This window comes from Terrapene carolina, unplaced genomic scaffold (assembly GCF_002925995.2).
Source record: "Terrapene carolina triunguis isolate 2854851 unplaced genomic scaffold, T_m_triunguis-2.0 Scaffold66, whole genome shotgun sequence".
NCBI lineage: Eukaryota > Metazoa > Chordata > Testudines > Emydidae > Terrapene > Terrapene triunguis.
The window spans coordinates 82,471,363-82,596,319 of NW_020664417.1; the positions used below are offsets into that span (position 1 = coordinate 82,471,363).

Below are 124,957 nucleotides of genomic sequence, written 5' to 3' on the forward strand. Positions count from 1 at the left end.
CCACACACTAAGGCCTGTGTTAATGCTCTTGAATGGGAGCTCTTGAATGGCCTGGGTCACATGACCAGACGACTCTGCCCGTGCCACCATTTTGTTCCCCCTCCCTGCGCCCAAGGCAGCAGCAGTAGAAGACGGAGCTGTGCAGTCCTGCCTCCAACACCCGTGATGCCTCCGTCCCAGGCAAGTAATAGCACAGGGAGCCCTCTCCATGTGCAGGGGAATTTGTGCCAACAAGCCTGGGGAGTGACATTGGAGGGGGGAGGGACTTCAAAATACCCTGGCCCCTATCCAGCTCAGCCAATGCATGAAGCGTCCCCCTCCCCCCTTCTCCAAGGTTTACTCCTGCCCCACATGTGCTCCCAGCAGGGGGTGCCTGAGTCAGTCACTGCCTCCCTGTTGTGATGGTGGGGTCTATGGCGGCCTCTGTGCCTACAGCCTGGGAATGGTGGGCATGTGCTGGGGGGAAGGGGATTGGGGGGGAAGGGGAGAGCTTGGCTAAGCAGTTTTTGTACATTTAAATTCTGATCTGAAAACTTTTCCCTCTTTCCTCCCTCCCCAAAAGAAATATCTGAATTGGTGCAACTGTTCATCAGAAATATGCTTGGAGTAAAAATCTGGAGTTAAATAATGAGACAACTTCTGGGTTTTGTGTTTTGGTTTGTTTTTTCCCTACGTGCCCCCACAGTAAGTTCTGTCTGTATTTTGGGCTCAATGTCTTCCTTGGCTCCTGTAGACTTCTAGGCCTACCTGCACATAGTTCTCTTCAGTCCTGAGTAGGAAGAGGTCATATCACTGTGTCTTAGAGACCTGGCTTACGTTTTTTTTTCTCCCTTTATTTCATGACAATCCTCCAGGACTGGCAATTAGGCTGTTGTGGTGTGGGTGGCCCAATACAGTCTCTTAACCCTGTCCTGTCCATGAGTGAATGTTACACTATGAACTCAAGCTTCCCGTCTAACTTTTGTGACTGAATCCTAACTGATGCTGACTAATGCACACCTTTGTTCTAATGCACATCGAACAAAGTTACTTATGGGATGTGGTCTCAGTTTGCTCTTTTGACTCAGACACGCACATTCATCACAGCCTCACCCCTATGTTCTGAGGTCCAGAATTTTTTTTTTTTTTTTGCATTCTCTCATAATTGATTTATTTCAGACCTTATCACTTCTAATAACAATGTATTCCCAAGAAAGAAATTACTCTTCGTGAGTCACAATAACTGTCTTCCACCTCATGAAGCAGACATTTAATAATTCTCCACCTCTGTTGTGTTACAGAGTGTCTGCATAAACAAAGAGTTGCTTAATCACACTCACAAATGAAAAATTCTCTCCACTTAACACTCTGTTGCCTATAGAAAGATTAAGGTTGCAATTAAGTATTTAAGTAAGTAACTATACCGTATATAAAGATTTAATCTCACCTTGGCCGAGCCTGCTTTTGCATAAGCTAAGGAGTAGAAGTTTTGCTGGAATCATATTTGTTTGCGATAGCTTTGTTACACTGGTTGTTCAATAAAAGCTGGGGTTAAGGAAAAGTCATCCACTCAGACTATGAAGGGTCCATATAGGGAAGATAGATTTTTCAAATGAGAATGTAGATTGGAAAACAAATAGAGCCTTAGATTTTTCTTCCAGAATTGTGGCCTAGATGTTTGGACAGGAGTAAATTAATGATATAAATGTGTTTAGTTATATATACTTTGTGCTATATAACCACAATGGACAAAACAAGCAATGGTTTCAGTCAAATCAAGTTGTCTCCATTTGAAACTAAAGAGCTATTAAGTATTTTCTATAACTAACTTGGCATTATCATGCTTGGTGCTTTACTTCATTACTGGACCCTTACCAGCCACAGTATCTCTTCATTCAATTAGTTGAGAGCTGAAGTAGTTATTTGGATTCCAGGAAACAAGGGGATTGCCTGCTACTAGTATCTACAAATAAAGGTTAAAATTCAGTCTACAGAGTCCCAGTATCCAATATTAACTTGATTCTCTTTTTCTCATATCCCTTCTCTCTTTATTAGCGCTTAGCATCTTTGATCCCTACAAAAAAGGTTAAGGAGGGAATAAAGGGCGGAGATTGTAATAGCAATGTTTTCTTTGGTCTAATTCCAGTAGTAAAAAGCAGGCCAACTTCTGAGGGCTTCTCCCTCTTTTTTTGCCTAACCATTCCAACTGAACACTGCTGCCAATCCATCTATTATAATATTCATTTTATTTTACCTATGTTCATGCTACTTTGCTGTTCAAGTCACCAGTAATGTATTAATTTGAAATGCCACAAAACATCAAACTGAAACCTGTCCTATTTTCTTCTAAATGTGGTGAAGGCCCATTCTAATGACTCTAAATATATTATAATTTGTATTACAGTAGCTCCTAGATGCTCACCAGGCCTCACTGTGCTGGGCAAGGTACAAACAGACAGTAAGACAGCCCCCATCCCAGGCCCCAATTCAGCAAAGTGTTTAAGCACATGATTAAAATTAAACATGTATTTAAAGTGCTTTGCTGAGAACAGATGGAACAGCTGAATCAGGAACCCAGAGAGCTTACATTCTACAAGATACAACACAATGGAGGGGGCTTAGCACACAATGGAAGGGGAAGACAAAGTAACAGTAATAGGAGCTGGTCTTCTATGATGTCATATGTTCTTCAGGTTTTAATAGCCTCTCTCTGAAGTCAATGACTTAAATTTTTCCTTGTGTGGTGGGTACAGGGTTCAAGGTCTTTGATTTTTCTACCTATTTATTCTTCTCAGGGTAATCATTGGGCATAAATCACTGTGACTTCCCCTCAGAACGAAGAGGGTAATTTGATCCCTTCTCTGGAGTTTATCAGCACTGTTCTGCAAATCAGTGAGAGAGACAAAAACAACGAGGAGTCCTTGTGGCACCTTAGAGACTTTTGTGAGCTAAAACCCACTTTATCTGATGATCCACAAAAGCTTATGCTCAAATAAATTTGTTAGTCTCTAAAGTGCCACAAGGACTCCTCGTTGTTTTTGCTGATACAGACTAACATGGCTACCACTCTGAAACCAGTGAGAAAGGCAGTTCCTCAGGAACAAGGCCCTCGTTCACCCTCTTTTCTAGGGCATAGGATTTTGCTTTGAAACATTGTTTCTGTTCCTCCAAAACAACATTCCATCTTTTATTCTTCTTCCTGTTTTTAATAAACCTGCACAGTCTTACATCCATGATATAGCATCTGAATGCCTTTATTCTCCTATGTTTGCAATGCTAAGAGTATGTGGATTACACTGTATTAGGTTAACACTCCAAAAGAACAACGCCAGAACCAATATTAAAATTTTAAAAACGTATTGAATATTGTGACGGGGTATGTAAAGACCACCCTGGTCAGAAAGGTTTAATGAGCTACTGTGGGCTCCTTCTGCCTCATCCCCAATCTCATAGGCGTGGGAAGTAGGGTTGTGGGGGGTGCTGCAGCACCCCCAGGTTTTATGGGGGGTGTGTGTGCTGGCCCTGCGCCTGGGGCTTCACTCCCCAGCTCGAGTCCTGGGGGCTGGCCCCACACCCTGCTCCCCAGGACTGGCTCCACGCCTAGGGCCTGGCCCTCCACCCAGGACTCCACTCCCTGTGCCCCACACCTCGTTCCCCAATCCCGTACCTGGGGCTCAGGTCCAGGCCGCCGGCCCCGGCCACTGGCCCTGTGCCTGGGGCCCACATCCAGGGCCCCACTCCAGGCCCTGCGCCCGGGGCTCCGCTCCTGGCCCCACGCCCACCCCCAGCTGTGGCCACAGCCTCGGCCCCCTTACCACTGTCCAGGTCACCCCCTCCGGGAGGCACAGCCCTGCTCCCAGCCTCAGCTGGGGGGGGGACAGGCGGGGCATGGACAGGGGTAAGGGCTGGCTTTCAGCACCCCCATGACTCAAAATGTTCCAGCGCCACTGCCCAATCCACCTGCAACAGGTGTCAGGTATAGAGGGAAAGGTTAAAAGGGGGAGAGCCTAGTTCACTTGGGAGCTGGGTGTGTGCGTGGGAAAACAGACCTTCAGATCTAAGTCTGTGGGTATGTGTACATTTGAGCCAGGGGGTGTGATTTCTAGCTCATGTAGACATACCTGTTCTATCTGGGCTTGAGCCAGCACTTAAAAATAGTAGTGTGTCTAGGGTGACACAGGTGAGCGCTCAGGCTAGCTGCCCCAAGTACAATCCCACCTGACCCATTGGGTACTTATTTAGGTTGGTAGCCCAAACTGCCACCCATACTGCTGTGGACACATTGATATTTTTAGGCACTAGCTCAAGCACAGCTACCACAGATATGTCTACCTCCGAGCTGAAATGTTGATGTAACTTGTGAGAGAAAGGACTTACTTCAGAGACTGCTGCTGGCCAGAGCTGAGAGAAGTAGGCTTGATGCAGGACTGTTGTTTCAATTTGCTGCCAGTACCTTGCTTGTTGTAGTTGCTAGGAAACACTGCTGCTAGTAGTAGCCTGCCTGAAGGGGGTGACAGCCCGATAAAATAAATGTTGCCTTGGGCAATGGATTGGGGGACCCAGCAGTGGTTGGCTGTGAGGTCAGGAATGATCTTGTCACAAATACTTGAAAAATATATTATCAATCAACTATACTGTTTGGACCATGAATCATCATCATCTTCTTCTTAGCATATGCACAACATGCCTCAGGTGGCACATGACTAGGATTAATTACTGAATTTCGTCCACTGGTTGGGTCATTAGCTTCCCCATCTTGGGCCAGGTACTGTTAGGGAGTGCCATGAATCCCTGCTATGATCACTTCAAATGACCATTATATATTCTGTGTAAAGAGCTTGGAAGAATTTAGGTACTGCTTAATAAATAATGCCATATGGTCCATGGAAAAGTATAGGACACCAGAGAATGAGCTTTGCAAAACTCAAGAAAATATAGCCTGAATTAATGCTAATTTGTCACAGATCTTCCACAATAGATTTCTTCTTTTTTCTTCACAGAATGATAATTGAAAACTTACACAGCATCTTAAATAAACCAGGGACAGCTGGGAAAATCAGTAGATTGGCCTTTTGTGTCTGTTTATAGTAGATTTTGGCAGCAAGCTAGTTGATGCAGTCTCTATAGGACACAGCTATTATGTATTCCAGATGTGCTTGACCTTGAATAAAAAACATATTGCCATAGAGACTGTCAGTTTATATACTCTTAGCACAAGTCATCAGCTACTTTAAAACCTATTTTAAAAAATCAAGTTTCTCCTAATGATTGTTTGTATTGTAGTTCAGTATGGATGTCTAACTTCACTCAGAGGCTTAGATTTCAATTATCAGGATATAGTTCAGGTTGATGTGCCTGGATAGTTCCTAATAAGAAGGGAGACTTAAATGATTTTGCTCAGTACTTGCAAATGGACTTTAAATAGACCCCTCCCTGTCACAGTAAATAACTCCCTATCCCAAATATAATTTTCATCTTTGCACACAAACTTTTGCAGTTAAAGATGGAAGACTTTATTCACACTTGGAATAAATTTTTCAGGGGTTTCTTTAGCCAAAAATCCATGTCTAATAACCAGAAATCAAAAAATTAAATAATTAAGCAAAGCTTTGCCAGCCCTTGAATATTTTCACTTACTTCTAAGTAACTGTTGTATTCACAGACATGTCTTGATTGATAGTATCAAGTTAAAGAACAATTCAACTGAAGAAAATTGAAAAACACCCTGTTCTGCTTAAATCCATAAGGGGAACTGTAATCGTAAAAAAAAGCCTGAAACATTTGTTAACTCATGATTCTCTCCAATCAATTAGTTCAAAATAGTGATGACATAGTTTATAATTTGTTGAGATGTCAACAAAAACACCAGATTGATCCTGTGTGAAATTCAAAATGTACCTTTCCCCATCTACCTTTACTTTAAATGATCATTTTGTTTTCTTGAAGGAAAAATTTTTGGTTTGTATTTATTAAAAAAAAACAACCGTCGTGAGTTTTGGCATGTGATGGTAATGGTTAGATAACGCAGTAGAGTGAATTCCTCCATTTAGCCAATGGCACCAATAATGCTGGTTTCCTTGTATTGCTACATCACTATGCCTCAATGCTGATTCAAAAGAACAATCCCACTGGGTGAGAGGGTAGTTCAGTTGCCATCCATTCAATCCTTGACCTCTCTGCTGAGATTAGCACACTTTGTTGTCAACTAAGGGGATGGCTTTGTGAAGTTGACCTATAAACTCCTGGAGCAGGGGACATGTTAGGGGCAGGGATGGGGTGTGACAGAGCTCTGCTCCACCATACCAATCATTTACTGGGGTAGGGTCCATTCAAGGCCCCTATGTCAGTGGTGCAATTAAGAGCTGCGCACAGGAAACTCTAAATTGGATTGGGCCAGCCTCTGAGTCAGGGAGCCTTTGTCCTGTAGTAAGCAGAGCTTTGACACAGGAGAGACCATTTCCCATCATTCCCCCATTTGTGCTATAACTGAGCAGGATGCTTTAACAATGGGATGGCTACTCCTTTATCCAACTTTGAGACCGTAATCTTATCTCTTAGAAAGTATGGGACAAGTGGGGAGGTGAGGGGAATATATCTGCAATGGAATAATATATTTGGTCCAAATTATGAAAATACATAAATTGCCAAATGCTTTTGGACAATGTAGGAAGGAAAAACATCTGTCAGCTAAATTGCTGAGAAACATTGCTGTGTTAGCAATCTGATGTAATTTCATAATAGTTTTCATTATGCTCAGACTAGCACAAATCTAAATCATGCAAATTGTTGTACATATGCTCTCAGTCTGCCTTCATCAGCAGTCTCCTTGTCTTGAAAGCGAGGCTGATACAGTACTTAGGTGATGTTTTAGTAAACTTTTGATAAAGTGATGTACAGATGTTTCAAACAAAGCCTCCTGCAAGTACTGTTATTTGCTGGGCCACTGGGAATGAACAGGTGCAAACAAACCACATTGCCAAATTCTGGCTCCAGGCCATATTATGCTTAAAAAGCCATAGCTAGGAGGGAAATAAGAGTATAACTTCTGTGCTCCAATTCTGACTTTTCCAAAATCCATTAAGTTGACACTCAGAAATTAATGTGTACCAGTGTAGGAGTCAAAGGTGAAGAGTGTCAGCATTTGATCATCTTTGTTCTCTCCCTCACTAATACTATTAAAGATTACAGATGAAGAAGGCATTTCCAAAAGTGGTGAGTCAGCACCATGGGACACCAGATGACTCAGCAAGAATGTTAGCCATCAATTATGTTATGAGTCTTTATAAGTGGAACATGTATAGGTCCTCAAAGAGGCACCAGCATGGCTCTATTGTCCTATCCTTTCTGTGGATCTAAGTTGACCAGAATTTGTGTATGTAAAAATGCCTGAGTATTCATGGATGCCATGCATTGAGTTAATCCCTCTGAAATAAATGTTAATTTTTTTTGCGAAATAGATCATACAGTGCTATTTACATCTTCAGAACACTTACATTACATTATGATGCTCATTTGTACAAAAGGGCAAGCAGGTCAAGTGATTTGGTCAGTGTCACAGAGGGTTCCGTATCAGTTCCAACAGTAGAATTCAGTCACTTGTTCCCATTTCTGTGCTCAGGCTACTAGGTCATGACTCTTAGATCTTTCAGGGAACCTGAAATTCTACCTTTGTTTGTCAGGAGAGACTACTTTCCAGGAGCTGTTACTCTCCAGGTCTCCGTAAAAGCTGTCACACCAGTCAAATAAACTAGCCACCAAATTCAGCTTCACTTCATTGAGGTATATTGTATTCATATAGTAGACTGTGGTTTATGAAAAAGAAATGCATAGTGTGGAGTACAGGGAAAGAGGGAACCCTCGGCAGCTGAGGGTGGGACAAGAAGACAGATGATTTCTCAGGCTATGTGGACATACTGCTGATTACGCTCTCTGATTTCCAGTAAAAGTGATATTGCTTGCTTTTGAGATTTAAACATCATTAAAAGTACAATAGATTACAATACGTAGGACATTTGCTTAGGCTACAGGACAGCAATTGCCATAAGTGATCTTGCTCTAATGTATGTTGCAACTTCATTTAATAAATTAGACTGCCTAAAATTCTCTCATAAATTTAAAAAGTAAAATTCTGTCATTATTACTCTGACAGCAATATTCTTTAGTAAACAAAATTACTAGCAAAAACCAATCAAACATTTTACATTCATGAAAGTTAGAACTAGTTTAACACATGGTAATTAGTTTCTCATTATCACACTGCAGTTCATAACACTGTATTTTCAGTAAAAATCTGATTTGGGGGTCAATATCTTGGTATAAAAATGTGCATTTGGCTAAAACTTGACAGATAATATCCCAGCCCAACAGCAGACTTTATTTTAACATCACCAAAAATCTGTTAAGCGCACATCTACTCAGAATGATGCTACAAAGGTCATTCTCCTGGCCTGGTGCATGGACCAGGTCACCCCTCTCTTTGCATTCCTCTACTGGCTCCCCCTTCTCTGGTTCAACAAACGTAAGCTATTTGTCTTCACTTTCAAGGCCATTAATGCTCTATACCCACCCTATGTATAATTTCTCATTCACTACTAAAATGTTGACTCCCGCCTCCAATCGGCCAATTGTTAAACTTCCTAAAAATCAGCATCTTGTTTTCTCTCACATTGCCCTTATGCTTGGGAGGAGCTCCCAGCAAACATCTGCACAGCATTTCTTTTCCTGCAAAGGGGACTGCTCCCTAACCTCAGGAAGAACCCGAAGAATGCCAAGGTAGCCCCCAAAGAATAGAATGAAATGAAATATTTGGGGTCTATTTCTTAATGCACATGCAAATCATTCTCTGATTTCCTATGAAATCCTCCTACATTGAGCAGTGAGCCTGGCAACAGAACTGAAACATGGATGGAAAAGGCCATAGAAAAGGCTTAAAGTATACAGGGAAAAACACAGTAGAATGGGCATGTCTGATGTGGGGAAAGCTCTATGTGGCCACTTTGTGCTATGCCTACCTCTAGTCACTACAGGCAGCCCATTATGGACACACAAATTACAAAAACAACGAGGAGTCCTTGTGGCACCTTAGAGACGAATAAATTTATTTGGGCATAAGCTTTCATGGGCTAGAACCCACTTCATCAGATGCATGGAGTGGAAAATACAGTAGCAGGTATAAATACACAGCACATGAAAAGATGGGAGTTGCTATGTCAAGTGGGAGGTCAGTCTAATGAGACAATTCAATTAACAGTAAGATACCAAGGAAGGAAAAATCACTTTTGTAGTGGTAATGAGAGTGGCCTATTTCAAACAGTTGACAAGAAGGTGTGAGTAACAGTAGGGGGAAATTAGTATGGGGGAAATTAGGTTTTGTAATGACCCAACCACTCTCAGTCTTTATTCAGGCCTAATTTGATGGTGTCTGCAGTTTCACATTGGAGTCTGTTTCTTAAGTTTTTTTTATTGAAGAATCGCCACTTTTAGGTGTGTTATTGAGTGACCAAGGAGATTGAAGTGTTCTACTGGTTTTTGAATGTTATAATTCCTGATGTCAGATGTGTGTCCATTTATTCTTTTGCATAGAGACTGTCCGGTTTGGCCAATGTACATGGCAGAGGGGAATTGCTGGCACATGATGGCATATATCACATTGGTAGATGTGCAGGTGAACGAGCCCCGGATGGTGTGGATGATGTGGTTAGGTCCTGTGATGGTGTCCCTTGAATAGATATGTGGACAGAGTTGGCACCGGGGTTTGTTACAGGATTTGGTTCCTGGGTTGGTGTTTTTGTTGTGTGGTGTGTAGTTGCTGGTGAGTATTTGCTTCAGGTTGGGGGGCTGTCTGTAAGTGAAGACTGGCCTGTCTCCCAAGGTCTGTGAGAGTGAGGGATCGTCCTTCAGGATAGGTTGTAGATCCTTGATGATGCAGTGGAGAGGTTTTAGTTGGGGGCTGTAGGTGACGGCTAGTGGCATTCTGTTACTTTCTTTGTTGGGTCTGTCTTGTAGTAGGTGACTTCTGGGTACCCTTCTGGCTCTGTCAATTTGTTTTTTCACTTCGCCAGGTGGGTACTATAGTTTTAAGAATGCTTGATAGCGATCCTGTAGGTGTTTGTCTCTGTCTGAGGGATTGGAGCAAATGCGGTTGTATCTTAGCGCTTGGATGTAGACAATGGATTGTGTGATGTGGTCTGGATGAAAGCTGGAGGCATGAAGGTAAGTATAGCGGTCAGTGGGTTTCCGGTATAGGGTGGTGGTTATGTGACCGTCGCTTATTAGCACTGTAGTGTCTAGGAAGTGGATCTGTTGTGTGGACTGGTCCAGGCTGAGGTTGATGGTGGGGTGGAAATTGTTGAAATCCTGCTGGAATTCCTCAAGGGCCTCCTTCCCATGGGTCCAGATGATGAAGATGTCATCAATGTAGCACAAGAAGAGTAGGGCCGTTAGGGGACGAGAGCTGAGGAAGCGTTGTTCTAAGTCAGCCATAAAAATGTAAATTCTAGATATGCACATTTACATAATCTCTTGTACCAATTTGAAAGTATTGAATTGTAAATGTAACCCTTCTATTTGCAGTTTCAAGCAATAATGGCCAGGTTCAGGTAAAAATTGTCATACTTGTGATACTTTAACTCATGATACCATGAGGAGGAAAGTGTGAAAACTGCCTAATATGACTTAATAAATTAGTTTAATCTGAGACTACAAACACTAATATGCATTAATTATAATTGTAGTTGTTGTGTGATATCACTACAGGACAGTGTGGATACCTTAATGTGTTTAATGTCTTCTGTGTTTAATGTTAATGGTTTATAAATACCTTCCTGGGGTGAAAATACCAGGTACTAAAGAACTTTTAGTCTAGTGGAGAAGGGCATAACAAATTAAAGCCAGATGAATTCAAATTAGAAATAAAGGTAAATGTTTTAACAGTGAAGGTGATTAACCAGTGGAGCAGACTATCAAGCATGGTGGTCTCCATCTCTTGATGTCTTCAGATCAAGATTGGATGCCTTTCTGGAAGATATGCATTAGTTAAACAAGTTATTGGCCTCAATATAAGGGCAACTGGATGAAATGCTCTGGCCTTTGTTATGCAGAAGGTCAGACTAGATGATCTAATGGTCCTGTTTGGCTTTAAATATGTATGAAACCTTCCACGCTGAATTTCCTGAGTTTATAATGCTTGTTTTGGTGATAATTACATAATTCCTGTAATGTTTTTTCCTCTTGAATCAGTGATAAGCACTCTCAACCGTAACGCCATTTAAATTATTTTTTTTTGTCTAGGAATATATCCGGGTCCCTGTAGTCTTGATCCAGTTAGATGTCAGGAGGCATTTGAATCCAGAACAAAGAGCAAGTTCATTTCACAAACAGTACATCAACTAAGAAACAGGAGTATAGAGCGTGGCAAGAGTAGAGTCCCTACAGTGAATTATTCTGGTGGGGCAGATGCTTTGAGCCCTGCACGGATACAAAATTTGTATCCACATCCAATCCGCAATCTGCAAAAATGGTCTGCGGATATCTGCAGATAAAGTGGATATCTGCGGATTTGCAGGGCTCTACAGATGCTGTCCTTTCTCTGCTCGCATTTTCCCTTTCCTCCTGGAGAGAGACAGTCAGGACAGTCCTGCTGCTGAGAGGCAGATATGTCCCTTATGTGACTCTCCAAATAGAAAGCATGGCTAGGCTCACTCTCCTGATCACACTAGGAGGGGTTGGTTCTCTCCACTGCAGTGGTTGCTGGAGCAGTTGTGGGACAAAGGGTAAGGGTGAACTGGGTCAGCGCATTCTCCCCCCTTTTATCTCCTTTGACTCATTGTGAGCCAGGTAAATGAGGCTTCCTAAAGCAGTGCAGGAGAGCTGCTGCTTCCTGCAAGGCTCCATTAAAGTTCAGCCTAGGATTTTTTTTTTTATTATTTGTTCTTCTCCAAGTGTCGGATACCATGTGCAAAGTTGCACATAGTGAACTTGTACTTCTCCAGTGGTGCATAGAGAAAGACAGAGCAGGTCAGAATCCTGCTTGGGCCATGCTTGGAGCAGCACCCATTTACTGTTAGCAGATACACATCATAGAGAAAGACGGTTCTAGGTGGAGCCAAAGACATGTTGTATCCTTCATCAGCAATGTACTATGCAAAACACATGTATTCTACCTACGCTATAGGAGTGGCTCACTTGCTGTGCCTAGCATCCAAAGTGGGGGCCACCATTTGCTTACAGGTACCCTCAACACTTGCCTATATCCTCCCTTTCTCTGGTGCAGATTGTGATACCCTCACTCATGTTGAACAGCAAGTTACTCCAACAGACATATTCTACAGCAACAGACATATTCTCTGAAACCCCTACTCCGACTATCTGGGGCTCAGCGACTATGGTTCTAGTATCTGGGAACTGCTGCTTATGAGGCCTGACTTCTTTAAGAATCCAGGAAGTGGAGGCCGGAAGGGGAAGGGGAGGAGCCCTGGGGGTCAGGGAGAAAAACCTAGAGAGACTGTCAGACCCTTGGAATAAAAGTTTATTCTTGTTTGCATGTAAACCTGAGCAGTGTTCAAATTAATGGAATATCAAAGGGAGATTTGTTCCCTAACTCTGTATTGGAACAATACAGAGCAATGTCTATGTAACCTGGAGGATGTTCTTTCTGACGGTTTTTGAAAGGTCAAAACAAACAAAAATGGAGTTCTCTCCCTTTGTGGGTCAAAAAGAAGCTTGCAAGTGGGAATATTCTCCAGAACATGGATATGTTTTTCTTGGCTTCTGCCTTGGAGTCACACTAGTGAAATCCAGCCAATACTCTGTTCTTAAGTTCTAAATGTTTGAACATTTACAGTTGATAAAAGACATTGAAAAAGCCAAGTGTTTGTGTGGGCTTTTTTTTTTTTTTTAAACTTCATCTGATTAAAAATACTCAGTGAAGTGTATTTCAGGGAGAACAATTTTAAATGGCACCAGCTGTTCTGAAAAGGAGACTTCAGAAATCTTGAACCAGGATTGAACAAAACCATAGGTTGTTTTTCAGTCTTTCCTTTGGGGGAGTCAGAATCACACAGGCATTGCACACATATCTTCTCAAAGCAAGTCCTTTGCTTAAATTACTACTAAGTGATTGACAACAAAATGGTTTTGTTTCGACAGACAATTTATTTTGGAGCAACAGATTAAATAAAAGCTTGTATATGGGACTCATCCAGGAATGGCTGGAGAACCAATTCCTCAAAAGAGTTGAAGTAGAGAGTTGCAAAATATTTGTGCAGTGACAGCCTGACATTGTAATTTAATAGTTTGCATTCTGGTGCTACATTGTCAGGATTCAATTCTAATTGACATGATCTATTGCTGCAACACACCATGCAACAAAATGTTAGGGAATCACATCCCAATTATTGTGTACCTTCAATTTTATGCATTTTTTTTCTCCCTGCTGTTGAGTGGGGAGTGTGGGTAGGAGCAGGTTTTTCTTTCCTTTACCTCCTACCCCCTTAGGAAGAAGGGGAAGTATTCTGGAGGCTTTCGTCCATTTCTTCATCATTAGCAGCAGGCAGCATGGGGAATGCTCTTCTGATTGGTTCTCCACTCATTTATATTGTACCTGAGACCTGGCAGGGAACAAGGTCTGATCAAACCAGAAAACTCCATGGAAGTTATATACAGGGCCCTAAAAAGCTGAATGTGACACCGGTTGTGTAACACCGGTTTATACCGTCATAAGATTTACTAAGAAAACTGCCTTTGCTTGAGTATAGTGTTTTTCTGGGAGAGGTAATTCTTGATGCTATTGCAGATTTCTTGAAATATGCGAGACGGTCATGATTTGCAGTAATGCAGCAAAAGTGAGGCTTTAGGAGATGTGGAGGAGAGGTTGGTGAAGCAGGATGAGCAGGGCTTTCTGTGCATAGGGGGGAGCAAGGAGCAATGCATGAAGATGAGTGAGTGAAGGAGATGATCCTCTATTGCCAGCAAGCACTGTGATTATTTAACAAATTCAAAGATTCAGATACTTTGGGGACAGACATTTCCTTAGTACTGTGAGAATTTTTATGGCCATAATTTTTGAAGGAATGTAACCATGTGCACCTTCACTGGAAGCTGTTCTAGCCAGACACTGACAAATGCAGTGAATAAAATCCTAATGGAAGCACAGTTTGCTTGTGCCATACTTCAGTAGACAGACTCACGCTGTGTGAAGGCTGAAAAAACACAGCCAAGCTGCAAATCTAACAGGAAAAAGTCACAGTAGCCAACAGAAATCTTGTTCACAGAGAAAATTTCACCCCTCTCTTCGTACCATGAAAGGAAAACTCCCTTATTGCATATTACAAATCTGTGTCTTTATAGCTTGAGGAAAAGAGATTCTGTCTGCTTCTTTTCACACTGAACTAGTTCTAAGCAGCCTGCTGTGATCACAGCTGACCTCACTCACTCTGTCTGTCTCAGATTATGCTCAGTCACACACACACATCTCATGCTTTGATGCTGAACTCCCTCTTGAGCTCAATATGCTCCTTAAACCAATCTCCTACTAATGAGAATAAGGACATCTGAAACTTCAGTGGAGTCCATGAAGTGACACATATATGAGGAGAAACAGGCTGCTGGGTTTATATTTTGTAGTATCAAAGAGAAGGATGCTCATCTTGATAAATGTACAATAAGTGCTTTAATATTAAATCACCCCCAAGGCAGGAAAGCGCCCTGACCCACGTTGCATCCTCCTGCAGAAAACCCCCTGGATGGGGCCAAAGAACAGCAAACTTTGCGAGTGTCACCTGGCAGAATTTATTATGAGCATACCTCAAGAGGGAGGAGCAGATATGACATCAGGGGAATCATTCCATCTATTCTTGGGGATGGAACCCACCCATAATCCACAGAGATTGTAGCCCATTCTGCAGGGATGGTTGAATTTCCATTGGCTAGCTCATCCTTTCCCCTGGCAAATGGCAGCACAGCTCTTGTAGCCAAGTCCCCACTCTCTTGCAGCAAGGCTGTTAACCTGCTTCAAACAGCACTAACTCCTGCTAGGAGAACCAAGTGTTGAATGGATGCTAGTGTCTTAGACCAGTGGTCTCCAAACTTTTTTGATTGCGCACTCCTATCAGTAAAAATTTTTTGAGCACGCACCCCCTGCCGTGCCGAAGCGGTCCCCCCCCCCAAAAAAAGCGCTCCTTTTGCCGTGCACCCCCAAGGATACTCTTGCGCACCTTCTGGGGTGCGCGCACCCCACTTTGGAGACCACTGTTTTAGACCCCAGAAAGCTCCCATATTCTCAAACATGCTCCCTTCTGTAAGAGGGCATCACTAGAGAAGCCTCTGCATGGCGCAAAGATGGGGTAGGGACAGGTATATTTGTGTTCCCCGCAATAGTGTCTCACCCCTCCACTTGGGCAAAGGTATTGTCTGCATAGTAGGTCCCATCAGGCACATTAGTGAAGGAGATGCTCCCGCCCCCTGGGCAAATGGAATTTTTCAGTGCTGGGAAAGGGATATAAAAGGGTTTTAATGGATTGTGCAGTCAGACTTGCAGAAACAGGTTGTCACAAAGGGAATAGTTTTAAAGTGCATTTGGTATTAGGTAGTTTTACAGACAAACACAAACCAGGAAAATAGGAATAGCTTGGAGATGTCATGGTTATGGGGTAGGTTGTGCTTTAGACCCCTTTATTCCCTCTTGAGTGAACCTGTCAGGTGACAGCCTTAGCTTCCTCCATCTCTCTCAATGGATTCCACCTCTCCAGGATCTCTGGGTGGCAGCCCAACTGTTTCTCTATCCTTGTAACATAACTGGCCCATTTAGTACCTGTAAACTCTTTCCCCCCAGAGGCTTGTGATCAGCTGCTAATTAAGTGACTCAAGCAGCGTCTTCAAAATAAAGCATGCTTTATTCATCAAAGGTACACAGCAAGCACTAAGAAAGGATAAGATGAGAAAAGGCCTGGTTCTTACCTACTCTTAGGCTAGGTCTATACTGGCAATTGAACGACAAAACTTTTGTCTTTCAGAGGTGTTTAACCCCCTCCCCCCCCGAAAGACAAACGATTTGCCGCGACAAACGCCAGTGTGAAGAGTGAACGGTGTGTTGTCGGCAGGAGAGTGCTCCCACCGACAACGCAAACGCTGCTCATTGGGGGTGGAAGTTTTTTGTCGGCAGGAGAGCTGACAAACACCGGCTACACTGCACAACTTTTAGCGGCACGGCTGAAGCGGCACAGCCATGTTGCTAAAAGCTGTGTAGTGTAGACATAGCCTTACTGACACTTTATTCTTTCCTTCCTAGTGTTGGATAAGTTCCACTAAGCCAGAGCCTCCCTTCCAGCCCCGCCATACTGCTGGTTCTCAGCCAGCGGAATGCATACCACTGGGGGTACACAGAGGTCTTCCAGGGGATACCTCAACTCATCTAGATATTTGCCTAGTTTTACAACAGGCTACATTAAAAAGCACTAGCAAAGTCAGTACAAACTAAAATTTCATAGACAGAGATTTGTTTATACTGCTCTATATACTGTACACTGAAATGTAAGTACAATATTTATATTCTAATTGATTTATTTTATAATTCTATGGTAAAATGAGAAAGGAAGCAATGTTTCAGTAATAGTGTGCTGTGACACTTTTTTGTATTTTTATGTCTGATTTTGTAAACAAGTAGTTTTTAAGTGAGGTGAAATTTGGGGTATGCAAGACAAATCAGACTCCTGAAAGGGGTACAGTAGTCTGGAAGGTTGAAAGCCACTGCTCTGCAGCATCCTCTATGCCAGGCGCTGTCAGATTCTTCTCCAGCTGCTGCTGCCTACTTTGCACCCTTCCCCCTAGGCAGGGATCTTTAAGGTTTTAATATCACTTTTGATCCTAAGTTCAAGCCTGGGAAGAATAAATCTTGCTAGCTTAGTTGGAGCCAGGCAGGTGCGTAGTCTCTCAGTTAATAGCTTCCCAACTGTTTCCTCAAAGACCATTAGTATCAGGGGTACTGGAACAGGGGGTGTCCATGGTCCCTCCATGGCTGCGTGAGGGGGTGGCACGGAGCCGCGGTGGGTGCCGGTGGGCCCCCCCTTTTAGGGAGTTTCTGCCATTCCTGCTTTGTAGTCTCTGTGATATTCTTATCTTTGCCATTGTTCCATTTCCTTTCGGCTTCCCTCTGCCAACAGCCTCCTTTGATTTAGCTCTATGCACACAGGCAGAATAATATCATAAGTGCCTCAGTGCTTGTCTACACTGGCACTTTACAGTGCTGCAACTTTCTCGCTCAGGGGTGTGAAAAAACACCCCGAGTGCAGCAAGTTTCAGCGCTGTAAAGCACCAGTGTAGACAAATGCACCAGTGCTGGGAGCTGCACCCCTCGTGAAGGTGGTTTTTTTTAGAGCACTGGGAGAGCGCTCTGCGGCGACTACACAAGCCATGTTAAAGCGCTGCCGCGGCAGCGCTTTAAAGTTGCCAGTGTAGACTAGCCCTCAGTTAACTTGGCTGATATCTATCAAAAATACTACAGATATTTTCCTTATCGCCACTCAAACATTGCTTTGTTAGATGTGTTCAGAGTGAAAGTGGATAGATAGACTCCATTTCTACTGAGACTTGGGGGTGGACTTTATTTTCATAAAATAAAACATGAAGACAAAGACAGCCTTACAATGAGACACGTAGCCTGAGAACATAACAGACACAGTAGATTTTTGCAGACTTATCCACAGGTACCAAACCAAGGCAAACATGTATTATTTAATGCCTTGTAAAAGAAGCAGAATGCTTTTAGCAACATTAAATGCTGCAGTAGTAATTGAGTCTCTGCCATATGATTTAGTACAGGATGCCAAATTTCATTACATCTCTCCATGCTGCCATTAAACTCTGTAAATTAATCTCTCACTTGACAGTTAATTCCAGCTACTCCCAAATGCTCCCTTCAAAAGATCTCCAGAACCACTGAATAATTTTTGAATCTATAAGAAAAGGACATTCCATTAATATGAACATACAGCAACCAGTCACTGCTCCATGTACTCCTAAGTTAATAGTTATTAAAACACCTACACAGAAACACTAGGACCCAGATCCACAAAGGGACTTAGGCACCTTGACAATCACTGGAATCTTTAACCTTGGGTAAAGCACCTAGACTATAGGGATACAATGCATGGGGGGAGAGAGGTGATGGACAGTGGGATTCACAAAGGCTTATGGGAGATGCTGATGAAATGGGTTTTGCCTAAACCATGTCCCTCTTACAGAGTTGGGTCTCTATCTATGCTTGAAATCCACAGCCAGGAACCCTGAATTAGAGTCAGGGGCCTAAGCCAGTCTTGTTTGCCTAAAAGCAGCTGGGCGGGGATGGGGGGGGGAGAAGAGGATGAGGAGGAACCAGCTTCCCTTATAACCTCTGGCCTAGTAGTAGGGAACTCCCACGAGATATGGGAGACCCAGTTCAACTCCCCCTCATCTGCCTGATGAGCAGGGATTTGAACAGAGGTCTCCAGCCTCTCAGGGGAGAGCCCTAACTACGGGGCTAAAGAGTGTAAGGGAGCTTTTGCTGTCATTCTTGCTCCTGCTGTTGTGTGTGACATTAGGTATGTTCTGAGCATGCCTGCTGGATTGGGCCCAGAGGTGAGATATGCAGAACACCTGGTTTGAGGATCATGCTGGGGCACAGGTATGAGCTAGGCATCCAGGTGCCTGCCCAAGGCAGCAGTGTGCGTGCCCGGGGCAGCAACTTAGGCACCTAGGGGATTTTTACAGCAAAAATATAGGTGCCAAGTAAGTTTAGGTGCCTATAAGCAGAGGCTCCAGGGACAGGAGAAGGGTCATTGCCCCTTCCTGCTTTAGAGAACCTGAACTTGGTGGGGGCGTAAACTGCGGGAGAGACAAGGAGCCCCTGACCAGAGTGAGGTGGTGTAAGGAACCCCTTCCCTACTGGCATGATGGAGGGGTGGTGGGGCCAAATTTGTGTGATTGGCGTTGCAACTGGGTGCGTGGCCTCCCTCCATTTTGGAGTCCTTCCGTTGCCCCTGCCTGCAGGGTTAGGCAGCAGCTGAGTGGGGGGTGGTGGTGGTGTTGTGGATTGCAGTAGCACCTAAATCTGGGGTTTAGGTGCCTTAGTATCTCTTGTGGATCTGGGCCTAGGTGCCCTGATAATAAGGGCTTATCTTCATTATGGGAGAGATCGATGCTGCTGCAATCGAGGCAGTGGGTGCCGATTTAACAGGTCTAGTGAAGACCCACTAAATGGATAGCAGAGCGCGCTCTGGTCAACCCCAGTACTCCACCTCTCCGAGAAGAGTAAGGGAAGTCGACCGGAGAGCGTCTCCTGTCGATACAGTGCAGTGAAGACACCGGGGAAAGTAGACCTAAACTATGTCGACTCCAGCTACGTTATTCACATAGCTGGAGTAGCGTAACTTAGGTCGACTTACCCCAGTAGTGAAGATACGCCCTCACTTACGCCCAAGTCCTTAAAGGTATTTAAGCACCTAACTTGCACTGAAATTAATGGGAATTAGGTTCCTAAATACCATTGAGGATCTGGGTCTAAGCACCCACAAGCCTTTTTAACAAAATCTTATCTATATAACAAACTCAGCGCACCAGCGTGAGAAAACAGATCCTTTCCATCCCTTACTGTATCAGGAACTTTCCTTCAACGGTCTCCAAAAATCTCTCTCAAATAATGGCTTTTGCAACATGCTGAAAGTCATCAAATCTGGGCTATTTTAGTGCATGTTCCATAATCCCAGGACCCTTACAAAGAGCCTCCTCTTAAGGAGGGTTCAGCTCAAATGCTTCTAATTACCCCCGCTGTGGCAGTACGTCATGGGGAGGGCGGGGGGAAGAGGCGATCACTCAAATAGGTAGATTCCAAACTTCATTGGTCACATGCCCTCATGAAGGTGTTGGTTATTCCCCCAGCCTATGCATGTATACCTCTCGGATCACCTATCCCCACGCACCTGTCATCTAAACCTGCTCTGCATGAATATGTGAACAAACCAAGTTCCAGGAGATGCTGTATATACTCCGAACAGTGATTAGGTGGGCTCTTTAAAATTCACCCGTTCTTATCCCCCTTTTATGAAATCTCCAAATGAGATTCATTTCTCAAGCTCTTTTTATGCTATACCTTTTTCTTCCCATGCACATTATTCTTTCAGTTTGCACACAGCTCTTCCACCCATGTTTGAAATTTATTATTATTTTTGTCTTACCAACATAGTTCTGGGAAGAGGGTTTGCTAGTTGACTGTGGCACCAGAGCCAGGTGGTGGAGGCCAAAATTACTGTCTGTCTCTTGCTCTTACAAAGACAGAACTATTATTTAGTTTGTCTTTTTTAATGTTTTTGGGCAGAGTGGTGAATTTTAAAAGAATAACTGTAATATGGCTAATGAAAATTTCCCCTAAGTCATATGTGCACTGATGTAATATAGCAAATATTAGTTCTATGTATAACTGTGTAAGTGTTTATAGGGTATACATCAGTGGTGCCCATCTTTAGTGTTTTTTTTTAAAAAGTATTTCATGTTAAGAAGTCTGAATTTCAGTATATTTCATTTGGGGACAGCTGATATTTAAAAGAAAAATCAAATCTCTCAAATGACCGACCCACAGCCATCAAGTTATGCATATACCGTAGTTAATTTCTGTAGTAACATATGAGTTATCCTATTTTTCCCCACTTCTTCCCTCCTGTTAGTTGTGGTTTCACATTTAATTGTAAACTCTTCAGAGCAAGGACTATGTCTTCCTGTGAGTTTGTCCAGAACTTAGCATGATGGGGTTTCAGTTCTGATTGGGGTGCTACCACAATCCTAATAATAAATATATTAATAGGACCATGCGTTGGGGTATTTGCGCTATGTGCTAACTGGCCGTACCTTTGACATGCCCATTATCTCTCTCTCTTCTCCTGTGGAGACCAATCACACAAGTCACATTGATGGGGAGAACTGGGATGCACAGTTCCCTTGGTGATCACTCAGATATTTGCTCATCAGCGTAGTAGGAACACACAGCATTAATGTAGGCTTTTGATACTAATCATGACTGGGCCTCTGCTGTATATTTAAAGTTAATGTAACATTTATACAAACAAAAATAGTACAATTGCAAGAGTCCCTGCCTTCTGTGTGTATGGATCTAAGCATAGTACTGCTACTTCTGCTTCCGTGGAACAGTGTTAAAATTCTGTCTATGGGATGATGCCACCTATTGGATAGTCTTAGAATTAATAAGATGAGGCAGTTCAAAGAAAAACAATTCTGATATGATGCATGAGGAGTTTTAATAAATCTGGCCATGTTTACATCTATTTTATATAAACCAGTTGCTAGAAGAAAGTTTCTGTTGGGACATTCTGAATTTCGGTGTACTGCTACAAAAATGAAAGGATGTTGCTAGAAAAAGCAGTTGGGAAAAGAGAGCTTGGATCCTCTGCCACACAACTGGAAAGGGAAAATGAAGAATAGAAAAAAAAAAAAAGAAAATGAGAACTACAGGCAGGGCTTAAAATAAGAAGTTTTCACTTTGCGGCACTTTAAACTAATCTCTTGAATTGCCCTTAGCAACCTAAACTGAAACTTTAAAAGGTTTCTGCTTTGGAAAATGTACTTTGAGATTCTCTGAGAGCACACTGTTAAAAATGAAATGCCCTTTCAATGGCTTTTCCAGCAGTGAAACACCTCCCACGTTCGATCTGATTTTGGTGAAACTTTAGAAGGAGCAATATAACTACTAGATCATATGGCAAAAACTGAAAATACCACTTTATTCTTTACTTTGATTAAATGTATTCTAGTAATATTTGCATACAAAAAACCAGCACAATAACAGTTATTAAATATTTGAGTCATGACACTATAAAGACTTACAAACTTTGGAATTCTGGCATAGAAACACTTCATCAGAATCATAAGTGTAGAGCTGGAACAGAATGGTGACAAAAAAAAATCCACTAAGGTTTGGTCCTGCTCCCATTGAGAGTCAATGATAAAACTCCCATTGACTTTAATGGCACAGGATTAAGCCCTGAATCCTAGACACCTTCCTAACAAATAGTCCCCCTGGCCTGAACAGGACAGCTCATGTGAGTACGGTGAGCAGGATTTGGTCCTAGATCAGTTCAGAGTAACTGGGAGATCATACAGTATAGAAAAGCAGGCAGTATCTTTCCAGATTTTATTTTAAAAATATAAAATATTCAGCACTTCAAAAACTTACTAGTGGCTCTTCATTTGCAAAGGAAACTACTCATTACTTGGGGAATATTTACTAAACATATACAAAGAATGGTTCTCCCGCAGCTGCAGTAATTATCATTCTACTTTCTTGTCCCTGACTAAATGTCTACAACATCTGGCAACAGAAATCATTTTGTTTATTTTTAACAACCCACTTCCAGATTACTGGACTAAATTTGGACGTGAAGGAAGCAGGTGCAGCTCCAACATGTATTGACTTGCACCAATTGGTCTGCTGAGATTAAAAGCTAACACTATAGGAGGGGAAAAAAACCAAAACATTATAACTACTAGTGAAGTTATACAATCATTTTACATTTGCGTTACCATAAATTAATATAACAATGACAAGTGAATGAGAAACTTTGAACTAGTTATATCTACAGTGATACAAAACTTGAGGATTAATCAAAACCTCAAACTGGAAGTCAATTTATCACATCTCTTGCGTTGAAAGAACAATCAACTATTTTAAACGTTGTGGAACAGATAGTGTAAAGCAGAGTAGCTTCATGGACTTCAAAGAAACTCACTTACTCAATTCCAGTGATGCTATCCTAAGTTTATTCCCACTGAAAATCCTGCCGTGTTCTAAATACCCCTTTGCTTTGCTAATACTCTCCCAGAAACTTGAAAAAGTAAAACTGGCCTGTCTGTTCATAGTTCAAGGTAGACTTTTTTGAATGTTTAACTTCTGTAGCATGCCAGCAATTACAAGACTTTTAGACCCTATTTGCTGACAGGACACTGATGAAAGTAATATTTAGTTTTATATGTACTGAAACTGTGAGAAGCAATTAACTTTAATGAGACTTTTTTCTTTTAATCTGCGACTGATTAACATTAGCATGATTACTATGAACCACATGCAGATGTGTTGCACTGTTCTTGCCATTATGTCAACAGTCCTTAAGATTGGGTCATATCTGATTTCAAACTCATTCTATCTCTTGGCATCTTCTGTATGAAATCTCCTTCATTTGAAATATGTGCTCCTTCCTCTGTGTCTGAAATATGTTATCAATCGTTGCCCTACTGGGCCACTCTTACATGTTTGATTTACATCCTCGACCTCAGCTTGCCGACAAGGGGTTTATTAACACAAAATTCTGCCCACCATGATGGTCTCTCCAGCACCTTGCTGCCTTGAAGGACTATTGTCCACAGATTTTTATACAGCTGCAAAAGAAGAAAAATGTAGATTAACATAAGCAGAAAATCATTTAAATTTCACAAAAGTTTAAACAATTCAAATAAAACCAACTGAAATGGAATTGCAACTGTATTTCTAGGAATACAGAACAAGCAAAAGGAATAAGCACAAAATAAAGTGCATAATTACATGAAACCAAGAACAAAACACATTTGGGATCAGACCTTCAGCTGGGGTAAACTGGACTAGCCCTGTTGACTTAGTTGAGTGAGGCTGATTTGTGCCACCTAAGGATCTGCCCTTTTAATTTTTTAACTGCTATAAAACAATCATGAAGCAAAAGAAAAACAGTGAAAACTCTAGGGTTCTTGATTTCTACTTAATTTTCCTGGTGATTTTTTTTTAAATTCCATCTTTATTTCAGTTATCTCAACAAGCACAGTTCATAGAGGAAAGATGAAATGAAGCTGTGTTTGTCGGAATGTCCATGCCTCTGGAAATTATAGCTGAAAATACTCTGTTTTTACCCTTCTTTCTATATGTTTTTGGCAAGTTACAGAATTTTTCTCCCAGATGTGAACACTTCTGTTTGAGCATCAGAAATTCCTCTCCCATCAGCACATTGTTAATTCATCAGTCTTTCCCAACTTATTTTATACAGCCCAGCTAAAAGCATTAACTGGGAAATAAATTCTGCAAAAGGCCACTTTAATAGTGTAGATCTGTTGAGCACTAGTCAGGTTACACCTTTTGCTATTTGGAAATATTTCACAGTTAATTTAAACTTTTTAATACCATCCTAGAAAAATGGGAGGAGGTGAGGGAGACCAGATTCTCACCTGGTGTCAATCACAATAGCTTCAATGACTTCAATGGTGCTACACAAATTTACACTAGCTGAGGCTTTGGTCCTACATGTATGAAAATCAGATCACTGATTTAGGTGCCCAAATAGGAATTTGAGTACCTAAAAGCAGACATGCAAGTGTGAAATTTTGACCACGCAATTGCTGACACTTTTTTTTAAACCAAATTGGTTTGAGGCTCAGTTAATTAATGTTTGTAAAATTCTTTGAGATCCTCCCAATAATGGTGTAAAGCACAGTGGTGACGGTGTTTATTATTATTTCTGGTCTGTAAGTGTATCTGTTACTTTGCAAGCTAAGGGCTGTCTCAATCCATCACAAGACACTTCCGGACATCATGTTATATACTCTCATTGAATAAATGTGATTCTCTCATGACACACTTTCTGTTAATATCATTCTTGCGGGGTATTGAAAACTGTAGAAATTACAAGCTGTCGCCTTCAAATCCTAAGGGGTTTCTTGGTCCTGTTTGCAGGCTAGGGAGCTCTGAGCATGGAGTCTGGATCCTCTGCTGTCAGTCTGCCAAGAGCCAGCCTAGAGAAAGGTGGGGTGAGTTGTGCATTTTTGGCATCTATACCACACACCAATTTCGGCAGCATGTAGTGTATGTGTAGTTACATGCTGCAGTTTAAAGCAGGCTGCGGCCACACTTCGGTATATAGCTACATGTGTCAGTGAAAGGCTCTGGCAGGAAGGAGGCAGCAGGGAAAGGATGAGTGTTTTCCCTGTTGCGTCCCCCACTGCCAGAGACTTTCCCTGCTGGAGTCTTTCCCTGTGGCAGGGAAGGGCTCCAGTGGCAGGGAGTTGCTGGGGCCTTTTCCTGCTGCTGGAGTCTTTGCCTACGGAGGGATGCAACAAGACTCCACGCTGACAGATGCATGGCATGAGTGAGCAGAGAGCATGTAGTGTATGTACTCTGGGTACATTCCTACACCCTTCCCGCATGCTTTTACTTGTTTACTCCATGTCTCACAGTCTATACTGCTATTTCTGTCTGTGCTAGGAGGGCTATGCATGTATGTACACTACACACCGCTGAAAGAATCCTGCAGTGTAGACGTACCCTTAGGGAGCAGCCCCACATTGTGTCTGTTTTTGGTTCTTGTGTGTTAAGGTTCTGGGTTTTAAGAAATAAAGTAGTGTTAGATCTTTCTGGAAGGTTGCAATGTAATTTCTCTGTTTTTAGGCCGTGACCATAACAATTCTTAATTGGAACAAGTTTTAATTTCACTTTGCTCTCATATTAGACATTTTCATTAAAAATCGGGAAAAAAAAGGGTAAATTACATTCACAGATAACACTAAAATGAGGGTGTTGTGAGCACCAGTGAGGTCAGAGTAATCATTCCTAGAAAGGTTAGAAATATGGGCAAGGAATAAAAACACAAGATTCAAACTGGTAAAGTGAAAGGTATTACATCTGCTGAGACAATAATTTGAAATAGCAACAGAACTAAACAGAAACAACAACCTAGGATGAAAATCTAGCTCCATTACAATCAATCGGAGTTTTGCTATTGACTTCAAAGGGGCCAGAATTTTACCCTTAGGGTGATAATGGATGGCAAATTAGACTATGCTGGGCAAAGTGATAGAGAAGTAAAAAAGACCAGTCCACTTTCGGGGTCTATGTGCATAGGTACAGCATCATGGAACAAGAAGACAGTAACAGAGAACCAGACTCAATGAGTTTGGGAATCAGAAGGGCTGGAAAAGTTAGAAGGATGTTGGAGGCCCTCCAAATATTAAAATATCTAGAAAAGAGATCTTATGGGATGTACAGTAGCTTCTTCAATCCAGGGTATGCACAGATTTCTACCAAAGCAATACATTCTGAACAGTAGCATGTGACTTCCCCATATACTGGAGCATATTCTCAGCTAGTCCAAATTGTCATAGCCCCATTGAAGTCAAAGAAGCTATGACAATTTAATCAGTTACATAAATGCCTTTTTAATTATTAGCTTTACAAACACAGGAAGGCTTCTCTTTACCTCTCCATCAGCTCTGCCAATGGGTGAGTTCAGAATGAAGTCAGGAGGTGCAATGACATCCACCAAGGCAACTGCATCATCTTTCAACTGTTTAAAAACAAAAAGCATAAATTTGACAGCTCTTCTAGATTTCTATGGTTACCTACGAACAACAAAGCAGTGCTGGAAGCCACCAGCCAATCCACTATCAATACACTGTCTATTCACACTATTTTTGTCTTTCTTCCAGAGCAATTAAAAAAAGAAAAAAAGACCCAACTCTGTATTTTAGAAGTTTGCCATGCTTTCCTTAAAAGCATTAAATTTTATTTTCATCTAGGCAGTACTGTGTATGTCTATACAAACTGATTAACACACAGCTCATTCATTAACATACAATTTCCACAGTCGTCTTCTTTACAATTCATATTTTACCTGGTCAAAATGTGTGCTAGCTTGAAAAGCTACGGGTTGAGAAAAAAATAACACAGACAATATTTATGAGCAGAGATGATAATGAAATAAATAGAATGGCATTGCTGCTCTCAAGTGTTTTATTGGCCTCCCATATCATCCAATAAACACATTATTTCAGATGAAATCCAGAGCATCTTCTTCCAAGAATTTTCCCTCAAAATATGAAATATTACTTTCTTTGAGCTCTTGTAGAATACTCAGGATTTGATCCAATGCTACTAGCCTTCCCTTTTTTAAACAGGCTATTCAACTGCAAATAGGATAGCATCCTGGTAATCTCTTGAAGTGCAGAGTAAGTGGTATGTCTTTCTTCCGGTATTGGCATGTTGTGTTGCTGTCTATCCACACCAAAATGATGTTAGAGACTTACCTTGGAACAAAGCTCCAGAATAGCATGCTGTATGAATCTACCAGGCTGTTCACCTGAAACATATCCACCTGCAAATATAGTTACAATGAAATTAAATGGTGAAGTTAGGATTATGTTGATACACCTCTACCCCGATATAACGCTGTCCTCGGGAGCCAAAAAATCTTACCGCGTTATAGGTGAAACCGCATTATATCAAACTTGCTTTGATCCGCCGGAGTGCGCAGCCCCGCCCCCCCGGAGCACTGCTTTACTGCGTTATATCCGAATTCGTGTTATATTGGGGTAGAGGTGTATATTCCTTTTACCAATGGCATGGTTTTATAAATCTCTTCAGTATTTATGAAGGTGAAATATAGCCTCCTGTGAGAGTTGTGATGACTTTCTCACTCAAGAGGCAGACTTTAAAAACTCGCCACCAGGAGCCTTTTACATGTGTAAGTCACAAGGCTTGTCTACGGCCCCAGGGTGTGTGAATCAGAGCATGCATTAGCGTGCTGCGCTGTAACTGCCCCGGGTGGACACTGTGGGCATGAACTAAAAGGTTCCTAGTTCACATTAACATAGTCCTATTTGAAAGAGAACTATGTTAATGCAAACTAAGTACCTTTTAGTTTGCACCAGCAGTGTCCACATGGGACAGTTACAGCACAGCATGCTAGTGTAGACAAAGCCGCACTTGCAGTATGGCTAGATATCACCCCTCCCCCAGGGGCTGGATCTCACAGAGGTGTATAAGTTCACTACAGCCCTTGTGCTAACAGAGCTGAGGCTTTTAGGTTAGCTAATAGAGGCTGACTCTTCTAGATCCAGAGCTGAATCCCTGCTTCTGACAGCCTACCCAGTAATGTTGCATTACACAGGCAATAACTAAATGTTCTATCATATACTCCAGTCAAGATTCTCTCTCTCCCTGCCAAGGTGCAATGCACTGTATAGAAAAAATGAAGGTTACAATTAGGGCTTTTAAAAAAGTGATCCCCGCTGAAGATCAATTTGATCTTACCTTGGTAGAGCACGGCCATGTGTCTACTTAAAGACCACAGTCCATACAGAGCACTAAGATGCTTTAGCACAGGCTGGAGTGTAGATGGCGTGTCGGGATCATGAGTGTATTCGTGATACCTTTGTAAGACTGTTTGCTCGATGAAAGCGATGGCTAACGAACGACAGTAGTATACCTTAAGAAATAGAAAAGGATTAAATAACATGTGGACAAACAAAACACAAAAGGGCCAGATCCTCAGCTGCTATAAAATGGCATGGCAACATTGAAGTTAATAGAGTTATGCCGATTTACACCAGTTGACAATCCCCCTGAAGTTTTAACGAATAAACAACTCTCTGGGAAGTGTGCACCTAGGCAAGTGCTTTCAAATTGTGCATTTCGAATGTCTGTTTGGCTAGGGACAATTTTAGGTTTTTCGGAAAGGCAATGGACATATCTACCGCAACTGGAAATAAGGTTCCTAATTCTCTACCACCTCCCAACTTGGACAGTCACTTCTACCTGTCCAAAGTCAGGGCAAAACTGATGTATAATATGCAACCGTTCTGATCTGGCAGCATTTCGCACCCACTTTGTACAGATGTAAATGACTACAGAAGGTGGAAGACAGTTGAGAATCAGGTCCAAGGTCTTGTTAATGCCCATTGAGCTCTAATAGAAAATGCTATAGAAATTAATATGAATGATACCAGTAGGGTTCTATAGAAATTATTCTAAAATCTACAGTACTGAAAAGAGACTGCTCTTCTTTTTATACATTTTTTTTAAACCATCTTATGGAATTCTATAGCAGGGATAGAATTTTCTACTAAATTATAGGAAAAGGAAGGGTCTGATCCTATAAACATTATCGGACCTAGTGCTTACTAGTCCCCATTGACTCTAATGTTGTTTGAAAGAATGACACAACTAACCCTTTGCTTTTACCCTATTAGCAAGGTAAAAAAAAATCACTACCTCTTACAATATTTTTAATACACGGGATAAAAATATAGGGACTGAGTATTTCCATAGGAAGATTTGGTAGCCTTTACATATCCACTTGAACTGGAATACCATTTAAATTTGAAATAGGTTGTTATATGAATGAATATGTATTTGAGAGCTGAATAGGAAGCTGTTTGTGTTATAACAGTTTTACACTGCTCTCAATTGTTTCTACAGGCATTAATTTTGTATTATTCAACTTGTTGGATTTGTTCTATGTTCAGTAAATCACAGTTGGTTGGGTTTCTTTTAAATCACTGCCATAGACAGGATATTTAAAAAAACAAAATCCTATTCCAAATAATTCCACTCTCTTTGTATAGTTCTTCAATAGCACCCTTGATCAATGTCACAACCAGAGCTAAGCTTGAACAACAAAATCCACATCTGAACACCCATAAAACTTTGGAAGGGGAGAGAGATTTTTTCATCCTCAATGGTTGGACCTGAATTTAAATCAGAATTTCGTGATTAGACCAATTCTCTAGTCACAATCAAATGTCTCTCAATATCCCTGTTGGAGCCCTGTGAATGAGTTCCCTCCTCCCCCCACTTCTTCCTACTTTATAAACCCAGTCTTGTAGTCCTGCATTTTTCCCATTAACCTTGTGGCTGAGAACAAATGGACAGGACTCCCTTCTGAGCCCGTTAATCCTGTTCAGCCAGCATGAGACATCACAGATGAGTGATACAAAGCATTCCCGCCCCTGTCTTCAGTGAACTCTCAACTCACAATAGCCCAGGGATAGGCGAGGAATCTGCCCCAGATCTCCTGCAGCATGACTGAACACTACATCATTTCTCTACCAAGAGGTTGACAGACAGTGCTTCTTCACGCCCTAGTGTTTTTAAATCAAATCTACAAAGGTCTCCCAGCATGCTAATCATTTTCAGATGTATTTAAGGCACATTATTTACAAGAAAAATCCTCCCCTGTGCTGCACAAGCATTGTAGGGAGGGAAGAGAGCCTAATGAATACAAGGAAGAAGTAGGGCCGGGTACCTCTATATTGCTCAGCTTCATAACACACTTGGCTATGCACCACATTCCTAAAGGGGCGTAGTCATTGGGTAATGGGCCGTACCAGATGGAATCATAGTTGTATTTATGCTCCTGTCAGTAGTAAGTGCCAGACAGGGGACATGTTGTTCACAATCTGATACTGACCCAGCAAAGTAGACATTTCTTTCTTATTCTAAGCTGTTGCTCTGATGAAGGCTCTGATGGTGGTTACTTCTATCATAGCTTTTGCAAAGTCCCAACCAGCAGAGCTATCCTGGGTGGTGGAAGTCTGGGTGAAGCCAGGTCTTCTCTACTTGGATACAGAGTTGAGTGTTTCTTGTTGCAAGTTTTCAATGTACTTTGCAGGTAAGGTCGGTAAGATTGGCTGCCTCCAGAGCAGCAGATCCCCCTCAGGAGTGACAAATGCCAAGAATTCTGTGCTTTGGGTCCCAGCCAGTTTTGCTCACTGAGGATAGAGATGGATGGGGAAGTGCTGCAAGCTGTGATTTGGAGCCATGCCCTCCTTGGCTGTTAAAATCTTGTTAGGGGACAGTGGATCCACTCGTAGTATGACTGTCAATGTTTCCTTTTCACTTTCCAATACTGTCAGTCTGGTATCTGTCATGAGGGCTCTGCATTTGAATTATAGACATTAGAGATGGAAAAGACCTATTAGGTCATCTAGTCCATCTACCTGCCAGAACAGGATTCTTTCCTACAGTATGTATTTGGCCACAAGTGCAGCATAATAAGCAGATGTAGATGTACTAATTAGGAGTGGTAGTGGATTTAATAGTAGTAGATATAATCTTCAAAGAGTTAAAAATTAAGATTAATTTGAATTTATTACACAACTATGTCTGCACAGTTCTGAAGGAAACTATGTTTTGAAAGATTTTACTGATCATAGTTGTCCTCCTTTAATACAACGCACATGGATGGGAATATATTTTTATTAGTTACTATGATTTGCTGCTTTATGAATGACAGAAGGATAAAGCAAACAAGATCTGGCAAACTTGGAGGAAAATAGACAGTAAATAAGACAGGATTCTGAATAAATTGTTACCTGACTGTTGTTTCTTGCTTCAAAATCACTATTCCCAGACTGTTTCTCGTGGCTCAATTTCAGGACACTTTCTCGGAGCAGGTAACAAACCAGCCATTTATATGCAGCTAATGGAACTGCAAGACAGAAGAAATTTTCCATATGGTAAAGAGAGGAAAACTGAAATATTGCATGTTGGTGCTCCCATTGCTAGTAATCACAAACAGAACTGACTTTATTCTAAACTCATGTTATTTGGGACGGATACTGGATTCCTCTTAGAGACTTACATAAATCAATTAAAATCTCCTGCAGCCATTGCATCACAAATATTCAACCAAACAGTGTTGGGCAGTGTTATTCCTTGGACAAGAACCTTTGAGGAACACCTAAGCACTGCAGGAAGTGATTCTATTCTCTCTGAGCCGATGCTTAACCAAGGGGCCACTGTGTTGCTGGAGATGTTGGAGTAGATTCTCCCTTGTGGCCAAATTCTGCTAATTGCAGGGCAGAGGGAAAGTTGTCAGGGAGCCAGTTGTGAACCTTTTCCTCTACAACCTGACCCTAGCATAAGGAGCTGCTCTAACTTATCCCACTGATGTAAGGTTCCTGAATGGACCTTATCCCTGAATGCCCTGCCAGTGGAGGGCAGGCATAGCAAAGCTCCACTCTGCCATGACCCTTCCCTGCTTTCAGCCTTCACCATCCTTCCTCCGACATCCTGGAGGTGGGTGTGGGCAGCTTTCACAGGAGGAGCTAGGCCACCTCCACCAGCTTGTGACCACTGGAGAGTTGCCCTTTGCTAGGGGAATGCTCTGCTGGCAACCCGCTGCCACAAAACAGCAACTTTGAAGTGCCTGACTGGGGCAAAGTTGCCAAGAGAATCCTGACCATAGTCTTTGAAATAAGAATAAACAAGGTCTTGGCCACATACATTCATTAAATGTCCCATGACACTTATCACAAGAATGGGTTGTTTCCTGTAACAGAGTCAAATTCTCAGTTTATTATTTATATTCTGCCTCCCTACTGGTTCAATCATGTAAGGTATTTTCTCTTCCTCTTCTAAAGCTCAATCCTGAAAGGTACTGTGTATCTCCTTGCACTGAGGATAGCCAACACCTTGTGGGTTGAGCCCTCAAAAGTTGTGGCGTGACGGTATATGCTATTAAACTGTTACCATGTTCCACCCATATGTGGCTGTATTTAAGTGACAAGTGAAGTAACCACTGCAGATCATCTTGTTAAATTTTTAAAGCACTCTGGGATTATTAGGGAAGCGGGTATTACAGAGTACATACAGGCATGTTTAGTGTTAAGAAAAAGAAGACTGAGGGGGCACTTTATAACCATCTTCAAATATATTACGGACTATTATAAAGAGGATGGTGATCAATTGTTCTCCATGTCCAGTGAAGGTAGGACAAGAAATAATGTGCTTAATCTGTAGCAAGGGAGATTTAGGTTAGGTATCAGGACACATTTTCTAACTATATAAGGATAGTTAAGTACTGGAATAAGTTACTAAGGGAGGTAGTGGAATCCCTGTCATTGGAGGCTTTTAAGAACAGGTTAGAAATACACCTGTTAGGAATGGTGTAGGTACACTTGGTCCTACCTCAGTATGGGGACGACTACTAGATAACCTCTCAAGGTCCCTTCCAGTTCTACATCTCTATGATTCTTGGGCCTAGTCTACACTAGGCGGGGGGATCGATCTAAAATACGCAACTTCAGCTACGAGAATAGCGTAGCTGAAGTTGACGTATCTGAGGTCGACTTACCTCGCGTCCTCACAGAGCAGGGTCGACTGCTGCCGCTCCCCCATCGACTCTGCTTCCGCCTCTTGCCGCGGTGGAGTACAGGAGTCGACGGCAGAGCGATCGGGGATCGATTTATCGCATCTACACTAGACGTGATAAATCGATCCCCGATAGATGGATCACTACTCGCCGATCCAGCGGGTAGTGTAGACATACCCTTGGCTAAATCCTGGTGGCCTAAATCCTAGTCAGAGACTTAGTCCAGTGCTATTAAATTATTTCTAATAGAAAATTAATACAGATGAACAGATTTAGTTTTTTTTCCAACTGTGATTTGGCTGCTTTGGTAGGTATTAATTGAGGAGACAGAAATGTGCTTAGTTATTAGTTTGTGCTGTCCAGCATGTCACAAGCTTGAGATTTACCACAAAGACAAAACAAACAATCATTTCAGCAAGTCTTTCTTCTAAGCCTTTGCATTTTAAAGCTAGTCAGATGTTAAGTTTTTGTCATAACTATTGAGGCATTATCTCACTTGGAGCTCTGCATCATTACCGAGACTTCAGTAATCCCAGCATTTCTTCATTCAATCAGCTGAGCACTGAAGCATTTATTTTGGATTCCAGGAAACAAGCAGATTGCCTGTTAATGACATCTATAAATTAAGGTTAAATTTCTGCCCACAATAAGTTCTCAGTTTCATAGACTCACTTTTGTCTTAAATCCTCATATAGATCGAATTCCCTCTAATTTCCCCCTAGGGGCCAATTCGGGTAAATAGCAGCAATAAGATCGTGGGAATGGCATGCACTGTCTTTCTTAATTTGATTATAGCAGGGAAAACTAAGACAAATGCTGAAGCTCTTTTCTCGCTGTTTCTCCATTTTTTCCAACCAAACCAAAGACAATTACTACACAGTGACATACTTTGTCTGTGCATATTGTACTATTCAAAATGTTGCCCTGCTCTCCACTGTTCTAACTCACATGCACTTTCCTTAAAAAGCTATTTCAAGGCCCTAATCTAATTACATCAAACGGAGATCTGGCCCACATAAGAGTCCCTGGCCTTGTCTACACTACACAGTTTTGTCAACAAAAGTCAGTTTCATAGACAAAACAGTGGAGGTGTACACACAACAATGTTCTTCCCACCAATTTAACTCTCCTGCTACACCAACAGAATAAAACCACCTCGACGAGCGACATAGAGCTTTTTGCGACAAAGTTACAGCAACACAGTGTCAGTGTAGACACTGCACTTGTTTATGTTACTCTAAGTGGCCTCTGGGAGGTGTCCCACAATGCCCATCATGACCACTCTGGTAAGCAGTTTCTACTCTGCAAAGGTACTCAGGCATGCGCTCCTCCCACTTTACTGAATTTTTGAAATTCCAGTTCTTGTTTGCTCAGAGTGGACAGCTTACATCGCATCTTCCCAGTTGACCATGCTGGCTTTCCGCAGCAAATAGGCTCCCATGTGGAGTACAATGGAAGTTGCTGGATCTGTTGGGTCTGTTTGGAGAGGAGGATGTGTAGCCGTAGCTCCAATCCAGCCATAGGAACGTTGACACCTATGAGCAGATTGCTCGTGGCATGGATGAAAAGGGACACGTAGCAGTGCCATGCTAAGATAAGGGAGCTAAGGCAGGCGTACCAGAAGGCACGGGAGGCCAACTGTTGCTCTGGTGTGGCACCAAAAACATGCTGCTTCTACAAGGAGCTGCACACCATTCTCAGCAGTGACCCCCACCTCCCCTGCCAAGAGCCCCATGGATACTTTGGGGGGACTGGAGGCAGCAGCCAGCGGAGTCAGCCCTGAGGAGGTTGAGTTGGAGGAGGATGTGGGACAGGCGACAGGCTCGTCCGATGGCGTGGCAAGCCAGGATCTCTTTGACTCCAGAGTGGTCTAGCCAGTCCCAGCAGTCTGGCTCTGGTGTGCCTGAAGCAGGAGATGGGAGCTCTAATGAGTACTCATTTTACTTTGCTAGTGCATGGTTGCATAAGGTAGAGGTGTCTTTTATTTTGCTACATGGTGCATGTGGGAGAAGGGATTGAAATTAACAACCCTAGGTACTGTTTGCATCTGCTTCACATTTCCCTGTGCAGCTATGCAGGGGAGGTCTTGCAAAACAGTTTGTTAATGCACACTGGGATCTCCTGGGAATCCTCCATAGAGATAAAACGGTTACTCATCTTCTTGTAACTGTTGTTCTTCGAGATATGTTGTTCACGTCCATTCCAATCAGGTGTGTGCGCGCGCCGTGTGCATGGTCGTCAGAAACTTTTTCCCTTAGCAGCTCCCATGAGGTCGGCTGGGGAGCCAGCTGGGGAGCCCCCCTTCAGTTCTTTCTTACTGTTGGAACCGTCTCGCTTGCCTTGCAAAGTACTCCCTTAGCTTAGTATCTAGTTCTCTTTTTTCAGAATAGTGTTACTAGGCGCTTGTAGTGATCCCCTTCTGACACCACCCAAATCCTTTGTCCCATCTTGCGCACACACCCTCGGGTCAAACTCACCATGATTAGCGCTCTGGCCGTGCTTGCCAAGGAAAAGTGAGAAAGAGGCGTATGTAACGTTTATGCTTTTTCTGATTTAAGACTATGAGTGAAATCACAATACTGACTCTGTGTATTGTTTCTTTTGCTTCTGCAGATGTGCCCTTGAGGGCCAGCTCCTACACACCGGTGTAGCGCCTCTGTCAGATAAGGAGGTGAATGAGGAAAAGTAAGGGCAGCTCTCATTTTGTAGTCCTTGGGCTGTAGGGTGGGTATGAGCTCTGCACAGAGTTCAAGAAAGGTGCCTTTACGCATATGAAAGTTCTGCAGCCACTGCACATCATCCCATATCTGCATTACAATCTGATCCCACCACTCAGTGCTTGTTTCCTGAGCCCAGTAGCCACAATCCACCGTGTGCAGCTGCTCCGTGAATACCAACATCAATCTTGAATTGTTTCTTTCCATGGCACACAACAGCTCATGAAATACTGCAGGATCAGCAGTTCATAACACTTATCACTAGACTGGTGAGCAGTGCAGGATCCATGCTTTCAGGCAGAGATGGCAGGTGCAAAGTTTACAAGGGCAGTTGAAAAATGGCCTGAAATGCAGTTGGAAGACCTTGGAATTTTGGGATGGAGAAAACTCCCAGAACTCTTAGCAGGAGAAGGTGATGATTTGCACAGTGGGATAGCTTTTCACAGTGCACTGCTCTCTCTGTCGGTGCAAGAAGCATTGTATGAACATGCACAGGCGATGTAATTGCAGCAGTTTATGATAATCGATGTAACTTAAGTCTACTTAACTCTGTAGTGTAGACATGGCCTCTCTTAAAAACAATACAATAGCGGAGGACAACTACCAATACAACTTTAGAGGAACAAAAATAACACTTTACTTGAAGAAATACATGCAAGCCAATATTGCATGAAACCATTCTGTCTAGCAATTTCATGCTAGAATTCAGTTTGCACGTTTTGTGCCAATGAGACATATTAAGAAATGAAAATTTGGTCCCTTGTAAATTGCAATGTGCATCACACAACATAAATAAATAGTAAAATGCAATTTGACGGAGAATATGTTATAAGAAGTGATGGTTGAACTGAAAAAAGCACTGGATCAGGTGAGAATTCAAATGTTCAGCGGTCAGCTTATCAGATCTAGAGCTGGATGAATAATACAGAAAACTTTGTACATTTTTGTATAGGATCTTTAAATTTTTGAAAAATACCAACTCTATAAGTTGGCTGAAAAACAGCAAATATTTTTGCTCTTTTAAACCCTGTTTATAGTCCTAGCCTTCACAACCTCCTCAGGCAAGGAGTTCCACAGGTTGACTGTGCACTGTGTGAAGAAGAACTTCCTTTTATTTGTTTTAAACCTGTTGCCCATTAGTTTCATTTGGTGGCCCTTAGTTCTTATATTATGGGAACAAGTAAATAACTTTTCCTTATTCACTTTCTCCACACCACTCATGATTTTATATACTTCTATCATATCCCCCCTTAGTCTCCTCTTTTCCAAGCTGAAAAGTCCTAGCCTCTTTAATCTCTCCTCATATGGGACCCGTTCCAAACCCCTAATCTTTTTAGTTGCCCTTTCCTAAACTTTTTCTAATGCCAATATATCTTTTTTGAGATGAAGAGACCACATCTGTATGCAGTATTCAAGATGTGGGCGTACCATGGATTTATATAAGGGCAATAAGATATTCTCCGTCTTATTCTCTATCCCTTTTTAATGATTCCTAACATCCTGTTTGCTTTTTTGACTGTCGCTGCACACTGCATGGACCTCTTCAGAGAACTATCCATGATGACTCCAAGATCTCTTTCCTGATTAGTTGTAGCTAAATTAGCCCCCATCATATTGTATGTATAGTTGGGGTTATTTTTTCCAATGTGCATTACTTTACATTTATCCACGTTAAATTTCATTTGCCATTTTGTTGCCCAATCACTTAGTTTTGTGAGATCTTTTTGAAGTTCATCACAGTCTGCTTTGGTCTTAACTATCTTGAGCAGTTTAGTATCATCTGAAAACTTTGCCACCTCGCTGTTTACCCCTTTCTCCAGATCATTTATGAATAAGTTGAATAGGATTGGTCCTAGAACCGGCCCTTGGGGAACACCACTAGTTACCCCTCTCCATTCTGAAAATTTACCATGTATTCCTACCCTTTGTTCCCTGTCTTTTAACCAGTTCTCAATCCATGAAAGGATCTTCCCTCTTATCCCATGACAACTTAATTTACGTAAGAGCCTTTGGTGAGGGACCTTGTCAAAGGCTTTCTGGAAATCTAAGTACACTATGTCCACTGGATCCCCCTTGTCCACATGTTTGTTGACCCCTTCAAAGAACTCTAATAGATTAGTAAGACACGATTTCCCTTTACAGAAACCATGTTGACTTTTGCCCAACAATTTATGTTCTTCTATGTGTCTGACAATTTTATTCTTTACTATTGTTTCAACTAATTTGCCCGGTACTGATGTTAAACTTACCGGTCTGTAATTGCCGGAATCACCTCTAGAGCCCTTTTTAAATATTGGCGTTACATTAGCTATCTTCCAGTCACTGGGTACAGAAGCTGATTTAAAGGACAGGTTACAAACCATAGTTAATAGTTCTGCAATTTCACATTTGAGTTCTTTCAGAACTCTTGGGTGAATGTCATCTGGTCCCGGTGACTTGTTACTCTTAAGTTTATCAATTAATTCCAAAACCTCCTCTAGTGACACTTCCATCTGTGGCAATTCCTCAGATTTGTCACCTACAAAAGACAGCTCAGGTTTGGGAATCTCCCTAACATCCTCAGCCGTGAAGACTGAAGCAAAGAATTTATTTAGTTTCTCCACAATGACTTTATCGTCTTTAAGTGCTCCGTTTGTATCTTGATCGTCCAGGGGCCCCACTAGTTGTTTAGCAGGCTTCCTGCTTCTGATGTACTTAAAAACATTTTGCTAATACCTTTTGAGTTTTTGGCTAGCTGTTCTTCAAACTCCTTTTTGGCTTTTCTTATTACATTTTTACACTTAATTTGGCAGTGTTTATGCTCCTTTCTATTTACCTCACTAAGATTTGACTTCCACTTTTTAAAAGATGCCTTTTTATCTCTCACTGCTTCTTTTACATGGATGTTAAGCCAAGGTGGCTCTTTTTCAGTTCTTTTACTGTACATTTAAGTTGGGCTCTATTATGGTGTCTTTGAAAAGTGTCCATGCAGCTTGCAGGGATTTCACTCTAGTCACTGTGCCTTTTAATTTCTATTTAACTAACCTCCTCATTTTTGCATAGTTCCCCTTTCTGAAATTAAATGACACAGTGTTGGGCTGTTGAGGTGTTCTTCCCACCACAGGGATGTTAAATGTTATTATATTATGGTCACTATTTCCAAGCAGTCTTGTTATAGTAACCTCTTGGACCAGCTCCTGCGCTCCAATCAGGACTAAATCGAGTGTTGCCTCTCCCCTTGTGGGTTCCTGTACCAGCTGCTCTAAGAAGCAGTCATTTAAAATATCGAGAAATTTTGTCTCTGCATTTCATCCTGAGGTGACATGTACCCAGTCAATATGGGGATAACTGAAATCCCCCATTATTATTGAGTTCTTAATTTTGATAGCCTCTCTAATCTCCCTTAGCATTTCATTGTCACTATCACTGTCCTGGTCAGGTGGTCGATAATAGATTCCTACTGTTATATTCTTACTGGAGCATGGAATTACTATCCCTAGAGATTCTATGGAAGATGTGGACCACAAGGGTCATCTAGTCTAACCTCCTGCCAAGATGCAGGATGTTGTGTCTAAAAGGATATGCCATAGTTTGAGCTCCCTTGAATACTGTGAGTTTGGAAGCATCATTCAATCTCTAATGCTTATAGGTAAGCTGTCTGCTTACAAAAGATGGTGGAAAAACACAGAGCGGACAAAGAGAGAGAAGAAAAATCAGGTGCCTGGGGGGAAGGGACAGAGTGAAAAATAATTATTTGTATTGAGAAAATAGAAAATGGCTACCTGAGGAGTCCATGCAATCTTCAACACTAGAGGCTGTGAATTTCTGGCCAAGAATATGATTGTAGTCTTCCAAAAAGTTTACTGATCCAAGAGGGGATGCAATAGGAGCTTTATCTGGAATACCAATGATGAATTGATTTGTTACAAAGTCGATGTCAGAATATTTTGAGGTAAAACACTATCCTAGGGCTAGGCTTACTCTTTTTTGATAGGCCAGGTGCAGAAATGCCAAAATATTTAGCTTATTACTGCCTAGTGGGGATTCAGCCGAATGAGGAGAGGTGAATAAGTGCTGAGGAGCTGACCTGGCTGGTTGCAAGCTCCCAGTGGAGCGGAGATTGTAGATTCAATACCCATGAATGGGTTTTCCACACCTGGAAGATGTTGGCCAGAATCTGTGCCAGCAATTTGTCCAGTGATCTTTTATCCAGAAAACAACAAAATGCTATCATTATAATTATTCAGTTAGGCTAAACATTCTGCAACCTGTACTCTCAGTGCCTAGCACCATAGTTCATTTGGAATGACTGACACGGATTCAGATGCTATTTAACGCGTATAAGGGTGATAGGAGATAAACTGCCTTTATATTATTTTTCAAGGACCACACAGCCCCCCCCTTTCCCCCCCTCCCCGTGCAGAAAGCTTCCAATGACTTCCAGTGGATTTGGGAGTTTGAATCCCTAGCAGATAGAGCATCAAGCCCTACATTACTTTTTATCATGTTAATTTTTCAAAACTACCTACTTACAACATGGAAAACAACTAGTTACGACGAGGTCCAGATACTGTGGAGATTGATGCAACAGAAATATAGAGAGAGGGAGATCAAGACATTTGTTTATGAAGGTACCTAGCACATTATTTATGATCTACAAATAATGATTACATAAATAAATTCTGTCAGTATGAAATTATCTCCTAGTCTTGTTACCAAATCACCACTAAATCTAAAACAAGATATAGTACGGCATGCTAACCTTGGTGTTTAGCATTCACCCAGCTCAGTAAGTAGTTGCTGGTTTGCTGAAGCAGAACATTATTGTCTCCTTCATAGGTGCAGTTTGGGTCATTGTCATTTCGAATATCACCTAGACGATTCACTTTTAAAAGAAAAGTCACAAATTTTAATACATAATGTTACTCAATCATTATACAAATATAGGTCAAAAGAACTTGGAAACAATTATTCTGTGAGTAAAAAAAAAAAAAAAATCGGAATTGGTTTCCAATACAATATAATTATTCTTCCCAACAGATGATGCTGAAAAGTTACCCTTTGTTTACATAGGGGCAAATTTTCAGAAGCATGACATCCATTTTATGAGGGCAATCTGCATGTGCAAAATCTGCATCTGTATTTCTCCTCCAAATGAACTGCAAGGGCAGTCTGGATAGTTGTAACTGCCTGATTGCCAGTGCAAATATTCCACTTTGCACCTGAAATTCATTTTGTGGGTGCAGATTTTGCATGTGCCAACTGGATCTGTGTGACACTCCGTACCTCAAAGTAGCATCCTGGAACCCCCATCTTCACCACTGTGAAATGATTATGATATGTTTTGTACAAAGAATGCCTTGTGAAGTATCATTTAAAAAGTTTTGCTCTGTTGAACATTAACATCCTGTTGAATTATATGTGCTATCATTGTATGTGAAGTTATGAAATACTGCTCTGTATGTGTTACTGAAATATGTTGTGAAGTGGGGAATGTCCACAGCTAGCCTTTCAGTAGCAACAAAGGAGCAACTATCATTGGCTAGACAGGCGTTGATATCCCATCAAGAAGAATCCACTCTTCCAGAGGCTTCTCAGAGAGGGCAGGTATGCAGTGAGGGTTACCTAACCCCCACCTCACAGCAAGTATCTTTCTAGCAGTTGGAAGAAAGTATAAAAGGGGAACAGTGACATCATCACTTGGCCTCTCTCCTCCCCCATCTCAACACCTGGGAGAGTATCTGGAAGACAAAGAGTTTGAACTGGGGAGACTGGTCCCAGGCTGGGAAGGGAATCTAGCCTGTGTATTAAGGACTGTGAGCTGCCTGTAACATGTATTAGGGTGAGAAGAGCTATTTGATTCAGATCTTGCTTAGGCCATGTCTACACATGGTTACAAACTTACAGCGACACCATGGTACTGATATAGCTGTGCGGCTGAAAGAGCACGCATGTAGCTGCGTTATGCCGACAGGAGAGAGCTCTCCTATCGACATAATAAAACCAGCTCAATGGACGGCAGTAGCTGTTGGTGGGAGAGGGTCTCCCGCTGACATAGCGCTGTGCACACGAGCGCTTATGCCAGCAAAACGTATGTCACTCAAGGGGATGTTTTTTCACACCCCTGATCGACAAAAGTTTTGCCAACGTAAGTGCTAGTGAAGACATGGCCGTAGTCTGTTAAAGTTAGAATTTAGACTGTGTTTCTATTTTTATTTCTTATGTAGCCAACTTTGATCTCTATGTCTGCTACTTATATCATTTAAAATCTATCATTCTGTAGTTAATAAATCTGTTTTATATTTTACCTAAAACTGTGTGGTTTTAGTTAAAATGCCTGGGAAATCTCAGCTCAGGTTTAAAAGGACTGTTGCACGTCCCTTTGCTGGAGTGACAAACTAATTAATGAACTTGCACTGTCCAAGGGAGGCTTGAGCAGTGAAAGATGGTATATTTCTGGGGTGACTGCTGGGTGTGAGTCTCCACATGCTGATGGCTGAGTGATGATAGCACCTGGAGGGGTTGGCTGTTTGTCACTGGCATAGCATTGTGAGAGACAGCCCAGGCTGGAGGATTAAGGGGGCATAGCGGTCCGACAGCTCCAGGTTGTACCCTGGGGACACCATCACGATCTGTAAAAAGGAAGATGGGGCCAAAGCCCTTTTGAAAACTTACTGCCACTGATGCATACATCTGTACACAACAAAAACTGTGATAGAAATGTGCGCAAACAATCTTAACTGACTGTATCTATTCAGGAGTTTGTAACTTACTGGCCAGGTAACCATGTCCTCCACAAGCTTCTCGACATTCCTGGGCCGCTTGCTGGGCAGTCCAGGAGGCCAGTGGTTTACCACCAGTAGACAAGGCATGAATCTCACGTCCAATTTCAGCCTTTGTAAAAAATAAGCTAATGGTAAATGTTTTTTTAAACAAAACAAGTTCAAGAGTACACACAAAAAGCTAAGGATGAAATTCATCCATGTGACTGCCACAGTCTTGAACAAGACCAGGGATTGAACCAGGTATTAAAAGCCTGAATACCTCTTGCTGTAAACAGACCCACATCCTCTATGGACTGGTCACAAAAGGAGACACATAATACACACCAACCTGGGTGCAAGGCCTATACACCATTTAACTTGACCTGCACAAAGCCCGAGGGTTTAAGTGAGACTGAAGTGATAAACAGTCACTGTGCAGACCTTGACACGGGGTGAATTCCACCTTAAGTTATTACAAAAATAATTCTATTTACAAAAAGACAATAAAAAAAACTATATAGTGCACTTATGCTGGTCAGAGTCAGGCCCTATACAGGTGCAGAGAGATAAAAATTATTTCCTTTACAGAGATTGCCAACAAATTCATTGTACTGCTCATTTAACCCACATTTCATAAATGTTAATATTTTACAGTTAAATTATTTTCAAATGTATTAACTTGAATTGCAAACTTGAGCCTGATTCTGAAAAGATATTGTTCTGGCTTATGACAGAAACTCTGTCATGTATCTCATGCAGTGTCAATTTCAGTTGACCAAAACTGAATCTTCATTAAGACAATGCAGAGAGACAAGGTGGATGAGGTAATATCTTTTATTTGACCAACTTCTGTTGGTGAAACAGACAAGCTTTTGATCTTACACAGAGCTCTTCTTCAGGTCTGGGAAAGGTATTCTATGTGTCACAACTAAATACAAGATGGAACAGATTGTTTAGTATAAGTAGTGCATATTGCAAGAGCCCATTGAAGGTGCAGTGACCAGTAATTACTTAGGCCCCTTTTCAAGAAGAAACATCTCTGTTTTGGAAAGAACTTGAATGTATGCTTAAATCCCATTGAAGTCATCAGAACATAAACCCATGATCAAAGTTAACTGCTTTCCTGGCCTTTAACACTAATGTTTCTCCCCCTTCTTCCCCTCATTTCTGAGACACTTGTGTATACAGGCCCTTGGTTTAACAATTGGAAGTTTACTGCATTGAAAACCCGAGTTGCAATTAAAAGGATATGTATAAACATCTCACCTGTCTTGGACTCTTATCCTTCATCAGAAGACCTATGTGAAATTCTATGAAGTTCATGAACAAAGACTTGGCGAAATGGTCTAAGGCATATGTAGCTGCCAGATAGGGAAGCAGGCGCCATTGCTGGAATGAAAATTAAATCTGTGTGAGGGAAGGTTGATATATACATATTATTAGGGGCTTTTCCAATGATACTCAAAACCCCTATGGTATATTTTTTCAGTTTCTAGAAAACTACCATATTTCAACTTCAATCTTCTAATTATTAAGCATCTGCCCTCCCACCCCCAATACCCTATTCAAATACAGACTATATTGTTTGTGGTTATGTTCAATTAGTAATTAGAGCTGGATGGGAAACAATTTTCCTGTCCCACAAAAATTTGAGATTTCAAAAAAAAATTCCCATCCCAAATCAGAACAAGTCAACTTTTCATAAACCAAAAATCCCCCCCCCCCCAAAGAAGAAGAATTTGGATCAATTGAAACATTTCAATAATTTTGAAATGTTTTTATTCGGTTTTTGGCTTTTTCCTCCCACAATTAGTTTAAATGAAAAGTCATTTTGAACCAGAAGACTGGAGTTTTTCATTTCAAACATAATTTTGACAATTTAAAAACTTCTTTGGATTGAGAAATTTGTTGAAATCAACCCTCTCCAGTGAACAGTTATGGTTTTGACAAATTGGCATTTTTCAATGAAAAATGTTTCATTGAAAAATTCCCAACTAGCTATTTTTGCAATGGCTCTTTAAATCAGTAAAGTAAATGAAACTTCTTCACAGGGATGCTCATGGTGAAACCATCCAAGTTCATGGTTCCTATTAATTTTTGATAAACATCATATTAAACCAGCACATTGGTTCAATGAAATTCTTTGGGTGCAGAGACCATCTTTTTATCCTGTGTTTGTACAGCTTCTGACGTGGGCTACAGCAATACAAATAATTATTTCTATATTTTCAAAGGTTAATAAAGAAAAAAGGCTAAAGTAATGCACACAAACATGCTAACCAACTGTGCATTGATAAAACCAATGGTAAGGTGGAGGGTATTCTTCTTATTGTTTTCTTTAATACCCACAATGTTGTAGACAATGTTTACACACAAACGCCCTACCCCAATCTTTCAATTGAAGATGACAAGCCAAATCAAAAGGAGAGAAAGAGAAATATAATCAAAAGAGGTACAGTTGTTATATAAATTATGCACTTCTTGGTTTGTTAAATAATTTACACTTCAATGGTATCTGACTGCTCATAACTTATCTATGATTAGTTTGCCTGTTTCTTGACAGCCTCAAGGAAGAAGTGGGTCTTGAGGATGATCTAGTACAGCCCTTATGGGTCAGTTGAAGGAAGGTGTTCCATGGATAGGGGACAACATGGAAGTAGGTGCAACATTGGTTGTGGGAGATGTGGAAAAGAGGGTAGTCAGGGACTATGGAAGAAATGAAATGTGAGACAAAAGCAAATAAATAGAGAGGGGCAGAGCTGTGAGGACCTTGAAGGTCAGGATAAGAATCTTGAATTTGATGCAGTGGAGTAGTAAAAGCCAAGAGAAGGATTCAGCAGATGGGGTGACATGTTCAGAACAACAGGTGAGGAAGATGATCTTAGCAGCTGCATTGGGAATAGACTGGAAGATGATGTCAATGTAGGGCAGACCAACACAAAAGAAAGCATGATGAAAGTTGATACGGACCCAGAGTTTCTGAAAAGTAACAATAAACTCCCTCCTACCAATGTCAGAAAAGTGCTTCTAAGAGCTCAACAATATATTGGGGTTTCAGTATTCCAGGGTCTGATTCTTATTTACATAAAGCCAATTTACACCTCTCTGGCAGTGAAAGGTGTGTGCTTTAAGGCCTCTTTACATTGTCAGAGTGATGTAAAGGGGCCTAAGGGCTTGTCTACAATTACAGTGCTGCAGCAGCTAGTTCTTAGTGAAGATTCAACCAATGCTGGGAGAGATTCTCCCGTTGGCCTAGGTACTCGATCTCCCTGAGAGACAGTAGCTATCTCGGTGGGAGAAGCCCTCCCAATGACATAGCTCTGTCTACAGTGGGGGGTTAGGTGAGTATAAGTATGTGGTCAGGGGTGTGGCTAGAGAAGTTGGTAGTGTAGACCACGTCTTACTGAGAATCAAGCCTTCAGAACTCTATAGGGCCAGACATTCAGCTGGTGTAAACTAGTATAACTTCATTGCTTTCAATGCAGCTATGCAGATTTGCATGTGCTGAGGATCTTGCTTTATATTTGAATACATTCCCTAGATTTGAATGAAATGCCACATTGTAGATTTAGTTAGTACCTGCATTTGGTATTCCAGGACTGGTATTTCTTCTTCATCTGTTGGTCCAAACTGACGGCGTGTGGCTGAGAAGCGAATGGCTATTGATAAGGCAAGCTTTAAATTAACCACAGACATGCCTATGATCATAACTCTACCACTGGACAAAGCCCCAAGAGAAGCGCCAAAACGTTGCTTGAGATCCTGAGGGAATAAAAGACACACTAAATGGGCAGGTTCAGCCATGCCATAGCTTCATAATTGCACTACTTGCAACATCAGAATCCTGGTAGTTATGCCAAATGTTATACTTTCAAGGAGTTAGCACCCATTGACTTTAATGGCAAATGCATGGCTAAAACCCCATTCAGCTCTGAAAATATAAGGGAGCAGTTAATAGATTTGGAAAAAAAAATACAAACAATTCCTTCATAGTATATTTGATAGACTGGATTCATTGCACATACAGTTCATTTCATACCTTAAATGAGCTAACGTATACTCCCTCAGCTGTGACATCTCCAGTTCTGTTCAATACGTTTTCTTTAGGTATCTTGACATTGTGAAACATAGCAAATCTGTTCAAGTAAATAAATATATTAACAATAAAATAGGAAGATTCATCATAACATAGCTTGGGTATATGCCCCAACAGACTGCCATAATGAATTAATGGCTGCATGAAGATTTCATGCACGTCAGTGAACTAAAAATAATATCACAACACAGGTATTTTTAGGGTCAGATTCTGCCACAGAGAGGACGATGCCTGTGAGAATACAGGTCTCCACATAAAAAGGTTCTATGAAACGCAACCTGGGTAAGTTTTCTGTTACTCTTTTTTTTTATGTTAAATTTGTTTTGGTTTTTGGAAATAAATATTATGCCTTCAGGAAAGACCCTCACTGACTGCACCTGTATTTTCTTTCTGCTGAGTCATTCGACCAGCTAACGTTTAAAATATCATGACCTGTGATTATGTTTAAAAGAAAGAGATTTTGCAGAAAGAAAAGCAATGAGAGGAAGGACTGTCTTATGGTTAAGACACTAGAGATGGACTTATGCAAGCGATTTCACTCTGTGCCTCAGTTTCCCATCTATATACAAATGGGGACAATGAAACCTTTGTCTACCGTGTCTATTTTGAATCAGATTCTTACACTCATATTCAAGTCAAATCATGTTTTACTCCACAAATAATACCATTGAACTGAATGGCTCACTCATGACGTAAAATACTGCTCAATATAAATAAGGAAATCAGAATCTGGTTCTGAGTTTGTAAATTCTTTGGGGCAGGGACGGTCTATTACTATGTATTTGTACAATCCCTAGCACAACAGGGCCCTGAATTTGATCAAATATCTAACATCAACAAGAACAATGTAGAATCAACACAGTGAAAGGGAACTGGAAAAAGGCAATATTTGTACAGGAGCTCCAGCTATGATTTTTGCTCGCTGATGCGATGTAGCATCTTAAAAAGAAATGAGTGGGAGAATCTTTTATTAAGTTCTGACACCCAACGTAATATTGATAGAAGCTGCATAAACAGGACACATATTTTTCAGAGAATCGTGTACTAGTCATTTTCAGCCAAATAGACAGTAAGGGCTGGCATGGTATCATAACACCAGCTCCATTTCTGAATATCTCAGCATCTAATATTGCTTGAAAATCTGTATTAATAATCAAAGCAAATTCCTCCTGCTTGCCAATACAGGCAAATATATTTAATAGCATGCGAGAGAGCCAGATCTTTCACATCAATAAATTATATAAGCTTTGCAATGCTACATGTACTTTAAAAATATGAGTAATTTCCAAGGAAACGTATCTGCATATTGTATTAATTCTGCTTCAGAGATACAAGGCATTTTTTGACTGAGCAATATATACTCATACAAATAGTTGAAATGTGCAGTCTAACTGGGCATCAGATTCTTGAACCCTTACTCTGCATATAGACCCGCTGATTTTGGTGGGACTACTCACAGAGTAAGGTACTACTCGGTGAGAGTGAGGGTTGTATTTACAGAAATCCATCTTGGACAATGGTTTTGGATCCTGTAAAAAAAAGGTGGGTTTTTTTTTTTTTTTAAGATAAAAGATCTTTTGGTTTATATGCAACCCTCTACTCTCCCTACCCCTGAAATAAAACCATCAAAGCTAAAAAAACTCCCCAGCAGCCTGTCACTGACTAATATTTGTTAGTGACAAAGTGTACAGGCTAGGTACAACTACAGCATGCCTGTGATACTAGGGCCTCCTCTTGTAAACACTTACTGGGGGCATGTAATGCTTATTACTACTGGGAGCTGTCGTATTGAAGTGAATGACAATACTCCCAGAAGTAATTTCAGTGGAGAAGACTGTAACCTACCTCACGCACCCACACAGGTTCTTAATACCCTTACTTCCCTATATGGGCTACCTGCATTCCTTGTGCAAGCACAAGAGGGAGGGCAGGTTCTAGAGGCCAACAGCTAGTTTCCACTCACAGAGGTGGGCAAGGAGTTGGCAAAGCATAAGTAAAACCATCTGAGATAGCTGAGCCAATGTCAGGGATGGACTCATCCAGTCCAGCTTCTCTCTCTCTAAAAAAAATGGGGGACAGGGTGAGCAAAAGACCTATCACAGTCTGTTCTCTATTTGTTGTTGATTCTAGAAGGAAGCTCCACCCCTGATTAAGATTTGCTTCCGACATCATTACCTGTGGAGAGGTAGGAGCAGGACTAGAGGCAGCAGTTGCTACCTGGAGAGAGATGCCTCAGGCAGCAAGTGATTTAAAAAGTGATGGTCAATAAACTATTATCTCAAACCATGCTTTGAAGCCAAGGATAATTCCATGTGCTTGCATCACTTCTCCATTCATAAATCTGATATACTCAGTTAAATCTCACTACTAGGGAACTTTCTATTAGTTCAATCTTAATTGGAAGCCTGATATGCATTCAGTCACACAACCCTTTTAAAATCCAGCCTCAATATTAAAAGTTTAGTAAACAGAGCCAATCTGATTTGTGTTAAATTAGCATATGGGTACAATTCTGCAAATACCTATGCATGCTAATAATTTTACTTATGTAAGTAGCTCCATTTATTTCAGTACGACTATACACTTGTATAAAGCTACTCATGTGAATATTCTGAACCTTTAATACACCATTTCAAGTCCAGCGAGTCTCTTCTATAACACCATACTGAAGATATATTCTCATTAAATAGCTATACAAGTTACCCAAATATTCTCACCTACTAATTCTAAGAAGGAAGAAAAGAATTAACAAAGTAAGTTGCTTGTTGTTGTAGTGAGCGCTCTTAACGGGCCAGCTATAAAAACAAAATGCCAGACATACAGAGTATTGTTTGATCATCTCTATACTGCATAAAAGATTATCCAGAATGACTTTGATGGAAAAAAAACCCATACTATCACATTTCTGATTACCAGTGAACCAGAAAATTAAATTACACTCGCTTAACAGTAACTGATCTTCTTGGTATTACACTTTATGGGTTACATATTTGCTGCTTTTTCCTCAGCTAATGTCTAAATAAATCCATACAGCAAATGGCAAAACCTTTAAAAAGCTTGAATAACTGGGCAGAAAGATAAGTTACAAATCCACTGACAACTACCATGAGTGAAGAAGTGAGATTTACTGTTTATGAAGACTAATGATGAAAATAAAAGCAGACGCATGTAGGACCCTGGATTTGGATGGGCTTATGAAACTACAGCCAGTTCTCCAAGAGCTTTTAAAATCTTTTTTTTTTTATAGTTAACCATACACACCAATTTGAAGGTGATGTTGGAACATACTAAAAATAAATAAGATTTCATAAAGTTATAGATCACATTTTGAATGTCTATTCACTCAGAAAACATAGTAAACAGACACAGACCAGATCTGTCAACAAGTTTAGGGGAAAATCCATTTAAATGAATGGAAGAGCTACTTGTGTAACTGTACAGAAATTCATGGGAATGTCAAGCACACAAGAGCTTATGCAATGGGCAAGGTACATGTACTGGTGACATTGGAATCCACCTTTCCTATGGCCTCCATTGTAGAGCAGTTAGTGTGATCAGGGTTTGACTCATTTTGTGTTCTGACAGATGGCTCTTATCTGTAAATATACATTGTTGGGATAATTCCATCGGGGTCTGCCTACAGTTGTGTGTTCTTGGCCATGGATAAGTTGACAAGTTCATAGATTTTAAGACCAGAAGGGACCACTAGATTGAGTCTGACCTTCTGTATAACACAACAGGCCATCGAATATTACCCCATTTAACTGCCGTAGTGAGCCCAACTTGTGCTTGGCTAATGCAGATCTTCCATAAAGGCATCCCATCTTGATTTAGACTTCCGCCATTTCCCCTGGTAGTTTGTTCCAGTGGTTAATCACCGGCACTGTTAAAAAACTGTGCCTTACTTCTTGCTGTGTTAAACATTGGACTGCATCGCAACAAAGTAATGAATGTACTGCTCTCCAAACTTATTTCACCCATCACCATTCAGCAGCCATTATCATTGCATTCTTGCATGCACAATCCTACTTGAGAAGGGCAGTCACATCCCCATAGTAGTCTCTATGTCAGGGATCTAGGGTTAACAGTGTCCCAGTGCTGCTGCACTGCTAATCAGTGTCCCACATACAATATTTTACAAATAATATACACAGGAAATGTTTTAAATCTAGTACTCTGAGGTTTTCCACCATCCACCTCCATTCATCACTGATGCATAACTGGGCTACGCGTATTCCTGCCTGGAACAGTTAGGCAGGGTGAAGTCACAATCCCACAGCAGTCTCTCTGTCAGGTCTTTCGCCAGTGGTGCAGAGAACATTTCAAGCAAAGTTAATCTCTTTTCCCTTAAATCATGCTACAATCATTAATCTGGAGCGCAGTAACACGGATAAAAGTGAGCAGCTGGAAAAGCAGCATATTCCCTTTGCCAGTACTAAAGTAATAAGCTGTTACCTGCAGTGCAGATGGCAAGACTGTGCTTTTGGGGAATTTCAAACCCACTCAGATCTCTTTTGATGGCCAACTTCTGTTTTTGACTATCTTGAGAATGTTGAAGTGACAATCCCTTTAATCCTCCTACCCAGATGTAGCCAGCAGGGGGGTGGGATTGGAAGCTTGGGGATCAAGTGATGGTTACAGGGCACAATGATGGTTACAGGGCACAATGATCAAATAATTTTAGAGGCAGAGTAGACCAAGGGCAGAATGGGGGCATAGAGGGATGGTGAAAAGCCTGCAGAAGACAGAAAGAGCAGTCACACATTTCAGAATCTGGAAGCTCACAAAGGGATGAGGTTGAAGAGAAGGAAGGGTGCCGGGAAGCTGGGGAAAAGTTTTTAAAGCAGCATTTTAGGCCATATTGCCACAGTCAAAAGTAGAACCTTGCATCGCTAACAGTAACAGACAGTAGCTATGTTAATACACCCACCTCATTTTATAGCAGCTATAACTGTGCCGGCACTTCATGGAAGAGACAGAAAGACAGAGACCTCCGCCTCACTATGCTTACAGTAAGGCCCAATCCTGCAATGAGCTCTGTGTGGGTGGACCCTTGCATCTGCAGAGAGCCACAATGGTTCCGGTGAGACTCTGTGCAGAAAGAGGCTGTGGGGAGCTCACTGTAGGGCTGGGGCCTTAATTTTAGATGTGCCAAAACGAGCAGGAGTGACAAATTGCAGAGAGGGGATGGGGCGGGGAAGGATGAGGACTACGATCACAGCTTAGGCTGTGCACTCCAGGAGGTTCTGTTTAAGATTTTTGTTATTTTTTAAATATAAAATAAGAATTTAGAGAGAAGATGGAAACATCAATAATTCACATTGCACAGCAACTAGTTAGACTTAAATGGAGACTTTAAAATATACAGGACACGCACTGTGTGTGAGTCAGGGTTATTAGGAGAACGGCAGCTTTGGCACTGCCTGACTTGGGCGTGTTCAAATTTGTAAAACTTCACATAGACTGTTTTTAATTTGTTTAACATGTTAATATATTTCAGTCTGTTTGCTTTATGACTGTAATTACTGTGAGCAGCCAGTCAGAGTCAGTGCAAACTCATGTTGTTTCACAAGACATCATAGATTTAGATTCTAAGCTTTTTGGGGTGGGGCCTGTCTTTTTGGTCTGTGTTTGTGAGGTGCCGAGGTCCATGACTGGGGCTTCCAGGGGCTACCGCAATACAACTAATAAATAAATAATAATGTATTTAAAAGGGGCCTACGAAGGATGTGAGGTTGTGTGACAGCTGCCATCTTGGCCGACACACGGAGTTGAACGGGCGACCTCCAAAACTAAAAGCATGAGCTGCTACAACTTAAATGGAAGAGCAAATTTCCTAGTGTAACAGATTCACAGAGGGGAGCTATAACACACAATCACCAGGCAAAAAGCAAGAAATGGTGATCCGACGTGCCAACCGCGCGGAAAAAACACAGGGATTGGGCTTTTTTTTGGCTTAATTGGCTTGTGAGTTGCTTGTTGGCTAGTTTTTGGCTTGTTGCTTGTTTGGCTTGTAGCTTGCTTGCAGCTTGTTGCTTCTTTTTTTTTTGATTGGCTCCCGGCAAGGGGGAGCAAGTAGGGCAAGCGGGGGAGAGAGTCAGGGGTGCACAGCGGGCCCACCACAGTCCCAGACTGCACGCTGGGGGATCTAGTCACATAGAATGTCGGGGTTGTTAGGGATTGGTTTGTTTTGGCCTTGTTCTGAAATGGGATTAGCTTGATTTTTGGCTTACTGTGAAAGTCGGGGTGCTTATTTACCACATGAAAGTTGGCAACTGTGATGGTGACCCACCCTCCTGGGATTGTTTTGTCTTTTTTAATTGGTAGTATCAGGAACATTGAGTCTGCCCTGCCATGATTTTTCTAGAGAACCTCCTGAATATCTCAGAGCATGTTGTATATGGTGAGAGCTCACACCTCAGTGAAGTGGATATTGGCTTAGTGGATGTTGACTCATTAACATACTGTATTTTTCCAAAGTTTTAGTCTGTTATTGAAATGAAATAGGTGGTAATAACCCCCTCCTCCCCCCGCAAAATCCAACCAAACCTATACGTTTCTGAAAGGGTACTAAACACAGTTTGCTCTTGGTCACAGCTGAACTTGTACTGGGTTCAGTCGCAATCATTTGCTGATGTACATTTTCAGGAATCAGCAATTTTGCTACTGTAGAAAAAGCCATAGAGCCTTCCAGGCAGACAAAATCTGAATTTCTAAGGTGAAAAAACAGCAAAGAAAAAAGAAATACATGCTGCCCTACGACCCCCACCCCCAAATTCTCTCCTCCCAAACCCCTCCTTTTACACCTTTTTATGTATATTACAGAGAAGCAAAAAAAGGTCACAAGCTGTGATGATTTGGGAATCCGTCTGTACAATTTATGAATTCTGTGTGAGATTATGAACTCTATGTATCTTGACCTAGCTGCAAACTCCATTTTGAAGCTGCAGCCTTTTACCTTCTCTATGGTCTGTTTGCCTCCCTGTTGGGTTGAAATTCTAAAGGCTGGCAACAAAAGGTAACTGACTTTAAATGTTCTCCCACTGAAATGTAATAGCTTTGAACAATAGATAGACTCCCAACTGCAGAATTAGTCTAGCAGGAGAGAGGTTGCCTTGGCCCCAAAGTCACCTGGCAGAGGTTTTTGCTCAGGAGGGGAAGTTGGCAAGGACATCTCCTGACAAAGAGGGTTAAGAGTTATAAATAGAGAGGAGTTGACCTATCTGGGGTGTTTGGCCATTTTGTCTCCGGTTGTGGAGGAGAGAGAAGCAACCCAGCATGTAGGGGCGGCATGTGGCAGGAGACCCCCAAGCACAGAGTGAGCTAGCGAGGGGTTTAGGATGTTACGTTCTATATGCTTTGAGCTCTCCTGTGATTTATACAGGTAAGTAAACAAGAAATAATGTATTATACTTGTGAAAATGTGTCTCTGTGTTAAATGCTCCACAACCAACACATTGTCCCCTGAGAGAGTTAAATTGCAGCCCAGGAGCTGCACACCTTTGGGGTAGAGTTCTGAGAGAGGTGCGTGTAAGTATGGGTGAGTATGAAAAGTCACCATTGTGCCCACAGGCTAGGCAGCTGGACAGCAGGTTCCAGTTCTCAGAAGGGAATGCCAGACAGAAAGTCTGCAGCCTGACAGTGTACCCAGGGCCCCCAGGATGGTGGCAATTTCTGAACTCTGTTCAGGCCCTGGCAGCTTAAAGCATTCAGGGACCCAGAAGTTTGGATTCTCCCCATAGCAATCTGGTGGGTGACCAGAAAGGAGGCACCTGACTGGATCTATATCACATGCCCAGTTATTTTTTAAACTATCTCCATTTACAGAATGCAGCAAAGCCTCACACCCCTCCTGCTAGTAACAGGCAGATACTTTTACACTACTTCAAACATTAAGGCATGACTGAGGCTCTGGCACAGTTACACCCTCTGGTGGCTGCATTATGTTACTGAATGAGAAAGATGAATAACTTGAGAGGAAAGAATGTAAAGCCTGCAATGCGCAGAATGTTTTTTTTTCTAATACTACACTGTAATTTGTATGCACTAAATGTTGTGTAAATGGTACACAAGAAAAGAGATCAAAAAAATAGGCCCGGATTTTTTTTTTAATGGGTGCCTAAAGTTAGGCTCCTAGGGAGAGGTTTTCAAAAGCCATGTGCCCCTAGATTGTGAGGTGTTCATATACTACAGGGATGGGGGTCTATATGAGTTTGTTACACAGACAGAGTAGTCCATTCAATGACTTTCAATGGGACTTGTGCTCCTAGAGCCCTTAGGTGCTTTTGAAAACCCAACCCCTGATAAAAAATATTAGGGTCTACATTACAAGGAAACCAAACTTCAGCCAAACAACCCAATCGAGTCGTAGTTTTCAAAACCAGAAGGGACCATTATGTGTCTAGTCTGACCTCCTTAACACAGGCCATAGAATTTCACCCCGTAATTTTTGCAATTTCTCCCCCCACACCAGTCCTTAATAGGTGCCTAAATATATACAAGTATTTAGGAGCCTAAATGTAGGCACTCGTTTTTGAAAATCCTGGCATTAGCCCCTTCTATTTCAGTAGCAAAACTCAAGAACAGAATGTAAAATTGCAACATCACTTTCCTTATGGGCCTGCTTCTGATCTTGCTTCCGACAGTCTTACGTCAGTGTAACTCCACTGAATTCCATGGGGGATTTACGGAAATGAGATCAGAATCAGGCCTTGTGCGTGTGCAGTCTTATAGCTGGCAACATCTATTAAACATACTAAAGTTTTAAGTAATTGCGTATTAGGGGTGAAACGTGCCCCATTCTCATCTCCACACACAATGGAAACTACAGCATAAAAGAACTTCCCTTAAGTAGTCTTTTGCTTTCTAAGGATCATAGTGTGGCATATAACTATTGCTCTGAGTAGGAGGTGATGTACCACCCTAAGGGGAGTCAGGGAGGACTCTCTCCTTATGAAGCCTGGTATACCGGGACTGCACAGCATGCACCCGCATCACTGAGAATACTACAGCCTGCCTGCTCTGCAAGCTGGTATAGGAAGGCCAGGTCACATCCTCCGCACTCCCTTTGGGGCTTCATGTGCTTCTGGGAAGCAGTTCATCCAGTCCCCTGACTACCCGGGCTGCATTTGTGAGAGACCTTTGTGCTAGCTCTGCAAGATGTGTGGGCAGGCAGTGGGATAGTGGGGAGGTTCGGTTCTTGTGAACCCTCATCTCCCATCCCCACACATCCAAATAAAGACAGCCATTACTGATGTGACATGATGTATTCAATTTACAACATTTGGGAGCGTTAGGAATACATTTACCCTTGTTGGTACCTGGGATGCACACTACAACCCCCTGCAGCAGTGGGGCAGCTTAATCTCCTGGGGATGGTCAGAATTCACCCTCCTTTGTGGTTTCCACATCTGGAAAGCAGTTTAATTTATGGTTGAGGCACCAAAGGAACCCATACACCGGAGGCTGCTCAGCAGATGCCCTGAATCTGCTACCCTGGCCATACCTATTCCCTCAGCTGGATTCTGTGTAGAGACAGCAGCTTCCAGGCTCTCTGGCAGAGTTTGATGTGCTGGTGCCTTACTCTACCATGACCTTCATCCCAGCAGCTTTTCTGTCACTGTGGGTTCATGCTGTCAGATGAATGAATGCAGGGCTGAGTATATCATCCCATAGTTTCCTTGTGCTCCTGGTCACAGGATAGCTGGTCATTTTAGTAGGAGATGGGCCCAGCACCACCTGTGACACAGCCTGCTCTCCTACCTAGGTGGGGAGAATGAGGCGGGTCCGGTGACCACCAGCCCTGGGATAGATAAGGCAGATGATTGCAAAGAGACTTCAGGGAACTCTGAAACACTGGGAAGCTGCTGCTTTGAGAGCAGAAAGATCTACCCTCAAGGAGGAGGAGCTGTGCCCAGCTGCCAACTAGGTGAGGTTTTAAATTTTGAGTTATTTTGTGTTTGAAGGATGTTGCTGCCTATCCAGAAAGAAATGAATTAGGGGAATATAAAGGAACCAGCTGGAAGAAGCCAGCCTGAATCTAATCACAGCCCCTGGGGAGAGGGCTGTGGGATCCCCTGACCAGGGGAAAGGGTTTGGGCCTGAAGGGCCAACAGAAATGGTATAAAAACTTCATAAATCAGACGCTCCGGGCGGGGAATTGTATTTTATACCTCTGGACTGTGTGGGGTTTTTGAGGAGCCATGAAAGAAGGGGAAACCAAGGGAGGGTGCCTCAGAGCCACAAGGAGAAACTCGGGAGGCAGACAACCCCATTATACTCTCCCTTTTGTCTGCCTGTATCTACCTGTTGTCTCGTTTTATATGTAAGCTCTTTGGGGCCGGGACTGTCTCTTTGTTCTGTGTTTGTACAGCACCTAGCACAATGGAGTCCTAGGCCATCACTCTGGCTCCTAGAAACTGCCATTATACAAATGATACCTAATAAAAAATAACTTATACCCATTAGCCTGAGAGAGGGGAAAGCGAACTGAAAGAGTGGTTAGAATACCCACAATTATTTTAAATTAGCAGATGTCCTAACCAACGTAGGGGACTTTCTCATGACATCTACACAGCATGTTGTGTGCTATTTCTTTTCTACAATGTATTGCATGGACTTCCAATCTAAATGTACTATGTGCATTTTATCTCAAAGTACTGGTTACTGCCCATACACTTAAACATAAACTGTGTAATGAAAAAATGTCTTCTGAAGTCCTGTGCCCCTATAGACAAATATCTATAAAATAATCTATTGTTTCAGCAGTGATGTGTGCACACACACACACACACACACACCCCTGCCAGATCAAATCCTTTCTGTATTTGTGGATCTGTACTTAAAAACTATTCTGCAGTTCAAAAATAAATTTCAGGGTCATTACTCCATCTTTGCATAAATGCGAAGCTGAATTACTCCATTCAAAGAACAGGAGTACTTGTGGCACCTTAGAGACTAACAAATTTATTAGAGCATAAGCTTTTGTGGGCTACAGCCCACTTCTTCGGATGCATATAGAATGGAACATATATTGAGGAGATATATATACATACATACAGAGAGCATGAACAGGTGGGACTTGTCTTACCAACTCTGAAAGGCCAATTAAGTAAGAGAAAAAAAAACTTTTGAAGTGATAATCAAGATAGCCCAGTACAGACAGTTTGATAAGAAGTGTGAGAATACTTACAAGGGGAGATAGACTCCATTCAGTTTATTTAGACCCATGCAACAATGCCACCTCCTGGATGGTAGCTTGTGGTGCATACACAATAATACATTTCAAAAATCAAGTGGAATCATTAGAAAAAAGTCTTGTGCAAAGAAAAAAGGAAAACAAAAAGGGGTTCAAAATAACTGTCTGACTTAATGCTGGTGTTGTTATTAGGGGGAAATCTACCTGAATTTCCCATTGTATTTCTTCTCCCTGCATCCACTCAAATGGTTGGACTTATGGGACTTTCCTTGAGAGCAATGATGCTTGGACAGAAGTCTATTACTGAAACTGTGAGTACTGGCAAACAGGCGGGGAGAAAATGAAAGCATTCATCCATAGCTGTTTAAAATTTCAGATTTTTTTGTCTGACAAGTTAGCTTGGTTGTCCCAATTTTGAGGCTGTGGCCTCATTCTCTCAAGTAACTTAAAATGAAATTATTATTGGTGGTGGGATATTTGCCTGCTTCGTTTTGGACTGTTGTGCTGGTATTTCTCATCTTTATTCTTGTTTTTAATGAGTCTGACTCTCACTTCATTTTATATGGTTAGTATTGTCCTTGCTTCAGGGCCAGATTAACTCTTCTGTGGGCCCGGAGGTATTAGATTTTGTGGGGGCCCTGTATAACCCAAGTCTTTTTCTTAATTTAAAACAAAATTATCACAATTATGGCATCAAGGATATTAACGCTATACTAAACTTGCCTTTTAATTAACATAAAGCCGTTCTGTGGTTACATTTCAGTCTTCAAACATGTAGAATATAGTTAAGTTAATTCAAAACAGCCTACTTCTTACCTTAGAACAGCAGTTATATTTGTTTCTTTCTGGGAGGGAGTTTGGGTGCAGGAGGGGGCTCCAGACTGGAGCAGAGTGTTGGGGTGCAGGAGAGGGTGAAGGGTGCGGGCTCTGGGAGGGAGTTTGGTGCAGGCAGGGACTGTGATCTGGGGCAGGGGATTGGGGTGCAGGAGGGGGTGCGAGATGCAGGCTTCGGCCGGGAGGCGCTTACCACAGGCGGCTCTCGGCCGGCAGCGCAGCAGGGCTCAGGCAGGCTGCCTGCCTGCCATAGCTCCATGTTGCTCCCAGAAGCGGCCGGCACGTCTCTAGCACCCTGTGGGGAGGGGGACAGTGTGTCTCCGTGCGCTGCCCACGGCTGCAAGCACTGTCCCTGCAGCTCCCATTGGCTGGTTCCTGCCTGCCGCCCCCATCCCCAGGGGCCGCAGAGATGTGCCAGTAGCCGGCCGCTTCTCGGAGCAGCATGGGGCCACGGTATGCAGGCAGCCTGCCTGAGCCTGCTGCGCCGCTGGACTTTTAGCGGCCCGGAGATCACGATCGACTGGCAGAGGCTCCAGGATCGCGATCGACGGGTTGGTGACCACTGAATTGTATATAATTATGGATTTATTTTTGTGAGGCTGCAGCCCCTAAAACCCCTGCGTTAATCCAGCCATGCCTTGCTTTGATCTGAGTTAAAATGCCACTGCCACTAGTGGTCTGAGACTATGTAGTCACTTATTTCACACCGAAATAAACATTTTCATCTCTAAATGTTGTTATGGATAGTCTCTATAAGGGCTGAAATCTAGATTTCAGCATTACTCTAGTCCTCCTCCACCAAAGCTGCCTGCTGTTGTTCTGAGTGCTCAGTCAGTGTGACTGTGTCCACCAATGTGTGTGTTCCTAGTTCTCCCTCCTCAACAGCCTGATGGGCTGAAAAGCGTCTACCACTAGGCCACTAACTTATATCTGCTTCAAGCCCAGGAGCGTTCCTTACTGAATAGATATGCTTTGGCTCATTTTGATTACGTTTGCTGTGAAAAACCCACATTCTACTTCTGTAGAGCAAGCAGATAATGTCAGAAGAGCAAAGCAAAGTATCCAAAAAGATAGGTAAGCAAGTGGCTAAAAGCTGTGTTAAAGTGTATATGCAACACTAGCTGTGGATTTTTTGGTATCTAAATGTAATTGTAGGGGTTAATCATGCCTTTCCCTATTAATTCAATACCTATGTAAAGTGACATAGCAGGTTGCCATAATGGGCCAATTGTTTTCTTTAATCACTAGGCCACTAAAGGAAGGAAAAGCACTAAAACAATGTGAATGGTGTTTTGCTGTAGCCTGGTGAATCTGGCATCCATCCATCTGCTCAATGGAAGCTTCAGCATGTAGATCTGATTTTTCTCATCTTCTGTCCCTAATGATCTAGAAATGTTCATCCCTTCAGATTTGCCATCCCTAAGGATACGTTTTCTGATATATGGGCCACGATGGTCTTTCATTACTGCAAGTCTCTTTCTAGCTGTTATAAATAATGATTAAGTCCTTCACGAAATACAAGGAGCCCACAAATTTTCTGGTCGCCATCTGCACTTAACTCAGATTACATCAGCCCTGGCTCAGTTTCTGCAATATGTTCTTTTTGTGTGACGTTGTGTGATAGGGTGTACTGACTCTCCGGACTATATGGAAGGAAATCTATTTGGCCAACAGTCCCCTGTGTCAAGCTGATGTTTGGAAGAAAACATTACCACCTTACCTGCTAATCAAGGGGAGTTTATCCAGGAATCACAGAGGCTAAACAAGATGGTGAATTTGATTGGGGGGCTTGGTTAACCTTATATATTGGCTAACTATAGGCTTGCTCACCTTGCTTAGGTGTGCCCTGGGGGCTCAGAAACTAGCAAGACAGTTAACAAGTAAGGATTCCTCCCCAGAGAGCTGGGGAAGATAATTTGCCATTACATGTGGCTATTTGTTTTGTTCATTAGGATTGCTGCTGTGTAAGTACAGAGTATATGATTATTATTAGAACACCTGGATGTTCACAGAATATGAACGGTGCTATGTACAAAACAGAAGCTAGAGAATGAAAAATCAATGAGTATTAAAATAGAGAATACTAATACAGAAGGGTCTTCAGTTTATATTTTGTAAATAACAAAATATCTTTACAGTAAGTACTTGCCTCAACAGAAACATGGAACAGACTTAGCACTTTTGCACCATTTCTTTATAAGTAGCAATATAAGTACAGTGATTTTCTTTATTCAAATGTTATTCACTTACCCATTATCCAAACCATTCTGCCCAAGTTTCTTTCCTATGTCACCTACCATCACCCCTGGCATAGGAAGCAGTGTTTTTGTATCTCGAATCTATGTGGAAATTAAATGAAACAATATTTTAGTCATGAGAAAACTAAAGCTCTTGGTGGACTCCTTTCAAACAGTGAAAAGTACTCCCAAACTATTTTGTTATTAGCATTTTAAAAAAAACAAACTCACTATTTTTCCAAATACAGGTAAATAGAATCCAATCTTGGATATAGTTTCTGCTTAACGCACTCTTCCGTCCAGGATACTATAAATTCAATAATGAAAGCGACTTGGAAATCTTTCACTTTCTTTGATAACATGCTACTAATTACACTATCATGCTCCAAATGTGCATCTATATTGAAGAATCTTCTAATCACAATTCGCATGAAAACCTTCTTTTGGTCTATGTGGACAGAAACAGGAATCAACAAAACTGATTAACTTTATGTACTAATTGTATCCTGCCTTTCTCAGGGATATATGACATGTTCCATCTGGTCAGCAACCCAGTTCATTTAAATACGTGTAGCTTTGCCACTGCTTCTGCAAGTTTTCTACTGAATATGGCTCCAATCCTGCAAGCTGATCTCTATGGTTGAAACCCTGCTTCCATGCAGATTGGCTTGTGGGTTTAGGACAAATACTGGTACCCAAAAGAGAGGGCTTGAAAAGTTGGCTCACCCATTTCAAGGAGGAAGCTTTCCCAGGAGACCGTGATCAATTTTTGCAGAGTCCATGCTTTCATTTAAAAATAAAATTTGGTAGCCCTTAAGACTACACAGGTAACTCTCCAAATGTGCCCAGTGTGTGAGCTAATGCAGGGCCCATAGGTTTAGGCCATTCATTTGTAATCATTTTGTTTTTCCAAACAACCTTCTTTATACATTAAAAAACCCAGTAAACATATAAAAATCCTAATTTTTCATGTTTAATGCCCAGAAGTTCCTTTACATTGACTTTTTTATGACTAACCCCCAGAAGGTTCACCTCCACCCCCAAGTATCATCTTTTCCTGGTTTAGGCTTGCCCTTTTCTCTTCCCTCTGTTGTGGTCACACAAGGACCAAAAGGCACTACCAGGTACAGCAGGCTTGCGCTACAAGATGACATCCATGGCCAGCCAGTAGGGAACATCCCACGATGGATGTTAGAATCATAGAACTGGAAGGGACCTAGAGAGGTCATCCAGTTCAGTCCCCTGCACTCAAGGCAGGACTAAGTATTATCTAGACCATCCTTGATAGGTGTTTGTCCAACCTGCTCTTAAAAATCCCCAATAATGGAGATTCCAAATCTCCCTAGGTAATTTATTCCGGTGCTTAACCACTCTGACAGTTAGGAAGTTTTTCCTAATGTCCAACCTAAGCCGCCCTTGCTGCAATTTAAGCCCATTGCTTCTTGTCCTATCCTCAGAGGTTAAGAAGAACAATTTTTCTCCTTCCTCTTTGTAACAACCTTTTATGTACTTGAAAAGTGTTTTCATGTCCCCTCTCGGTCTTCTCTTCACCAGACTAAACAAACCCAATTTTTTCAATCTTCCCTCATAGGTCATGTTTTCTAGACCTTTAATCATTTTTGTTGCTCTTCTCTGGACTTTCTCCAATTTGTCCACATCTTTCCTGAAATGTGGTGCCCAGAACTGGACACAATACTCCAGTTGAGGCCTAATCAGCGCGGAGTACAGCGGAAGAATTACTTCTCGTGTCTTGCTTATAATGCTCCTGCTAATACATCCCAGAATGATGTTTGCTTTTTTTGCAACAGCGTTGCACTGTTGACTTATATTTAGTTTGTGATCCACTATGACCCCCACATCCCTTTCTGCAGTACTCCTTTCTAGGCAGTCATTTCCCATTTTGTAAGCGTGCAACTGATTGTTCCTTCCTAAGTGGAGTACTTTGCTTTTGTCCTTATTGAATTTCATCCTATTTACTTCAGACCATTTCTCCAGTTTGTCCAGATCATTTTGAATTTTAATCCTATCCTCCAAAGCACTTGCAACCCCTCCCAGCTTAGTATCATTCACAAACTTTATAAGTTCATAAGACCCAGAACCGATCCCTGCGGGACCCCACTCATTATTCCCTTCCAGCATGACTGTGAACCAATGATTACTACTCTCTGGGAACGATTTTCCAACCAGTTTTGCACCCACCTTATTGTAGCTCCATCTATTATTGCAAGACAATGTTTTCCAAAATATCATGTTTCACAAATAGGTGAAAGGACACATGACCTTTCTGTTTTCGCTCAGGCCATGTTTACTGTCATCTAGGGCTTACATTCCAAATGCAAGGGTAACCCACTGGTCAGTGTGTGCTAGGCAACCCTTTCTGTGCCCAAATCACAGATAATGTGAGTCTGATACAGCCCCCAGTTACGGAGCCTGATTCTTTAGCGCAAGCTGTAGAAAACTCGCTCTCTGAGCTTTGTAGGTCCCTGATTCAATCCCATTGTCGTCCAAGATGACATAAGCAGCTGGGATTTGAGCAGTTTGTGGCATCCTGCATACACATTTCAGTTGGCATTATATGCTCAGGTTCTACCTTGCCATAACCTAGCAGTGGCCTGGCACAGTCTAGTAGTATGTCACAGTTGGAAAGCCAGTGTTTGCCTTTCGTTTCACTTGCAATACATGTTGCCACTTGAAATGTCACAACTCTATCCATAAATTCCATTTTTTGCTTCATACATGTAATGTTCAAAAAACAATTAAAAAAAACTATACCCACTTCATTCATCCCAGAAATCTGACATTTCAAAAAATGATGCTAGAATTAATTACCATGTTTTTGGCCCCTTTGGGAGATCCACAGAAGTCAATGCAGATGAAGTGTGCAAGCAATGAGGATCCTCATTAGAAAATGGGACTTGATCTAATGTTCACTGAAAACAATGGGAGTGTTTCCACTGTTTGGCTTTGGACATGCATTACATCCAACATATACTCTCAATTATTCTCATTGTATTTATTATTATATATTCGTCCAGTTTGTGTTAGGCACTTTCCAAACACTTAGGGACATTTTCTGCTCTGAGGAGCTCCTGATCTAAAGTATTTCACACTTTGTAGTCTATTTCAAACTGCACATGTGATGCAATAATATGGAGGTTCATCTGTATTAGCTAATTATAGCAATTTGCTACTATTAATTCGACTGTATTCTTGCCTCAAAAGCACAGTGATCAAATAAATACTGAAGTTTGGTAGAAAATGTTAAAGACATTTTTACAGAAATTGTTTAGCAGACATAATATGTCATAACAGTGACATAAAAAAAACCAAAGTAGTACTCTTTTCCCACCTGCACAACAAAGGAATGTAATCCGTGGCACTGCCCATCAGGAGTGTACAGCTGGGCATAGACGACAGCATGAGTGGCATTTTTCCCCATGTTGCCAACCCAAAACTTGGCAGCTTCAAAATCAGGAGTGTTGATGATAAATTTCTACAGTCAAAAAGGGGGAAGTCTTAAATCATATGACTCAATGTACATTCATCACTTCTTTTTGTTTGCTGCCACTGTAACATTTTGAAAATTGCCAGCATTTCATACTGTACTTCAATCCAACATGCTCACAACAATGAAAGCGGATTTGACAGGAATCTATAGGGCTAAGCTTTATTCTAGAACATGTGTCTAGGGAAAAGTCAGGGCAGAACAACAGCATGATTGTCAACCTGAGGCCTAAAATTCAGCCTCTCAGCTTTCTTATAACATGATTGAGGGGAGGGAGTACCATGGAGACACACAATGGTCTCCGGGTTTTTATTGTGAATGCAAAATGCTCCTGATTTTATCTGAGACTGAATAACTTGCTGGACAGCTTCTGAGCAGCCTCCCTGGAGCCTGCCACGGAGCCAGCTGCTTCAGGCGCTGGACGCAGAAATTAAAAAACAAAACAAAACTGGTTTTGGTTCTTCCAACAGAGAACTTTTTTGAAAACATCCCTCTCAGGGAAAATTTCACATATCCGACTTTTTGTTCCAATTCAGAATGAATTTTTTTTTAAAAGCAAATTTTGTTTGGTGGGATGGAAATTCCAGTTCCCACACCGCTTTATTACTACTAACAAGTGCTAGATACAAGAGAAGTATTAATTACTGTTAATCATAGAATCATTTTGGCCCGATATCTTTATAACAGAATGTAAACAAAAAAGTACCAAATGCCACTTCTGTAGGTTCCAGACTGACCTGTGTGCGGGGGTCGTATCTGGCAGTTGTCCGTATGCCCTTGGTATTGCTGCCATGGCTGACTTCAGTCAGAGCAAAACATCCAAAAATCTAAACCGTGAATCAGCAGGTGCAAATCAACTCAGTGTTAACATGGTAACTCAAACATTTTCAAGTCAAGACTGTTACTCAATACTGTATTGCTGCAAAAATGAGAGTTAATAAAAATCCAGCTGCTTAGTAGGAGGTTGCATGAGGTCCATTTCATCCCTTGTGTGAGCCGGCAGAACTCCTGCAATAGGGTGGCAGTGTTTTTCCACTGAGCCATCTTCCTGGCAGGTGTCATAACCCTGCAGGGAGCTGCTGACTCATAACGGCAGGTGCAAATTATTAATTACACCCATCATATAGGAAAAGCGGGACTGGTTCTTTGAGTAGAAGGAACTGTTGCCTACAAGAGAGAGGAATGGTGGGTTGGTCTCTCTGTAGGGAAGCCATAGGAACAGAGAGTGCTTAATTTATGCCAGGACTGAGCACTGGCACCTTTAGGCTTGGCAGTTCATAGCCCTGGCACTTCTGAACTTTCTGCTTGAACCGCAGCACCTTATTGCTTGAGCCCCGGTATCTCTTTCATTACAAATTAAGCACTGGGAACAGCCTACTTTGGAAAAAGATTAGGCTGTCTATGTTTTATTGAAAAATTGCCAATAATGCAAACACTTGGATGGGGTAAACTCAGATTAAATCCAGAGTGCGTAAATTCTTTTCTTAGCAGGGTGCGAAGTCCACCTGCTCGCAGTTCTACTGCAGTCAATGAATTGCATTCCCTTACACTAGGGCTAAATTTGGCCTGTTATCTTTACTCTTGTACATCCTAAAAAGGCAGGCTAGTACGATTGGACTGGGGTGCGACTGGGAAGCAAGCCCACACTGCACTCACTCCACAGCAGTGGCTCCGCTACTGTCCCATGAAGCTGGGCCCAGCTTCCCGCTCCAAGCATTCTGACCTGGTGTGTGGAGTCACAGAACCACTCAGGTTTGACCCAGCTGCCCCTCTATCATGATGGAGGGGCCACTGGGCCAAATTTCAGTGAGTGACACCGCAACCCTGTGTGCCAGGTCACAACGCCACTCAGTTTGGGAGTCCTCTCAAAAAGGTGAAAAGATTAAACTGAAACCTAAGGTAAAACTATTGCAACAGATACAGAATGCTAAGCTCTTCTTGATGCTAAGGATCTTTAATTGTGTCACTAACTGGATTCATATTGATTTTACGGTGAGCTCATCTACATAATCAACTACTTGCTACATAACATGAGCTGATCAATAAATAAGCATTTTTTTAAAAGGAATGAAAGAAAAAGATCACACAATAGTTCAAGTTAGCGGCAGTATAATTTTGCGAGTATCGCTTTCATTATGTTAGTTATCCTAAGGGAAAAAATAAAATAAAATAAAATGCTGTTGACAAATGGGAGGGTGCTCTTTCACAATAATTAATACAGTATCTAGATCTGTCACTGGTGTGATGTTTCTGGACTATGGAATGGAATGGATAATTCACCCTAGGGCTCTGACTGGGTGGCAGAGCCTGCCCATGTAGAGAAAGGTGAATATTAGAGAAGGCCTCCTCTCTCTAACAGCTTACACTTAAGTCTCCTTAAGGGACAATGCCAGAGCAAGTAGCGTTAATGGCTCCAGCCCCTCCTTGAGGAGCACCCAAGCCAGTACACCACAGCATGAACAGGATGGGTCAGACAGATTAACAGAACCAGACACTAAGGCGGATCTGGGCTGTCTAGGACACAGAATGTGAGTTGGTTCACTTCAGTTCCTGAAACTTAAGAGGAAAGTTTAACTTATAGTGAAGTGTAAGAATAGATGAGAGTAAATATACATGTTGGCTGTCTTAAAATAACCTTTTTCTCTAATGCTTTGTTCTAATGCAGGGGTCTCAAACTCCTGGCCTGCGGGCCATCTGCGGCCCGAGAACCTCCCCGCTGTGGCCCGTGGAGGAGAGACACAGGCAGATAGTTGCCGGCAATGTCCGCTGTAGGCGCCGCCCCGCGTAGCTCCCATTGGCTGGGGGAGAGGGACAGAGATATCATCATTAGTTGCCAGGCAGAGTCAGCCATAGAGGCAGCATCACTTTTTTCCACAATGAATATAAACAAGTCAAAATACTGAACACAACTATCTGATGCACACCTTGCTGCAATCCTGAAAGTTTCAACTGCTCAGTCACGGAGGCCAAACATCAACAAACTGACAGAACTGAAGCGTTGCCAGGTGTCTGGCAAACACTAAAAACTCTCTGGCAGGCGAAGAATTGTATAAAGTTGTATGACAGCTTTATTATTTCTAAGAAATTCAAAATAAAAAACACAATATAAACGTTTTCTTTTCTGAACACCATCTTCAGTGACATTATTGGCCCGCTGGGAGGATTTGAGGACTGGCACTGGCCCTAAGGCAAACTGAGTTTGAGACCCCTGTTCTAATGGCTAAATAAAAATACTTTGCTTTAAGAAGGCTGTTGGTCAGTATCACGAGTCACAGGTTCTGGCAGGGTAGAAATGCAGGTGCCTGAGATCCAGTCAGACCTGCAGGGTAATAGGTGGTTTGTATACACAGAGTGGTGTATCCGGGCCCCAGTTTAATGGTATGTCTAGACTCCAATCACGGCGTATGATTGCAGCTCAAGCCAATATATCTGACCTACTTTTAACCTCACTAGCTCAAGGCTAGCACCAAGAGTAAACTACCCAGAGTTCTGGGTGGGATTGTGTCACACTACCGTAGTTTCACTGCTCTGGCACTCAAGCTAGGTGTCTACTCGAGCTGCAATCATACCCTGTTACTGCAGACTAGACAGACCCAACCGTGGAAGAACTGCAAAATTCCACCCTGAGTCAGGTAATGGTGAAGGGCTGAACACCTGCACTCAGAGATCGGAAAGGGCCCAGAGGTGCAGCTAGCCCCTTAACCATGACAATACCCAACCCTGAAGAGTTACCCCCAAATTACCTCCATGTTACTGGTTTGCTTCACGAATTCCTGATGCCTTTCAGAGCCAGTATTCTCAATTGCACCACCGAACACCTGAAAATACAAAATGAGAGAGATGACTGTGAAATCCCTGTCAAAATGCCGAATAAATGTGCTTGAATAAACACAACAATCACTAAGCACAACATTCATCCTTACTAGGGGGCCAAAAGAACTGTCCAACACTTACATCTCACTTAAACGCTATTTTGAGGGCTTAAAGTGGTGATCTGGCTTTGTGCTAGCTCCTCTACACTGGACTGAATGTTATACAAAGTCAGAACACACTTTGCATTATAGAGAAGAGAGGTCAAGGATGGAATGGGTCATGGAGACGTTGCTCCTCATGACAAGCCCAGCTTTTGGCAGCTGTCACGGAACACTCAGTGGGTTCACTTTCCACTTGTGCCTGTAGTTACAGGTGCAAAAGCCCAGTTTAGGGATGCAAAACCTTTGAAAACATACTAGCTCATTGCACGTAGTTCCGTTTTAAATGACTTGGGGTTTGAATCTGAAGTTGGCCAGCAAATCCATCCCAAATCAGCAGTAACTGAAAGCTTTTACCATCTCATGCTGTTCTAATTACAAAACAGTTGGTGGTCTCAGTTCAGTTCCTGCTGGACAGCTATCTACGTCACAAAATCACAACCACAGCTGGTACTAAGTAGTGGAGTTGGCCATATAGCAGAAGAAATCATTAATAAAATAAATCATTTAATGGAAATAGAAATAGTCACTAAATAATGCATTCAGCCAATGTGATTCAACCATATCTATTGACTATCCTTATTGGAAGATTCAACTGAAGGACAAAGGATTGAGGGACAGATCCAAGGCCCATGGAAATCAATGGGAATCTTTCCACTAGCTGCAGTGATTTTGGGAGCATGCCCTGAATGAACAAGGCCAATTTCTCCTCTGACACAAAAAAGGGGTGGCCCCTCCAAGATGAAGGTGAGGCTCATGTGGGGAAGTCTGCAGTACTAACACCTCTGATGCACCTGTTCTATTATCCAAGAGTGAAGTCCTGGCACCACTGAAATCAATGGCAAAGGCGGGTCCCATCGATTTCAATGGAATCAGAAATTCACACCAAGCCTATCCAATCCGGCACTTTTAAACAGTTTAACTCACTTTTCTTATTTAAAAAGAGAAAAGTAGTTGTGTCAAGATACTGCTTTTAGAAAATGTTCCTCAACGAGAAAAAAAAAAATCTATGAAAATGCAGTGCAATAGGGTAAAAAGACTTTTCTCTGAGTTGTACTTACCTGAGCATTTAACAAATATTTGGTACCCAGAGACCAATCATACATCCCTAGGCAGTTTATAAGAACCATAATTTTTAATGGTTTCTCCATGATATCTTCCAGTTTTAGAAACTCATATTCAAAGAGCCTTTTACAGCGCAGGAATGTCAGCTCACGATACTTCTCGAGGGTCACCTCTTCTCCGGGGTAACGAGCAAAGACAGGATCATTTTCAAAAGCAGAGAAGATTCTATTCTTGAGGGGAGAAGTTGGCAATAGAAATTTATTACCAAAAAGTTGGAAGAAGTTAAGTATTAAAGAATCAAGTTAATTTTCCTCCCTGGCTGAATTAGGCTTTCTAGCACAGCAGCTGTTTGTTCAGCCAAAATAAAGAAAGAAATATCCAACTAAAATTAAAAAACACAAAAGGCTGAATTAAAACATCTGATGTATGCAAGACAAAAATATATTAAAATGTGATTTTACAGATAATGTGAGTGCCAGATGTATCTTTCAAAGTGAGGCAGCCACACACTTAGCCCTGCTTGAGACAGAAGCTCCTGTAAATTGCCATTCCTTAAAATTAAATCTCCACAGTACTGGATGAGTCAACATATCCCAGGAACAGTGTTAGGCCATTGTTGCCTCACATGGTTGCATTTTAGCTGCATTATTATTTGATTATTGGCAGGAGTCTAATATTGTTTTAGTGCTAGTCCCCCTTTGAGCATCAGTGTAGAGCTCTGAGGGTCATATTCAGGCTCTTTGTTAACTAGCAGTGGCTGTGTAATGCCATTTCAGCCATTATGTGGCCACCTACGATTGCTCTCTTCCCAGAAGGAAGCAGTTGCATAGTCCATCTAGTCCAACTGCCAACTATCACCATCAGGGCTGAGTCCTAGGAGGCAGGCTATGCACCTTCTAATGGTCTAACTTGGAGCAGTTCCCTCCCTGGCTGACTGACTGAATGTTAATCTGCCCAGGACAATTTTTTTGTATCTGTGAAGATGTCTGTGTCTTCTTAGGCAAACAGCTTCATTCATATACACCTCTACCCCGATATAACGCGATCCGATATAACACAAATTCGGATACAATGCGGTAAAGCAGTGCTCCGGGGGTGCGGGGCTGCGCACTCCGGTGGATCAAAGCAAGTTCGATATAACGCTGTTTCACCTGTAACGCGGTAAGATTTTTTGGCTCCCGAGGAAAGCATTATATCGAGGTAGAGGTGTAATCTAAGGAGAAACACACAGAGCTTTGGGCTGAAAATGTGCCTTTCCTTGCTCTTCAGAAGAAGGTGACCGGAGGGATGTGCAGAGAGCACTCACTCTCCCCCATGAAGACTGTTGTATTAATTTTGATGAAATAAATGGGCCCAAAGAGTTAAAGGTTTGGACCCTGAAACTGTCCAACATTAAGCTGTTTAAACAAGGTTTGGGGTTCGGTATACAGAGAGCTTTTAATGTCAAAGATCTCTGTATACCGAACCCCAAACCTTGTTTAAACAACATAAAAGAGTGGACAGGAATGGACTTTGCAGAGACTCAAGCACTGACACATAATCGTCAGGAGTGGAAACAATTGGTTGATTGCTCATCAGTGATGGTGCCCCAAAGACCAATGGGGTTATGGGAATGATGATGATGATACAGAGATCTCAGCCTGCTTAGTCCCATGACAAACACACCATGAAGTAGCCTTTTCACCTTTTATCATAACCCAGCTCATAACAATATGCGTTCTTGGCTGGCTAAGCCAGACTCTTATTAGACAGAAGGAGAAAGGAGAGGAATAGGAAAGAGAAGAAATGAAGTAGGGAAGGAAAAGGACTGCACAAGAGAAAGAGACAGTGTGTGAATCTGTCCATCAAACTGTCACGTCCCAAATGGGTGTTTGGAATTCAGCCAGAGCTAGTGGAGGTGATGATGTCATCTTAGTCCCTCTCTTGGCCCGGTCTGGTCAGGACATCTCTCAGTAAATGGCAAAGGCGCAATGGTATTACGGGGCATCCAAGGAGATAGTGGGGGTGGCAGCCATGATGGTAAAGCTTGCTGCAGCAGTTGCTGGCAGACAGCTGCTTCTTGTGCTTAATTTTCCCACCCCCTAGTGTGTTTTTTTTCTTTTAAGACCCCAAAAGGGAGTGATGGGTGCCCAGCCCTCATTATTTTGTTTACTAATTAGGCCAAATTTTTGACACATCAATTTTGGTCAGGGTGGATAAAAATCAATACTTTAAAATAAAATAAAAAACCTGGATTTTTTCATTTAAATTAAATACAGGTTTTTTTAAAAAAAATAAACCTAGTTAAAATTAAATTTGAAACTGACAATCTATGTTAAAGCCTATACTTAATATCTATTAAAATAATTTAAATTAAATACAAAAATAATATAAATTACTATGTATTTTTGCCTAGTTTTAATGAAGGTCAAACCATTGAACTGGTGGAAGTCACTTACTAAGCACCTGGAACCAGCTTTTGACAACAGTAGTCTTTTCTGCAGGTGCAGAACAAATATTTTCTTCATTACAGTTTATTCAACTAGTTCAGTTCAATTACTAGATCATTCAAATTTAAGAAACCAAAGGGAAGTTGAAAAGGCAGAAAACACTTGTTTTCCTCTTCCAATCTATGAATAAAAACTAGGTGTGAGAGGATGAGATCTACTAGTTCTAAAATATCAAAAGACATGGTGACCGGAAACAATCAGTTCAATTCACTAACTACAGATAATGCTTCCTCTGTTTCATAAATCAGCTAGTTTTAAATACAAACTATGTTTTGATTAACTTTTTATGTATTCAGCATATTAAAGCTAGCTTTATTTAATAAAAAAAATTGAAGTACTATTGTGCATTTTTAATTGAATATTCCATCCAAATAGTTTTACAAATCACAGGTTTAAAAAAAAAATCTTCTAGTAAATAAGAAATGCATCATTTACCATTTTCTAATAAATTATGTAAACACTAACAATCTGAATAAAGGTTAAGTTAAGCTTCATAATTGCTTAAATGTACATAGATATTGTGTATCCTCCCGATTAGTGAAAAGAAGCACCAAATTTAGTGTAAAGACTATATTTAGTTGCAAATCAGCATGTTTTAATGGTTAACAGCCAATGAGAATAAATCTCTCTTTAGGAAAATAACTAAAGTACAAATGCAAAACATGATTAAAATCAATGATTTAAATCAAGATTTCCTGCATGCTGATTTAAAATCATGATTAAAACCAGTCATTTAAGTCACTGATTTAAAATCAGTCCACCCTGATTTTGGTCCACTGATTTCTAGTTTCATTTTTTTGTTTACCAGGCATGATCTTAACAGTTCTTCAATTATGGTAGTAGGCCTTTTTGTTTAGACTAATTTTGTTTTGTTTTGTTTTCCCTTTGCAGTTGTCTCATTTATTGGGACATTTGATAAACTTTTAATTAGTTTTTATAGTTGAGCTTACAATTTGGGTAAATTTGTTATTACAACAGGGTTATCTGCCTATGCAGTTCTGCTACTCCCTGGTACAAAAGGGTATTTTTATCCTTTAGCTTTTCAGTAGGTCAGCCAGATGCAGAGCCAGGTATTTACGATCTCTCTGTTCTTTTAAGGTTCGTGTGTCTGAGGTCCAAAGATACTTTTGTGTAATGCTAGCAGACCAGGTGCCAGCTCAAGCCAAAGTCCCCACATCTCAAGTGAACACTGGCAAATACGTAGCTAGTATCAGTCTAGCTTGCCTGTGTGTTAGTATTGTTAAAATAGGTTCTAAGAAAGTGTTTAGACTTCATTGAATGCCTGTGATTTGATTTGCTGCATGTATTAATCTCACTTATAACATCTGTTCCCATATTGTATGGTAATGTTTGAGTGGTTGTATTGTGAGCCTCTGTGACAGTGTAACTCACCAAACAGGAGAGAGACATTAACTAGGGTGAAGTGCTGATCTTCAACAGAAGATGTTAAGTCCTGTCCAACAGGAAAGGTCTATCAGTACCAGACGGACTATTGTGGGACATTAAAGAGAACAAAAGCCATTTGTTGTTCTGCCCTCCTCCATGTGAAGATGAGTCATGCAAGTTGATTCCTCCCATCAGGGCAGCTTGCAGCTCAGGGCACACTGCAAGAGGGGATAAAAATTCCTAACAATCCCTGCTTGGACTCTGGGGATGCGGGGGAGGCAAGGGTTTTCTAGGCATAAGCAAGAGACCTCCAGATGTTTAGTCTGGGTTAGCCCTACAGGACATATACAACTTTTTTATTATAGCAGCTTCTATTATCTTTTGAAACTTAACGTTGTAAATCTTTTGTGTATATATGTTTACCTGTTTTAACCTTATAAATGGTCTTTTGTTTCCTTTTCCTATTTAATAAATATTTATTAGAGTTTACTAGAGGATTGGCTACAAGCGCTGTCTTTGGTGTGAGATCTAAAGTGCAACTGACTTGGGGTAAGTGACATGGGCGTAACCTTAATATTGCTGTGATTCTTGGTGTAAGGGATAATCTATCTCAAAAATATGATCACCGGGGGGGGGGGGGGGGGCAGGTGAGATATACATGAGAACACCCAAAGGGACTGTCTGACTCTATGTTAAGGCTTTTTATAGTGTCCTAGGAGTATCCACTTGATAACAGGTTGGTGAAATCTAAGGGCAGGTCTACAGTTAAAATGCTGCATCAGCACAGCTGCACCAATGCAACTGCACCGCTGTAGCGCTTAAGTAAAGATGCTCTTATGCCGATGGGAGAAGTTCTCCTGTCGGCGTAGTTAATCCACCTCCCTGAGATGTGATAGCTATGGTGACAGAAGAAGCTCTCCCGTCGATGCAGTACTGTCTACATGGCAGGTTAGGTCAGTATAACTATGTCAGTCAGGGGTGTATATAGTGTAGACCTGGCCAAATTATAGAACTCACAATTTAGGATTTGTGCCCTGTCTCCTAACAGTCTGCCCTGAGGTTGGTACTCCTGCTCTTGAGTCACTGCAAGCAACATTATAACTTTGATCTCGATAGGTCATTGCTTTGTTAATTGGAAATGGAGACGTTAATTTAGTGTCTGCTGTAATTTAGTATTGCTTCCCAATATTAATCATTAGTAGTGAAATAAAAACGTTATATTTGATCAGTGCAGTGAAAGAAATATTGTTTAGAAGTCAGTTCTGCTCTAAAAGAGTGACTACATAAAAATGGTAAACCACTTGAGTGCTGATAGTCCTCCAGTGCCTCCCTCCCCAACATTGGCCCATCATTTATTACTTCAGCTTATGCCCTCCCCTTTAAAAATACCCTCAGTTTCCCCAGACAACATAGCAATCATTGGGGGAAAAAAACTTACCTTGAATTGGATGAGATCTTCTTCATCTATAAACACTGCCATCTCCTTCCAGCTGAAGGAAGCCCTCTTACGGTACTCACAAAGTGGCCCCTCAGGGAAATCTGGTAGCAAGATGTCCCAAGAACTTTGGTTGCAAGTGGCTTCTTTCAGATCACTAGTCGATGCCATCTTGAAGTTAAACACTTCTGCATCCAACAAGAACATATGTCCAATGAGCTAAAGCACTGAAAATGTCTAATTTTTTTTCACAAGTACTTTTATCAGGGGATAAAAATGGGAATTGAAGAGTGTGGCATGGTGTACCTCATCCTTTAAGGCCTCAGGGCCCTACTACACCCTGCCACAAAAGAAGAGCAGCAAAGGTAGGTCCTCAGGTCTTCTTAGAGAGGCCTCATCGGAAGCAGCCAATCAGACCCCAGTAGGCTCAGTTAAAAGGAGCTGCAGGGGCTTAGCAGCTCAATTCCTGGCTGGGGCCAGAGGGGCACGGAAGGCTGCTTTGCTCTGGTCAAAGGAAGCTCGATAGGCTGCATTAGCTAAACCTGGGAGCGAAAGGATCTGAGAGCTCTAGCCCTAAAGTAATAGGCAGAGGTAAAAAGACTTGGTGCAGGAGCAACCAAGTAAAGGAAGGAGCACATGGCTTTTATTTATAGGGTCTCTGAGTTGGGACCCGGTGTAGCGGGTAAGCCCAAGTAACCCCCATCAGCTGCAGAGGAAGTAGCTTAAGCCCTGAGAAGGGGATAAGGGTCATTTAGAAGCCCAAACAAAGGGCTGGAATTTAAGGGCTCAGGGACAGGGCTGAAAGATTGTCTGTTTGGTGGACTCTTGGTTACTGCCTCTTCCCCCCCCCAAAAAAAACAAAAACAAACAGCCAAACAAAAAACCTTGAGATGAGCTGGGACAGAGATAACTGATGAGGACAAAGAGGCTCCAGGGAGAAAGCCCTGCTCTCTAACAGGGCAGGGAAGGACTTACAGTTAGCCCAGAAGGGGCTGAGAACTGAGCCTAGAAAGGGGGCTGAAGACACTAACAAGGGTGCAGCAATAGTTCTCGTTGGACCTTGTTACCCTGGAAGGGGTTCATTCATGCCTATTGACTGTGTGTGACTTGCCTGGAGAGCTGAGCCACTGAATATCTACCTAGCGAGGTTGGCTGCCCACAAGGGGCGCCTGGAGAAAAAGAAGATGGCAGCATCACACCCACCTCACAGAAGTCACTCATGAGAGGTGAGTGCACCCCATCACAAACAGTTCTTCAATCAATCCACACATAATCATTCAAAAGGGACAGGGACTGCAGACTCAACTGTTAAAACTGGCCTTCTCTTTTTCTAACTTAACTGATTTAGTACGAGTTAAATAACTGTCTCTGATCAGATATAAATGGCTTATACACTTTTATTAAAATGTGAACTGAGCAATGTGAAAAAGAAATATATAATTTATGCATACTAATAAAACTAGATAAAAGGAAAATTTAGATAAAAGGACCAGAAGAAGAAAGTGCTGTGATTTAAACATCAGTAAAAAAGATTAGTTTCGCTCCCAAATGAAACACTGTGTAATAAAATATCAAAGCATCCACACATGCAGAAAAAACAAAGCATAAAATGCAGGAGATGAAAGCATTTCTTTTCTTCCCTGTCTTGCCAGTTAATGTTCAAACGAACTATTCCAAATGGCATTTGTCGGTCAGTACACATTAAAAACAAACGTTTTATTCTTTTTGTATCACCAAAGTGACCAATGAGTGCCAGGAAGCCAAGGATCACGCTGAAGCCGAACTAGACAGAAGTGATGTTGGCAGGAAGACAGAACTTTGAGGAACTGGCAGGAGCTCTGACCTCCTCTTCCATTGAGGTCATCTGCCCTTGTGTAGTCCCATACACCTATACAAAGTGCATGTAAAAATGACTGTAAAATGCTACCAAATCAGCATGGTATCACTCTATACCTGCAGTACACAGGTATAAATGGGAAGGGAAGAATCACTGAGGTAGTAGAGAATCCGGCCTCTTGCATCCACAGGATATTTAGGGTATGTCTTCATTGCAGAGTTAACTCATGCTCTTATTTGGGTGTTGCTCCTATGGCCCCTTGCATCCACACACAAAACCGTCTCACGCAATCCAGACTAGCTGAGTAAAACTTTCACTCCAGGTAGTCACCACCCACGTTGCAGTGAGACCACAAGCTAAACCACTTGAGTGCTGATAGTCGCCCAATGCCTTCCTCCCACAATGCAATGGAAAAGTCATAGAGCATCTCCTCTTATTGCATCATAAAGAACCATGGGATATGCCCCTAGAAATCCTACCAACACATTCTGGGGGGCGCAGTACCAGTGAGGACACAGTAACTTGGATAGGGCTTTGTGGTGTGGATGTTCACATTGAAGGCAGGCTAACCTGGGTGCCGATCACCCAAGCTAACTCTGCAGTGAAGACATACCCTCTGTAAAAAACACAACCAACAAACCATCTGCGACCATTGTATCAAGACACAGTTGCTTCGAGAATAGACTAGATTAAGCCCTCCGTGGAAAGGATACCCTCGTGACAGCAGGGATGGCCACTGCATTCTAAACTTGTATTTTCAGCTACTTAAAACTTTCCCCAAAATACTGACTTTTTAGGAGGCAATGACTAAAAAGGGGCGGGGCTGCGCACTTTGGCAGATCAAAGCAAGTTCAATATAACGCGGTTTCACCTATAGTGCGGTAAGATTTTTTGGCTCCCGAGGACAGTGTTATATCAGGGTAGAGGTGTCTCTCTCGCCATGATTTTCAGGTCTTTACTGACTTCTGTTCCCCAGCTAGGAATTTCACAAATAAATCACTTCAAAGATGTTCATATTTATTATCATTTTGTAAGCAAACATGGAATTCACCCTCCCTCTGACCTTAAGCTATGCTCATAGTCCAGATATAAATTACTCACTGGAGACATTTATTGACAAAATAGAATTCAAACTCAGCTTTTGTTTAAAAGTACATTGTCTGGTCAATGCGATTGAAAGAGTTTGTTTTAAAAGGAATAATATTTATACTGCGGCATTTGGAACCCCACCCAAATATTGCAGAATCCTGCTAATACAGGCCTTCATCCTACAGCTGGATCTGTACAGGCAGAGATCTGTGCCTGTGCTGAGTACCACTGAATTTAACAGGATGCCATGGGGTGTCAAGATTTAATTGCAGGATCAGGGCCGTATAGCTCAATTATGCCCTACAGATATACCATGGGGTGCACTGTAGAATCTCTGGAAGATTGCAAAGGGAGTGTATCTATTGTTGCATCTTTTCACAGGGTGCAGCAGGACACTCTCTCCCTGCAACCCACCAGCTGGATCTTATTCTCCACCCACTAGACCTACACAGTCCTGCTGCTGCAATTGTACCCAGTGGGGGGAACAAGGGAGCAAAGGAAGGAAGTGTCACAGTCCAGATCCACTCAGATATTTAGGCACTACTGCGATCCACAAAAAGTTAATTCTGCTCAGCTTCCACCTAAACTACAAGTGCCTAAGGGACCTATAGTGTAGACAAAGCCTTATACAGCAAAAAACAAGGCCCTAAGTTTCTGCCCCAGGGAGGCAGCTGGACGTCTCTCATGCCTAAGCCCCAGCATGATTCTCAAAGCAAGTGAAGAAAGCTGTTGCCCGGCCTACCTTGCCTGCAGGGCCTTATCCAATAGGCATCCTTTGAGCATGCCTACCTGCACACACAATGGCTGAGGGGACAAAAGAGGGCCACCTTCCTTATAAACTTTAGTCCAGTTGTTAGGGTAGTCCCCTGGGATGGTGGGGGAGATCCCAGTTCAGTTCCTCCTCTCCCTAATGGGAAGGAATTTGAACAGGGTTCCCCACCTCTCAGATAAGTGCCCTTGCAGGGTCTGGATCCATTGCTTGGCGATGCAACACCTAAGTCTCTGCTGATTTCGGCCCAAGTGCACTTTCATCCCACTGTACATCCACACAGTGAGGGGGCAGATCGTCAGCTGGTGTAGACTGTCATAGCTCCATTGAAGGGAATAGAGCTAATTATCACCAGCTGAGGATCTGCTTCAGGGACTCGACATAATCAGGTTTATATGAATCTGAATCCTTTTGGTTTGTGAGATAACTCTACCCTGATCTAAACAAACTCAGAGACCCATGGCCAACTCGTTTATTAACTTGATCTTGGATTAATTCCTTTTGGGTTAACATAAAGCAATCTTGAATTACTGTTACAATGAAAGTTTGAGTTAATCAAACTGCTGTTAGGTAAACGGTTTAAAAACAAAGGTTACCCCCCCCCCACACACACACACCAATTTTGGTCTTTGTTCTCCATCTTATGATCTCACCTTTTCTCCTCATCCACCAGCCTACAGGCTGCTGAGGATCTTGTTCTTGCAATCAGCTCTTTTATATTGTGTTTCAAATCTGAACAGGAAGGGAGGACTCTCCCAATGTAATCCCAGATATGAGTCGAAGGAGGGGGGAATTCGAGCCATGCTGACTGTGGGGAAGAGATCGATGGGAAAGGCATAAAGACCAGCTTGCAGTGGGCCATACAAATGCCAGAAATTAATCTGCATGCAAAAATGGGCAGAACCTATTGGGTGAAAATCTGAAAAGCCTGATTTCCACTAAAATAAGGCCTGTGGAGTGCCCAGTTGGTGGTGTAGACATAGGAAGTTCTCTGTTACCTCCTACTGCCACCTACTCAGGACACAGACAGCAGCTTACCAGAGGGTTGCACACTTGTTCATCTGGGCTGACATCTTGTGTTATCATGCAACTGGAGGCCTGGAGGTGGGGGGGACTGGTTGGAGTGGAGTGTGGGACCCAGCTGAGAGGGAAGGAGGCAAGGGGCCTGGCTGGGTGTATAGCCTGGCCTACATAAACAATGAAGGAGCATGTGAACCTTTGGTTTACCAATACTGGTCTCACTCTTCTCCTTTCCCACTTCTCTCTCTGCTCCATTTTTAACCCCTTAGCATCTCTTTCCCCACAACTTGATCCTCTTAGATCTAGAATGAGGCCACAGCTTTGCAATTGTGGGTAATGAGAATGTTTTGAAAGAGGAGTGGGTGGTAGAATTTCTGGGTGCCATCCTTCAGACACACAGGAGAGTTAGCAGCCCTGCATTGGTGCAGTGAAGGTGCTGAGTAGCTGGCTTTAGAAGAGAAACAGAAAGTAACAGACAATGGAAAAGAGCTTGAGCTGAAGCAGAAAAATAAACAAACAACTTTTCTGATAGTCAGGCAATAAAATAATGACAAGTCAGTGAGCTGGTAAACTGGGCAGAAAGTCAGAGCCTCAAACCAAAACATACAGGTTAGACTAATCTGAAGCCAGGAGGAAAACAAGATTAAAATCCTGCAATGAATGATGCAAGTGTGTAACTTCATTACACGGTAGCTCCATGGAACTCAATGGGACTATGCATTTGACTAAATTTATGCTCATATGTAAGCATTTGGAGAACTCGGGCCTTTTGTGTTTTTTAAAAATTCATGACTTTACATCTTGGGATTTGTGTGTGGATGTGACTGTAAACAGCTGGACCTGTTTCACTGACAGCCGCCAAGTTAAAAACTGGGTACATGGGGGAAACTCTTGTTAGCAGTGAAAATTCATAATTGCATAATAATAGCGGCTGATAAATCAACATTTGCAATGTACTGCTGAGAAATAACAATGCACAAATTCTGCAGCCCAGACACTCATGAGTGGTCAGAGTTCAGGGAATGGCATAAAGTAAAAGAACTCACTTATCAATAAAAAGAACAGGAGTACTTGTGGCACCTTAGAGACTAACAAATTTATTAGAGCATAAGCTTTCGTGGGCTACAACCCACTTCTTCATAAATTTGACAGTGTGTGACACAGTCTCTCAGCATAGTCTGAAACCTGTCACTTATCAATACCACTACAGCAGCTTGACACTCTCCTTGGGAAATTCCAAGTATAATGCACAACCATCAGAGTGAAATAATTAAAAACGGGGTACAAAAATGACCCTCAGACCAGTCTACTGTCCGACCAGGCAGAAATGCAACAACAAAGAGGGAAGAGTAAACTACACATTTAACAACCTGTCAAGGTTTTATTAGAGAACCCTTTATACATATGGATTACAACCCACGAGGGATCCTTTCAGGAGGGAATGACCATCACACTTCACAGCCTCAAGGCCACTATCTGGCCTATCTCGCTCCCCAGCTGTGGGTGAGGAGAAGGGTACCATGAATGGGGCACTGGCACCAGAAGGCTGGTACAGCGGGGAGGGGAGAGGTCGCTATGGCTCTGTATGGGGATCAGTTGCTTCTGCTGTTGCCTTTGGCTTCTCCCCTTCGCTGCCAGGCTGGCTCTGGTCTGGTGTGAACCCCCAGGACGCAGCCACCGGGAAGGGGGCAGCCAGCGGGACTCCCACCGGGGCGGAGAGTCACTCACTTACCTACAGCTGCTGCCGCTGCTGCCCCAGCCTGCTTCGCTGCAGGAACTGACGGTACAAGCCTGCGCCTCGCCCGCCTCCTCCTCTCCGCCGGAGACACGCTCACTCCGCGACTCCGGCCGGGCTCGGGCTGGGGCTGCGGGCGGCGGCGGGGCACATGGGGCTGGCGGGGGCGATCGCGCTGCGGGACAGCGCCTCGCTGCTGCCCCGGGGCTTCTGGGCCGCCGTCAGCGTCTGGCTGGAGAAACCCCAGGTGGTGAACAAGAGACTGAGCGGCTCCCGCATCGAGGCGGAGAGGAGAGTGCCTGCCCCGGCGGTGGCTGGGCACAGGGCCCGACCAGGCAGGGGGGCAGGGGCAGTGGAGGGGAGGACTGGGCAGGGGGGGAAGGGGACAGGGGCAGAGGAGGGGAGGAGAGGGGATGGGGAGAGGGGGACAGGGGCAGAGGAGGGGAGGGGGATGACTGGGGATGGGGGGAAGGGGGCAGGGGCAGAGGAGGGGAGGGGGATGACTGGGGATGGGGGGAAGGGGACAGGGACAGAAGAGGGGAGGGGAATAGCTGGGGACTGGGGGCAGGGCAGGGAGGAGGAGAGGCAAGTGACTGCTGGGGATGGAGCTATCCCTCACCCCACAATGCTGGAAGCTCTCTGGAGTGATTTCTCTGGCATGATTGCTCAGGAGGATTCTGAAATGCCAGCCTTCATTAAAGAACTTGAGAAAGAAAACCAGCCTGAGACAGATGCTCTCGGCCTCGATGTGGTCCTCAGAACTCTGTTCCCTAAAAGTCACCCTCACCATTTCTCGGTGCAGTGGAGCAAAGAAATGGTCATAAAAGGTAACTTAACAAAGGGGATGAATGACAACACAGAGTCAGAGTTGTGGAAACTAGCTGGGCTTTCATATGTGCAAATGCCAGCTGCCTCCCGGACCCATAGCAAGAGGGGATGTTAGCAAAGGAATTAAGTCACCCTGGAAATTCCTGTGATGGTACCAAGGTCAACAGTAGCCGGTACTTTGTAGTGAAAGTTATTTCCCACAGGTGCTAGCGGAGTGTGTCTGACTGTTTTGTCTTTAAACATATAAGTAAAATACTTCAGACACTTACCTTTTTGGGGGGAGGGCAGTAGGAGACTTTGACTTTGAAATGTGAACATCAACCTTTTAGATAAGTGGGCTGAGGGGTTGCCTAGTTTCATTGCAATGACACTGTTTTGCCTTTCCAGTGCGCCTTCCCAATGTTAATTATCTTTCCTCATAATCTCACAATTCTTATGGGAGTGGATAAGGTAGCACCTACAATAAGAATACCTCCGATATCTTCCATTGAAATACTACTTTCAAAATATTGACCAGCAATAGGCCTTTGTGAATCAAACGAATACATCCTTCAACCTACAGAAGTATAGTAAAGCACTATGTAAGTGCTAAGGATGGGACTTTCAAAAACACTTAACAGAGGCAGGCACCCAATTCACATGGAAAGTCAATAGGAGATTTTGAAAATTCCACCCTAAATATTTATTATTCAGTTTGGTATGTTTATTACCATGATATTGGATCCAAGTGCTTTTTTAAAGGACACCAACAGCCGCAAACTAGAATCCACCCTTATAAAATACCATATTTTTTCAGCTGCTCTTCTAATCTTGAAAAACCTATTATCACCCAAAATGAAGCACTGAGAAAATTCCAGCTTCTACTAGATTTCTTCACAGCCTCATGCTTTTATACTATTGCTAAATTTAGCTTGTCTGTTCCATTCTTGTGAACAAGGAGGATATTGAAATAATGCTTATCTATTTTAAGAAGACAGTAGAAGTATGGTGGGGGGGGACTAATTGGAGCTCCTACAGAAATAGGCCAAACAAAAACACAGCTGGCAGTGTAGGTGTAATTGTAGATTTACAAAGCTTGACAATAGCCTTTGAAAGTACAGAACTTAAAAAGAGCATCTGCAGCAGTAGAATCTGACGTGGCTTGTAAGATTTTCAAAGCAACTTGGGTCTCTCTGTCTCTTTCAAACTATCCGTGTTGTTTAATAATCGTGGCATTTAGGGTTGCCAATCCTCCAGGATTGTCCAGGAGTCTCCAGGAATTAAAGATTAATCTTTAAAGATTGTCATATGATGAAACCTCCAGAAATACGTCCAACCAAAATTGGCAACCCTACCTGGCATGGAATTTTAAGCTTTCCTGAACAGACGCGTATAGTAATATGTTCTATTCACAGACAATCTTACTTTTTATGACCCTAATCCTGCAGTGGATCCATTCAGAGTGGATCTTTACACCTGTGTGAATCCCATTGAAAAAATATACAGGGTGTGGATTGAATTCTATTACTGGTCCTTGGGAAGGAACCTAAATCCAAAAGCGAGTAAAGTAACTGATCTAAGGCACCAACACTGATAGCTACCTTGAAATACTCAAATGTCTTGGAATTCTTACTCAATACCTTTTCTGAAACCATTTACAGTGTGTATTGTACTTCTGAATAATTTTTTGAGAATGGAAAGAAAAATCACTTATCTCGTGTATTTATTAGTTAACAGCCCTGTGTCTGTTTTAAAACTCCCCCCAGGGGATTCCACCCATATGGAATAGCTTGGTAGACATGTTACAAAAAAATAAAATGATTTTGGAACATTCAGGTTAGAATGGGCTTATATAGCCTCACATCAGACACGGAACTGGATAAAGATAGTTTAAGTTTATTAAGGTCATTCTTACCAAATCCAGTGCTGTACAAAAGTGCAATGCTATCTAAATGTGTCCACACTAGTCACACCCTCTTCCTGATCCTCATTCCTTGCTCGCACAGAACTGCTGTTGAAATCAGTGGGAATTTTGATTGCCTAAGGAATGTAAGCGTAGGTCCTGACTGCCTATTTGGTGCCCTGTGACTGTGTTGTTGTGTTGGAATGCATGCTTTGATGAAAATAAATAGAAAAGGACAAACAAACTGACTTATTTTGTATTTCTGCCATCTGAAGGGTATTGGCGAAATTAAACTGCAAAATGTTTGCTATCGGATACTCTTGTGGTTACCTTTTATAAATTAATAATGCCAATGTAGACCAATAACAGCAGTTATAATTCTTTTATAGCAATGCCATATGGAACATATTAAGCAATTTAGGGTTATTTTATAGGAGGCCATATGGATCTATTGAAGATGTGGGAGGTAAAATCAATAGCATGTGAGGACTAGTTTATATCATGCTATTTATGGTCTGCTTCCCTCCTCTTTGTTTTTCCTTGATAGGAAGTTTAAATGAAATACTGTTTTAAGTTCTGTAGGAGTTAACCATGGTATGCACACGATTCATTTTAGAAAATGAGACTTGATAGCTAGATGCTGCAGGCATTTCAGGGCCTGATCCGTAGCTGGTGTAAGTCAGCATAGCTCCATTGACTCTGTTTTGGGACCGTATTCTAACTGACATCAAGATTATAAATGTCATTGGACCAGTAAGATGGTGGTTGGATTTTATTCAGTTTCCTTTTGATTTAGAAAATAACACTAAGGAACTTGTTTTCTGCTAGCCGAAGTCATCCAGAAGTGTCGTCTGGCTATTTGTGTGCTGTCTGCTTGTACTCAGAAGGTTGTGTTAAGCGCAAGGAGTGAGGTTTAAGAACACTAGGACATGCCATTTGACTACAAAAAAGGGAAATTAATTAAAGCTAGCCTTGTACAGTATATGTTAACAAGATTTCAATCAACGGCCAGATTATTTGACATCTCCCATTCTTGCATTAACAAGGAAAAATGGTGTGTGAAAGTTTTGTCCAGCGTCGCCCACAAAAAGTACAGTTTGGGAGCTGTGCGGTTATGCTTCCTCAGTGCTGTGTGTGTAATTAAGTGTCCAAGTGCTGCATTGTGCCTTTCAGAGCTTTTTTTGGACACTGAGCTGAGTACTTATCTATCCCAAGTACAGCTGCTGCCGCTGATTCATTTTACTGGTGAGGTTTTGACTACCTACCTTGCAAAGAATCCCAAAGATCGCTGCTTGCAGTTAAACACAAGGAGGCAGTTGTGATTGCTACAGATGCAGAATACAGCAGCCCATCATACTGCACTTCGTCAGAAGGAAGTTATCTTTTGAGTGAAAGAAGAAATGCTAACTTACCAAAAACCAAACAAGGCTCCTGCACCTGAAATGTATGACTGGTGCTGTTGGGGATGGTATTCGAGGGGAAGATGGGAATAGCTGGCTTTTACATTAATGTTTTATGATCACAAAAAACAAACAACAAGTTATATATAAAATTATATGTGATATCTATCCTTCCGCCCCCATTTAATGCCTTCAGACACTTGGCACATACATAAGTTTTTGCTCATGTGGGTACTCAATAAGAGTATTGGAGCCAATAGGACTGGTCAGATGTCAGTATTTGTAAGATCAGGGCATTAGGTCAGAGGCTAAAAAGTAGATTGAAATGAGAGGGGAGAGCTCTCACTGCTCTAACCGGGGGGAGCGGGAGTGTGGGGGAACATTGCTCACTGAAGTTGGGGAGAAGAGAGAGTACTCCTCTCTGATTTTGGTCCTTCCCTCTTACTTTAACCCTTGCCTTGCTCCACAGTTCTGCAAACACAACTTCAGCTGAAACCCTGCACAAGGCCAGCTCGGAGATCGAACGGGTTCCCTTTGGGGCAGGGCCTTGTCTTTATGTGTTTGTATAGCACCTAGCCCAATTGGGGGATCTGGATATTACTACAGTTGAAATATAATAGTAGTATTTTTTCTAGTTTTGAACAGGTTAGTTCACAAAATTGTTGATAGGTATCTTCCTGCTCTTTTGCATTACAACAGCTATGTACCGCCCTGGGTAGTTGTATCTCCGTTAATTTGGAATTTACTTTCCAGGCTTCCAATTTTAAAGAGACAGTGAGTAGCGATGTTATGGTGGTACATGACTTTCAGTAATAGATATCTGGCCACATATTTATTACACCACATGGTCCCTTAGAAATCAACGAACATGTTTTAGAGTTAAGCACACATGTAAGTCTCTGCAGGGTCAGGGCCTTAGAAATGCTGTAAAACATCTTGCAATAATATGCACAGTATTGCAAACTGTATAAAGAATCAGCAGTTTTAGATGGCAGAGCTGTTTCTTACACTACACCTCTCCGGAGCATTAGGTTCCTATCTCTGCATTTAAATACAGCTTGCTTCTCTAAGTTGTGCTATGGTATAAGCAGCAAAATACTGGCTTCTTATTTTGCGTGGCTTAGAATTACCCAAGTTTCTAAACAACATAATAGTTTGAGCCAATAATATTCCACAGTTTACAAATCTTTTCAGATACCTTTAATGGGACTGTGACCTTTCTGCCATTGGAGGAAAATGATGAAGGAAAATATCAGATTAAGAAGTGCAACATTTATCAAATTCGACTTACACACACTAAAGATGATGAATGGTGAGTGCTGGGGAGAGAGAGGGGAAGCAAACCTCTGCACTGGCCTAAGATGACACCATCCTCTTCTATAATGTGTCTGAATGGTTTGATTTATGTTATATAGGGCCTGATTTATGTGCTAAAGAGTCCCCTGCTCCTTATTTAAGATATGATCGTCCTATGGCAGTATGTGCACACCTGAATCCATTCACTTGATCTAAAATTGTTAGCTCACTGTTCTCAGAGACCTGAACTGAGTGCATTCTTCTTAGTTAGGGCTTGATCCTGCTCCTTTGAAGGCAATGGGAATTTCACATTGACTTTAATGGGGGAAGGATCAATCCCTCAGATCCTTATTGAGTGAATCTTACTGTGGATCACGGTCTCATCCTGCCGTAATAGAAAAGTAACCTTTTCATTTAATCAATTCTGCCTTCTTTTTATAATTGCTAGATATTAAATGTTTCTCAGTTAATTGAAAAATCCCAAATTTGTATCTGTACAACTAAGCCTGTTCCAGTTTTGCATGGATAGGATTATGAATCGTGCCATCTGACTTCCTTAAAAATGTTTATAATCTGGTCACAGAGTCACTTCTGAAGTCTACTCAGCATAAAGTTAAGCACTTGTGTTTGTGCAGTATCAGGGTCAAAGTTGGAGATTTCTCCAAGTTGGGACATGGTATTCTAAAATCATGAAAATTAAACTTGGGGAATGCCTGATTGATCACCCAAGGCACAGTCCTGCAAGGTGCTGAGCACTCTAGTCCTGATGCCACAAAGCCACTTTGCATTTAAATGTGTGAGTAGTCCCGTTGACTACTCACATGCTTAAAGTTAAGCATGTGTTTAAGTGCTTTGCTGGATCAGGGCCAGAGAGCTGAGCCGTCTTGCAGTGTCATGTCCCTAGTCTACCCCTCGGCCAATGCTGCAGTGTTACATACAGTACACCCATGTGTAACGTCTGGTTTAGCTTTAAATGCCTTAAACCAGTGGTTCCCAAACTTTTCAGCATCACGCCCCCTTTTTAATTTTCGAGAAACCCTCACGCCCCCCACCTCTCCTTTACCATCATCCAACCCTCCCTGCTCCTTGTCCCCTGACTGCCCCCTCCCAGGACTCCCTGGAGCCCCACCCCCTAGCCAACCCCCCCTGCTCCTTGTTCCCTGACCGCCCCCTCCTGGGACCCCCCGTTCCCCCCAGAACCCCACCCCCTATCCAACCTCCCCTGCACCCTGTCTCCTGACTGCCCCAACCCCTATCCACACCCCTACCCCCTGACAGGACTCCCATGGCTATCCAACCCCCCCTCCCCCTGCTCCCTGTCTCCTGACCACCCCCCCAGAACCACCGCCCCATCCAACCACTCCCTGTCTCCTGACTGCCCCCCGGGACCTCCTGCCCCTTATCCAACCTCCCCGCTCCCCGCCTCCTTACCAGGCTGCTCAGAGCGGCAGGACAGGCTTATTGGAAAGCCTGGGAGGTGGGCAGGCACAAGCTGCGTGGCTGGGAGGGAGGGGGGACAGGAGGGAAGGGGCCAGGGGCTAGCTTCCGCGGCCAGGAGCTCAAGGGCCGGGCAGCCTCGCGCCCCCCTTGGAATTTCTTCACTCCCTCCCAGGTGGGCACGCCCCCCAGTTTAGGAACCAATGCCTTAAACAATGGGAATTCTACCACATCTTCTGGGAGATTCTTCTACTGCTGAACAGAATTCATTGCTAAGATGTTTTCTCTTTTACTCATTCTGTTTTCTGTTGTTTTCATGTATTACGTAGCTGTTTCTTGTTCTATCCCTTGGACCTCCCTGAATATCTCATTTTCCTCTTGGATCTTTATACCCTTCACATAATTTTGTAATGTTATCAAATCTCCTGCATAGGTCCCAACCCCACAAACAGTTATGTGATTAACATGATGCACATGAATAGTCCTGTTGAAGCCAATGGGGCAACTGAAGTGAGCAAAGTTATGTGTGTACTTAAGTGTTTTCAGGATTGGTGTCCTAGTCTCCAGATAGCCAAGCCATAAATATCAATTCTTCTGAACTTTCCTGATATGTCAATTCCTTTCTTCAATACACAGAGTGGGATTTTCAAAAGCACTCAGCATTGGGAGCCACTAACTACAATGGGAGCAGTTAGGCCAATGCTGAATGCTTTTGAAAATCCTGCCCTATGATGTATGCAAAAGATAAATGTAATAAAGCTTGTGTTTAAAGTGGCTTCTGCTGTTTTTTTCTCTTGAATGAGCCTTTAGTTTAATCATTGACATACACTGTATTTATTCATATTTCTTATATTTTTAAAGGTCTGTGTCTATTTTAACTTCATCTCCAGAAAACTGGGTTGCAGATGGAATAGTATACCCCAAAAGAACGTGGCTTGGAAATGAACTATTGTCCAAACTGGCTAAATGGTCCACTGAGGAAAAGCAGAGTGAGTTTAAAAGTACACTCTCACTCATTTCTGTGGCTAAATACAGCAGGGTTTATCAAGAGCTAAAAAAAAAATACAAAGAAATGGTAAAGGTAAGTGTGGCGATAAAATCTAGACTCCCATTCTCTCATAGTGTTTTCTGCTTCCTCATGAGACTGTGGTCTTAGTTAAAAGAGGAGAAATCTATTCGAAAATCATTAAATTAAAATGTGTTCTTGATTTTAAAGTTCCCTGTGTATCTGAAGAGAGTTCAATGTTATTTCATAGTGTTGGTGGTGGTTAGGAGTCAAATTGAAATCTGCACTTGTAATTCGTAACTAGGAGAAAATGACGAGCACGATAGTATCTGAGGTGCAGAGCCTTGATGTGCTTCCGATAACATTTTCAAAAGCAAGGCTGACTGACTTAGGAGCCTACGTCCAGTTTTTCAAAAGTGAATTACGCACGTAGGAGTCTAAATCTCACTGAAAGTCATTGTTGCCTTAGGTGCTTAAATACCTCTGACAGCCTGGCTCTAAGTGACTTGGGAAAATAGGACTTAGGATCTTAAGTTACTTTGGCACTTTTGAAAGTTTTACCCTCTGTGCCTTGCTTTAGGCCTCTGCTGCTGATGTTTTACCATCAGGTTTCCTAAAAATGTCCACCCTAGCCTGTGATAAATCCTGTGTGCATTCACATGTGTGGGAGTGTTTGCTTTCCAAGCATTTGCTCTTCAAGAATTATTTTTTGAGCTCCAGGGACCTTTCATCTGTATTGAGGGTGAATTCCACCAGAGCAAGGGAAATCACCTCAACTGTCCCTTCAATCTGGGGGTGGCATTTTAACAAGACTTTCCTTTCTGCTGTGGTGGGTGCATAGTATATATGTAGCTGCCCACTTCATGCTCCTTCCAAGGGAGCTTCATCCAATCCAACCGTGCTAGATAGGTTGTCAAGAAGGCTTGACATTGTGTACTGCCATCTCAGTATCCTAGAACACCGGTTCCTCACTGGTTCCCTTGAAGTCAACGTGGTGAGAATTAACAGGGGCTTGAAGGACACTGCCCCTGGCCGACAGCTCTGAAATGGACCTGTGACTGGGACCTGTTGGATCAGAGAGAGCCTCCTATGGCAACCCATTTCCCATCTCATTCTCTCGAATGATATGTTTTGTTCTATGCCAAATCCTTTGCTTCCAGAGCCTTTCTCTTCCTTCACATGGTTCTGCACAGGTGTTAATGCAGCCCTAGCAATCAGGATACAGGTACAGTAGAGCTGTGATTCACCTTGCTTCCTGGCTCCCCAAGTAGCTCTCCTTTGGTGAGCGACAGGGCAGACCTAGTTCCCTCTTCTCGCTCACTTAGGGCCTGATCCAAAGCCCATTGAAGTCAATGGGAGCCTTTCCATTGACTTCAGTAGACTTTTAATCAGGCTTTAGGCACCGGAGTCTGATTCTGTGAGGTGCGGAGTGCCAGGATTGGTCACTACACTGCCAAAGATTAAACAAATCCTTTTATGAAAAAGTAGTATAAAAATGTTACTGGGATATTATCTTCTCCATGGAAGAAATATCAGTATAAATAAGAGGGGGGCTGGTCTTGTGGCCAAGGCCTCTGACTCATGAGATCTGGGTTTAGTTCACAGCTTTGCAATAAGCAAATCACTTAGTCTTTCTGTGCCTCAGTTTCCCATCAGTAAAGTGGGCGTAATACTTATTTTCTCCTCCCCTTTGTCTATCTTTTTTATTTAGATTGTAAGCTCTTCAAGATACCATTATGCTAGGTTCATTCCCTGCTGTGACCTATAGACACCTAAGATCCCTCTAAGCCTACTGTAAGGCCGTGCAGCTATCAAGGGCCGTGCAGGTAGGGAGAGGCATCTCTCCCCTGGCCCCGGGCTGCTGCAGCAAGAGAGGACTGGGGGGAGTCCTCTCCCCCCGCCACAGCCCCAGAGCAGCCTGCACCCCAAACCCCTCATCCTGGCCCCACCCCAGAGCCCACACCTCCAGCCGGAGCCCTCACCCTCCCACACCCCAACGCTCTGCCCCAGCCCTGAGCCCTCTCCTGCACCCTGAATCCCTCATCCCCAGCCCCACCCTAGAGCCTTCATCCCCAGCTGGAGCCCCCAACCCTCTACCCCAGCCCGGAGCCCCCTCCTGTACCCCAAATCCCTCATATCCGGCCCCACCCCAGAGCCTGCACCCCCAGCCAGAGTTCTCACCCCACCCCTCTGCCCTAGCCCTGAGCCCCCCTTCTGCACCCCAGACCCTTCATCCCCGGCCCCACAACCAGAGCCCACACTCCCCGCACTCCAACCCTGAGCCCCCTCCCACACTCTGAACCCCTCAGCCCCGCCACCAATCATCTCTATATTGGTGCACCTAACAAAATTCTGCACCTGGATATTCCCTCTAATTTTTTACATTGATAGGCACTGCTGTAATACAAATAATAATCTTTCCAATGTGAGACATAGCCATACCAATGGATGTGAATTTCCCTGAGACATAGTAAGCAGACCGGTGCACCTGCAATGTATTAGAGAACATGTGGTGGGCTTTGTTCAGTGTGATTTGCACATATGGAACCATAACTGGTCCCGAAACTTACCTTGACTGAATGACTGCAGATGTTCTCTGTCCTAGTGTGCGTACACCAGTTAGTTTATTGTGTGACTCACAAAAATGTATGCAGTCTCATATTCCTTATCATGGAGTAAGATTTTTTTTTTTTTTTCAATTAATGGGAAGGTTAGAATTCCATAATGTTCAGAGATTGGCTTTGATAGTCACCCCATCTTTAACCTATCTAGTTGAACATGTTCTTTAAAGAGATGCGGTTAAAATGACAAAGCAATTGGTAATTTTACCTCTGTTTATCTGAAGGTGTGGCCTGAAGTAACAGATCCTGAAAAATTTGTATATGAAGATGTTGCCATTGCTACTTATCTGCTGGTAAGTGACTGCTCAGCCTAAGGCCATTGCAGAGAAACTAAATGAATTCTTTGCATCGGTTTTCATGGCTGAGGATGTGAGGAAAATTCCCAAACCTGAGCCATTCTTTTTAGGTGACAAATTTGAGGAACTGTCGCAGATTGAGGTGTCATTAGAGGAAGTTTAGGAACAAATTGATAAACTAAATAGTAGTAATAAGTCACCAGGACCAGATGAGACTTCTGAAGGAACTCAAATGTGAAATTGCAGAACTACTATCATTTAAATCAGCTTCTGTACCTGGAAGATAGCTAATGTGATGCCAATTTTTAAAAATGGCTCCAGAGGTGATCCCGGCAATTACAAGCTGGTAAGCCTGATGTCAGTACCAAGCAAACTGGTTGAAACTATAGTAAAGAACAAAATTGTCAGACACCTACTTGAACATAATTTGTTGGGGAAGAGTCAAGATGGTTTTGTAAAGGGGAATCATGCTTCGCCAATCTACTAAATTTTTTTGAGGGGGTCAACAAGCATGTGGACAAGGGAGATCCAGTGGATATAGTGTACTGAGATTTTCAGAAAGCTTTTAACAAGGTCCCTCACCAAAATCTCTTAAGCAAAGTAAGCTGTCATGGGATAAGAGGGAAGGTCCTCTCCTGGATTGGTAACTGGTTAAAAGATAGGAATCAAACGGTAGGAATAAATGGTCAGTTTTCAGAATGGAGAGGTAAATAGTCATGTCCCCCAGGGGTCTGTACTGGGACCATCCTATTCAACATATTCATAAATGATCTGGAAAAGGAGATAAACAGTGAGGTGGCAGAATTTGCAGATGATATGATACAAAACTACTCAAGATAGTTAAGTCCTAGGCAGACTGCGAAGAGCTATACAAGGATCTCTCAAAACTGGGCAACAAAATGCCAGATGAAATTCAACGTTGATAAATGCAAAGTAATGCACATTGGAAAACATAATTCTACCTATACATATAAAATGATGGTCTAAATTAGCTGTTACCACTCAAAAAAGAGATCTTGGAGTCATTGTGGATAGTTCTCTGAAAATATCCACTCAATGTGCAGTGGCAGTCAAAAAAGCAAACAGAATGTTGGGAATCGTTAAGAAAGGAATAGATAATAAGACAGAAAATCTCATATTGCCTCTATATAAATCCATGGTATGCTCTCATCTTGAATCCTGCATGCAGATGTGGTCGCCCCATCTCAAAATATATATATATTGGAATTGGAAAAGGTTCAGAAAAAGGCAACAAAAATTATTAGGGGTATGAAACGGCTAAAGAGTTCCACAGGTTGTGTGACGAAATACTTCCATTTGTTTTAGACCTGCTGCCTATTCATTTCATATGGTGACCCCTAGTTCTTGTGTTATGACAAGGAAAAAACAACACTTCCAAATTTACTTTCTCCACACCAGTAATGATTTTATATACCTCTATCATATCCCCCCTTAGTCTCCTCTTTTCCAAGCTGAAAAGTCCCAGCCTCTTTAATCTCTCCTCATATGGGACCTGTTCCAAACCCCTAATTATTTTAGTTTCCCTTCTCTGAACCTTTTCTAGTGCCAGTATAAGAAAAAGAAATTCAGGGCCACATTTTCAAAGGTATTTAGGCATCTAAAAATGCAAATTGGTGCCTACGTGGATTTATCTGGATCTTTAAGCGCCTAAACACCTTTGAAAATCTGTCCTTAATTATTTAGGCTCCTAAGTCACTGAGGCATTTTTAACATTTTCTGAGGAAGTCTAAATGCCCTAGACTGCTCTGAAAATCTCAATCATAACCTCTGTGATTCAACTTCTTCATCTGTAAAATAAAATATTAGTGAAGATACTCCCATATGGACAGTGCTTTATAATGCAATACTATTGCTTACAATTTTATTTTCATAGATAACATTTGTAGATGGATACCAATATTAGGGGAATACAGTCACATTCTTTAGGGGTAAGATCATCACATCTTGCGGAATATTGTCTAAGAATTTTTTGTTTTTGTTTTTAAATGTACTTTGTGACAATGGCTGTAAGTTTAACCTATTGTGTTCCTTGAGATAATGTATGTCCTATGAAGTGACAGTAATTCTTTTAATAACAATTGTTAAAATGATTCAGTTATTGGTTACAAAAGCTACTGTGACATTACCCAGGGTACAGTTTGGACTGTCGAACAGTTGTGTCCCCTCAATTCTCCAACCTGGGGTGCCTTTTACACTGGTTTGCTGTGAGAGCAACCACTCCTGGTCTGGTCACAGACAGCTTCCAGCATGTAAATTATTCCCAGCTGTATAGTGGCTATAGCCAGCCACTCCTGAATTATACTGCAGAGCAACACCAGCAAATTCCTAGTCCCAAACTTGTCCCCAGAAATGTGCATGTTATACTGCCCAGATCTTTCCTTCTGGACAATATAAGCTCATAGAAAATGGTATTCACAAATCTTGTTATCTCAAATGGAGTCTCCCAAACATTTCAGTTCAAATACAGTGGTATGGATAAAACAATGAAACAAGTTTATTAACTACAGAAAGAAAGATTTTAAATGATTACAGGTAATGGGGCATAAAAGTCAGAATTGGTTACAAAGAAATAAGGTAAAATGCAATAATACCTAACTTAACAAGCTAAGTGAATACAAAGCAAAAGGTCTCTCTCAGCACATACTTTAGCAGTCTTGCTGGCTGGAATCCTTTCACCCAGGACCCCTTCCCCAGTTCAAAGATGTTTCTTTTCTTCAGGTATTGTGACTGCTGCGGATAGAGAGAGAGGGAGCATTTTGGGGCATCTATTCCCCTTTCTTACAGTTCTCTTTTCCCTTTGAAAATCACTTCCAGCTGAGGGTCAGGACACAAAATCTAGGATGGAACCTTCAGCTGTTCCTTTGCAACATGTAAATTTCTCACTCATGCCCCTTTTCCTGCCAAAGAATGCCCACATAACCAGATGATTGATAGTCCATTTTGTTGACACCTGGGCGAGTTGTCGGTTTCCCTTTTGTTTCCGAGGAACTGGTTTCTGCCTGCTTTTCTAAACTTGGAACATATCTCAGTAATGTCATACAGTAGAATCTTATAACTTTACAGACAGTGTTGCCACAAATATTTTACTGGGACAATAATGATCAGCAAATTATGAGTTTTCAAATGATACCTCGCAAAGCATACTTTGTACAGAATTTATCATAGTCTTGTAAAAGGGGTGAACAAAAGGATACAGAATGTCACCGCTACTTATTAACTTATTATTAAGCAATATTTCTATCCATCCTTGCAGAATTTTAAAATATTAGAATTATGGTGTACACTACTGAGCCATTTGTAAATAGGTTAAAGAGATGTTTTTAAAAGGATATTGTGAACCTTTATCTCTTCTCATGGACTTTGTCTTCCACTGACAACCAAACTGAAGGGAAACCCATAGAACTTCTTTTTGCTCTGGGGTCACATTGAGTTGACATGCTCTCTAGGCACATTTGATATGTGTTATGAAATGGATTGATGCACATGGGAGGAGCTAGATCTGTGTAGGAGATGATTGGCACCTCACAGGAACTGTGCTGCAGTGCCAACATGCTTAATATCGTGATCTGTAAAGTGGAAAATGTAAACACAAGCTGGTATTTTGATGGAATACACCAAAATCACAACTTGTGGGAGGGAATGAAGTGAATATCCATGAAACTAACAATTTAGCAACAATCAAAGGCACAGACATCAATTCTATGTTCAAAGGGTTCCTGATATTTTTGTTTGTTCTAAGCATAAACAATCCTACTCAGTTGATTGTGCCTGTGGTAACATCTGATTATGAGAGACAGTCTATCTGGTACTTAGTCATAGAATAGGCGCCTATAACAAAATCCATGTCCTGCAGGCAACAAAGAATTATCAGAAGAATTGCCTGTGCAGCTGGGACTAGAATCATGATCCTTTGACTCAATCAACTCAGGCCTCTTTCACTTGAGCTAAAAGAGTTATCCCGTAGCTGTCACTAGTAGTAGGTCGCATTCTGTTGTCCATCAAGTAAAGAGCGGCATCACATGCAGATGCACAAAGCCAATGTATTATGCAGAGTCTAGGATCGTAGTTTCCAGCTCTGCCACTGATTCTCTGTGTGACCACCTGTAAAACGGGTATTAATACTTACCTATTGCTACTCTCCTGCTTTAACCACTCAGCTCCTACTTAAGCTTGCAAAGTATAGGCATATCTCATGTTAATGGTTCCTTGACGTCCAATCCTGGGTGGTGCTGAGAACTCTCAACTTCTGTTGGCTTAGATGTGAATATGAAGGGTGCTCAGAACTTCATAGGAAGTACTAGGTGCTTTGCAGGATCATGACCTTTCTCTCTTTCTCCCACGAGAATCTTTATGCCTTTGTTCTGCTATCCCCCTCCCCCCCCTTGACTGGAAGAGCCTCCCTAACCTTGTTTGCCACATGACCTTGCTCTCCTCCTTCACCACTTGCTTCACTCTCCTCATCTGTCACTCTTGTAACCCTTGTCCTCCTTGAGCCACTTTTATCATCCCTAGTCCTGTTATATCTCATTTAGGTAGTTAAGCTAATCAGGGCAGGACGTGTCATTACTACATTGGCCCAAAAAGAAACATTTATCCTTAAGGCATTAGACAATAAGTCATTTATGTTTATAAATTAATTGCTCTGAGATCATCCAATGAAAAGTGCTTTCTAAGCAAGATCCCGTGTGCTATATGGCGAATAAAGACCTATGTTATGTGACAAGGCCAGCTCTGATTTATGTGGCTGAGCTGCACTGAGTGCTGCAGCAAACTTAGTATCCTGCAGCAACACTAGTAAACTAGGAACTTGTTCGACATCTTTCATTTAGTGTTATTAAATAATTCTAGCAATGTCCCCACTGTATGAAAATAATATACAATCAGTGCATATGATTTATTTGCATTGTGGCAGAAGGATTCCACTTCTGTGAGGCTTAGGAGCTGCCCAGCAGACTGCACGGTTGGCAGAGGTGTGCGGTTGCATGAGGGACAGACAAGTCAAAGTGTGGTTTATGTTAAGGAAAGTAGGTAGAGGACAAGAGGTTTCCCATTCTCTGTCCTAAGCTGTGCAGGAGCTTCACTCCATTAGCGTAGGGCTTGTGAGTGCCTCATGGTAGCCACTCTCCTCAACTACACAACTTAGAAGATGCACAGAATTCCCCTGTCAAGGCAGTCCTCCATTGAAGGCAGCATGGCCCAGTGGGTAAGGCACCATTTGGGAATCATTGGATTCTACCCCCAGCACTGCCACTGGACTGCTGTGTGACTGTGAACAAGTTACTTTGCCTGCTTGTACCTTAGTCTCCACACTCATGAAAGGTAGCATCTTAGAAATCTATGGGTAAAAGCAATAAAGTAAGGTCTAAGTAGTAATACAGTACTATCATTCAGACTTTTTTGCCCCCCATCTGTGGGGAAAATTGATCAGTAGGGCAGATTGCTTCTGAATCACAAATGATCTACTTTCACTACTTCCCATTGCGTGCTTTAAAGGGCATCAGGAAAGACACACAAAAAATACCCTTGTGGAAAAGGGAGGCAAAATGGTAGATGCACTAGCTGAGGGGTTGGAAGATGGCCATTTTTGTTGATTTATGTGGCACAAATCAAGATTTTTGATCACCTGTTGTGTGATCCCACAATTGTCATTTCTGTCTAAAGTATTTACATGGGCCCCCTTGCCATAGTATCTCAGCGCCTCATGCTCTTTAATGTATTTATGCTCACAACAGCCCTGTGAGGTAGCCACATTTTACAGATGGGGAACTGAAGCACTAAGTGACTTGTCCAACATTACACAGGAAGTCAGTGGAAGAGCAGGGCATTAAACCCAGATCTCCTAGCGCTAGTGCCTTAATCACTTAAAACCATTCTTCCTCTCCATCAGTGCACCTGGGCATTAACTTTTATTGTTAGCTTATGCAACCTCTCATTTAAACTTTTTTCTTGAAAATGTATTATGCGCTCCCACTTGCAAACCCTTATTCATGTGAGTAGTCCTTACTCACAGGAGAAGATCCATTGAAGTCCATATCTCTACTCATGTGAATAAGAGTTGCAGGAATGGGCCACAAATACTTTAGTCATTGAGAAAATGCTCTGAGAGATTAAAACTTGTTTTAATTTTTGTCTTTGCTTAGATCCTTTGGGAAGAAGAGAGAGCAGAAAAAGGGTTGTCTAAGAAACAGTCTTTTGTAGACCTAGGATGCGGAAATGGTCTGCTGGTTCATATTCTGAGCAATGAAGGGGTAAAAATAATCATTTTTTCAAACAAAAGTGGAGGTGTTTATTATTCTGATTCTCTTTTCCTTTATCTGGCATGTTTGATAGCTGGAATGCACTTCATTAATGTCACTAAAGCAAGGTTTTGAATCTCTGAAATTATCAGGGGGAAAAAAAAGAACTGATTAGAAGCTTTTTGTTAGTATAAGTGGTTCTCCGTTAATTGAACTTGTTTCCTGCTCAAGTCTAATGTAGAGGAAAAGAAAAAAAAATGTAATTATGCAGCCTTACCATGCTATGGGTATAGAAAGATGGGAAATAACTTAAAATCAACAAAAACTTCAGGGTCCTGAAATGAAATCTTTTTTGTAATCTGTTAATCATCAAAGCCACAGTGGGCCGGGGCTTTAAAATGGAGTTCGTTTGATTGCATCAAAAAAGGAAACTAGGTAATATAGTGTGTACTAAATGTATCAGAGACTGTACTTTATATGGCACAGTTTGTGGGTTTAGTTGTTGCCTGTACTGCCTTTTTGGATTCATGGGGAACACTTCTGGAGTGACAGCTCTCCACACCAACTTGATCCTTGGAAAGAAAACTAACTAGCCCTGGTTCACTGCAGGATTTATCCCTTAACAGTAGTGATTAAGCTGATTTCCCTGGCAGCTGGCCTTGTTACCCTGCCATTTAACCCAGAAGGAAGTACATAACAGCTGACATTTACTGGTAGTCAGAAGATTAAATGAGCCAGAGAACCTATGCTCTGGATTTAATTTTGCTACTGTAATTTGTATCTCAGAAGAAGGGAAGTTAGTATTGAAGCCAAAGTCCTCCAATTCCACAAAGCTACAAGATATTTTTCCGTATCACGACAAATGGTCATGTAATTGTGAAAAAGACTGCCAGTACATGGTGGCTGTGTGCATGGAGCATAACAATGTGTAGGTCCTCGAGGCTGATTTTTATCAGAAATGTTTGATGCAAACAAAAATTTTAAAGAAGAGTTCTATGTGATACAACAAAATCCCATGAATTTCAGTGTCTGGCTGTTTCATCTCAGCACATTTTCTTCATCGTTTTTAAGAAATATTTGAAAAGGAAGTTAATGGTTATTAAAAAAAATATTTATAGGACTTTAGGCATTTCATGAAAAACGTTTTTAAATGTCATGGAAATGTTTATTTCATTGATCAGGTGTAACATGGGACTCTCAAACTGAAAGTCAAGTTGGTAATTTATTCCTTGTTTCTTAGCTTAGCATGCAGCCATAGCACCTCATGGTGAGATCCTGTCAGATACATGCTAAACAAGTTTGGTCAGAGTCAGTACTTGGATGGCAAAGGAACAGTTTTGTGCTGTAGGAAGTGGTGTTTGGGAATGATTCAATGGATGAGTCAGAGATGAGATGGCCATCCAAGATTCTGACTATTTATGCTCAGACAGAGAACCAGGGCATTTCCCAAACAGGCATCAACCACCAGGTCCAGTTCCAAATTGGGTAATTATATTCAGACTACCTACGTTTCCCCTGCTCTTTCCATTTGACATGATATTCCGGTTCTAACCCCATCTGTTGCGCAGTGCTGCTGTGTTTCACAGAGGTGGCTGCATGTCAATGTGGATCAAGTTATCCCTGTATTTAGTTTGTATCTTGATTTGGCAAGGGTGTATGAAGTTTTGGGATGAAAGACTTATAAATACAAGATATTATGTTTTATTTTTTAACCAATTATTAATCCAAATATTTCAGTACCCAGGTAGGGGAATTGATATCAGAAGAAGAAAAATATGGGACATGTATGGACCACAAACACATTTAGAGGTATTGTAAAAATCCGACCTACAGTAACTTTATTTTTATTTATTCATCATTCATTGCTTCAAATTATTTAATTTAGCATGAATATACGAGTACTGTTCTGTCAGCTGCAGTGTGATGGTTCAACATAGTCAGGTTTGTAGGTTGTTGGCAAGGAAGTTTGGGGTTGGGATGGCTGTTTCATATTGTATCCATGCATATGCTCCATTTCCCCCCAGTGGTCAGTTATAAGAACCAGCATAGGTAACTTCCCCACCCCACACACAAAATAAATACAATCTTTGATCTTGAAAGATCAGAGCTTATATAGTGGTGGCGCAGCAACACCACATAGTGCTATCCTCAAGGAAATCAAAGTTCAAAAGCTTTTGGCTTATTCTTGAGACGTTCATAATAGAATCACTCTGGAAATGATTCCAGCCACAATCCTCTTGCAGTGCTGTGTGCCATTTTGGAGCAGCATTATTGTTCAGTCTTAAAAGGAACAATCATCTGCTATGCTTATTTTGTAATAAGCCATCACAATAATAGCCTGCAGCAAACTGGACAGGAAAATGGGTCTGAAAGATGGATTATCTTTCAAATTCCACATTAGCATTTTTATGAGAACAGAAACAACTAGAACACAGGAACATTCACTTTCAATCCAACTGTGCATAGTTCTCTGTGTATCAAATCTTCACATTGATTGATAGTTGCCTTGTTCCTAAGTTTCCTTGTTTTCTTTTCACTAAACTCCTGAAATTGACTTTCCCTGTTTCCACTCTCTCAAAAGATCTCTAAGGCCTTGGCTACACTTGGGGATTAACAGCGATGCTGCGGCAGCGCTGTGAAGCGCGAGTGTAGTCGCGCCGCCAGCGCTGCAAGTACTCTACCTCTCCGAGGGGAATAGGTGCAGTGCTGCGAGCGAGCTTGCAGCGCTGCAGGCGCTGATTACACTGGCGCTTTACAGCGCTGCACTCGCTGTGCTCGGGGGGGTGCGTTTTCACACCCCTGAGCGCAGCAAGTTGCAGCGCTGTACAGCGCCAGTGTAGCCAAGGCCTAAGGTTTCCCCAGATTCAGCTGCTTAAAAAAAAAAACAAAAACCTCCCTATATAGTTGTGTTCTAGTTGAGGCTGTTAATTAACATATGTCAATAGTTCAGTATAACTTTTCCCCACACAGTTTAAAAAAACAGGAATTTCAATGCCAAGGGTTGATATTGGCTTCAATCAGGCCAGCAGAGTTTATACAAGTCATTGAAGATCAAAGTGCTAATTCACTTCAGTGCTGGCATGCATCATCCCTGCTTTTCCAGTCCCCATCCTCGAATACAGAGACCGCCAGTTGTATCAAACTGTTTAGTGGCTCTCAAGTGTGGACAAATAGAGACTGAATGTGACTATCAGACCATGCAGTCCAGAGCCAGAATTTAAGCCAAGGGTTTGGGAAGTAAAAGTCTAGAGCACAAGACAATGTACTATTTCAACTCCCATATACTACATCTAGTCACTTCTGAACTAATTAGTCATGTTCTATTCTCTCCTGTTACATATTAATTCATTTAGGCCCTGCCCCATGGAAGTCATTGGAAGTTTTTTCCCATTCACTTTTTTGGGCTCAGGATCAGGCCACAAGGGCACCATCTTGTGCAGTGCTGAGCACCCTGAATTCTCATGAGCGTTTTTAGGAGCTGAGAGCACTCAACACAGTGCTTTGCAGCATTGGACCCTTAATTGTATAGTGAAGGGACAAGAAGGAAAAGTATCTTTTCCTTTTGCCCTTTAATTTTTATTAGTCTTGTAGGGTTTTTTTTTAAATGTGCAAGTAATTATGTTACAGTCTTGGTTAAATGAACATAAAACGGTTACAAATATGAACATCAGCTATGGGAATTATATATAAACATTTGAAATAAATGCCTTATAAAAGCTGTTTGGTGGAGGAGAAGATTGCGAAACCTTATTTCATCACATGCATTTGTGGCTAAGGGAATTTTAAATTACAGGGTTTGTAAAAGAAGAAACCACCTGTTCATAGCACCTTTGTGTTACCCTCAGGTTATTTAATTTAGCTTGATTTTTTTGAAAGCACAACTTGTAGTATGAGTATTGCAATCTGTGGCATGCAGTGCCAATACTAAAATTATTCATGCATGTGACAGGTGGAGTATCGCAGCACCAATCTGCTGTCAGACGTGATGAACACAAATCTGATTATGGATAATTATTTAAATGCAGAATACAGCACTGCTAATCCAGACCGTTTCAAAAATGAACAATCAAAATTAAAATAGAGTGTGGGTGTGGTAATTTGTTTATCAGAACATAAAGGCATTTACCAAACATTTTGGTTTAGTATATTTGGATGAGCTTACATGGTGCATTTTCAGGAACGTGTGTGTGTATGCAGCATGTGTGTCTGTACTGTGTGTAAATACATGCATGCACGCTGTATGTAAAATGAAGGCATTGATAGTGACTCCAGAGTTAAGGTTGTACAGAGATTTTCATTTAAAGACATATTAAAATCCTGTGTTCAGTTTCCATCTCTGGCCCAGTAACTCTTCAGAGGACTGTTAATTTTTCCATGGAAATTTTGAGAAAAAAATCTACTAACTTTTATGAAGAAACATTTTTTAAAATGCTTCCTTTTTAAAATGTAGCTCTCTTCCTCCCTGGTCTTTGGATTCCTCTCGTGAAATAGCCACAAACTCCAATTTTCTCTCTCTCACATGTGCTGACAGCATCTTGGGTATTGGCCACTCTTGAATTTTTAAATTAAACCAATAGCAGTTCCTGCTCTTGTTCAGGATACCTTATGGAGTGTCTCCAACATTAGTTATTGCACATTCTCAATGGCAGTAGCATGGAAGAAAGGTGTCAGGTGCTGATGCCTCAGTGCAGACATGCTGAGTGCCCACACAGCTCAACTCTCCCTAATTAAAGCTCTCCTCTCCCCCTCCTCAAAATCCTTGTCCCCAGCTCCCACGCACATCCTGGCAACCCCTGACTTAGTGTGTGCCGGCGGGCAGCTCCGTGATAAGTTAAAGGGGAAAAGAATAGTGGATGTGTAGAGGTGTGAGAGGGTGTACACAGATGACATCAGGGTGAGTAGCCATGGGGGAAGAGAGGAGCAGAAGGGGTGTAGAGGGGAAAAATGGGATTTCATTTGAGGTGGACCTGGGGAGGGGAAGCAGACTAGAGAAGCTGAATTCTGATGAATCACATGCTGATCTAAGGCCTGGATCCTGCAAATTGAAGTCACTGGGGCTCTCTGTGGACACAGGAGTCTGCCCAAGCAGATTCCAAGATTGTGGTCTAAGAGGACAAGTGGGACAAGAAGAGTGGTGGGAGAGGGATACAATCAAATGTATATAATTTTATATTTCTGTTTATGTATGTTTTTGTTGTTGTTATAGTCTCCTCTCTGTCTAGCTTTACATCTGACTTGTTTTATGTGTTTCTACTATTGCCTTATTTATGCTTTGCACCAATAAGACATCATTGCATGGCAAAAGTATTTGCTTTTGGTTCAGATCAGAAAAATGTTGGCAGTTCACATTCGCTGTTGCTGTTCCCCTCAAATCTATTTTAGGGTTTATACTGCTGCCCTCACTGTGTCAATGTGTCAAATACAATAATTCTAAAAAATTTGGGAACGAAATGTATTTTATTTTTTTAAGGAATGTGCAATCAGACCAGATGACAGTTATCTCTTTCCAAATGTTGACTGGCTAATAGGAAACCATTCAGATGAGCTAACGCCATGGATACCTGTAATTGCAGCTAGGTATGGAAAAAAGTTTCTGCTAATCTCTATTATATGCATGCACTGGGAGAACTGTATACTTTTGCTTCCAGTGTTCATAAAACGATGTGGTGGTCTGTGATCTCATTGCAGGACTGGGAGGGATTGGTGTTTAACAGAGCGATTGCTACTCACAAAACACTTATCTCTGTAGATAACCCATTAGGAAGCCTGAGAATAGGGTTTCTGTGTAATTTCTCCATCACAGAAAGCTGCAATAACTTAGCATCTCTCCAGTTTTTGTGGCACAATAAATCTAACTAGATTTTATTCTTAGATTTAAGTCCTAATCCTGCAAGCACTTACTATCAAGTCTAGTTCTTACTACCTTGAACTGTTCCACTCACTACATCCAGCAGCAAGAGTTTGCAAGCCCTGGTCCTGCCTTGGTCCTTTGGTATTAAATTAAACTGGGATGATAAATCTCTAGAGCAAACACTCAAAATAACCAGTGACTATTTCACTCAGAGGAGCACTGAAGGAAGAACATATTTATACCGCTTGACCTAGAAGCTCTGCCACTCCATTAAAATGATGTTTATTGCTTGTATCTGAAGTGGTATTGACTGTTTCATACAGCCACTTAATAAAATTAGCTTTCTATAACTATTATTCAGTAAACAATAATTCTTCTTGCAGGTCTTCCTATTCTTGTTGCTACTTTGTACTGCCTTGTTGCTTCTTTGATTTCCATGGAAAATATAACCGAAGGCAAAGCCAGAAGACACAGTACAGAGAATATCTTGATTTTGTTACAGAAGTAGGATTGAAATGTGGCTTCAGTGTGGAAGAAGATTGCCTTAGAATTCCCTCAACAAAAAGGGTAATTTCTAATGACATTTTAAAATGCTGCCAGCTATTTATAACACATGTATGTTTGTTCATTATGCTTGTATTGGAGAGGCAGGCCACAACAGATTAGTACATAATTGCAGACAATATTTTCCATACAAAGGCTAAAATCATTCATCTGTCTCCTGCATGGTCTGTCACGTCCCACTTAGCATCACAAAAAGGGGCCTAAAGGAAGCAAAAGGGGCTGTAACATTTTATAGTGCTACATCATCATACTCATATTCGTGGAATGAAAATCTTATTGTATATCTGCTTTTCCCATATAGTCTCCTACTGCCTTTGTTTGTCCCATAGCATTTAGGTTGTTTGTCCCTTGCTGCATCCCATAAAATTCACATTGTAAGAGCCTTAAAGTAGGGACCCATTTTTAGTCCTGATCCTGCAAATAGTCTTTTGGGTAGGGACTGTAAAGATGCTGTAAAGCATCATGAATACCTTTGGTGCAGAATAAATAGTAATTTTATTTATTTTTGCTAATATAGGTATGCCTCATTGGGAAGTCCAGAACATATCCACCTCTGCAAGAGGATCGAATCGATAAACAGAGAACACAGTATATTAACAACCGTCAGTCCTGCACTGGGGTCACATCAGACAAAACAGTTGGATCTAATCAGTGTGACAGCCACCATGTTGTAAACTGTGTCGTTGACCAAGCAGTAGAGTTGGAGTGTGCTGCAAATGAGACAAAGACAGATGGTGACAGGGTCTGGTGGTCTGGATTTCAACCCAGAGAAAAAGTAGAACAAGTCAGGAACTGTGCTGCTCTCCCTCGGGATTTTGTAGATGTTGTGGTTTTGACCGTGGCAAGTTTACTGTTAAATGCAACCCAAGAGAAACCATGGGAACATACACTTGACGTACATTTGAACACCTGGAATAAAGGAGGTAAGATTGTTCTTAACATGTAATGTACATTTCATACAATAATGCTTGCTATTAAAATTTATAGTTTTGCCACTGCCAGTACATACCATGAAAAGTACTGTAATGCTATTTCCTATGGCAAATATACAGAATATTCTTAGGAAACTCTTTACTGCCATAATCCCTGTAATTGGTACACTAATCTTAATTAGTTGCAAAGTCATTTGCAAAAATTTCTCTGCTAACCTCCTTAGATGCCATACCATTTCGATTTTTATAATATCTATTCATACTCTATTCTTTTATCATTTGCTAGATTCTTTTTTTCACATTTAAATACTGGGTGATAGTCTATATTTTTACTTTTAAAAAATTAACTCAATTTACATTTCATTGTTGACAATTTTAAGGCTACTTTTTGAAAGCCTGTCTGCAAATGCTTATATCTATTTCTTGATTTTAGTAAGTTTTTTTTGAAACAGTTCCGCATGACATTCTCATACACAAACTAGGGAAATGTGGTTGAGATTAAATTACTATGAAGTGGGTGCAAAAGTGGTTGAAAGACTCTACTCAAAGACTAATTATCAATGGTTCACTGTCAAACTGGGGGAAATGTATCTAGTGGGGTCCTGCAGGGTTTGTCCTGGGTCTGGTACTATTCAATATTTTCATTAATGACTTGGATACTGGGGAGAGTGCTTATAAAATTTGTGGATGAAACCAAGGTGGGAGGGGTTAGCCCTTGGGATGACAGAATTAGAATTCAAAACCACCTTGACACATTGGAGAATTGGTCTGAAATCAACAAGATGCAATTCAATACAGTACTACACTTAAGAAGGAAAAATCAAATGCACAATTACAAAAGGGGGACTAACTGGCTGGCTAGGTGGTATGCTGCTGAAAAGACCCTGGTGGTTATAATGGATCAACCAGCAAAACATTTCTGCTACTCTGGAGAGAAACCATACAAAAGGACTCCAAAAATATCCTGTAGCTTCCTCTAACTGCAATGCTGAGATACCATGCTGCAGTGTGTAGATTCTGCTTGCAATTATGCTGGTCTGGTGAGCTGACATTCCTTTTTTAATGGCTATATTATTGTTCGCTGCAGAAAGTCTTTCCTTGAGGGAAGTAGCAGAACATTTAGACAAAGAGACTTTAAAGAGATTAAAGAATGAATATGGAGGCCTCCAGACATTGCTCAGGAACAATCATCAGGTGTTTGAAGGTAAAGAATAGAGAGATTTTCATTAATCATCTCTTGTTTATATTTTTCTGACTTGACTTACATCTAATTGAAAGATTACTGGATTAGATCTTCAAAATACTGAGTACACTTCCTTGATGAGCAGAATTTTCCTTATATTTACTCCTATTGTATTTCCTAAAACGTCATTTGTAGATCTTTCCTTTGACAGGTAGGGCAGAATGAGATTGATGCCTTGCTAATCAGTCAGCTGGTAGTGGATGAGCTGTGCATCTGGCATGCTTCCCTATACAGACCTTTTCCCCCTTATTCACCTGTTACTGTAGCAGGAATTGTCAGCAGGATGCCACACTTGGACTAGATTGGAGAAAACTCCCTCTCCCCCATCCCCCCCACACACAGTGGTGACAGTGTTGAAGGAAGTCAAGTGAAGATTAAGAAAGTCTTCTGGAGCATCTCATTAAGACTTAGTCTGGACTTAACAAGCACTACAGAGAAAAATGCCAACACAAAAGACAACTGGTCTAGACTAGAGCCTCTAATTATGTGAGGCTTGACAGATTTATACAGGCTGCAATGGCCTGGCAGAATAGGAAGCTAACAACAAAATAATTTTTTTTTTTAATGTTCTGTTGATTTTCTTCGGTTTTATTTTTGCTGCTGTCATTGTAGGATTTTTGTGGCATTATAATACTCAAATAATAATGCTGAATAATACTCAAAACCAGCACTTTCAAACGTTGGTGCATAGGTTTGTATAAAGTTAGTTTATAAAGAGTTTTCAGTTCTTAGATCCAATAGTCCCATGTTAGCAGAAATATGGGAGTCAACTGACCCATGACAATTATCCAGAGCAGGGGTCGGCAACCTTTCAGAAGTGGTGTGCCGAGTCTTCATTTATTCACTCTAATTTAAGGTTTCGCGTGCCAGTAATACATTTTAACATTTTTAGAAGGTCTCTTTCTCTAAGTCTATAATATATAACTAAACTATTGTTGTATGTAAAGTAAATAAGGTTTTTAAAATGTTTAAGAAGCTTTATTTAAAATTAAATTAAAATGCAGAGCCCCCCAGACTGGTGGCCAGGACCTGGGCAGTGTGAGTGCCACTGAAAATCAGCTCGCGTGCCACCTTCGGCACACGTGCCATAGGTTGCCTACCCCTGGTCCAGAGTGTCACCAGGTACCAGTGGATTAACTGGTAGGTTGCCAGAAAATGTGTATTCTTCTTGTTTTATTGAGAGGAAGTAGGTAGAAGCTTCCTGGTAGTTCCAGACTATAGCAGTCCGGAGGAATAATATGAAAGCCCAGACAATGTTACATCTACACGAGGACTTTCTATGGTATTAGTTTTAGCCCTGGAAAGGGTTAGATGCCACAGAGGTTATAAACATGTGTGCCCTCTGTTGCTACCACCAGTGGAACTTTGTACCATCATTGGGAAAAGTGCTGGTGTTGACAAGGTCGGAGATGGGTCAGAGTTAACACCCACTGAGAAGAGGCAGTTCACACTTGTCCTGCGGGTTAATTCTGCCCTTTCTGTGGATGATCATCTTGTGGTGAAACTAGTGAAGTTCCACTACAAAGCAAGGTGGGACAGGATTTGGTACTCCCAGCAGGAAGTGAGTTCTCCTGTTTGCCTTATGCCAAGCTCCTTGGGGGCTGTCTGCATGCTACTTGAGGAGAGGAGATTTGGATATGGGGCCAGTGGAATAAGTGGGACTGGGAGCATGCTGCACCGCACCATGGGAAGGGGATGTGGGTGCTCTCTCCTTTTATACCGGTGTGTTCTGGGACGAAGTGTCCTTTATGCCACTCCCAACACCAGTGCACAATCAATGCCATTAGCAACATTGCTTGAAACAGCATTCACAGAGTTTGTGACGCAAGACTGAGTGACAGTTAGGGACATCTGGTGGCTCAATTTCTTTTTCTGACAAAGAAGATCCGAAATGGCAGAGATGCAAAAAGAATAAGTAGCCAGGACCTTAAAATTACAAATCTGTGCTGGCATTTTATAGTCACATATTTGGTCCAGTTTAGGACTAACATCTTGGAATAATTGAACCCGATCTTACATACTAACATCCCTCTGTTCAATTCTCTTTGAGTTTTGAGAGAGATAGTAACGTTAAACTGATTTCACTTTCAAGATCTGGGATAAAATGCATTCATATATATTAGCTTATCACAAGGCCAAAAAGGTACAGGAGCAGTCCCTAATTACATGGGCTAAATGGCATAAAGACAATAGCTCCTGGAAATTTGCCAATGATTGTTTATCTCCTCATCCTTCTACCCTGTTTTCTTCTTCCTTTCTTGTTTATCTCCTCTTCCTTCCTACTTCCTTCATTCCTCTCTTTTCTTCTTCCTCTCTTGTGTATTACCTTGCTTTCTATACTTTTTTTTCCCTTATACATATAAAATTCAGTATATAGTCACAGATGTGTATGTACAGTTTCTGGCCCTGATCCTGCTAGTGCAGCGGTTCTCAAACGTGGGTTCTGAAGCTGAAGCCCGAATCCCACCACCCGGGGCCAAAGCTGCCCAAGGGCTTCAGCTGTGGGTGTCGGGGTTCAGGTTACAGGCCTGCTGCCTTGGGCTGAAGCCCTGGGCTTTGGCTTTGCCTCTGCCCCTCTCCACCCTCCCCCCGAGGGCTGTGGGGTTCAGGCTTTGGTCCCCCCTTCTGGTGTCATGTAGTCATTTTTGTTGTCAGAAGGGGGTCAATGAAGTTTGAGAACCCCTGTGCTAGTGGATATGGCCAAGGCTTTTAGTCTGTATCAGCAAAAAGAACAAGGAGTACTTGTGGCACCTTAGAGATTAACAAATTTATTTGGGCATAAGCTTTCGTGGGCTAAAACCCACTTCATCAGATGTAGGTTTCATTATTTATTCATTCATTAGCCCACAAAAGCTTATGCCCAAATAAATTTGTTAGTCTCTAAGGTGCCACAAGGACTCCTTGTTGTTTTTGCTGTATAATAATGACATCCCCTATAAGTGGGAATATATAGTCTCCAAAGAAGATTTAATATACACTCTCAATTTGTTATGCATTTATTTCTACTCCTATGCAAGTACCTATACCGGGGTAGGCAACCTATGGCATGTATGCCGAAGGCGGCACGCAAGCTGATTTTCATTGGCAGTCACACTGCCTAGGTCCTGGCCACTGGTCTGGGGGGGCTCTGCATTTTAATTTAATTTTAAATAAAGCTTCTTAAACATTTTAAAAACCTTATTTACTTTATATACAACAATAGTTTAGTTATATATTATAAACTTATAGAAAGAGATTTTCTAAAAACGTTAAAATGTATTACTGGCACACGAAACCTTAAATCAGAGTGAATAAATGAAGACTCGGCACACCACTTCTGAAAGGTTGCCAACCCCTGACCTATACAGTGCACTTTGATTTTGCCTGGATAGCCCATTTATAGTACATATTTGTATTCACAGATGACCAGTGTAATCCCCATAATTTCTAGTAATGGCTTGTATGCTTGCTTTTTTTTTTTTTAACCCTCAGTTCTAAATGGAAGAGTTCATATTCGTGACTGGAGAGAAGAGAAACCCTCAAAGCGAACCAAGCCAGAAGTAAAACGAAGATTTTCTGCTGAAGCTTTTAAAACACGTCTCTGCTGGTTTTTCAGCCACCATCCTGACGGCTGTTCTCTGACTTCTGAATCTTGTCCATATGCCCATGGGACTGAGGAGCTGAGGCAGCCTCAGATTATGAAAAAGAAAAAGCATCCATAGTAATAAAGTACTGTTGGTTACTCTTAAACAGTACAAATAAGTGGATTTCTGATTAATTTAATGGACTTCTGAATGCATGAAGAATGTATAAGATTAAGTCTCTCTTTATTTATGTGTTCACTGTATTTATCCAGTTTCTAAGAAGTCCTTTTCTAATTTTAAGTGATTTTTTTTTTCTTTTTTAGGGATTTTTATGGACAACTTTGAAAATGTTGAAATCCAGATGAAAATGTCCATGATTTATTTTTTTATTTTATTTTTGGTAACATCCTTAAAGTATAGGATTTTACATTTTAAAAACAGGTGTGGTCTGGCTGCTCAATGGATATTATGTTTTGTTCAAACAGAAAAGTAAAACCAACTTTTAAAATCTCAGCACAGTCTTCAAGATCTTTGGCTGATTGTCTGTACAATGATGTGTCCGCCTCCCCAGCAAGTCAGCCATTTTGTCATACAATGCTTGAGGCTGTCTTTCTGATAGGATGCCTGAGTGTCTTTCGGCTCATAAATAGCACACGGGTAAAAATAAAAGGGCATCAGAGAGTGAGGAACACAGGCTTTTCCTCTACAAAAGCTAAGAGAGAGTGCCCCCGCCTCTTTGATATAGGGGAGCACCCCCTTTTCTGCTTGCTGGTGCAGTGAGAGTCCACCTCCCCCATTTCAATTGATGATAACCATTGTGGGTTTTGCTTTTAAAGTAGGGGTGGGCAAACTTTTTGGCCCGAGGGTTGCAAAACTGTATGGAGGGCCAGATAGGTAAGGCTGTGCCTCCCCAAACAGCCTGGCCCCCACCCCCTATCTGCCCCCTCCCACTTCCCACCCCCTGACTGCCCCCCTCAGAATCCCCGACCCATCCAACCCCCCTTGCTCCTTCTCCCCTGACTGCCCCCTAACCGCCCCAGCCCCATCCTACCCCCCCTTCTCCCTGTCCCAACTGCCCTGACCCCTATCCATACCCCCACCCCCTGACAGGTCCCTGGGTCCCCCACGCCTATCCAACCCCCCCTCCAGAACCTCCACCCCATCCAACCACCTCCCTGTCCCTGGGACCCCCCTGCCCTTATCCAACGCCCCGGCCCCCTTACCATGCTGCTCAGAGCAGCATGTCTGGGAGCCGTGCCGCCTGGACGGAGCTAGACATGCTGCCGCTCTGCTCGGCAGGAGTGCGCCACTCGGCGTGGCTGCGGGGGGGGGGGACAGCGGGGGAGGGGCCGGGGGCTAGCCTCCCTGGCCAGGAGCTCAAGTGCCGGGCAGGACGGTAGTTTGCTCACCTCTGTTTTAAAGTGTAAAAGGAGAGCTCTTTGGGCCGTGTGGGGGAACCAATATGGAGGACTCCAAAGCATTTGTTTTGGGACCCTCTAAGTCATGGCTGGCCTTCATTGTTCATTAAAGGTTCATTAAAATTGATCAAGTCAGCACAAACTGCGTTTAATGATAACCTTTCTCAGATTGACAAGACTTACGGTTGTCATACAACAATGGCATGTCTTGTCATCTCCAGTTGGTTAAGCTCGTCCCTGCTGAACATGTCACTTTCTTTAAAGGGCAAAAGTCTCTGTAATAATTGATGTAATCTTGTGATAAGTGATCTTAGAGTTGAAGGGTCACTATCCAGTCTCCAGTACAATGCTCTCAGTCAGTCCTGGCCTGAGAGCATTGTCCCATCCAGGATGTGTTGAGGCACAGACCCTAACGTGGAACCATTTGGGTTGAAGCTCACTGTGACAGGATTTTGTATGTAACTCCATTGCTAGTCGGAGCAGCAGCATGAAGCAATGGCTGGAAAATGAAGAGATGAAATGTGTAGCCAGGTAAGCTAAACGGATGGTGAAAGCATTGAGATAAAGCTTGGTTGCAGGAATGGAGGCAGGATCCAGGAATGAGAGTGGGCAAGTGTGGCTGGTAGAAAGGGGAGTGGAAGGTACAGCAAAACTGAGTGCTGGCAGCAGGGCCGAGGAAGTGAGAGTTTGAGAAGGACTGAAGCATGGTGAAGATGGAAGAGAATGGAGGAGGAACACAAGCGATGACAATTTTTTGCAAAACTGCTTTGAAAACACACCCAGCTTTGCTTTAATAGTCATGGTCCATTGTGTGCAGAAAAAAGAAACAAGGCAGCAAGGACGGGTTCCTCTGCCTCCCTGGCAGAGACTAGCTACCCTCAAGTAACCTTTCCCTTGCTAACTTCTGTTTCCAGGGAATGTGGGTGTCACTGGCCATCCCCCCCGTGACATATGCTACAGTGTGCACCTTGGCCATTTTATACTAATGTTTAGCCTTGGCTACATACATGCAGAGCAAAAAGGAAATATTAAAGTCCTGTGCGTGGGCTCCCCAACCTGCACTTCTCCCACACATTGTGGGTAGGGTTTGATGGAGAGGGGAATCCTCTGAAGTAATGCTTTCATTGCAAGAAAATCCACGGGTTTGCATGGATATGATGAGGCAAAGAGTATCTCTCCCTGGTGTGACATTGATATCTCCCCCTCAACCATGCCCCTCAAAGGCACCACTTCAGGAAAGGATTTAACTTTGTGCTTAACTTTAAGCATGTGCTTAAGCCCCCATACACAGAGACCCAAAATATGGAATTCATGCATAGGGGCTTGTGTAGGGTCAGAGAGGAAGGTTAGAATGCCAATTTTCTGCTCTTTTATTTCCTCTCTAGCAAAATAGATAGGACATGCTGAGACCCCATCGGCTGGTCTAGTCATGTATATATTTATATCCTCGACCAATCTGAGCTATTTTTAAACATACCCTTTTCTCCATCTATTGTGGAGTTTTCTTATAATTGGTGTTCCGCACAGAATGACTTCCTCTATAGAACTCTATTTTTTGCATTCCCCCACATACCATTCCAGCAACCTGTGTCATCAAGAATGCATGATTGCTTTCCCCCTCCCCACCTGCCATCACTGCAGGCAACAAATGGGTCAACAATGCTCATCCAATTAAAGAAACTTCCCTGTTGACTTGAAAAGGATTGGAAGAAATATCCTCCCTTCTCATGCTCTTTCATCAAAATGTTAGCCTCATAAATAATTTCTAGATGTAGATGTGGGATTAGATATGGAGGAGGGTTACTGTATCTACCCTGTCACTTTGTCTATGGTCCACTATCTCAGAATGGCATTTATACAATACAACAAGTGAAGAGGCTGCTCAGGGAGAAGTAATCCCACTTCTAAAGATTAAAGGCAACTGAAAAAAATGAAGGGATACAAAGCCCCATAAACTGATGGGGTATTTTTCCATTGTACTTTTTGGTTTTTCGAGCATCACCGCTTGCTTTGATAACGTGACCTTATTTGACTTTTATCATTACAGATGAAAGAACATTTAAAAATAGAGTTGCACACACCCCTCCCCCGAACAGCGCATGATGATGGATGTCTTGACAGATTTCTAGCAATAGAAAAGTGCTGGATGATTGCTCCTGTTCCCAGGCATGCTATGGGTTGAAGTTGCCTGATAAATAGTTTCCTTTTTGTCAAGTTTTACAAATGTGCATATAAAGTTGGTATTGTAGGTACAAATGATTTGCTAAAGGGGTCCCAGTGATTTCTCTTTTAGGACTCAATTCTGACTGCATTGGGGTTGATCTCAGCTTTGGATCAGGCCCATAAACCAGAGAAGAGCAATAAATGGCTGTTTATAGGTATCCTGTGAGTAGCCTACTTAATGAAACATGTTCCAAATCAATGAAAGCTGTGTCATTTTGAAGACCTATGTTTATGATATCACTTTCAGCCGATCATTTACTGAATGATGTGACACATTATTAGGTAAACCAGATTTAGAGGCTGTGGAATGATTACAGCCAATTTGGCAGCAACCACTGGCTTCAAGGTAGGTTGAATAATGAAAAAAATGCCACTCTGATAGACTGTGTTTTGGATCAAACCTCACCTCCTTTCTCCCCCAGCCAAAAACCCTAACTGGGTTTAAGTCCAGATCATTAGTGATCTTTGAACCATGATTTTGTGGGCTGAATATGATTAAAATGCAACATGGTGGATGATTAACAATTCCAATAAGGGCATTATAAAAGGAAGTATTTCACAATCAACAGAAATTCAGGATAAAAAGACATTTGTCAAAGCAGTATATGTATCAGATATTTGTGTCCTACTAAGTAAAGGGTTATCAGCACATATGACCCTGGTCTAGCCAAAGTTGGATATCTGCCGCCGATAGCAGGCAATGATTCCGGATAGGTGGTTGTTAGTAATTTACTGTAAGCATAATTTAAGAGGTACTTTCATACAAAAATTGCGGTTGTTTGTGAATGCCTCAAACAATTCTGTCAGGTCATTAAGAGCTGCACATTTCATGATCATCTTTATATGCTATTCTAGTGTACAGGAACTGGGTAGTGCTCTTTAAATAATTTGTGAACCCTCTAGTGGTGCTCACTGTGCTCTGTTTTATAGACCAGCCAGAGCAGCAGTGTGTGTATATATGTAACTAGACCTTGTATACTGTGAACAGTGTTAGTGAACAGTGTTATTTGGACACCCCCATGCGTGTGTGGTTGCTTTATATTATGCTTATTGTATTAAGAGCAAAATATACTATGGCTATAGTGTTCAGTTACCATCTTCCCAGAACCATCCCTTTGAGTTATTTCTAACTGACATATAAATACACTACAGGATGAAACATGGTAGATAATGGCAGTCTAGATCCACTCCCCTAACCCCCAAGCTTTATTGTAACTGGTTTCAACAACTTTAAATAGATGAGGCCTAGTTTCAGGTTTTTTTAAGGTGTGTAGCAATATTCTAAAGACTTCTTGAATGGATGGACATGATGCATGGTGCCAGTTGTTCAGGAATTAATGGATGCAGGTTATCTACATTGTAGTTACTTAATGTTCCATACTATGGATTGGGACAGAACAGCATAATGGCTCCAAGAACCAGTCATCTCAATACGTGCTGTAGGGCTGAGTTGTGGTCAGCTGTATCTGGCTACAGCCTGACACTTTTTAAGCAAACCCTCATCCATCTCCTGTTGAATATGGCAGCCTAACAGCTAGCTAGATACTCGCTATAAAAAAAAAGGGGGGGAGGGAGGCAGATAAGCAGAATTTTGAGGACTCAGAATGCATTTCTGTTTGAACTGGAAACCTTTCTAATTGCTAACTTGTATCTCCTGAAGCATGTGCAGAAAGACCCCACTCTAACCCCAAGAACCACTGTGAGGTGACAGCCTGACTGCACCCACACTGTATGCGTCAACATTTTGTTGCTCAATGAGCAAACATGAATCTGGGTGGGGACATTTGCTTGCTCTTTTTCCAGGGGCCAAACAACAATTAACAAGGTTTTAAAGTTGTCTATTAACACACAAATATGCCTCTATTCTTTTGATCTTGTGACCCTCCCTATCACAGTGTGTTTATCTCACTGAAACCAGGAGAGAGAGACTGACACCAACAGCAGCAGTCTGAGAAATCCCCTTATTTCTAACAGTGTGATTGAAACGCTTATGCCTTAATAGCCTGGGCATGAACATTTTGGTTCTCAGCTTTAAGTATAGTTTAGAATGTTGGCTCTTGCCAGGACCTCAGATGGTTAAATAAATACTTTGTTTTGAACATCCTAAATCTTAAAATTAACATACAATTCTTAGCATAATTTTATTAGATGGTTTCCCACTCTCCACCCCAAAATTCCCACAACATATTGTATTTACATTTTAAAAAGTAAAAGATTATTTTCAGCAAGATGGCTTTTCTATTTTCTGAAATACTTTATGCATCAAAAATGTGCATCCTTGCTCTCAATGTTCTTTTGTCTAGATCTGTTGGGACCGATTCTGATCTCATTCACACGGGTGAAAATCTGGAGTAACTCGACTAAAGTCAATAAAATTACAGTGGTGTGAGAGAAGAAACATCCCTTTCTCCAAAGAGGCATTTTCATGTTGATACTGTGCTGTTCTCCAGCATGACCAGCAGGTGGTGCAAACTAAGAAGATACTGTAATGGGCCTCCCTCATTAGCTGAGCTGTAGGTGGATATGGTTTGAGGGGTCAGGAGGGGAGGCAGTTGTCGGGGTTTAGGGGAGGCAGGAACAGATATGATAGTTCTGGTTATGTTACAGTTTGTTGGATTTTAGGTAATGTGGTCTCTCTTCATTCTTTTGGATACCCCTGATTCTACAATATTTTGAATCTATAAAATCTACTATAGCACTTCATTTTCTAACCTCCCCTTCCTTCCTAAACCACCCCCAACCTTTCTTAAAAAAAACCAAAACTGCTAAGTAGTATTTCTGGTAACTGGTGTAATTAGCTGCTTTTAGTGTTTTCTGTGCACTGGTGATCAGATCTGGGTGAAATGTAAACGCAGCATGCAGCTTGGCATGTGAAATAATGATACAATGCACAAGCCATGTCCCCCCAGGTGTCACTTTTTTCTCTGAAATGTTATGCAGACTCATAATAGGATACACGCCGACGGCCATACAGCCCACGGTGAACATCACATTGACTTAGATTAGTGTCTCCTATGAAAGTCTTTATGTGAAGGGGAGAGCATGTCTCAGTGGCAGAGGTGGATTAAGGACTCCTGGGGCCCTGGGCCAGAGCAAGTCGGGGGAGGGTGGTGGCCCCATCCCTTCTGCCTGCAGCCCCACCCTGTTCTGCCCCTTCCCCCAAAGCCCTGCCCCTACCCCCACTGCAGTCCCATCTGCTGTTCGCTCCTTACTGCAGCCCCAAGACCGGAGAAGCTCTGTCCCCCCACCATAGCCCCTGGGCCACAGCGGGGAGTGAGAGCTCCTCCAGTTCTGGGGTCACAGCCAGAGTCCAGATGCTGGGGCTTCACCTGCCCGCCCGGCACTTCTGCTGGGGACCGGGGTTGGGGGGCTGGGGCTTTGCTCACCCCACCTGCCTGGTGCTTCTGCCGGGGATGGGGCGCTGGGGCTTTGCCCACCCCGCTTGCCCCACGCTTCTACCAGGGACGGGGCGCACGGGCTTCGCCCACGACGCCTGCCCGGTGCTTTTGTCGGGGACTGGGGTCAGGTCTTTGGGCTTCTGCCACCCTGCACTGGATTTCTGCTGGGGGACCCATTTTTCTGGGAGCCCCCAATTGGCCATAGCCCCTGGGCACAGCCTCCATGGGCCCATTGGATAATCCGCCACTGATTAGTGGAATAATAGAAGCTCCCTCACCTACTCCTTACTACTCCTCCATCTCTTCCTCCTTCCATGCAACATCCGAGGGTAAAATGGTTGTTTGGGTGGGATTGAGGAAAATTGGCTCAGATAAAGTAAAACCCAACTTAAACCACAGCAAAACTTTAATGGAGATTTTTGAGAATTGTTTTTTTAAAAAACAAATTTTTTGTATGATTTTAGTGCTTTTGGAAAGTGCTGAATTGAAAGCCCTGGCACCTGAAATCCTTTATTTTAAACCAAACAGGAACAGTTTGGGTAGCTTCCCTATGCTGCCCCCTCCAATATGCCCCATCCCTGACCTGGAAGGACCACTTACAGGACTGAGAACCTCCGCGGCCTCAGGGGTAATTAGACTAACTGCAAAGCAAACTAAAGGGATACTGCTGGTGGAAAACACAATATTCCAGTGAGCAACTCTATTTGAACAGCATATTGTTCAATGATGAAAACAAGCCAAATTTCTATATTTTTGACCAGAACTGTTCTCCCTTCTATGTCCAACTCTCTCTCTCTCTCTTTTCACCTTCTTCTTCCTCTGTACATCTCTCCCCATGTCTTCTCCTCTGTTTTCTTTCTACTCTCATGCTCTAGTCTTTCCTCTTTTGCCTTTACCAAGGCCATTCTAAGGCATTCTAGGCCTGATCCAGCTCCCACTGAGTCAATGGGAATCTTTCCACTGATTGAGGTGGGAGTTGGAATGGGTCCCACCCCTATCTTTCCCCCATTTTGAAGGCAGCCACAAGAAAAGGACTGGATAAGACTGCAGTTTCATCTAGACTATTTGAGAGCAAGTATGGGGTAGGAGCATGGCACTAGTCAGTCCCATATTCAGCTTCTTCTCTTTCAGTAAAAGCACCAAAAGGGATAGTGTCCCTGGCATGAAATTACCAATTTCTAAACATAAGGGATAGGAGAGTTTCTTTCTTGCATTTTCCCAAAGGATATTTAACAGTGTTCTGCACCTGATATCACTTGCAAAGCTGTTTTGCATGGTGACTCAGTCATTGAAACATCCCTCTCTGTTTAAACACTGCAGCTTATTTACAGTAAATATGTATTCTTTGGATTTATATTAAAAATGCTTACTCTGTTTCTGTATCTAAAGATTGATGAGTGTAGGCTGATCCATGTTACGTTGCTGTCAAAGTTTTATAGCCCTACGAAAGATGATAAATTCTCTCTCAGCATAATGGTGATTTCTAGAGAGAACTGGCTATAGAAATGAAAAAGATGGACTTCAAACTGGCTACAGTTGGAGAGGCTAACAAGGTGGTAATTCTTGATCTCAGGAAAAGAGAGTCTAGAACGTTTGGTGATAGATGGGCAGGGACAGCACAGCAGTTTAGACTGGAGCACTACAGATAGGGAGATTTGTATGTATAACAAGGTCAGCCCCTCCTGGAGAGGGAGAATTTTGCTTTAATGGATGGCGTTTCCTTCACTCAGTATAGGTGGCATTGAAGAACTTTAAAGAGTCCCACTCCGTCTGCCTCATGCAGAATGGCCGGGGCATGTAGATTTGGCAGGTGGTGACAATAGGGCCTAAGAGCCAGATGATAATCTCTTACATCACTGTAAAATGAGATTTACATCTATAGAGTTACACTGGATTCACATGGGTGTAACCAAGATCAGAATCTGACCTTCAGGCTTTACTCTGGCTGCTAAGGAACCCTCTCATTAAGGACATGATTCTTCACCATTGAAGTCAATAGGAGCTTTGCTTGTTCAATGGATGCATGATCGAGCCCCAGTGTAGGATTGAGTTCCTTGTAGCCCCTTTCCTCCAGTACTCATACATATGCAGCACTCCACATACTCACTTTGTAAAATAATGCCCCTTATCTACTAAAGCAGGCAATCAAGTTTGTTTGGAAAGGTTTGTCCTTCATAAACGTGCTGCAGATGGGAAAACACTTTCCATGCTGTCGCTCATGACCATGAGTGCCAACCTCAGGGCAGACACCCAAAACTGGTTATAGTAAGATGTCACCAACCCAGTAACAAGTGTGAACCCCTATAGCATGATAGCAGTCTTACCATGGAGTCACAGGCAGTCCCCTTGGGCAGTCCAGTCTATCCTGCCACCCAGGCAAGCTAGACTTAGTGCTAGTTGGTTGCTACACATCAAAGATCACAAAATATTCAGGTTGCTCCCAATCCCAAGAAAACAGTCACTTACCCAGGTCAAATATGTACCTTAGATCTCACACCAGAGACAATGCTTATAGCCACTCCTATAGTAAACTGTCTAAAGATTTGTTAATTAAGAAAATAAATGAGAGTTATTACAAGGTTAAAGCAGGCAAGCATATATATATATTCACAAATGAGTTAGTCTGTGGTTTCAAAAGGTGAAAGAGATGTAATTGGTCAGCTCTGAATGTCTTTTTAGGGCTAACCCAGATTGACTCTGGGGACCTCTTCTTTTGTTTTGTACCTCCGGCCCTGTGATAGTCCAAACAGCAAAAGATGAAAAATTTTCTTGTCTGCTATTTTTATTTCCCTCTTCCAAAATATAAGCTGATGGGATGGGTCTGTGTGGGTGGCACCCAGGGTGCCACCTGGAACTGGTGATCACTTAGCCCTCTGAATCACCAGCCTGGGCTCCCTCTCAGCACTGTGCTGCTGTGACAAGCTATAGACCGCTCCCCCCGTCCTACACTCCCACCAGCATTCACACAGGCAGGGACGCACCCAGCTGCAGTTACATGCAGGCTGACCAGCCACTGCATGAACCAACAATAGATAGGCTACAGCCAAAATAACCCCCAGGCCTCCAGCCTGAGACCCCAGATCTGTACCATCCTGCCCTGATCGAAACCCTGACCAGTATGAATTTATTACCCAGTTCGCCTCCGCCTCAATGTGGCGAGGAATATGTACAATATGCTTGTGTTAAACCAAGCTGATATTTTCCCCAGACACTTCAGTCAAAGGCACACTGCTTTAGATTCAAACATAAAACAAGTTTCTTAACTACAAAAAGATAGATTTTAAGTGATAGTGAACAGATCAAAGCAGATTACCTAGTAAATAAACAAAACCACAAACTAAGCCTAAAATACTAGAAAGATTAGATATGAATTAGCAATTTCTCATCCTGACTGATGATACAAGCGGGCTTGCAGATTCTCAAGGCACAAGCTACTCTTGCTTTGCAGCTTGGGATCTCCACCCCCATTCCAAGTCCTTTTCTTTCAGAACTTTTCTCAGGTGTTGAGTTGTGGGTGAGTGAAGAACAGATGATATCACTCCCTGCCTTATATAGCTTTAGCATATGGCAGGAACCCTTTGTTCCAAACAGTTCCCAGCCCAGTTTGGGGAAAAATACAGGTACCCAAAATGGAATCCAGAGTCATGTGGTCTGGTCACATGTCCTTGCAGAGTCATAGCAATCATTACATACTGGCTGGAGCATTCTCAGGAAGGCTCACCAGTGGGGGATAAGCTTCTCCTAGGGCCCATTACCCTGAATAGGCCCTTCACAACCAGCTGTCTAGCCTGGAAGCATTTTGACTACTGCGTGTCACCCACGTGTAACCACATTTGAAACAGATACATAGTCAATATTCATAACTTAGATACAAAAATGATACATGCATACAAATAGGATAATCATATCAGCAAATCATAACTTTTCCAATGACCCCTTCCATGACCCATCTTGTACAAAATGCATCACAATTATGCCATAATCATTTCATAATAACATTATTAGGATGAATATGGGGGTGTAGTGTCACAGTGCCATTTTGCTCATAGCCTTCTCTTGGGCATAAGGGAGCAATAACAAAGTCTTTGTATAGTGATGGCCCACAGTGGCCCATTTAGTTTTGATAGGCCTTCTTGATGACCAGGAGATGATCCCTCCCACCTCACAGTTTCAGAGCAAACATTTGTTTACAATTACAAAGCGAAACTTAAATATTACCTTACAGCAAGGGATAAACATGTTATAAGTGAGATTAATGTATGCAGCAATTTATAAGTATTGCATAAAGTTGAAACACATTGCTATACCTCCACAACCCATCTTAACCATACTAACACACAGGGGAACAGACTGATTTCCCGTAATGAATGCCTAAAGCCTTGACAAGACCTGGCACCTGGTCTGCCCGTGTCACATCTCCACCACACTAATACTGATTGTCTACATTTAATAAGTTCAACTGGACTTGAGGCTTCACACCATTTGGATGAAGGGGGATGGATGCCTTTAATGGAAGGGGAATACTGTGTCACAACTAGTTCTTTGAAGCACTTTCCCCTGATGACCAGCACCACTGAGGTCTTAATTAGCCGCTCTTTGCCCAGAAGCTGATTTCTTGTAGATGTTGTGACATGTTTGTGATGGCAATGGTTCCATCTGTGGAGAATGAGATATGTAGTCAGGAGGCATTGGCATATTGTTGACAACAGTCCATGGGATGTCACTACCTCTCCAAATGATCTCATGTAGATGTTGAAGAGGAAGGGAGATCGGAAGGATATGAGTTAGAGAGTTGTAATGAGGTCTTTTAGGGATAAGGGAAGTGGTTACCCATTAACACTGCCTGGGTCTTATTGGAAGGAAATGACTAGAGGCCTCTCCCCCCAAAAAAGTAGCACTAACAATCCTATTCCAGCTTTCATTCTGGCTTGGGATGGTTAGAAAACCCACTTTTTTCCCTCCACTGAAAATTTCACCTAAAACTCATAGCACTTTATAAAGACAATGAAGTTGAAACTCTGTCATGCTAAAAAACACCTTTGTGCAAATAAAAGCTTTTGTAGATAAGAACCTGGAGTGACTGCAGACTTCTTTGTGTTCTTGGACAGCGCAGACATCTACAGCGTGGGATTACTGTACCTACACCCACTTGCAAAGGGTCTTACACCTTGGCTTAGGGAAATTACTTCCTGCAGCTGGCAATATGGAAATCTTTCCCTACTAAAGTCTAGCAGTGAGGTGAGAAATAGAATAATGTTCCTTTAAACTGCCCTTGGGGAAAAAAACAGAAAAGAAGGGAAAATCACAATGATTGATTTTTATTTTTATTTTTATTTTTTCCTAGGGGTATAAATTTAGTTTTATGAGTCATAACCTGACATTTTCAAAAATGGTCCTGACCCATAAAATGCTAACTCTTGTTAATATCTGTAATGAAGGTTAACAGTTGCATTTTTAGAACCATTCACCAGTAATTGTGCAATTTAGGCAGTAAAGTGTATCCATAGGAATAATCCTGATTGCAGGCAGAACACAGAAAAATGAAATGCTGTACTCTTCATTACTGAATATATCAATGACATCTCCATTTTTTCCCTGACAGAAGTAAGGTGTGCTGGCACACATGAATGCCAGGTGTGCTTGCATGCTTCTTTGCAAGATTTTTTTGAGCATAAGGTCAGCATTTGTCTTGGACAATTCCTTTCGATTCATTGAAATACCTGAAGCAAATATTGATTGGAGATATAAAGCTGAGGTTATTTTATTAAAATAAATAAATAGTGTTGCAATACAGGCTTTCCCCATTTCACACATACATCCGTTTTTACACACAAGTAGGCACGGAACTGGTTATTGCTGCTCTATGCACTCTTCTTGTAGCCATGTTGGTCCCAGGACATTAGAGACAAGGTGGGTGATAATATCTTTTATTGGACCAACTTCCATGGGTGAGAGACAGAAGCTTTCAAGGTTACACAGAGCTCTTCAGGTCTGGGACATTTCAGCTATGTCTACACTACTAATTTGGTATAATTTACATCACTCAGGGGTGTAAATAATCCACATCCCTGAGTGGCATAAATTATACTGTCCTAAATGCCTGCGTGGACAGCACTATGTCAGCACGGAGAGCTTCTCCCGCCTTCATAGCTACCGCCTCTCATGAAGACAGGAGGTATTAAAATGATGGGAGAGCAGCTGTGGGGTTATAGTGGGTTATAGAACGTTGTAATAAACCATCAATCCAGGGTCTCTCTCCAGTCCATGATTTGTAGTGTCTAGCAAAGTGATGAATTTAAGCTGCCAGGCTCATCTTTTGAAAGTGTTGCACAAGTTTCCTTTGGGGATGAGGACTGAGAGGTCAGTGTGATGGGGTGTCCACCTCACATGAGGCCTGAAGGCATAAATTAGGCCAATTAACATGTAGGTTGCACCTGGAGGAAAACCAGAACCTGCTAAGGCCTAATTACTAATGAAGTCCAGCTGGGACAGGAACAGGTAAGGCTTCTATAAAGTCTAGGAGTTGAGGCTGAAGGGTGCTGTGGTGAGTAAACCTATAGTTTTTGATACAAGAAGGTGTAGAAGATACAGGAAAGGGAAGGTGTGGTAAAGTCTGAAAGGGAGGATCCTGAACTGAGGGTCCCTGGATTGGACTGTGGTGTAGTGGGTGGGTCTGAGTTTCCCCTGCCAGCTGCTGAGGGAGTGGTACAGTCAGCACGGAAGTGGAGATGGAGACTGCCTGAGATCCTAGAAGGGGAAGACAACTGTGACTTGGCTAAAGGACTAAGCACTGAAGGAGAGGCACTGCAGTTCCTGACCAGTGAGAGAGGGACTACAGGGCAGGTGACTGAGGCAATGGACTGAGTGACAAGGTGTGGACAGCAATGAGATAATTCCCCAGATGTGCCCTAAGGAGGTGCTGCTGAGCAGTGAGTAGGTAGACCCTGTGATAGCTAAGGATCGGTTTCAAAGTATTTAGTCTTTCAATTTTGAATCTAACCTTAACTGTGGTAATTTGTGTTCACTTTCAATGTCAACAAATTTGCCCTGAGGGGTATAGGATCAAAAATATTAGAATGTCCTAATTTAACTCTCTTCAAGTTAAACTCAAATATCTCTCAAATTATTAATTCTCTTGCTTTATATTTTAAGATTCATTTTAAAGTGAATAACTTGAGACCTGATAAAATTACACAAGGAATAATTAACCTGTGAAACCCATTGTCACAAGATATGGTTTAAGCCAAAAAGCTTAATAGAGGGTAAGATGTTTATATGGATAACGAGCACATCTACAGTTATATCTGGGAGGATGAAAATGTACAATGGCTATAAACCCTTATGCTCCAGGGCATAAACTAACCACTGAGCCTGGGCATAGGAAGACAATTCCCTTATGGACATGTTGTCCTATAATTGTTCTTAATAGACTTTCTTGATTCTTCCTTTGAAGCATCTGGCTCTGGCCAGTGTCAGATCGAAGATGCTGGATTAGGACCGGCTCTAGGTTTTTTGCTGCCCCAAGCCGCCCCCCCAAAAAAAAAAAATCTCCAAGAGTGGTGCAACTGTTGAAGCATCCCCCCCCCTCCCTTCCCAAAAAAACCCTGGAATTCCACTCCCGGAATTCTGCCGCCTCAAGCACGTGCTTGGTATGCTGGTGCCTAGAGCCGGCCCTGTACTGGATTATATGGACCACTGATCTGACCCAATATGA

General features: G+C 42.1%; 2 protein-coding genes across 6 annotated transcripts; one reads left to right on the top strand and one right to left on the bottom strand.

Moving 5' to 3' along the window:
* Positions 1–19,402: 19,402 nt before the first annotated feature.
* On the bottom strand, positions 19,403–81,054 carry ACOX3 (acyl-CoA oxidase 3, pristanoyl). Of its 5 annotated transcripts, XR_002908670.3 has the most exons (19): positions 74,582–74,785; positions 69,265–69,498; positions 67,976–68,050; positions 64,970–65,059; positions 64,077–64,220; positions 60,741–60,829; positions 46,403–46,499; positions 45,943–46,125; positions 43,630–43,752; positions 42,373–42,493; positions 40,362–40,484; positions 39,382–39,495; positions 31,123–31,238; positions 28,061–28,235; positions 27,055–27,122; positions 26,229–26,315; positions 23,263–23,391; positions 21,844–21,895; positions 19,403–21,417 (listed from the first exon to the last, which is right to left on the bottom strand). XR_002908670.3 is itself a non-coding variant. In XM_024209293.3 (18 exons), the coding sequence occupies exons 2-18, from the start codon at positions 74,747–74,749 to the stop codon at positions 23,272–23,274; spliced, it is 2,127 nt and encodes a 708-aa protein (XP_024065061.1). In that variant the 5' UTR covers positions 74,750–74,766; positions 81,026–81,054; the 3' UTR covers positions 19,403–23,271. The 5 variants fall into 5 exon arrangements, 3 of the variants coding, with proteins under 3 accessions (XP_024065061.1, XP_024065058.1, XP_024065057.1); XR_002908669.3 differs by having other exon boundaries at positions 21,844–23,391; XM_024209293.3 differs by adding an exon at positions 81,026–81,054 and having other exon boundaries at positions 19,403–23,391; positions 74,582–74,766.
* Positions 81,055–81,147: 93 nt separating this feature from the next.
* Positions 81,148–110,572, top strand: TRMT44 (tRNA methyltransferase 44 homolog). The gene is made up of 12 exons (XM_029910653.1): positions 81,148–81,323; positions 81,597–81,855; positions 86,333–86,450; positions 88,733–88,952; positions 91,723–91,791; positions 97,956–98,063; positions 99,789–99,860; positions 103,522–103,628; positions 104,286–104,469; positions 104,984–105,389; positions 106,486–106,602; positions 110,113–110,572. Exons 1-12 carry the CDS (start codon positions 81,180–81,182, stop codon positions 110,340–110,342), a joined length of 2,034 nt encoding a protein of 677 aa, XP_029766513.1. The 5' UTR covers positions 81,148–81,179; the 3' UTR covers positions 110,343–110,572.
* The last annotated feature ends 14,385 nt before the right edge of the window (positions 110,573–124,957 follow it).

Excerpts from the sequence above, each read along its gene's own strand:
- ACOX3 (XM_024209290.3), bottom strand. The coding sequence starts at position 74,785 with ATGTTCTTGTTGGATGCAGAAGTGTTTAACTTCAAGATGGCATCGACT. Across the intron at positions 64,221-64,969 it reads GATACGACCCCCGCACACAG|AAATTTATCATCAACACTCC; the intron begins GTCAGTCTGGAA and ends TTTTGACTGTAG. Across the intron at positions 42,494-43,629 it reads AGGATAAGAGTCCAAGACAG|GCTGAAATTGGACGTGAGAT; the intron begins GTGAGATGTTTA and ends TTTTTTACAAAG.
- TRMT44 (XM_029910653.1), top strand. The coding sequence starts at position 81,180 with ATGGGGCTGGCGGGGGCGATCGCGCTGCGGGACAGCGCCTCGCTGCTG. Across the intron at positions 88,953-91,722 it reads AATACAAAGAAATGGTAAAG|GTGTGGCCTGAAGTAACAGA; the intron begins GTAAGTGTGGCG and ends GTTTATCTGAAG. Across the intron at positions 91,792-97,955 it reads CCATTGCTACTTATCTGCTG|ATCCTTTGGGAAGAAGAGAG; the intron begins GTAAGTGACTGC and ends GTCTTTGCTTAG.